Below are 119,333 nucleotides of genomic sequence, written 5' to 3'. Positions count from 1 at the left end.
CTGAATAGTAGGATGAAGTAACTTCCCACGTAGCTGTTCCAATGACATGAACAACTCTCCAATAATTAGGTCACTGACATGTCTAACGCCCAGTTTCGGCCAATATTGGAAATCAGGCAAACTGTTGAAATGAGGGAGATTAGCGTTCTTCCACAGAGGAAGTTTAGGAGAAATATGTGAAAGGGGCAGATCTGCAGGTTTATATCGTTTCCCCCATACGCGTATGGGGAGTGCCATAACCTCTGGAAGGAGAGGGGAGTCTTTGAGGCGCCTGTATGGGGCATTACGAAGAGCTTCTAGTGACCCTAAAATGGATGCCTGAAGTAGAGTAGTGGAATTATCCAGGTCTGAATGAAACCAAGAGTGTATGTATGAGATTTGGCCAGCTAGATAATAGTTCTTAATGTTCGGGAGCGCCAAACCACCTTTGTCAGTCGGCGCTGTCAGTAATTTCAGCGACATACGTGGAACCTTATTGTCCCAGATAAATGATGTAATACTCGAATTTAGTTTCTTAAAGAATGCATCAGGGATCGAGATTGGGGAGTGTAACAGAGGGTACACCAACTTGGGCAAGAAAATCATCTTAAATAAGTTGGAGCGACCCCAAATAGTCAAGGGTAACTTGAGCCATTGGGTGGCAGCCCGGCTAAACTTTTGCACATTCGGTTCTAGGTTGTTCGCGATATATTGGGAATGGTCCTGTGTGATAACAATACCCAGGTATCTAAATTTGGACACCCAACTCAACCCACTTACTTGCCCAATGGGGGTGTCCCCACCCAGAGAAAAAAGCGAGGATTTAGATTTGTTGACTTTTAACCCGCTAACGTCTCCAAATTCAGTCAGAACCGTCAGAGTCACTTCCAAAGACCTATCTTTATCCGCTAGAAACAAAATAACATCGTCCGCATAGAGGGCGATTTTATCTTCAAGTCTGCCCACTGGTAAGCCTTTAATCTCCTGTGTCCCACGTATCTTGAGAGCTAATGGCTCAATTGCCAGGGCAAAAAGCAGCGGCGATAGGGGGCAGCCCTGCCTCGTACCTCTTTCAAGCATAAATTGGGGGGATAGTATCTCATTGACCTGTATCTGGGCCATTGGCTGTTTATACATGAGACGTACCCAGTTAATAAAGTTAGGACCCACTCCAAATCGTTCCAAAACCCTCCATAAATAATCCCAGTCCACAGAGTCGAATGCTTTTGATATGTCCAAAGAGGCTATAACTCCACCATACCCCCTTTGGGCGGCCAATTGGATGTGAGTATGGAGCCTACGGATATTAACTGCCGTCGTTTTGTTGGGCATAAACCCTGTCTGGTCACTGTGAATGAGAGAGGTGATAACTTTGCTAAGCCGAGTCGCTAGTAGTTTGGCTAAGATTTTTATATCCGTGTTGATCAATGAAATAGGACGGTAAGAGTCCCAACGTGACATGTCTTTCCCTTCCTTCGGGATTAAGGTGATCAGTGCAGAGTAAAAAGAGTCGGGGAGAGTGCCAGCTTCCCAGGCCGCAGCATAGGTAGCTTTTAGTTTGGGAACAGCGGTCTCTAAATGTAGCTTATACCAGGCAGCCGGTAGGCCATCTGGCCCTGGGGTCTTCTGGGGAGGTAGGCTGAGAATTGTGTCCCTAATTTCTGATTCAGTCAAGGGGTCGTCCAAAAATGCTCTTTGATCTTGGTCCAAACTAGGAAAGGGCAGGTCCTCTAAGTAGAGGTCTAACACTGCCTTAGAGGCGTACTGGCCTTTAGAGTATAGGGCTTTGAAATTAGTGGCAAATTCAGCTGCTATGTCCTCGGGATCAGTAATCTGAGCACCTTGGGGCGTCACGAGATGCAGTATTGGAGAGGAAGGGGTAGTAAGCTTAGCCAAATGGGCCAAAGTTTTGCCATTTTTATCCCCTAAATCAAAGGACTTCTGCGCTTTATAAAGCAGCCTTTTCCGAGTTAGAGCGGCATACAAAATAGCCAAATTTCTTTGCGCAGTTTGCAGAGCTTCCTCCGTTTTGGCACTTTTGTCCTGCGCTAACGCCTGCTCGGCCTCCTTAACAGCTTTTTCAGCTAGCTCAACCTGAACTTTTTTATCTTTCCTGGACACATTAATGGCTGATATAACCTCCCCCCTAGCAACTGCTTTAGATGCTTCCCAGGTTATAATAGGGTTCGCGGATCCCACATTCAGATCCCAGAATTCCTTATATTTCTGAACACAATGGTCAGCTACTATGTCATCTGTCAGCCAGAGGGGAGATAGCCGCCATATTCTATGTTTCGAGTTAGGCCCAATCCGTACCTCAACTAACAGGGGAGAATGATCTGAGTGGGACCTAGGTAAATACTGTAAGTCGACTACCAGTTTAATAAAATCAGCAGTCGCTAGTGCTAAGTCGATTCGTGACAGGGAGGCGTGACTCGCAGAATGACAAGAGAATTGGGTAGCAGTGGGGTATTTACCCCTCCACACGTCAGACAGGGCCATTCCCTCCATCCATTGAACCAAGTGTGGCGTGGCTGCATCCGAGCCACCAGACCGATCCAGAACCGGGTTTGTCGTTGCGTTAAAGTCCCCGAGTATACACACTGGGTCTGGGGGGAGCCCAACCAGTTTCTGTGAGACTAAGTTCAGTAAATCAATATTGAAAGGGGGAGGGACATAGATGTTAATCACTATTATAGGGCGGTTATTCAATTTACAATGGAGAATTATATACCTTCCGTAAAAATCAGTTTGAATAGACAAAAACTCAAACGCCACAGTCCTCCTAACGAGGATGGTAACACCTCTGGAATGCGTAAAGAAAGGAGCATGGTATGCGTGCCCTACCCAGTACCGTTTCAAAGCCAGGAGCTTCTGCCCCGTGAGATGTGTCTCTTGTAATAGCGTAAGGTCAGGCTTGTACTTATGAATATAGTCTAAGATGAGCGCCCGCTTAAATTTGGAGTTCAACCCTCGAACATTCCAGGACAGCAGTTTGATATTAGCCATTGGACCAGACGGTAGCACAAGGACAGGATAAAGGTTGTGTGTCTTTTAGTCTAGGATGTTAAACTCAAGGGTGGTGGCATGTCTTTGATTGCCCCTGATGGCCCTGTTGTAAGCAAAGCTTGGAACAGTTTTGCTAAAACTCTTAGGGCAGAGACAGATGGTCAGATTCGGGGGGGGTTTGTCGCCTGGCGACAAATCTCCTCTTCTTCTTAGGGACTAATCTCCCCGAACTGCCTTCCCTGCCTTACCGCCTCGTGAGGCAACTTCGGGCGACCTCGGAAAACAAAGCGCTCCAAGTGCCATCCCGCTGGTGGGAAGGCAGGGGAAGGCAGTTTGGGGAGATTAGTCACCCTGAAGAAGAGAAGATTGGTCACTGGACAACTAATCTCCCCTATTCTGACCGTATGTCTCTGCCCTAAAGGAACAGTTCAGTGTAAAAATAAAAACTGGGTAAATAGATAGGCTGTGCAAAATAAAAAATGTTTTCAATACAGTTAGTAAGCCAAAAATGAAATGTATAAAGCAGGGAGTAGTGTTCTGGCTATTATGATAGACATCCAGTCACTCCAGCCTTTATACATTACATTATTGGCTAACTAACTATAAAAAAAAAGTTTTTATTTTGCACAGCCCATCTTTTTACCCAGTTTTTATATTTATACTGAACAATTATTTTAAGATAAAATGAAGTCATTTGAATCATATGCCACCACCAGAACATAATGCCTAGATTTGCCATCTGTACTAAACAACTAAACCTGTAGAAAGTCTCGGTACTCCAAAATGGAATGCAGAGACCTGTCCCCCCGATGAATACAGTGCTGCCTATGTTCAGCACCACTGTATTCATGAGGGGAAAGAAGGGTATGCACATAGGCACTTCCCCCCATCCCCATAATTGCAAGTTACCCTGGAGAGCACTCCCTAACATGTCCTGTAAATAATCTTGCAGTAGGATTCAGTGTGAACATTGACTCAGTAAAGACCCAATTGCTTGCTATGTGTTGTGCAATTTAGCACCGTTGTTTGTAAATCAGTCCAAATCTTCTACTGCCTGCACTCATCCCAATGCCCAATTCAAGTGGAAATCATTACAGTGACTTTGTGACAGCAGTAAAAATAAGTCATTTAGCAGCGTCATTGTACCATTTGTGTATTATTACAGTATTATTAAGGGGGTAGTTCAGCTTTAAATTAACGTTTAGTATGATGTAGATAGAGATATTCTGATATTTCTAGCAACCAGGCAGTGGTCTGAATGAAAGACTGAGATATGAATAGGACAGAATAGGTAGATAAGCAAGAAAAGGTAACAGTAACAATAAAATTATAGCATTACAGACCAATAGTTTTTGGCAGCCAGGGTCAGTGACCCCCAATTAAAAGCTAGAAAGAGGCAGAAGAGGAATGCAAATAACCAAAAGAATATATAAAAGAAATAATGCAACCAATTGCAACGTTGCTGGGAATTGGAGATTCTGTAACATACTAAAAGTTACCCTGAAGGAGAGCTATGCCTTTAATTGGCTTGTGGTTTTCATCATGTGCTAACAGATTACACAGTGTAAAAACAAGTATACGTGGAAAACACACAGGCTACATTAGTTTCCATGGAATTTAACTTAGTGTTTGCTTAAAACTTGGGTTTATTTGAAAACTGGGTACAGCCAGGGGGATTAGCAGAGACTGCTTTCCCTCTGTGGCACATGATCACCATATTCACAGCAAATACTGTTTACAGATATGTTGGCTATTCCATTTAGGCTACAGTCAGCCCAGGCTGTTTCTCAATTTACAGATAAATGCAGGACGGGAAACAGCCTAGTTGTTCACCTCCACTCCATGCTGTTTATGAACCAGGAGCCACTATGTGGGTATCCAAACGCTTGAATAATTTTGGCCACAAAAAGTAGTGTAATTCCATAGCTACAAATGATTTTTCACATAAAGAAATATTAGACCCATAAGTTAAAATCAGAATAGGACAAGAAAATGTCTGGGAGTGCTGTTGGAATGTTCCAATGCAAGGAACATCTGCTTGTCCCTTAAATCACCACTATTTTATCTGTGTTCTACAAGGACGGGCATATTTTCTTGCTGAGCATAGTAGTTTTTCATCATGTACTTACAGAACTAATTACAACTTGTAGTGTGGATTAATGATTCCTGTTAGGGGCTTTAAACAACATTTATCTAAAAGAAGTAATACAAATATAGCCAGCCAATTAGCAGTAAAGCATGATATGCCATTCTACCTTTTGCTGACCAACAGCAACCCTTCATTTTATTCACAATATTATGTGAAAATGCAGATAAGGTGATCATACCAGACTATGGGTTGGTGGGGAAGGGTCCCTAGCTACAGTCCTGTGCAAGACTGCAATCTGATTGTCTAATAATGAGGCAGGTCGTTGTTCTAAAGGCCTCTCACTGGCAGTCTTTTCCCATTAACATTGTGCCAAATGGGAACTGTGCTGCACAGAACTGACACTGTCAATGAAACCCAAATTGCTGCATGAGAACACATGTACTTGTCACTAGCAGAGCATTTTCCATACATGATACGGGTAAGTAACTGCTGAGAAGGAGAAGGGGTTTTTAAAGTGGTTGTTCACCATCCAAATATTTATTTAATGGAGACATATAGGCTAAATGAAACCCCCTAGTTTTGTAGGCAATAATGAATAAAATATGGTGCTGGTTTCACTTTGAGCTAAAAAATGATAATTTAAAAATGGCCCCTTTATTGGAGCTCCCTATAGATTTTCTACGGCTCCTCTCCACAGCAGCGTTCCTAGAGGGGGACGGGCCCTGGTGCGTGACGCACAGCCGGGCCCCGCCCCCCTCCGTACGGCGCGCTGACAGGGTGATTACAGTGGCGTGCGGCGCTGCCGGGGGGCCCTGAGGGGGTGCGGGCCCTAGCTCGCTCGCACCCCCTGCTCCCCTGGTAGTTCCGCCACTGCCTCTCCATGATTCAAATGAGGAGTGGTGTCCTAACGGTCCCTGCCAGAAGCTCAGTAGGAGGAGATAGCCAATCACAGCCCTGCAGTTACACTATGGCAGGCTTCAGTCCCCTATCAGGTCAGCCTAGCTGCTGATAGGTTCTTATCCTACAGTGTAGTGTGCTGAATGCTGTCGGCTCCCCTGCATAGCTTGGGAAAGGAGGCAGCAGGAAGTGGAACAGATAGGTGGGAGGAGTAGGGTTTTTGCAAAAAACTTTTCTGAGAACTTTCCTTAGATGTTTAAACTAGTATAATACAATGGCAAATTCTTGTTTTTCACACAATATGTCTCCTTTAAGTTCATTTGTTTTCAGATTGCTCACCAGAAGTAAAGTCTTTTTTCAATTGCTTTCCTTTTTTTTTTTTTACCGTTTTTACAGATTTGAAGTTTAAAATGTAATGTTCCATTCTCTGGTGTTTCAGTCTGGCAGCTCAGTAATCCAGGTGCAGAATCTGAACTGTTACAATTTGCTACATTAGTTGATACATTTCTCAGCAGCATCTGTGGACTGGATTTTTGAGGTTTTTATATGGTTTAATATGGCCTTTTGGAAGTCCTGTGGGTATAAGGTGATTTTGCTTGTTTATGTAGTATAGTATTTTTGGTATGGTTACTATTTTCAAACTGCATATTCTACCAATCAACTGATTATATGGGAGCTGGACCATCTATTCAGCTCTTATTAGAAAGAAAAGTTAACTCTTACGATAATAGATGGGTACTCAGACTCTACAGTCACACAAGGTATCAGTTAATTGTAATGAAAAAGAGAAAAAGAAAGAAAAGAACCTTGTTTTGTAACTGTATCAAATACTACACCTCTGTAGTTCAACCACTTCTCTCCAAATATAGTTTCAATTCGTTGTATAGTTTAGAAAAGGATACCCTTAATTATTGCAGTAGTCCGAATTGAAACTATGTTGGTAATCTTTAAAATAAACTGATAACACCAGATTAGCAAATTACAATGTTGCTTATTGTTACAGTCTAGTGAATTTAACTCCTCTCTACTGGATATGGCAAATCATGTGCAACATTCACCTTCAGACACCTTTTAATAATGATTCTAATAAAGAAAAAACTTTACAGTTGGTATCATTTGTTATTTTATTCCGGTTTGACCCACACAGTCGATAACCAATTAAACTAAAAATTAAGAGTTGGTTACTCCCTATTCAATCACTTATAATTTAAGGTGCCGTTTATCTTATAAGGATTCTATTTCATTCAAAAATTCATTAAATTCACTCTCAATATTCTTAATCAATTTAACCAATAAAAGGTTTACTATTGTAATTCATTAAAATGTACAATATAAAGTGACCTGTGCAATCAATTCAATGTTGAATAATTCTGATGTGCTCTGATTAATAAAGTGCCATGTGCAATTAATTAATTCACCATTCCATTTAGTGGCTTGTGCATAAATTAATTAAAATCTAGGAGTTAATCACTATGGTCACAATTAAGAAACCTCCTGGTTATCAACCTCTTGATTAAAAGTTGAGAAAAGTGAAATTGTATAGAGGGTGGAGTTGCTCCCAAGAATATAACTATAGTTTTTTCTAAGTCCCTAGGAGCACCACAAAGATGTAGAACGACAGGACCTGTAGGGCTGCGGTCTCAAATGTACCTTTCTATCTGTTTGAAAGAGGCTATCTTAACCTACAAAACCGCAAACCCCACAGTCCTTAGAAGAGAAAATAGATAAGTAAAAGAGTCTGACAATATTAAAAAGATTTTTCGTTTCAATCCCGCCCCACCATCCGGTGGTTTAAAGCTAAAAACAAGGAGACCGTCAGTTGCCCTGACGCACGTTTCGCAATTCGCTTTTTCAAAAGGCAATTACCGCTCGCTTTCTATCGCGGTTCTTTATAGCCGCATTCACTTCCGCATATCCTCTGCACTGACGTCATCCTCTCGCGAGATCACGCGTCCAACTGTGACAAAGGAGGATATGCGGCTATAAAGAACCGCGATAGAAAGCGAGAGGAGTTAAATTCACTAGACTGTAACAATAAGCAACATTGTAATTTGCTAATCTGGTGTTATCAGTTTATTTTAAAGATTACCAACATAGTTTCAATTCGGACTACTGCAATAATTAAGGGTATCCTTTTCTAAACTATACAACGAATTGAAACTATATTTGGAGAGAAGTGGTTGAACTACAGAGGTGTAGTATTTGATACAGTTACAAAACAAGGTTCTTTTCTTTCTTTTTCTTTTTCTCTTTTTCATTACATCTATTCAGCTCTGACCAGGTCCTTATTAGACCAGTGTAGTTGTTTTGGCTCTGCCTATTGCATTACCAAATTTCCCAAAATCACCTAAAATACCATTCTTGTATATCAAATGAACAGTTATTAGTATATGTATTTGAACACCAAGGGGTTGTTGAGCACATGTTGCTCACGAGCCACTGGTTGGGTATCACCGTCTTAGAATGTCACTGTCTACATCATACTAAAAGTTGATTCAAAGCTGAGCAACCACTTTAACTGAATTATACAACCTTTCACCTACATGAACATCAGCAGTGGAATGACTAGTTATTGAGCCCCACTGCAAGATCCTTGTGCCCCTAAAATTTGGGAACAAGATATTTTCCATAAACATATATTGCAGCTGCTTATCAGTTAAGGACCCACTGCCCCAGCAGTTGCAGGGTCTGTTTCCTCTAGTTCAGGGATCCCCAACCTTTTGAACCCAGAAACGTAACTAGAGGGGGATGGGCCCTGCCGCGGGACGTGCAGCCGGGCCCGCCCCCCTCCGTATGCCTGGAAACGGCCGCATTTACCTAAGAACACAGTGTCGTGTGAGCTGCCATGGGGCCCTGAGGGGGTGCGGGCCCTGGTCCAATCGCACCCCCTGCTCCCCCGGTAGTTATGTCACTGTTTGAACCTGTGAGCAACATTCAGAAGTAAAAGGAGTTGGGGAGCAACACAAGCATGGAAAATGTTCCTGGGGTGCCAAATAAGGTCTGTGATTGGCTATTTAGTAGCCCCTATGTGGATTGTCAACCTACATTGAGGCTCTGTTTGGCAGTGCACCTGGTTTTTATGCAACCAAAACTTGCCTCCAAGCCAGGAATTCAAAAATAAGCACCGCTTTGAGGCCACTGGAAGCAACATCCAAGGGGTTGGAGAGCAACATGTTGCTCACGAGTTACTGGTTGGGGATCACTGCTCTAGTTACATCCCTGCTTTTCAGTAAAATGGTTGGTGATCACTGTAACTGGTTAAAAATGCACACATCAAGTTCAGCCTTGTGGGTGCAGTCTTGTGCATTAGCAAAACCTACCTACTTGCTGATGGATTTTTTGTGTAGCACATAGCAGGGGCATGGCTAAGATATCGGTACTTGTAAAAAAACAAACTTACACTCGCACACCCTGGCCGTCCAGAAACAAACGAATCCCAGGTGCTCGATAATAGAGGAATTGGACAACCTCAAAAGCAGCGTAGACACAGAACACACCGGCACAGCATGGGTATTACTAGCAGGTATAACCTTGCTCGTTTATTGCGGATGCAACGTTTCGGGGCGTGACCCCTTTCTCAAGCATGCTTGAGAAAGCATGCTTGAGAAAGTTTTAGTGAGTCATGTGACAAAAATTACATCACTAAGCTCTGTTTATAGCTGATGGCATAACTAGTCACCGTTTATATAATGAAAAAAAGTACCCCCTATTGTAAAATATAAGTATATTATAAATCATTGAGGAGTTCCATGACATGAAACTCCAAGGTTACTTCTAATATCCTCATATTTTCCAACAAGGGGTACTTTATTTATTATAAGACACACGTTTTAGGAGTCATGTGAAAAAATTACATCACTACTCACCGTTTATAACTGATGACTAATACACAAAAGCTATGAATAGCTTGTACATTATATCCTTATAATACACAAAAGCCATGAATATCTTGTAAATTATATCCTTATAAACGGTGAATAGTGATGTCATCAGTTATAAACGGTGAGTAGTGATGTAATTTCTGTCACATGACTCACTAAAATTTGTGTATTATAATTAATAAAGTACCCCCAGTTGTAAAATATGAGGATATTATAAGTTACCTCGGAGTTCCATGACCTGTATAAAAACACTCGGCCTTCGGCCTCGTGTTTTTATATGGTCATGAAACTCCTCGGTAACTTATAATATCCTTATATTTTACAAGAGGGGGTACTTTATTCACTATATAAATGGTTCTGATGTCATCAGTTATAAACGGTGAGTTCTGATGTAATTTCTGTCACATGACTCACTGAAATTTGTGTATTACAATAAACAGTGCCGGAACTAGGTAGGTGCAGCTGCAGAATCCAGTCGGCACGTGACTGCCGGGGGCCCTGCGGGGGTGCGGGCCCTGGCTCAATTGCACCCCCTGCTCCCCCGGTAGTTACGCCACTGACAATAAATAAAGTACCCCCAGTTGTAAAATATGAGGATATTAGAAGTTACCTCGGAGTTCCATGACCTGTATAAAAGCACTCGGCCTTCGGCCTCGTGTTTTTATATGGTCATGAAACTCCTCGGTAACTTATAATATCCTTATATTTTACAATAAGTAGTACTTTATTCACTATATATCTGCTGCCTGTCATCATCCCACAACTCATTGCCCCTCATTCCGCTTTATGACAAGGACATGTGTCGCAATGTAGAGTCACTGAACACAAATCAAGACTTTTTATTATTATGAAAAAAGCCGTAGGATGACTCCGCGCAAGCGCATAAATGATAACTGAAGCATGAATGTAGCGCCGTGTAATGCAACACGTTATAGGGGAAAGGGACACTTTTTAATTAAAATGCTCATAAGCACAAAACAAACACAAACAACGCTGACAGCGCAGAAGTGTGTCTCAAGTGGCAGGAGGGTCACCTTTGGTACCACCTCCCTGCTCGTCTCTATAGGCCTGTCCCTAGACTCCTCCACATCCCTCCTTCTCCACTCTCTTCCTGCCTATCCAACCCCCTCCCCTCAGCATTCCCGCCCATTCTCTCCTCCCCTTGCCTGCTGCTTCCCTCTCTCTTTCTCTTCACACACACAAGGAAGCAGATACAGGGCTCGGAACCGCCCGTTCTCCACTCTCCGCACCGTGAAACGGATCTAATCGTCCTGCCCGACGCCCAGCCGGAGCCATGAGCTGGGGTACCGAGTTGTGGGTGAGTACAGAGGATTCGCCGGGGGGCTGGACACGCGCTCATAGTCTTCTTACAGGGGCTTTTGTTTCATGCTGTGGGAGGGGTGTGAAGGTGATCTGAAGCTCGGGAGGAGAACTGCTCTCACTGCCAGGTGATTCCGGTGGGGCAGGAGGTGGGGCGGTACAGCCTGGAGTCAGACGTGTAGTTGCTCTTAGACCACTGCTGGGCTTTGTATATTCTCTCCCTCCCCTTATTGTCTTACTTACAGCCGCATACACTTATTATATAGTGAATAAAGTACCCCCTCTTGTAAAATATAAGGATATTATACGTTACCGAGGAGTTTCACGACCATATAAAAACACGAGGCCGAACGTCATGAAACTCGGAGGTAACTTCTAATATCCTCATATTTTACAACTGGGGGTACATTATTTATTATAATACACAAGTTTCAGTGAGTCATGTGACAGAAATGACATCAGAACTCACCGTTTATAACTGATGACATCAGGATATAATGTACAGGATATTCATAGCTTTTGTGTATTATATATTTGTTATACTTCTACGCGACGGGTGACTAGATAGAATGTGGCTTGCAGGACTGGCTCCCACCCAGTGGCATAACTAGATGTTACTGGGCCCCACAGTAAAATCATTTGAGGGACCCCCAAACTCTCCAGAGGATGGTTGTCGTGTTTTACCAGCATATATTAAAATCATGAATGAATTAGGGTCTCATGGTCCCCCCCCCCAGCTGCAGGGTCTGCTTCCTCTGTAGTTACACCCCTGCTCCCTCTTCTATACACAAGGGGAGTATAAAGAAGAATTTGGGCTGCACCGAGCCTCTCCCAGGGGTGGCCTGTCGGTCCTTTTTCATAGTCAGACTAACAGCTTTTATTCTATTTACCAAACCCAAAATACAATCGCCCCCCCCTTCCCCTCACAAATAAAAAGGAGCAGCACCCACGTTGCAGCAGTGAGAGCGAGATATGTGGAACAATAAATGTGTCAGTTCCAGGCTGAGTGATCCATTGGTATTATATGATTTAACCCTATAAAGTGAGGGCTACTGCGAATTCTGTGCTCTGACATATCTGTAGTGGTGCATTCAGGGTCTTGCTAAGAGGGCTCTAAATGGCCCATTGCACTGATGAGTGACCCCCCACAGCAGTTTGTGTTGCATTGTGCATCTGAGCCTGTGGTGGGTGTGGGCAAATACTACAGGTAAAGAGCTGCTTTTGTTTTCCTGCCTCTAACCAGACTGATCACACCCTTCCTTTCATCTGTTTGTTCCTATGAGCTGCACAAGTCTCCTTTATCTGCCTGCTCTTCTCTTCTAAGCCTGAACCCACACAATGCAGGCCACAGGCACAGAGGAAGGGAAGCCCGTGTTCAGCTGCCAGTCAACTTTATCAGACAGCAGTAGAAAGAGTCCTGCTTCACCCTCCATGTTTCCTCTCTCTCTCTTAGTGACATGGTTTAGCCAAACAGAGCTTTGTTACCAGCCAGCTTTCTCTATATAATTAAGTTTGGTGAGAAGTTAAGAATGCACGTTGCAAACAAAAGGGAAGACAGCACGTTTAATCAGTGGGAGTTTACCCCATGTAATGTTAATGTCATGTTTGTCCCCTGGGACTGGAAAGCATAAACACATTAAAACATTACATACGCCGATTTCCATGCGTTAAAAAAGCGTCTGCGTCTCTGGTTGATCTTACTGTAGCTTAATTAGTGTGAGCACATGTGGTTAGAATATGGAATGTTGGCACGAGAGAGGAAATGAGTGGAAGCCTGATTCCTGAATCACACTGGCCTAGGTATTTGGACTGAATCACCATAAGACTCTGCAACGGAGAGTGTCATGTTTTATGCCTTAGTCAAAGGTAACAATGGGTAGTATGTGAGACTTTATTGGAGACTGTTAATGACAATTTTGCTTGCCAGGATTTTTGAGATATTCTACATGCCAGTGTTGCTACCCCCTTGATCCAGAAGAATGAGGCCCAGATTTAGTCAGGCAGTTTGGTATACTCTCACCCTAAGGGTAAGGTCACCCTCAGCGTTCGATTCGGGGAGATTTAGTCGCCTGGCGACTAATCGATTCATCTTTGCGGCGACCAATCTCCCCGAAGTTTCACAAGGAAGCTTCGGGTGACTTTGGAAAACAAATCGATGCATGTGATTAGCGATGGTGATTTTCATTTTAGCCAGCGCAGAGTGAGGGGAGGCTCTCGGGGTGATTGGTCGCCGCAAAGACGAGGCGATTAGTCGTCAGGCGACTAAATCTCCCCTACGACTAAACGCTCAGTGTGATCTTACCCTAAAGGTTGCAATACACAGCCTGATAAAAGCTGCAGTCAGTATCTCCAGACTGTCATAGCTCTATGGGCCCCTCTCAATAGTTTGTCTGACCCATATCTGGCCAGTTAGAAAATACCGCCAGGCGATGACTGTATTGGTGCATTGATGGACCAAGGGACTGGATCCACCTGATTTGTCCAGTATGTGAATGGCCAGATATGGAAAATACTTTTAGGCTAATTATACACAGGTCTGAAACTTGGCCTGCTGGAAAACACAGGCTCATAATCAGTCCCTACACCAAAATCAGATTCTTACCTTTCCCATACCCAGAACCATTGTGTCAGCTTGGGTGCAGACATGTGCAATGGATTTCAGCACCAACATGTTAGAGTTTGCACTTCAGCACCAAATTCTGTTGCACTTGCCTGCACCCAGGCCGTCGCAATGGTTCCTGCTGCAAGGATAGCAAGGCTGATTTTTGGACTGCTTTTTTTATTTGAGTTTCAGCCCAGTGTAGTATTACCCTTAGGTATATTACCAGCTTAAAGGAAAACTATACCTCCCAAACTATGTAGGTCTCTATAAAAAGATATTTCATATAACAGCTCATATGTAAAACCCTGCTTCATGTAAATATACAATTTTCATAATATACTTTTTTTTTTACTAGTATGTGCCATTGGGTAATCCTAAATAGAAAATTGCCATTTAAAAAAAAAAAAAAAAAAGGGCCACCCCTTGGAATCATAGGATTCACAGCACACACAAACAAACCAAACATTCGGTCACATGAGCCAATTAACAGACAGAGTTCTGTCTTTTGCTTCCACACTTCTTCCTGTTATAATTGTAGTATTTGTGGTCAGGTGATCTCTGAGGCAGCACACAGACCATCACTAAATGGTGGTTCAAGGCAAGAGATGTAAAAGGGCAATATTTAATTAAATATATAGACCAGTTTGGTAAGATTCTTTAATATGCCACTTAATATGATATAAAACTATCTGTTGCTTAAGTGTTCATTTTGGGGGTATAGTTTTCCTTTAACCGGCAATGAAAACATTGACAAATCTTGTGCGACATTGGCCTCGCTGAATGCAAAGTGCTGCAGTCTGGTCCTGTCATTGTGATTCTTTCTTGTACTGTAGCCTATTCTCTGTAACATAACTTATTCTAGTGTGGGTTATATGAATAGTGCTACAGGCTTTACTGTGGCAATGGCAGACACAAATGGTGGCAGTCGGACATTACTCAACAAAGTTGTTGTGATAACCCATGGCATGCTGTGGGAGTTGATTCAAGCTGGATTGAAAATTATCAGGCAACTTGTCATCTTGCACTGACTGATATGTTATCCAGAAATTCCCAATCTACAGCTCTGGAATGCTGGTACTCTTGTCAGCAATGTAAATTATACAATCTATCTGTTACACGGCTATTACTTAGCCTGACTGTCATGTGGACTGACTCACATGGGTGATCCAGATGTAGTAGAAATTGACGGTTGCTAAAATGGTTGAATGATAAAGTCTGTGTCTTGCACAGCAAGGTATTTTTATTTGTTATACATGATTAACAGTGGTTTGGAGCTGGTTCTCTTCATACCTAAAATGAGTGTCCGTACAGGTTGTCTTTTCTATGAGAGTATCCTGGTGCTCTCCTTTGTAGCATACAGTCATTTCAACTTTCACTCTCTCTCTGGCTGAAGGACATGCTCATTAATTTGTAGTTGCCATGACAACTGTTCCTGTTCCAAAGCCAGAGATCTCGTACTCCCCTTTTATGTAAAAAAAGCACTTTTTCAGGTTTTTTTGTTAAACCAATACATATGAATCACAGTACATTTGATATTTTAACCCACATTTGAAATATAAGGGTTGGCTATATAGAAAAATTCACTACTTTAGATTTTAAATTTTTTTTAAATTATTTTTCTATATATTTTCTATATATTACCTGACTTGCATTGAAAAGAAAAAAAATCTTTATTGAAATGATAGCTAACATATTGTACAATACAGATTTAAATTGTCAGTTTGTCAGTTTGCTGTGTATTTAGATAATTGCCTTTTAGTTTATCCTGATGGCACTCCTTGCCAGTTATCCGCATCATGGAAAAACAATTGTGGGTATAGGAAGGAATTTGAGCAAACCATAGCTTGTGTCAAGTCAAAGCCACTTTGAATGGGAGTTGCATGAGCAGTCCAATATTTTTATAATGAGAGAGAGATATATATATATATATAGATATATAGATAGATAGATATTTGTTTAAGATTAAAGAGGTAGTTAGTTCACCTTTATATTAAGTTGTACTATAATGTAGAAGGAGAGTCTGAAGTCAGTCTTTTTGGTGGTTTTTGCTTAGCTTTCTATTTAGCAGCTCTACAGTTTGGAATCTCTTAGGGTTGAAACTTATTAGGGTACAGCTAATTATGTTACAATAATACAGCACTATAATTAGAAAGCACTCACAAAACTCCCTGTTGGAATAGGTAGATATCCCACAATCCTCCTGCAAACGCTGAACATGAGAGCAACAATGGTGTATATATGCAGTGCAGTGATTTTGAACAAGTGATACATACACCTTTGAATGTAGATAAAGTCTACAGGTAAAACCCTTTCCAACTAACTGTAAAAATGTCTAAGTATGATCTTTAGACTGTCTGTGGTGCTTGAATATCTTATATGGGTTTGTAAGTACAGTTATAGGATCTCATACCTCCCAACATTTTGAAAAAGGAAAGAGGGACAAAAAGATTTGCGGCGCTAAAAGCAGTGATTTTTTTGTCCATGCCCATTTTTGTGGCCTCATCAACGAAAAGATGCGGCCGCGATCAGACGGGATTTTTAACCCTGCCTGATTGACATGGCCAGATATCAATCTGGGAAGCCCGTCGAAGGGCCCCACACAAGAGCCAATAAGCTGCCGACTCGGTCTGTCGGTAGCTTTTATCAGCCAGTGTATGGCCAGCTTTAGGGTGGTGGCAGACAGGGAGATTAGTCGGGCAGAGACAAATCTTCTCTACTGCTGGCGACTAATCTCCCCGAAATGCCTTCTCGCAAGAATGCAAATTGCCGGTGGGATGCCATACGAATTGCTTTGTTTCCGAAGTCGCCCAAAGTTGCCTCACCTCGAAACTTTGAAATTCCGAACCGATAAAAATGCCAGCCGGCAATTCACATTCTGGACAACTAATCTCCCCATCTGCCACTATCCTAATAGCTTAAACTTAAAGGTGAACCACCCTTTTAAAACTTATCAGAGCCCCATCTCCTTGTAGCATGCATATTAAAAGGGCTGCAGACTGATTTCTCTAGTATGGAAACATTGTCAAGTTTACTACTTCAGTTTCCTGTCACATAAATCATTCTGACTCTTTCTGTTGATTTAATAAAAGTCACATTGAAACAAAGGAGTTCTCTAGGAAAACAATATTAAACTTTGTTAAAACTTTGTTTTAAGACACATTGAACACTTAGCTGTTTGGGTATGTTACATTTATATGGGTGCTCATCAGCTACTGAGTACGGAGGTTTTAAAGGAACAGTCACATCAAAAAATGAATGTTTTAAAGTAATTAAAATATAATGCAGTATTGCCCTACACTGGTAAAACTGCTAAGTTTGCTTCAGAAACACTACTATAGTTTATATAAATAATAAATGGGGGCAGCCATTCAAAGGAGAAAAGGCCCAGGTTACACAGCAGATAAACTGTTAAGAACATAATGGTGTTATCGGTTATCCACTAATAACCTGTGCCACAGAGCCTTTTTTCTATTTCTGCCATTGCTACACAGCAGCTTTTTTATATGAACTATAGTAGTGTTTCTGAAGCAAACAGATCAGTTTTACCAGTGCAGAGCAACACTACATGATATTTTCATTACTTTAAAACACTCATTTTTTGGTGTTACTAATCCCTTAACTAAAGTATAGTATCCTCATCAGATGGAGTCAAGATAATCATGTTTCTCTTGTCTGCTGCAGGTGAATTCCACACACCATGGTAAGAATGTACCAAGGGACAGATGCATAAAATATTGAACCGGGGAATCCAGAGGACTTCCCAGCAGTTCACTAATTTTCTTACAACTGTCAGGAAATTAATTTTGTCAAAGGGAAATTTTATTCCTTTAAAATCAGTGAGTCAAAACAAATAAAAGAGCTGTCCAGTTACATCTGGCCCATAGTTTACAGGGGAAATTGTCTTGGGGATGTACCTCTGGGGCACATGCCTTCCCATAGTTCTTAGTCTCGGGGAGTTATACAGAGTTGTTGGAAGGCTTTCCCCTAGTTGAAATGAGGAAGGAGAACATTTTCTTTCATTGTGCTACCAAAAACTATAAATTTGGCTGGACATCCCCTTAGGAAAAAAAGCATTAGGCAATATTAAAGGAACTTTGGGTGCTCAGTGTAATGATTTTGCTAAAAATTCCAATTTTACTAAATAATCTGTTTCCCATGTAAAATAGATGAATTTGTTCTCATCACAAAATTGATTATTGTTTCTACATATGTCTTTTTCCTTTTCAGTCTGGCTTCCATAGTGAAGCAGATCACTGGGAACATAATTAGTGGGATCAAACAAAGCAGATTAGTGGAGCTAACAAAGCCACTGTGATAGAAATCAGTTGATCTCTTTTCAAGCCAGAGGGGATAAAACAACATCTCGGCATAGGACTATTGTGATACACTCCTATAATTAATTATTTACCATGTGGAAACGATATAAAAAAACGAACAAACAAGGGAACAACGATAAAATCTGTAAGGCTAATGCCACACAGGACTCTGGAACAATGCACTGATATCAACCGTATGGCATTAGTCTTCTCCTGTGATTGCACCCAGAGCTACTGCTTCATTCTGGGTTCGCCAAAATAATGGCGATATAGGGCTAATCCGATTGTTTGGCCCTCGGTGAAACAATCGGCTTCTTTTTTTTTTTTTTTTTTTCCCCATCTGTGTTATATAATGGGATGTCTGTTTTCTCGAATTATCAACCATTATTTGCTTTTTCGTTATTTTTATGTAATTTATAAGTGCAGGAATATTAATAGATTTGTTTCTATGTGCCCTTGGTCTATGGCCTCATGCTGTTATATGGTCATGGCACTCCTCTGACTTCTAATAGCTTTAAAATCATGGTAGAGGGTACATTATTCTCTCTCTCAAGCCAAGTCTCTAAAGCAAAACAATGATTGTGCAGTTATATTTATAGGAGGTGTTACCTTGCACTGTCTTGTGTGGATGCACTGACATTATGTAGTTGAGGTTAATTAATTTCTGTTTATGACATGTAAAATAGAAATTGAGGTGATACCAGAGAGAATCTTATCGGCCTTGCAGCTAATAGGTAAGGTATAAAAGATGCATGCTGTACACAGCTGTTGTGCAACTGAGGGAGGAGGTGCAGTTGCAACTGAGGGAGGAGGTGCAGTTGCAACTGAATCCTGTGTAAGTCAGCCCACAACTTCCCATAGGTTTAACCCTTCCCAAACCTGCTACATGTTTCCATTTCAGTGGAGAATTGTGTGGATCTTTTGTGAAAGTGTAAAGTTAAATATTACAAAATCGTTTAAGTTATCTCCTAAAGTTTTTTGTCTCTCTGATATAATCAAGTTTTTGTTTTCTCCATCCTAATTAAAGGAAAAAAACAAACAAATTTTTCATGAGATTATATCCTTTAAAGAAACATACCCCCTGAGGGTCAGGGCACACGATCAGATTCGGGGAGATTAGTCACCCAACGACAAATCTCCTCTTGTTCGGGGCGACTATACTCCCCGAACTGCCTCCCGCTGGCTAGAATGTAAATTGTCGGCGGGATGGCACTCGGAACGCTTTGTTTTCCGAAGCCTCATGAGGAAACTTTGGTCGACTTTGGAAAACATGCTCTGAGTGCCATCCTGCCGGCGATTTACATTCTAGCCGGCGGGAGGCATTTCGGGGAGATTAGTCGCCCTGAAGAAGAGGAGATCTGTCGCCGGGAGACTAATCTCCCTGAATCTGAGCATGTGCCCTGACCCTAAAGCTGACCATAGACGCAAAGATATAGTCGTATGAATCAAAGTTTTGTACAAATTTTCAGACTGCTTGTGGATTGTCCTGACATTTTTCATGCCATGGCGATCGGTCGTTTAGTTGATCAGTGGGAATTTGTCACTATAATTTGTCGGACATAACTTTCCTATGATTGCTGTCACGGGCAGAATATTATCTGATTTGTTCTTTTACTACTTTATTAAATCTGAATGGTTAGTGGTAGGTCGGAAGATTGGGACAAAATTAAATCTGCACATCTATGGATACTTTTATTTAATTAAATGCTCAGGTTCAGGTACCCTAGCACATAGCTACCAATAATTATAATTTACATTGAAACTATTTCTTAGTCAGGTGACCAGTAAATGCTACCTGCTGGTATTTGTTGCTATCGGTAACTAGTTTATATAACCCAGGTACTCACTAGAGTATTACATGACATACAGGGCTACGCTCTCTCAAGTATTAACAGCTAAACTCTATACATACTAAAACATGATGGTTATGATCATAGTTTTATATATCCTTGTTTTGAGCTAATGAGGTGGCGGCCAGCATAGGTAGGACTTGAACCCAACTGAGGGCCTCTGGGTTTAAAGCTGTTCAGAGTACATTGTGATTCAGTACATGATTTGAGGGCAATATCTGCAGTACCACTATGGTTAAGGGCAGAGACTCGCTCAGATTCAGGGAGATTAGTCGCCCAGCGACAAATCTCCTCTTCGGGGCGACTAATTTCCCTGAACTGCCTTCCACTGTCTAGAATCGCCGGCGGGATGGCAATCAATACGCTTTGTTTTCCGAATTTGCCTCACGAGGAAACTTTGGGCGACTTTGGAAAAGAAGCGCTCAGTGCCATCCCGTTGGTTCTAGATTTTAGCCGGCGGGAGGCCGTTCAGAGAGATCACCCGAAGAAGAGGAGATTTGTTACTGGGCGATTAATCTCCCTGAATCTGAGCATTGCTTTCACTTCTAGTGTTAATGTACAGGGATACTCCAAAGAAAAGCAAGAGTTTAGACTAACAGCACTTTTTTTTTTTTTTTTTAACATGTTATACCTTAATCACAATAAAATTCTGAGGCATGGAGATGCTGAACTAATCGCAGAAATATTTCATGTTCTGAGAATCCCTCTGCCATCTGTTTTTAATTGATGCTCTGGGACAAGTCATTTCTGCTGAAAATATAGATGCCTAATGCAAAAGTTCAGCCCTAGTCCTATAGAAGCAAGGGAAATCTCCTCAACAGGAATGTGTATAACTATTGGTCTCTTAAAGGGAGAGTATTATGAAAAGTCAAAAGTGGTTTCATTTGCCTAAAAACAATATGTGAGAAATATGGAGGGGATTCGAACAAAAATTATATGAGTTTAGTATTCATATGTTCATATAGAGCTTTTTAGGTAAGGCATTTATGAAGTTGCTGTGTGTAGAGGAATGCCCATCATGCCTATTTCTTCCTTAAACATAAAATTAGCCATGCAAGATCTTTTAGTTTTCAAGATCTTTTGGGCAGGCGCACTCTACGTGCAAATAACAAAAACTGATACAGGAGGTAATCTGTATATTTAGGGGCAGATTTCTCAAAAATCAAGTTGTTTTTTTTTCTCATGATTTGAGAAAAAACACAATGAAAAAATAGGAGTACGAATATACATGAGGATATTTTTTGTAACCTCGAATAGTCTCCATTTATTAAAGAATAGAACCATGAAAAGTCACCAGAAAAAACTATGGCCACCTTGAGGTGAGCAATATCGGGCTGATCCGATTGTAGGCCCAATGATCGGATCCTAACGAATGGGAACGGCATCAACAAACAGATCCGACGGGATTTTTAGTCCCATCCGATCGAGATCTGGCCGACTTTCGGCCAGATCTCGATCGGGGAAGCCCGTCAGGGGCCCCATACACGGGTCAATAAGCTGCCAACTCAGTCTGTCGGCAGCGTTTATCGGCCCGTGTATGGCCACCTTAAAAGCTGGCGAGGTTGTATAGAAGTCAATGGGAATGTTATCTGACAACTTTATTTATTTTCCCAGTTTATTAAAACTTTCGAGCCATTAAAAATGAATGGTATATTTTGTCACTTTTTTTTTAAATTAAGCTGGTAATCGAGAAAAAAAGTTGCTCGGGTTTTTCTCTCTCGAATATAATGGTGCTTTATAATGCATAATAGTAATAATACTACTATTAATAAAATCATTGGGAGCAAAAAGATGCAAATAAAAATAAACTCATTTGTTATTTATCAACTTAGCAAGTTTTCTATGGCCAACTATGGATGCACTTCAGAGCTGTATTAATTTGTCAGGGAATGGAGAGGTAAAAAGTGGTATTTCCCTACGGCCTCTTATAATGATGACTTGCATTTTTTTTGTTATGCACTTTACATTACATGTTTTTTTTTTTTTATATACAAATATTTTTGGTTGATAGAGCTCCTGTAATATTTTCACATACTGATAAAGGGGTGGTGAACAGCCCCTTTAAGTTAACTTTTAGTATACTATTGAATGGCCTATTCTAGGCAACTTTTCAATTGGTCTTCATTATTTTTTTATAGTTTTAATTATTTGCTGCCTTCTACTGCCTCTTTCCAGCTTTCAAGTGGGCATCACTGACCCCATCTAGAATAACAAATGCTCTGTAAGGTAATTTATTGCTATTTTTATTTTTAATTTCAATTCAAGCCCTCTCATTCATTTTCCAGTGTCTTATACAAATGCTAGGTTAATTTGGACCCTGAGCTGAAATTGCAAACTGGAGAGCTGCTGAATAAAAGGCTAGATAACTTAAAAAATGCAATTAATGAAAAATGAAGACCAATTGCAAAATGTCTGAATATCACTCACTACCTCATACTAAGTTATCTCAAAAGTGAACAACCCCTTTTAATGTGTACTTTTCATCTGTATAGAGAAAGGATGGTCTGTTACATTATATGGTGAGATCTCTTGCAGTGCAGAAAGTTCAAGTCATATACAGTATGGTTACACTTGAGTTAAACTCAGACCTATACAAAGCCACAAAGGTTTTGTTTGTGGTATTGTTCATCCAACTGAATCTCAGTACAATCTGAGTACTGGGGCTTTATGGATAACAGATCTTTCTGTAATTTGTATCTTCATACATTAAAGTATTATGTAAACACTAAATAAACCCAATAGGCTCGTTTTGCCTCCAATAAGTATTAATTATGTAGTGGTTTGGATCAAGTACAAGGTAATGTTTTATTATTACACAGAAAAAGGAAATCATTTTTAACATTTGATTATTTGGATAAAATTGAATCTATGGGAGGTGACTTTTCCATAATTCGGAGCTTTCTGGATAATTGATCCCATTCATTTTTCAATTTGGAAATCTGACACGTGGCTAGATATATTGTCAGTTTCCCAGCTGCCCCAGTCGTGTGACTTGTGCCTGCACTTTAGGATGGAACTACTTTCTGGCAGGCTGTTATCTCTATCTGAATCAGTCTCAGTGGGACTTGGCTTTAAGGGTTAGTTAAGGTTAAGGGAGATTTGGGGTGATTTTGTCACCTGGCAACTACTCGCCTCTTCTTCTGGGCTACAATCTCCCCGAACTGCCTCCACGTGTCTTCCCATCCTCTATAATGAAAAGTCATCTGCGCTAACGCACATGCGGCTCTTCGCTTTCTGAAGTCGCCCGAAGTTGCCTCGTGAGGCTGCTATCTTGTTGCCTTCCCATTGTTCTGTTGTTGGGCTGCTGGGGGGGGGGGGTGATATCACTCCAACTTGCAGTACAGCAGTAGAGTGACTAAAGTTTATCAGAGCACAAGTCACATGACTGGGGGCAGCTGGGAAACTGACAATATGTCTTAGCCCCATGGCAGATTTCAAAATTGAATATAACAAAATCTGTTTGCTCTTTTAAAAAATGAATTACAGTACAGAATTCTGCTGGAGCAGCACTATTAACTGTGTTTTGAAAAAAACATGTTTTCCCATGACAATATCCCCTTAAAGGGCAATTCACCTTCATTAGCAAAACTTCCAATTACACAAAAAAGACTGACCCTAAAATATGTTTTCCTATGACAGTATCCCTTTAAGCTGCAAGACACAGTTTCCCCAAAAGATTTGCTTGTCTTTAATAGCTAGATACATTTGTAACTATTTGAGATAACAAAATAAACAATTGTATTAAAAATAATGTATAATAATGTAAAAAATGTGCAGCTACCACCTATCCTGGGCTCTGTGTCAAAAAACTCTTATTTAATTAACTTAGAAACTTTGTATCTTTTTCTGGCTGTTCAGTGCAGGAGATAAGAGAAAATTGGGTCATTTCAGTAACAATCGGTACTGCGGGCTGAGCTGTCAAAATCTGGTGTGTCCCGCGAAAAACGGAACAATTGGGAGGTATTCAGTGCCACTGAGGGGCAATATGCAAATATCTCATTTTATCATCTGTAACGATTTAGGTTAGCAGTGTTGCATGGTTGAATACATATGGTAGAAATGAAGCTGCCACTGCAATTGGAGGATTTTATTGTATTATCATAGATTATAGCTTCTTTTCTAGGACTGAGTGCAAGACAAAACCACTGCTTTCAGCTGGCTGGAAACAACATGTCTGTTGTAATATTATATGAATTTCTCCTCCCATATACATATAATTGTTTATATATCAAGGTATTATTTTTTTGGTATGTTTTGGCCATTTGAGTGGTGTGATTGGAACATTGCTGGAAGGCTTGTTCAGGTTTTCCCGCACAGCAAAATCCTAGTCTCCAGCAGGCTGTGCCTTCAGAGCCAAGTAAGGTCGGCTTTTATTTTTCAGGAACGATCTGTCCTGGTATGTTAAAAAAAATCCCTTGCACATTACTCATGATCTTAAACTCTCTTCTTTGTTAGGTCTATGTTTCCTTGTAGACTCTTTCACATTCCTAAAACAAATACCATATCTGCTCTGTATTCAGGGAGGTCTCAAGCTCATACAATATTCCATGTCCCAGAAGAGCTTTCTTTGTACAAGCATCTGTCCCTATTAACTAGTTACCAACGTGTAAAAGAAACGGATCCGCACACACACCGATTAGTGCAGCTTGCAGGATTGGTGAACTACAGGTGTGCGGTAGGAGAATTACATTCCTATTAACTAGTTGGCATAAGTAAAACTAGTTATTAAAACATTAGCAGGCAGCCACAATGGTTAGGTCTCATAATCTTTAACCTTTACAGAACACTGTAAAAGATTAATGATGGGAAAGTAAATAAAAGCCACAGTTTTCATGCTGCTAAAAAATCTGTAACTAACTTAAATAATGTTATTAAATGAAATAACGCAGGGCTGTCTAGCTAGAGGCTCTCTGGCTGTATAGCCCCATTCAACTTTATGGCCTACAGCCTGTTCAGGAGCTATATAGGTAAGGCATCCTCTTTTAATATCATTTGGCCCTGAAGTGTATAGTTTGAATTATTAGCCACCCACATCATGTGGTAAACACTGCTGCCCTGCAGCTATGTGGTCTTGGGTTCAATTCTAGCCAGGGCTCTATATGTGAGGAATTTGTATGTGCTCATATGCTTGTGGGGTACCTTCCATGCTCTGAAAACATACATGCAGGTTAATTAACTCTGCTAATAATCAACCTCTGTTTGAATATGATAGGGTCTTTATAATGTAAGCACCACTGGGGCAGGACTGATGTTAATTGTTTTTATTTTGGAGCTATATACACAGTGTCGGACTTGGGGGTGTTGGACCGACCACATCAGGGCGAATAAATACAGACGAATAGCAGGGTCATGTTGTAGGCGGTAACAGCGTCGGCAGCCTCAGGCCCGCCTCCTTCGGCTCCAATCAGAGAGGTACTACACTGTCCTATGGAAAAGTGCTTGACATCTTTATATAAAACCTTTTGGATATTTGATTATGGTACTTGCTCCTCCATTACAAAAGCATTACTGATCAGTTTAATTGACTCTCTGCAGTAAGTTGACCACAGAAAAGATATATATATATTACGGGTTTGTATCTAACCCTTATAGTTATGTATTATGATTAATCAGTATGTACACAGACTGACAGTTTGTACACAGAAATACAAACATGCACATTTTTTAGTGATTTTACAGTTTTCCCAAATCAACTCAAAACACTTTGGAGCATCATATTTACATTGGGGGGCTATTTATCAAAGGTTTGTGAGCTTTGTGAGGTGTTTTTTTTTATACCTCGAATGAACTCACAAGTCAAATATTTTGTAATTTATATATAAAAAATCAGTGAATTTAGGGTGAAAAAAACTTGAATCATTCTAATTAATCGGGTTTTCGAGCAAAAAAAATCCGAACATTATGAAGGCTATTAACATCTTCAAATGGTTCCAGGAACCTCTGCCATTGACTTCTACATGACCTCGAAAGATTTGAGCTGGAACATTTCTGGATTTGAGCTATTTCCAGCTTCAGGGTTTTTTTTTTTAACCCAAAAATTTGAGTTTTGACTGAAAACTACCCTGGTAAAACTAAATTTTTTCGGGAAAACACAACTCAGACTTTGATAAATATGTCCCTAGGTATGAAGATTAATCATATTAAATATCTCCCAGTACTTTTGACTAGTTTGATGCATCGTATGAATATAACTACTGAGAATAAAAAATGTGTTTATACACTAACCAAATGTTAGTGTATAGCAGGAGGGCCCCTGTGGTGTAGTGGAAGGCATGAGGGTGGGTCCTGGAGGTCAGAGGACAAGGGCAAACTGTATGTGTTGTTGTCGGCACCTTTGGGATGGATTACTTGTTTCATGGCTCTGCTTGTTGCAAATGCTCTCTTCTCAGCCTGGAACTGCTATCTCTTTGGCAAGAAGAGCAATTATACACAGAAGGTGCACTTTGTGATCTGTGGCAATTAAGTACATACGTAACACAATTGTACAGGTATAAAAAAAAACATGTACACTAGGTTAATAGAATGTTCTTGGACACGAGGAATTGCTCGGCATAAAAATAAACTGGGTGAATAGGCTGTGCAAAATAAAAAATGTTTCTAACATAGTTTGTTAGCCAAAAATGTAATGTGTAAAGGCTGAAGTGACTGGACGTCTAACATAATAGCCAGAACACTACTTCCTGCTTATCAGCTCTCTTGGTTTACACTGATTGGTTACCAGGCAGTAACCAATCAGTGACTGGGCATGACGACCTTTCTGACTAACCAGTGCCCTGAAAATGCGATGCACAGATCTTCTTGTAGGTCACAAGCTGATTTCCGGATATTGATTCTTTTGTCTAACTAGCATTTGTTTGCAGGAAATGTTATTTGTTGGGCCAAATGTGTTCGGTTCATGTGTTGAAAAATAAGGGACTCGCAGCAGCTTGAAATTCCAATCTTCTTACCTCAGATGTCCCTTGTGAGGTTACACATCCAGCTTGTATCGATGAATTGGCTGAAATGTGATAGTTTCATCCTTTACTACATGTCATAACTTTAGTACTTCCAGCTGTATGGAAGGGAATGTAGAAATATGGCTTATGATTAATAGGAACCTTATGTTTTTTTTTTTTGTTTTTTGTTTTGTTCCCTTAAACTGCTTTCCCACTAGACAATGGTTTAAATGTGGAAACGGCAAATCCCTTTTAGATTTTATTGTGAACTACATGTTTCTTCTGGAAAAAAATGATTTTTTTTAGTAGAAAGATTTAAGGAACACTAATCTTAATTGTGCTCATGTGAAATTGATCTTTAGGCAGAGATAAGATGGGCAGTAACTTCTTTTGGCTAGGAAAAATGATAAACACCCATAGGGCCCTGACACACAAGGAGATTTAGTCTTAAAGTTCTCTTGCTAAATCACTGGTGGGAAAACATACAAGTCGCTTCAATTTTCTAAAGTCGCCCCCCAAAGTTTCCTCTTGAGGCATGAAATCATTTAATTTTTAGAGCAGGGTGGGCTAGAAGTATTGGCTGATTCAGTAGGCCATAGGAATTAGGGATGCACCGAATCCACTTTTTTTTGGATTTTGGCCGAATCCTGTGTGAAAGATTCAGCCAAATACTGAACCGAATCCGAACCCTAATTTGAATATGCATATCAGTGAGGTGGTGGGGAAAAAAGAGAGCGTGCGCGGCTAAAAATATTTTAACTATTCTAGTGATCGTCCTGAATATTAATCTAAGAAACACACATGAACAGCATGTAATCAAACATACCATGATGATCCACAGATTCACAATCACAAAACATGTTTCCCCTAGGCCTGGCTTCCAGCCCAGTCATTGTCCACAGAAGTGAAAGCCAGAATAGATGCTATCCTACATGTGGAAACATTCTCAAGCATTCTCTTTGGTCTACAGAAGCAGTTCTTAGTATCTGGGAGCCATGGATATAAGACAGATTCTCTCAGACATTTGATAGATATTCCCTCTCAATTTGACATTTTATGCTATATTTTTTTATTTCTTGTTTTCCAGTTAATTGCAGATTTCTCTCAATAGCTGAATACGGATCATTTTAAGATTACAGGTATGGGATCCATTATCCAGAAAGTTCTGACTTACTGGAGGGCCATCTCCCATAGACTCCATTTCAATTAATCATTTTTAAAAATAATTTCCTTTTTCTCTGTTAAAATAAAACAGTACCTTGTACTTGATCTTAGTTAATATATTATTAATCCTTATTGTAGGCAAAACCAGCCTATTGGGTTTATTTAATGCTTTAAATAATTTCTTAGTAGACTTAAAGGGATACTGTCATGGGAGAAAAAATTTTTTTCAAAATGAATCAGTTAATAGTGCTGCTCCAGCAGAATTCTGCACTGAAATCCATTTCTCAAAAGAGCAAACAGATTTTTTTATATTCAATTTTGAATCTGACATGGGGCTAGACATATTGTCAATTTCCCAGCTGCTCCAAGTCATGTGACTTGTGCTCTGATAAACTTCAATCACTCTTTACTGCTGTACTGCAAGTTGGAGGGATATCACCCCCTCCCTCCCCCCCAGCAGCCAAACAAAAGAACAATGGGAAGGTAACCAGATAGCAGCTCCCTAACACAAGATAACAGCTGCCTGGTAGATCTAAGAACAACACTCAATAGTAAAAACCCATGTCCCACTGAGACACATTCAGTTACATTGAGACGGAAAAACAGCAGCCTGCCAGAAAGCATTTCTCTCCTAAAGTGCAGGCACAAGTCACATGACCAGGGGCAGCTGGGAAATTGACAAAATGTCTAGCCCCATGTCAGATTTCAAAATTGAATATAAAAAAAATCTGTTTGCTCTTTTGAGAAATGGATTTCAGCGCAGAATTCTGCTGGAGTAGCACTATTAACTGATGCGTTTTGAAAAAAAACATGTTTTCCCATGACAGTATCACTTTAAGATATGAAGATTTACATTATGGAAAGATCTTTAATTCAGAAAATCCAATGTCTCAAACATTCTGGATAACAGGTCCCATACCTACTAGTCTTTACATGTTGTTTGAAAAATACTTAAAATAATATGGTGTAAACAATTCATATATGTTGATCACCTATATCACTTTATTGTATGATGTACAAGAAAAAATCAGGTAATGTAATGTCACATATGCTGCAAAAAGTGGTATTTTCCTTCTTTGCCAACATTTTTCTAAAAAAAGTAAAAACATAAAATTACACACAAATTTCATTATGCAGCTGCAGCTTGAGCAAAATCAGCTATGTAAGTTTTATAGTCAAATTATCTGTGAACCAAGTATAATTCAACTGTAATTCAGAAGGGACCCTTAAAAAAATGAAATCTTCCTGTTCAGAGTCACGGTTTCTCTTTTTTGTTTGTTTACAATGGCTAGCATCCCACACTGAACTGAGACGTTATATACTGCTGCATTATCGAATATAGTTCAGATCACTCTTGCCAAACTTGAGGTTCCCAATCTGCTTTGCACAACTATTAGGTTGGCTGCAAATGTATTTTCTTTTGAAAAAGAATGCATTGAAACTGGGTAACAACATGCATATGCAGTGCTGACAAGGGAGCTGGGTGCATCAGAAGGCAGGTAAATCTATGTGGTGGTATTGTTAGACGGAGCCTTAGGGCACTTAAAGGAGAACTAAAGCCTTACTAAAGAAGTAGGCTAAAAATGTTGTCCATTATGTTTTGTGTTTTTGTATTAGCCCAAGGCAACCACAGCCTTTTAGCAGTAAAGATCTGTGTCTCCAAAGATGCCCCAGTAGCTCCCCATCTTCTTTTCTGCTGATTCACTGCACATGCTCTGTGCTGCAGTCACTTACTGAGCTTAGGGTCCCACTCACAATATACAGTACCCATAGTATTTAAATGTCATAATATAAGGCTGATTAGTAATTAATACAGATAATTATTACATGGTAGCACAGAAACCAGTGCAATTAGCATCAGAATTTAATAATCAGCCCTGTAGCATCAACTTAAATTACAGACAAACCTCATTCTCTGCTTGTAAATTTGCATCGACCCATAAGCTTAGCTTCTCAACAGCTTCTCAGAGCCCACTGAGCATGTGAGTGTCACAGACACTTTCCAAGATGGTGACCCCTGTGACAAGTTTGAAGTCCTGGATCATTGCTGATATTGAAAAGCTGAAACTTTAGGCTGGTGCAGTGAGTTCAGTATATACAAATGTTCATTTTTAGGGTGTAGCTCTTTAAGCTGGCCTTAAATTTGCAGATATAGCCTATAAATGCTCGTCCATTGCAAACTCCCGACCTACCATTAACCATTCAGAGTAAATAAAGTAGTTAAAAGAACAAATCAGATGATGTTCTTGCTGTTAATTGACAGACCGCAATCGTACGAAAGTTATATAATGACAAATAGTAGTGACAAGGCCGGATTTACATAGCAGGCACCCCTAGGCCCACCGCCGTTCATTGCCCGCCTTTATTCGGGCAAATTTTTGTCATTGGGACCGGAGCAATGGGTATTGGCCCACTGGAAATTTAAAAATCGATCATATCTCCAGTGCATGCCGCCCCCCTAAAATCCTGCCGCCCTAGGCCCGAGCCTTGGTGGCCTTTCCACCAATCCAGGCCCGAGTAGTGACCCATTGATATTGTCAGATAGGCAATACATAGTGAATAAAGTACCTCCTCTTGTAAAATATAAGGATATTGTAAGTTACCAAGGAGTTTCATGACTATATAAAAACACGAGGCCGAAGGCCGAGTGTTTTTATACAGGACATGGAACACGGAGGTAACTTCTAATATCCTCATATTTTGCAACAGGGGGTACTTTATTTATTATAAGACACACGTTTCAGTGAGTCATGTGACAGAAATGACATCAGAACTCACCGTTTATAAGGATATAATTTACAAGATATTCATGGCTTTTGTGTATTATATGCAGATATATTATCATTCCCTAACAGAAATCTTCTAACTTGTCCAATCGACTAAACAACCAATTGCCACGGTACGAAAAATGTTGGAACAATCCACACACGATGAGAACATTGTATGAAACGAAGATTTGACTTTATCTTTGTGTCTATGGTCAGCTTTACTCGCAGGTGTTTTTTTTTTTTTTAATGAGTTTACAACTGGAAACCGTTCTAATTCTAATATTCGTCACCTAAAACCTGCCGAGTTCATATTCCAATTTGTTTAATCATGTTTGCTTTGGACCTAAAGAATAACTAACCTTTGGTCAGACTGCAAGTTAACCCTTTAACTGCTACCCCTCTTCGTCTCATACCTGTACAATTGTTTGTACAGGTATGGGACCAGTTATCTGGAAATCAATTATCCAGAAAGCTTCAAATGACAGCAAGGGCGTCACCTGTAGACTCCATTTTATCCAACTAACCCACATTTTTAAAAAAATTTCTGTGTAATCATAAAACAATATCCTGAACTTGATTCAAACTAAGATATAATTAATCCTTATAGGAAGCGAAACAATCCTAATGGGTGTATTTAATGTTTACATGATTTTCTAGTAGACTTAAGGTATGGAGATCCAAATTACAGAAAGATTCGTTATCTGGAAAACCCCAGGTCCCGAGCATTCTGGATAACAGGTCCCATACCTGTATTGTATGACTTCCAAACAGGAAGTCCAAACAATGTGGTTTAAAAATAAGCTCTGGATACATTTTGTATTTTAATATAAAGCCAATCTGATATTAATCTGATGGAAAATAGCTGCATATTGACAGAAATAATTCTATTATGTTTACATGTGATATTTATGGACATTTGGTAAACAGAAAAAAAACTTTTTAGATTAATCGTACTTGAGGTAGTACAAGAAACTTTTTATAGTACGATAAAATAAGACTTCTTTTTTGGGGGATCTTCCTAGAAGTGTTTTGGCAATTAATAATTAATTATAGAGATACAAATTACTGAAAGACCCCTTATCCGGAAAACTCCAGGTCCCGAGCATTCTAGATAACAGGTCCCATACCTGTGCTGTATGACTTCCAAACAGGAAATCTAAACAATGTATGGTTTAAGAGTAAGCTCCGGATACATTTAGTATTTTAGCATATTTTTTATTTTAGCTTCCAAGGAATATCAGTGTAGTGGATCAGCCTGTGCACAAAATCCCTGCAGTAGTGAAGCTATGGGGTAATGAGTATACCGGTAGCTTTCTTTTCTGATAGTCAGTGGGGTAAAGGGTCAAGTGCAGGGTTCTTTTTACCTTTTGGCTTCTAACTTTCTGTGCTGAAAGATTAAGTGCATGTCTAATTTACTTCTCTAATTTACTGACTAAATGATACTTTAGAACTCCTAAAAGCTGCTTGTTGGATGTGCCATGATCACACTCACATTCTCTCGCTTCTTGATCATAATGCTTAATTTGTGCTGATGGACTTTAATGGCGTTGCTTGCTCAGAAAACCAGTCTATCCTGCTTTAACAGAAACATGAATGTCAGGCATGTAGCAGAAGCCTCTGACGTCCTTTGCAGTGAACTTTATAATCAGAATCTGATTGTCTGTGTTCCCCAGTCAGGCCACAGATTATTTCACTGATGACTGAGGGTATCTGCAGGGAGTTTCCATGTTCTTCCTGGGTTTGCACTTCAAAGGCTGACGTTGAGGTGCTGATTTGTTCAAATTTTTTTTTTTTTTCATTGTTTACAAAACTGTGCCCCCATCAATGGCCCTTGAGGCTGACACACATTTGAATATGTTTTTAACCTAATACACATTTTCATATATGAGTGACCTGCTTAATGTACTTAATCTAACCCAATGCTCCGCCATATCATATTTACAGTTCCGCCACTGTATATGCGGGTCACATTGCTTCACATGCAGTTAATCACAGTACAGGTATGGCATCAGTTATCCAGAAACCCGTTATCCAGAAAGCTCAATTTCGGGAAGGCTGTCTCCCATAGACTCCATTTTGTCCAAATAATGCAAATTTTAATAATACAACCGTAACTTGTACTTGATCCCAACTAAGATATAATATTTCTTATTTGAAGCAAAACCAGCCTATTGGGTTTATTTCATGTTTAAATAATTTTCTAGTAGAAGATCCAAATTACAGAAAGATTCATTATCCAGAAAACCCCAGGTCCCAAGCATTCTGGATAACAGGTCCCATACCTGTATTTATAAAGCCAATCTGATATTAATCAGATGGAAAATAGCTGCATATTGACAGAAATCATTCTATTATGTTTACATGTGACATTTATGGGCATTTGGTAAAAAAACAAAACCCGGCCCGCAGTTGCTGTACTTCAAGATAAGAGATACTTTGGGTTAATATATATATATATATATATATATATATATATATATATATATATATATATATATATATATATATATATTTGCGTGTGTATGCATAGCTGTGCTGCGAACCATCATAGTTTCATGTGTATTGGACAGACTTCCAAACAGTGCATTGCAATAGATGAATCATTTATTACATACTGAGAGAAAAAATTCTTCACATTTGGGGGCACATTTACTAAGCTCCAGCGAAGGATTCAAATGAAAAAAACTTCGAATATCTGACTGACCTGAATGGCTTGCATCACATTAGTGAGCAGGTGAAATTTCTGAGCCGCTCCCTGTGTAAGTTGTCTGTTTGGTCTTCATGGAGCAACATTTATATCTGCTGTGTCAGTCTTACTAATAGGAGCAATATTGATCAAATGTAGCTCACTTTATGGAAAAGGTTATGCAACAATATTTAAAAATCAGATTAGTGTATCATGATTGTGGAAATAATCTTTTACTGGTGTGTAATAAATGACACATTTAAAAATCCATTAAAAAGGAACTATTTTCATACATTGCAGTCTTGGAACTAATGCATTGCAAAATGCATTTTTTATTGTCAACCTAATGCCAGAATGAAAGCATTATTTGACACCACCTCAGACATGGTGTAACTGATTTAATTCAGTGGAACAAGATCAGGCTGAGAACTGTTGGCACATAAAGCCTCTTTTTTTTTTTCTTCCAGAGTTGAAACTCTAATGTTTTTGCATGTACAGGTATTTGTAACATGTGTACTGTGTTCTTATTGTTGTGGTGTGTGTTTTATTCTTATTTCAAAACACTTCAGCTGTCCATAAACAGGCAAATTAAATCTGCCTATTCTACCAAATGGGTAGAGTATGTGCCCTTGTATGGCACCCCCTCTCCCCATTGCTTATCCCAAAGATATCTGGCTGATTTTCATAGAGTGTAGGTGGCCCAGTTGGTCAGAGATGCAATCGTTTGACGAAATTTGTCATTTAGGGGGTTATTTATAAAAGGTCAAATTTTAGAGCTTTGTGAGTGTTTTTTTTTTTTTATACCTTGAATAAACTCACAACTTGAATGGTTTCTAATCTCTTGAATTAACAGAGTTTTCTGCTGGAAAAAACTTGAATTGCTGTAATTAATAGCGTGTTCAAGTAAATCCCTCCAAAAAAAAACTCGATCATCATTTAGGCTATTAACATCTTCAAATGGTTCAAGGAACCTCTGCCATTGGCTTCTACATGACTATGACAGGTTATAGATGGTGTATTTTCGAACTCGAGCTATTTCCAGCTTTGGGGTATAGTAAAACTCAAAAAATTCACGTTTAAAAAAAAAAAAAACCTCAAAATTTTAATCCAAAAAGAGTTTTGACTGAAAAATACCCTTGAAATTTTCATGGAGAAAACAACTCGGCCGTTGATAAATAACCCTCTCAATGTAGACCATATTCCTTTTTGTTCTTAGTACTTCAGCCAGTCTTTTTAGTTTAAAACATTTTAAATGTTAAATACTCACATTTTTTCAGGAAATTTGTTTAAAGAATAAGCAAAGCAGCTCTGACCTGTTGTAGGGTAGAAGTTTTACTACTTGCTTCATAGAAAACTTTTTTTGAAGTGTTTGAAAGAAGTATTCAAAATGGGTTGTAGAGCACTGCTGAAATGGGCAATATAGATTCGTTTAAGAAGTTCAAATGCAATTCATAAATGTACAAGTACCTAATGTGTGGATTTGCAGAGATATTGTTTGAAGGAGAATCCACAAGTAAGTTTGAGGAGTCTGGTACAGGCATACTAAATTTGCTGAGAGGTGCTTCTGCCAGGAAGTGGGGGAAAAAGCAAAATGAATCTCTTAAAGAAACAGTTCATTGTGAAATTAAAAACTGGTTAAATAGCCTGTGCAAAATAAAAAAATGTTTCTAATATAGTTAGTAAGCCAAAAATGTTATCTATACAGGCTGGAGTAAGTGGTTGTATAATATAGCAGAACAAAACACTGCTTCCTGCTTTTCAGCTCTCTAACTCTGAGTTAGTCAGCGACTTGTAGGCGGGGCCACATGGTACATATCTGTTCTGTGAGTTTGTAATTGATCCTCCGCATTAAGCTCAGATTCAAAAGCAACAGATATGATCCTTGTGCCCTCCCCTCAAGTCACTGATTGGTTACTGCCTGGTAACCAGTCAGTGGAAACCAAGAGAGCTGAAAAGCAGGAAGTAGTGTTCTGGCTATTATGTTATACATCCAGTCACTCCAGCCTTTATACATTACATTTTTGACTAACTATATTAGGAACAATTTTTATTTTGCACATTTTTTATTTTTACATTTAACAATTCCTTTAAAATCTTTGTGTTTGATCGAATTCTCCTTAGTGCCAAGGTACAGAGGTCTTGTTCAAGATATGTTTGCCTTAAACTTGGCTTGTAAATCTATTTTGTTCTTGGCCTTGCTTTGGTGGGAAAGCAATAGCAGGAGATTAGTTGCCCACAGCTATATCAGAATCATCGCGGGCGACTATTTTCAACGTGTGTCATAGCCCTTACAGCTGGAATCAGGAGTGTCACAGTTGCCTGTCTTTGTTTTTCCGTTGAGCTTCTGCTAGTTTCAGTTCTGTCACTGTTCAGTTTCGATCTGAGATTAAGAATCTGTTCCTTGCAGAACGTGATGTGTGAGGATGACGTGGGAGTCTGGAATTTGTCATACCTTTCCTGTGAACCAGCCTCTGGTGCGGTGTTCCCTTCTGAGTTTCTATGTTCAGACTGGCATGATTAGCATCATGCAGAGAGTCCTTGGTCATGTTTTCTATGAAGAGCAACCGTTTTGGTCGGTTTTGGTTTAGGCTAGGTCACTACCAATACACCATGAGTTACTCATACAAACAATAATTACATATTTTCCCAAATGCTTTTATACGGCAGGCCCTTCCCATCAGTGTTTTGCGGCATAATGTGTTCCAAGGATAAACTCACAGATCTGCAGCTGCAAGGATCCCGTTTCAAACCAGCTGTCCCAGAGAGACTGTAAGTGGAAACTTCCCCCTATTCAGGATGTGTGGGGGTGAAGGGCAGTGTTGGCATCAGTAAGGAATGAATTGGGGAAATGAGTAAAAATGCTCTTGGGAAGAAAATACTTTGTATGAATGATCCAATGGAAAATCTTGATGTATTTTGCTTTTCTGAAAAAGATGAAGTAGTCCAAGCAAACAGGAATAAGATTTAGGCCTTAATAATAATTTAATAGATTATCTCACCATTACAATACAAGATGCAAGGATTTCACACCTTGTTGTGTCGTGCGCCTTGGCACTAGCACACTCTTGCAAAATGACACGTTATCTTGGGGTCAGAGTTCTGAAATTCGACACTCTTCTACAGAAATTTAAAGTTGAAATGTTTTTCTGCATGTAATTTGTGTGACACAGTTCACATTATTGATCTATCATTCAAGCAGTTAATTGACCATAGAGTAGTACTAGCTATTTTAAAATTCACTACATCCAAGCTGCTCCATTTTAGCATGTTCTAGATGTTTCCAATTGCCCCTCTTATTTTATGCCCCCTTGGCTACACAGCAGCTTGTTTATTTAAACTATAGTTGTTTTTCTGAAGCAAACATATTATTACCAGTGCAGGGCACCAGTACATTATATAGTCTTTCCATTAAAACACATACATTTTTTGGTGTTCCTGTTAATGGTGAACTGCTACTTTTAAATCCCAGTACACATTTTCACTTTGCATAGCTTCTTTATCGGTCCACCAAAAGTTTGCCTGCACCAAATTTGCACCTCTCCCCACAATGAGCTAATTGTTACATAATCTGTACAAAATAAACTTCTCAAGCTGATTTGACATCAGTGTAGTTTGTCTTTTCACTTGAGTAAAGGGATAAGTACCAAACAGGAAAAATTATTTCCAGAACCCAGGAAATGAAACGTGTTTTGAGTACATAATGAGCTATAGAATGTTCTGGTAACCCCTAAAATGCAGATATGTTTTCCGAACAGGCCAGTACCACCACTGAGTGAAACCTCTTCTTTGGTGCAATGTCACCATGGAACATCTGTTTTAAATCTCCAGAACAGATGTTTCCAGTTCTTACACGTTCTACAAGTTCTGTGCCACCCTAAGAAAATCATAATGGAGGGCTTTAAAAAAGGGATTACTTGGTCCTGTTACTTTCTTAACAAGATTTCCAACAAGATTAGATCTGAAGGTTCAGAAGCAATTTGTGCCATAATAAAGAGCTTGTATTTGGCTATTGGAACTGGCACAGGGAGCAGCCTGTGCACTAGAGTCAGTTTTAAAAGCCAGGTGGATGAGGACTGCCCTTGACTGATTTTGCATATGTATATATAGATATATATATTCTTTACTCTACATACCATATTGATTGAGTAATTGTGTGTAATATCAACTCAAGTAAGAACATGTGGGAGCTAAGTTACAAATTTGAAATACATTTATTGGTAGTTTGGAGTAGAAGCAAATCTTTAGCTTTTACTAGTTCTGAAATCATCACCTTGTGAAGTTTCCAGACATGTCTTTCTGAGTTAACTTGCTCTGAGGGATTTTTGAGATTGTGTTTGTGCATGGGTCGACGTGTTGTACAAGAAAATAAGATTCACTATTTATATTTTGGGCTCTTTACACTTCATAAAGTTTGGGTAAACGTATACATATATGCTATCAGAATACCTGTGCCATTCCTATTTATGATGTTTTTCTTTGTACCCTAAAGCATGGAAGTTATAACTGTTTTTCAGTTCATCAGACGTTATATTTTATAAAAAAACATATGATTTTGTGGAGTTACCTTACTGTTAGGGTATTTTGATGAAGAAATAATTGTACAGGAGTGGTAGCCAAATTGCCATCCGCCTAGTCTAAGGTAAAACAGATATTCTCACAATCCTTGGTTGCTGTATCCCGACATCACAGAAAAACTCACACACTTTCTATTCATTACTATGGGATTTTTAGAATCGTATTTATCAAACGGTGAACTTTGACTTTCACCAAATGATAAATATGGTTCTAAAATCCCCTAGGGTTGAATAGAAAGTTGGTGAGATCCAATCTCACATTTTCATAAATCTGCCCCTCGGTGTTGCTCAGTCCATTGTGTGTGTGTGAGACCTAGGAAATATATTGGTGGCTCTTCTTTGGAGTCTGTTCCCAGTGTTAAAAAGCAGTATGGGAAGACCCATTGCTGCAGTAATTGTAAAATTGTTTGAGTATTGAGACTGAGCTAGTTGTCAGAATGACGGCAGAATATTGTGCATCCCTCACTGCCAGATGTTTGTGCTGCTCATTTGATGCTGTGGAAAAGGAAATAAGATGAAACCATGGGGACTGCTTCTTGTGCTCTTGCCAAGTGTAGCTTTGATTAATGCACCATATTGACCCCTCTATTAAAGTTGCATAAGTTCCTTAATCACCACTGACTATACACAAGACATAGCGTATATTCATTGTTTACAAGTCATTAAATACCACCAGCTTTTAAATTGTAATGAAGATGCGTATGACTGAAAGCATCCTGCTAAGCTCTCTTTCTCTTCCATTAATTCATCTCTAGTAAGACAGAAGTACTGTAGTTAAAGACGTCAATGATGTCACTGTTAGACAGCATATACCGTACAGTCTATACAAATAATACACAAAAGCCATGAATATCTTGTAAATTATATCCTTATAAACGGTGAGTTCTGATGTCATCAGTTTTAAACGGTGAGTTCTGATGTCATTTCTGTCACATGACTCACTGAAACTTGTGTATTATAATAAATAAAGTACCCCAGTTGTAAAATATGAGGATATTAGAAGTAACCTCGGAGTTCCATGACCTTCGGCCTCGTGTTTTTATATGGTCATGAAACTCCTCGGTAACTTATAATATCCTTATATTTTACAAGAGGGGGTACTTTATTCACTATGTATCCCTTTTGTGAAGAGATGATCTGCATTAGTCTGTCTGTAATGCTACTAACTTCTTTTAACTGAAAGCTGTTCTAGGACATTTTCGTTCAGTATGAAACAGAAAAACTTCCCAGAACAGGGGCAACGGAATAAAGGTTTTATGGTAGATGAGTATTACAGAAATCAGCATTATAGTGTATGCAAGAATAAACACACAGACCTTGTGGCCAATCCATGGTTGATTGAAGAATCCAAGCAATACTCAGAAAAGTGGTGTTTCTTATCATACATCCAGTTGGAATTTATCTGACTCAGTCACTCTTACCCATAACCACAGTAATGGATGCAGGCCATAAAATAGCTCAAGTCCTGTATGAATGAATGGGACCAGTTAGCATATGTGGTTCTGTGTCTTGAATGAAAGCAGCAAATAAGGATTTAGGGAGGCATAAAGGAACAGTAACACCAAAAAATGAGTGTTTTAAAGTAATGAAAATATCATGTATTGTTGGCCCTGCACTGGTAAAATTGATCTGTTTGCTTTAGAAACACTACTGTAGTTAATATAAACAAGCTGCTGTGTAGCAATGGCGTAAATTGAAAAAAGGCTATATGGCACAGGTTAACTAATGGATAACAGATAACACCATTATGTACTACAGAGCTTATCTGCTGTGTAACCTGGCCCCTTTCTCCTTTGAATGGCTGCCCCCATTGCTAAACAGCATCTTATTTATATAAACAATAGTAGTGTTTCTGAAGCAAACACAGCAGTTTCAACAGTGCAGGACAACTCTGCATTATATTTTTATTACTGTAAAACCCCTTTTTAATGTTACTGTTCCTTTAAGCTCATTTATTTATGGAAGGGGGGCTGCAAAAAGACTGGTTTGCATCCTAAGTGCTGCTGCTTCTTGCATTAACTGCACTTAATGGAGAGATTTTGTGGCCTCTAGAACTTTAAGGAGATGATTTGATAAATACCCCAAAAAAAGTGCTTGGTGTCCGTTTAAGGTGTTGTTCATCCTTCAAACACTTTTTTTCAGTTTAGTTGTTTTCAGATTGTAAGTTGCTTTAAGTCACTTTACATTTTTAATGTTTTACTTTTTTTTTGCCAAGTTTAAAGTTTAACATTCAGTCTCTGGTATTTTAGTCTGGCAACTCGGTAATTCAGATGCAGATTCTGAGCTGTTACAATTTGCTACATTAGTTGAAACATTTTGCAGTAACATCTGTGGAATATTAGCAACTATTGTATCCATTGTAACAGTTGCCTGTAATGCTACTCAGAGATTCTGCTCAGCAGGGACAAAAATAAGATATTTATCACATAGGGGCAGATTTATCAAAGGTCGAGCTGAATGAAAAAAAATTAGAATTTTTAGCATTTTTTTGTCTACTTCGACTAGGGAATAGTCCCAATTCGATTTGAATTTGGAAAAAAAATCAAAAATTAGAATATCAAAATTTATTATGTACTTGCTCTTTAAAAATTCGACTTCGACCATTCGCCATTGCGGTTATCATTGTGAATTGCTGTTTTAGCCTATGGGGGACCTCCTAGAACTTATTTGGTGACTAAATGTATCAATTTAGAACAGAAGAGGTTGTTCACCTTCAGACAACTAGTTGTTTTTAGATAGATCACCAGAAATAATTCAATTACTTTCTATTTTCTATGTGTCACCGTTTTTTTTTTTTTAATATTGAAGTGTAAAGTGTAATTTTTCACCTTCTAAAGCAGCTCTGCCAGGGGGGTCGCCGACCCTGTAAACTGTTCTAAATTGATACATTTCTTATCGTTGTCCCTGCTGAGCAGAATCTCTGGGTTTCAATACAGGCAGCTGTTAGAATTGATACAATAGTTGCTTATACTCCAGAGATGCTTCTCAACTAAATATTGCAAAATTTTAACAGTTTGAGTCTGAACCTGAATTACATTAAACTTAGATATGAGAAAAAAACATAAAAATTAATAATGTAAAGTCATTGAAAAAAAGTCTTTATTTCTGGGGAACAATCTGAAAATAACTGAACTGCAAAAAGTGTCTGGAAGATGCATAACCCCTTTAAAGAGTCGGCGATCCCCCCCCTCCCAGAACTGCTTTAGAAGGTGAAAAATTACACTTTACACTTCAATATTAGAAAAACGATCACATAGTAATTGGAAAAATTATTTCTGGTGATCTATCTGAAATCAACTGCGCTGAAAAAAATGTTGGAAGGTGAACAACCCCTTTAAAGGAAACAAATTTAATACTTCATTTTTGGCCATAAATGGAAAAATAGGTACAGGGACTTAGGAGTTAATTAAATTATTTATATTTGAGTGCAAGTGACCTTTACTCATTGAGGCACATTTGTCAACACTTTTCTTTTAATTTGAAAAAACACATCTTGAAAACTCGATTGATTAAAAATCTGAAAAAAAAACTTGCAGCGAAATCACATTCTACTCTACTCCACTGTTTTATTCTCCTAAAATTACCCCCAGAGGATTGCCTAAGTCTGGTGAATTGTGTGACTGTATACAGTATTACAGGTGTATAATGTAACCAAGAACTAATCTGTAGGTCATGCACTGTAGGACATGCACTGACTGACCTTTCACATTATCCATGGGCCCTTTGGATGGAAAGTTTGTAACTGACCATACACATTCTGTTACTGTATGCGGTTATTTTAGAGGGTGTAAACTTACTAACTCTTCTCTTAAGAAGACCATAGCTGAGTCAGATATTTAAGCATAGTCTAATGGCCAGAATAAGCAGATCTTAGCAGAAAAAATGCAACTGTGGCCCCTGCTTCTTACTGATTTGCCTGTGTTGTGATTCACTGGAGGTGTGCGGATATGTTAGGCACCCCAGCTGGTGTTCCTTTAAGAAGAAAAATACAGTGGCCTAGAGAGAGAGAGAAAATCAGTGCAGCCATGTTTCTTCCCCTCCCTGGCCCTTGGCCGACCCACGCAGTAGTGTATTATTTTCTGATTTGTGCCATGGCAAGTATGTCTTTCCATCCCCCAAAGTAGCACTGACCCAGGGGGGGACCTTTTTTTACTGGATTCAGTAGGATGCCTAATATATTAGCATGATTTAATGAATTGTTTTCCTTTGCTGTATAATGCCTATTAATAAAGTGCCCTTCACACTATGATATTACCCTAATGTCATATTTCATTCTTGCATTTTCTTGTTGCGGGAATAGAAAAAGTTTGTTGTAAATGTTCATTTTTTTTCTTCTCTATAGGACCAGTTTGATAATTTGGAGAAGCATACACAATGGGGCATAGACTTCTTGGACAAGTATGCAAAGTTTGTGAAAGAAAGATTAGAGATTGAGCAGAATTATGCAAAGCAGCTCAGGTAAGATATTTGGAGGCTCCATCTGGAAGGAATTTGGTTAATGTTGTAAGTTTTGGTGCTGGAATGTGTAAGGCTAGCAGATGTAATGGTTTGACTGCCATTGTCATTCAGAGAGAACAACAAAAAAAAGTCTTTATTTGTGATCTACTATCTGGGAAAAAAAATAGAACTGAAAAAAAATGTGAACAACCCATTAAGGCTGAGGGCACACTAGAGTGTTGGCTCCACTGCTCTCAGCCAGCTCTGCTCCATTATGCACACCCGTTTATCTGCACCCAAAAATGCCTGATTTCACATTTTAGATACTCATGAACTCCATTTGATCCAAATAATAAAAATTTAAAAAAATGATTTCCTTTTTCTCTGTAATAATAAAACAGTACATTGTATTTGATCCAAACTAAGATACAATTAATCCTTATTGGAATTAAAACCAGCCAATGGGTTTATTTCATGTTTACATAATTTTTTAATAAACTTAAGATATAAAGATCCAAATTACATAAAGATCCATTATCCGGAAAACCCAGGTCCTGAGCATTCTGGATAATAGGTCCCATACCTGTTTATAGTTTTAAGGGGGTTTCTTTCACTATATCACGTATATGAATAATTATAACCCCCCCCCCCCCAATTATTTAGCTTGGTTAGAGCAAACTCGGTCAAATTGTGTTTGGGAAACATTTGCCCATATAGTGTAGCTATTTAGTGTAGAGATTTAGTAAAGCATGCACACCTAAATGATGGATGGGGTTTTTGGAAAGAAACAGGCCCATGTCTTTAGCCAACCTTGTATATGCTAATAGTTAATATAATTTTAAAGATTATAGATGTAAGCCTTTAGCTTTTGATTTATAAGCAAGACTGTTCTCTTTCTGGCTTTGTTTAAAGCAGAATAATATGTTTTATACTCTGTTTTTTTACCCTGGAGGAATTGGATTATTGTGTGGCTTAACTTTCCTCAATTTGCTTGCCAAAAACAGAAAGGGAGAAGTGCAAAGCACCTAATGGTAATGGAAAATAAGTAGAAGAAGGATAATTATACCACTCTGTGGGATGAAATAGGAAGTATGTGGTAATAGAGAGCTGATAACGCTTTGCTATGAAAAATGGAAGTGCGGTTGCACAGGGATTGTGTTGGATGACAGCTGATTCGACAGAACAGCTATTTCAGTCTTTCTTATTTGAACACACCCAGCAACATTACAATTAGTTTATGCTCACTTAAAGGAACAGTAACACCAAAAAATTTAAGTGTTTTAAAGTAATGAAAATATCATGTAGTGTTGCCCTGCACTGGTAAAACTGATCTGTTTGCTTCAGAAACACTACTATAGCTCATGTAAACAAGCTTCTGTGCAGCAATGGCGGAAATTGAAAAACGGCTATATGGCACAGGATAAGGAATGGATAACAGATAACACCATTAGACAGACAGAGCTTATTTACTATCTGCTGTGTAACCTGAGCCTTTTCTCCTTTGAATGGCTGCCCCCATTGCTACACAGCAGCTTATTTATATAAATAATCGTAGTGTTTCTTAAGCAAACACAGCAGTTTTACTAGTGCAGGGAAACACTGCATTATATTTTCATTACTTTAAAACACTTTCATTTTTTGACATAACTGTTCCTTTAAGGAGTCTAACTTAAAGGAATAGTAACACCAAAAACTGAAAGTGTTTTAAAGTAATGAAAATATCATGTAGTGTTGCCCTGCACTGGTAAAACTGATTTGTTTGCTTCAGAAACACTACTATAGTTCATATAAACAAGCTGCTGTTTAGCAATGGCGGAAATTGAAAAATGACTACATGGCACAGGTTAAATAATGGATAACAGATAGCATTATGTTCTGCAGAGCTTATCTGCTGTGTAACTTGAGCCTTTTCTCCTTTGAATGGCTGCCCCCATGGCTACACAGCAGCTTAGTTATATAAACAATAGTAGTGTTTCTGAAACACGTCCGTTTTACTAGTGCATGGCAACACTGCATTATATTTTTATTACTTTTAAACCATTTAGATTTTTGATGTTACTGGTCCTTTAAGGGAAACATTTTGTAAGGACTCACCCTGGTGGTCTAGTGTGCGGTGGGGTCCCCCACTGCGTCTCCGGCGGGGATGCCCTCTGCCTGCTGTTTTTTCCTCCTGTGCCTGCTACCCCATGGGGTTTATGCGCCAGCCTGACTGACTATTCTACGCTCTCCAATCCTGATTCCGGCCTGTTTGACTATTCTACTCTGCTTGTGCTGCCTGTTCCATGCTGTGTTGTCTGGCCTGCCTTCTAAGTTGTGTTCTTCCATTCAGTATCCTTTGTGAGACGATCGTGCCCCTTTGCTCGTCCAGAACCTGTAGCTTTGCTCCTCTCTTAATAAGACCTGGCGGCATCAAATTAGCTGAGGACTTCTCCCGAGGTGAAAGGCAGCTGTTAAAGGCAGAAGCAAGAGCAGAGACCAGGGAGCCTAACACTGGTTCTGGATTTAGGGTGCCGTTCATAACACATTTCTTGTGTAAAAACCAAGAATGTGCCACTGCACCATACTCCTTTAAATATTGAAGAAAAGTACTTTGAAAAGTAGTGTTTTTGGGATGATTTATTTAGTTTCTTCAAAAACAAGTTCTGCCCATCTGTTTCACTTCCTGCTTTCCCAGGCTGTGCAGGGTAGCCGATGGCACTCCGCACACTGCACTGCAAGATAGGAACCTATCAGCAACTAGGCTGACCTGATAGGGAACTGACGCATGTCTTTGCTTGTGTGAATGCAGGGCTGTGATTGGCTGTCCCCTTTTCTGCTGTGCTTCTAACCGCCATCTTTTTTCCTGTTTCATCATTTGCTATGTCAAGAAAACAATTCTGTGCATGCCAGATGTTCTCCACTTGTGTCATCATTGTATTGAGGATCACCAAGTGACTAGAGCACTTGTGCTCGATTCCAACTGCAACTAATCTGCAAGGGGGTGCAAGTTGAAAGGGGGTGTGGAGTGTGCGGGAGTATGGTGTTTGCATGTGCCGGGCACCTCTGAGGAGTTTTTTGCTGGGGGCCCGGCGCACACTAATTACGTCACTGGTCTTAGTCTTTGAGAAGTGTTTCTGCAGCTGTGCCATACACCAATCTCTTGGATTTATATAGCTTGTGGCTAAGACACTGGCAAAAGCATTGAAACAAGACATATCTGTAAGTGCCTAAAGTGTCTTTCTAATGCTCCCTTTCAGGACAACATAATTCATATGGGGGGGGGGGGGGGTTCCTTGTCCTTTAAATATTTCAGTCACCCTAAAAAATAACTTCAAATTGTATAACACAAATACCACCTTTTGCAGATTGCTTTCTCGTTTATAGTTAATTTTTCTAAAATTGAAGGTTTAAAGGTCAATTTTATCCCCCTCCCCCATCACATTTTTTAGCCCCAATTCAGTAAGCAGATCACAGAGTTTTTAAACATTAACAGTTTAATGCATTAGTTGATATGTTGCTCAGCAGCAGAAAAATCTTATGGAGTCATGCTGCCTGAGCTTTACCAACATCTTTCAAAGAAAAAGTGTCATCATTGATTTATTAGTTGCCAAATGCTTACAAATGGATAGGCAGAAGGTGGCAGCTTAACAGACGTGAAAAAGCATGCAAGGCATTTTGAGAAATGGCTTTTTGCCTGGAGGAGAGCTGACTTATTCTATATTGTTTCAGACGTAGGAACCAGGAGTGCAGAATTAGATAAATACTATTTTCATTTGCAGTTACATTAACAGTTGACTTTAAAACCACTGACAATTCTAAGTGAATGTGCTTTGGAATGTTGCTTTGAATACACTTTTTTAATTTCATTTCTACATTGTGTCTCTGAGGCAGCACAGAGAACATCATGAAATGATGGTTCTAGGCACGAGATGTAAGAGGGCAATATTTACTTAAATATATATTCCAGTTTGATAAGATTATTTAATATGCCACTTAATATGATTTAATCTTATGCTCAAGTGTTCATTTTGGAGGTAAAGTTTTCTTTTAATTTCAATCTCCCTGCATAATACTCCTGCAATCCCAGTTTGGCTGATTTGGATCAAGTCCCTAGCCATTTCTATGTAAAACATGTCTTTTTCGCCACAAAGCTCTCCCCCAACCCACATACCAAGTACTATGTCTAAAGTTGGCCATACACATTCAGGTATTTTTCATCATACTATGAACATTTATATAGCGATAAATTTTAATGCCACAATCTAAAATAAATGGATTAAAGTAGAAAAAATAAATTCAACAATGGTCTGGCCTTCATTGACCGACAACCATAGTAGGAAAGTTATGTCCCAGTGACAGTCACTCATGGAAATTGTCAGATAGGCAATACATAAAACTATAGTATCTTTATCCGACAGACTTTCTAACCTGTCTGACAGACTAAGCAACGATCACCATGGTATGAAAAATGTCGGCACAGTTATTCTGAGCCCACACACAGTCTGAAATTAGTGCAAAATTGCATTTCGAAGGATTATATCTGCGCATCTGTGGCCAGCTTAAGCCACGTAAACAAGCAATACAGATGATACATGACACCAGTTAAGCTCTTATGCTACCATTATTTCTCTTTTTTTATTCCTCTTTTTATGTGTGTGCGTGTGTTTGATTACAGAGCGCGATTGGATCCTATTTTTAATTCATTTAGCGCTGACATTTTGTGCAAGTTTACTAAGTCTCCAGTGTGTAGGCATGGTGTTTTCCTGTGCCCTTTTCAGTAGCTGCAGTAAACAAGACTTTCACTTCCTGCAGGCAAGTTTATCGGAAAGCTTTGCATTGTTCGCTCTGGGAAGGGCTGTGCACAGGAAAGTGCCGCTGCCAAAGCAAAACTCAAGTTCTGAAGGGAGAACTCTAGATGTAGATGTAGCATGCATTTATTTGAATAAGAGACTGTAATATGAGTAGGACAGGGCCTGAATAGAATAAGTTATAAAAAGTACCAATAACAATACATTTGTAGTCTTACAGAGCAATTGTTTTTAAATGGAATCAGTGACCCCCATTTGAAAGCTGGAAAGAGTCAGAAGAAGGCAAATAATTAAAAAAAAAAAACTATAAAGAATAAATAATGAAGACCAATTGAAAAGTTGCTTAGAATTGGCCATTCTATAACATACTAAAATGTAACTTTAAGGTGAATCACCCCTTTAAAAAAGGTTCTTCGCCTTCCAACACTTTTTTCAGTTCAGTTGGTTTCAGATAGTTCACCAGAAATGAAGACTTTTTCTAGTTAATCTCTATTTTCTATGAGTTACCGTTCTTCTTATATTGAAGTGTAAGTCTAATTTAATCAGGTCATGGCATTTTGGTTGTCTCCTATCCAAAACCAGATTGGTTTCCTTGCAGATAGTCTTCACTACATCATGCAATATACTTCAAATATGGAGCACCAAGGAGGCCATCAATTACTTAAAAATCACAATTTATTTCCAAAAATTATAAACATTTCAGCATACAGGACTGGACCAAAATGCTGGCCATCCGCTTTATGCATTTTGTGGCTTCCTCAGAAGCTGAACACGGCCCTCCCTCTCAGCATATTTAAAACCTAGGAAACCTCCACCCATATAAAACCTTCCAGTGCAGTCTCATTCACATCCCCAAATACTACACTTATACCATTTTCCATATTATTTTCGTAGTACCTACACCTATCACATACCTCTCAACTGTCCTGTTTTCAGAGGGACAGTCCCTCTTTTGACAGCTCAACCCGCAGTCCCTCGTTTGTACTGGAAAGTCCTGATTTTCTCTGCCCCAGATGGGCCCCAGAATGGGGAGAAAGTGGGGAAAGAGGTGAGCGTGACGGAGGGGAGGAGAGCGACAGAGGGGAGGCGAAAGGAGCAGGGCAACAGAGGGGAGTGAAATATAGATATCCTTCATTACTTATGGTTATGTCCTGATGTTAAAAGGTTTTGGCACAAAGTGGAAAAGTTAATTAAGGGAAAAACAAAACTAGATATAGTTATTACCCCATTATTCACCTTATTGGACCAGAGAGACTCTATTCAAGTGGAAAATAAAGACTCAGACTTCATCATTTCTGAAGATAATCTTTCACTTTTGTTTTTTGTTAATGGCTGTAGCTCATGTCATTATTTTTGTATTGGATAAACACCTACGTTAGAAAGCGTTTTGAGTTACTTACTTAAACTTTGTTTACAAGAGGCAATATGTTGTAGAATGGGGAAACCAAAAAATGAGAAACCTTTTCTTGAATATATGGTCCAGATGTCTGAGCATTATAGAGGTAAAGGAATTTGGAAATCCAATTTTATTGGATTTTGAAAGATGCTCCTCTTCTATACAAAATAATTGATGGTATATTACTCTTAACAATAGTTTACCCTCTTTATTTAGTTGTCGAGTAGAGAAAATTGCAACTTGGAAAAGTAATCTTAAAGTTGATTTTTTTTTTTTTTAAGCTTTGTTTAACTACATGGTCTCATGTTACTTGAGTTTTTATTCAGTTCATATGAATTCAAACTTTATATTGTTATCTGATGTTCTAAACTTTTTGTAACATGCAATTAACCTGTTGAAAGGAACCCGCTGTTTTTTGGTTAAAATAAATAAAAAAAGAATTAAAGATGTTAAAGAGGGGAGGGGAAGGGTGGGTATAGTGACAAAGGGGATATAGCGACAGAGGGGATATAGCGGCGGAGAGCAGTGGGAAACCAAAGAGAGCTGTGATATTGGACTAGGGGTAGGCAGAAGACATTTTAAGTGGTACCTGCCCAGTGCCCCCCTGTTGTTGCGCCCTAGGCAGGTGCTTCTTCTGCCTACCCCTAGTTCCAAACCCTGGCAGAGAGCCCAGAACAGCCACAGCTGTTACAACTTTTGTAACAATTTTGAGATAAGCAAATAAGTAATTGTAACAATATAAGATAAGAAGTTAGAAGAAGTTAGACTCACAGCAGTCATGACAGTAGGGATACTGTCATGGAAAACATGTTTTTTTCAAAAAGCATCGGTTAATAGTGCTACTCCAGCAGAGTTCTGCACTGAAATCCAGCAAACAGATTTTTTTATATTCAATTTTGAAATCTGAAATGGGGCTAGACATTTGTGAGTTTCCCAGCTGTCCCTAGTCATGTGACTTGCGTCTGCACTTTAGGATGGAACAACTTTCTGGCAGGCTGTTATTTCTACTACATTAAGTCTCAATGGGCTCAGCTATTATCTTGTGTTAGGGAGCTTCTATCTGGTTACCTTCCCATTGTTCTGTTGTTTGGCTGCTGGGGGGAAAGGGAGGGGGGGGTGATATCACTACAACTTGCAGTACAGCAGTAAAGAGTGACTGAAGTTTATTAGAGCTCAAGTCACGCAACTGGGGGCAGTCACAAAACTGAATATAGAAAAAAAATCTGTTTGCTCTTTTGAAAAATGGATTTCAATTTAGAATTCTGCTGGAGCAGCACTATTAACTGATGCATTTTGAAAAAAACATTTTTTCCCATGACAGTATCCCTTTAAAGGGCAATTCACCTTCATTAGCAAAACTGTAATAACTGGAAAAAACACAAAAATATGTTCAAACTTTCATAACCTGCCAAATGTTGTAAAATTAACATGGCAATTAAGGGGCGTGGCCACAAAAATGAGCATGGTCAAAAAAAATCACTGCACTGCGTGAGGCAACTTTTTTGTCCCTCTTTTTATTTCTAAAATGTTGGTAGGTATGCTATCAAATCACCTGACTTATTCAGGATATGTATAATATGAGACAAATTTTTGGCCGGTAAGTGCTCCCACCAAGACGGCGTTTTTAGTCTTCTCAGCATGCCCCATTTGGAGACAGGATGCAAATTATTTTAATTAACATTAATTTCCAGAGTTTAGACTATAAATTTCACAAAGGTAGCCTTGATAAGTATTATGAACAGTAAACGGTGATAAATTGAAAGTGATAGTCCTATACAAGGTTATTCGTTGTGTCTCTCGGGTATGTATGTATGAGTATCATATGAGTAATGATTGCTAGGTTATTTCAGGTTCAGCTCTCCAGTGTATATTATAAAGGCCAAATGCTAAACCTTGTATCCTCTGTAGCCCCATATTATGGGTTGGGGTTAAGGCTGCTAGTTGGTTGCGAGCATATGCATAAATGATTTATTTATAAAGCCCTTACTTATTCCTCTGCGCTTTACAGAGATTATTACATCAACCTGCCCTAGTGGAGCTTGCAGTCTATGGCTCCTATCACCTGTACACACAAAACTGAATTAGAAACCAAAGAAACTGTGTGAACCCGCACAAGCACAGGAGGATCACAGAGGCGCAAGCCTAGGACCCCAGTGTTGTAAGGCAGTAATTATGCCTCTGTCACTTATGTCCCTTTTTTGTTTGTTTTCATGTAGATTTCAGGACAAATGAACTGTATTAAGCCTCGTCAGGTCTGTGATGTATACAATGCAATATAGCCATGTCTGAATCTTAGTACAACTGTTCATGTTATCTGTTCAGTGTTGGACTGGGGGGTCTGGGCTTACCTGGGCTGCCTTATCAGGGGCCCGCATGCACCCGCTCTGGGCCCCCGACTTGCCCCTCCCCACACCAACTTTAGGGCCCTCATTCGGCAGTCATGGGCCACTGGGTTTTTTATAGGTGTTCCGCCGGCCCAATCTAACCCTGTCTGTTGATGGTAAATACATTTATTAGAATTTAAATGAGATTCTTACCCTTGATTTTCCTCTTGGAAGTATCCAGCATGTACACGCTGAAAAGTTTTTGGCTGAATAAAAGACAACTGTGTTCTGTTCTGTGTCTAATGTGCTTTGTACATAGCTCATAGTTCTTAGAAGTTATCGCCTCTTATTTTCAGGCTGTACATAGTGGTTTCCATTCTGCTATCTACAGATGCCAGAAAGACCCTTGTTGAAAAGCCAATTGCATGGTTGCCAAGAAACCTAATTGTTATGCATTTCACTTAATGAATAATAATGAGGTGTGTTTAGGCTCTGCTGAAAACCAGACAAATTGATGCAGTGGGAAAATGATTTGTGACCTGTAACCTGTGGATGTAAAAATGTTTTCTATCCCAGTACATTATTTATAGTGCCATGCTCCCTAAAGATGTATATCTGCTTGTTAACACATTTGCATCTCAAATCCACCATTACTGCAAGTCGTAAAAAAACATTGTGTGGGTTTTGTACAGGCACCAGTTTGGATGCAAGGTTTAATAATAACACATTTTGATAGCTGTTGTCCAGAATGCTCAGGGCCTGGGGTTTTCTGGATAAAGGATCTTCATACCTTAAATCTACTAGAAAATCATGTAAACATTAACAATAGGCTGGTTTTTCTTCCAATAAGGATTAATTATATCTTCGTTGGGATCAAGTACAAGGTACGGTTTTATAATTACAGAGAAAAAGGAAATCATTTTTAAAAATTTGAAATTATTTAGATAAAATGTAGTCTATGGAAGATGGCCTTTCTATAATTTGGAGCTTTCTGGATAGCTATGAGCTAGTAGTTCAAATTGATTAAGCCCTGATGCACATTTCTGGCCAGTCAGGTTTTTTTAAATTTGAAATACTATTTAAAGAACCTAACAACTTTAATCATGAATTATATATAATTACAAACAATAATGGTCACTTAAAGCCCAGAATAAAGGCACTGTATACATTGCACCCATGGGGAAGGATTCAGGTGGGACACAGAAACTTCCCCTCCTGCCTGATAAGTTTGCCTGTGTAAAGCTGGCCATAGACGCAAAGATCCGATCGTACGAATCAACGTATGATCGGACTTTCCCATCTCCCGACCCTCCACTAACCATTCAGATCAAAGTCCTTACCATTCCGATCAAATAAGAACAGATCACCCAATGTTCTGCCCCTGACAGCAATCGTACGATACTTATGTCTGACAACACTAGTGACAGTCTCCCTCTGAAAATCGTACGATCGGCAATACACGCAGAGATATTATCGGCAGGCGACAGAAATTTTCTAACCTGTCCGATCGACCAAACGACCGATCTCCGACGGACGAAAAATGTCGGGACTCTCCACACACGGTCCGAAAATCGTACGAATCCACGATTCGTACGATCGGATCTTTGCGTCTATGGCCAGTTTAAGATTATTCATGCTGTGTACCATGTTCCACTATTTCAAATGTTTTCAGGCCAGGTTTTTGCAAATCTATGATGTTGTACATGGAGGTCTATGGAGATTATGGCCATGCTGGGGCCATTAAAAACTGACTCCACATCCAGCTCCTGGGCCTCAGTTTGGACAATCCTGCCATACACGTTAACTTTAACCTGAACTGTAAGCAGCTATTTGGGATTGGCAATTTTTAGCATTTAAAACGGTTGCACTATTTTTTGTCTTTGTTTCAGAAACCTGGTGAAGAAGTACTGCCCAAAGCGTTCAGCTAAAGATGAAGAACCCAGGTATGTTGAGTGGCAGCACACGCAAGGGTTTATACGTTGGTTATATAGAAGTAGTTCATATAGATTTTTCTAGATAATATAAATAATAAAAGATAAAATATTGGGTTATAGAGGTGGAGAAACAGCTATGTTAAATAGGTACATGGGCACCTCTGAAAAAATGTTTAGTTAATATACTTTGTTAACCTGAAAGCCCATCATGGCAAAAAAAAAACTTTCAATTGAATCCAATTACTCTGGCTGGGACTTATCTTTAGAGAAACAGATTATTTTCATTAAGGAATTCCTGTCCCATATAGACAGTGGAGGGCCCCAGTCCGCACATTTGCAGTTTAGTTTACTTCAATGATTTTGTTTTGTGTGTCTGACTCTGAGTGCCTATTGATACCTCTGGCCCTTTGGTGATTAGTACAATTTAAGAATGTCTGTCTCATCTCTGCTGGTATATTTAAGATGTTTTGTTTGCAAACTGCTAAACCATGCACATGCCAATAATAATCATACAATGTGTTAGTCACCACTCACAATATAACTAAGTTTGGAGGGAGGAGGATAGGGGCAATATTCTTGCACTGTGCCCTGGATAACTCTTATTTATATATTTATTTAAAGAATAAGAAACCGATGGTCCACTAGCTTATTAAACATGTTGAGTTAACAAAAGATTCTGAGAGCTTTTTAGGTAAAGGTCCTTCCAGAGTGTCTTAACATATATTAAAGATCAGTGATCCCCAATCAGTGACTCACAAGTAGGGTTACCACCTTTTCTGGAAAAAAAAAATACCGGCCTTCCTATTTATTTATCTTTTTTCCCTATTAATAACATTGAGATCAGCCGTTATTTTTACCGGCTAGGCTGGTAAAATATTGGCCAGGTGGCGACCCCACCAGGGCTCGCACATACGAGCGAGTGCACACACCAAAGAAGAGTCTGTGCGCACGCAAACCCGGAAAGCAGGTAATGTTGCCGAAGGCACAAGAGTCAAGGGACTGAACAAGGGGAAGGAGGCAGAAGATGTACTGTGCCTGGCGTCCCTCCAACTTTGCACCCTAGGCATTTGCCTCTTCTGCCTACCCCTAGTTTCGGCCCTGAAACCTACTCACAAGTAACATGTTGCTCACCAAACCCTTGGATGTTGCTCTCAGTGGCCTCAAAGCAGGTTCTTAATTTTTAATTTCTGACTTAGAAGCATAAAGACCATGTGTACTACCAAATAGACCCACCTGTAGTCTGTCAGTTCACATAACCAATTACTGCTCTTTATTGGGCACCCTAGGAAATTTTTTCATGCTTGTTTTGCTCCCTAACTTTTATTATATTTAAATGTTGCTCACGGGTAAAAAAAAAAAAAAAAAAAAAAAAGGTTGGGGACCCTTGCAGTAGAGTAATCCAAGTAGTATACAGAACAGCTTGGAGGAGTCTTACATCCTGTATGTACCCTAATTTTTGGGTTGTTCCCTTCAATAGCAATTAGATCTGTGATTTTATGCTACCCTCCCAAACTACTTCTAATCACTGGCACCTAAAGTTGGCCATAGATGTGCATATATAGCCTTAATATCAGATGAACGATCGTTCAGCGCAATCTCCCGACCTACCACTAACCATTCAGATTAATTAATGTAGTTGGAGAACAAATCAGACAATGTTCTGCCCGTGACGGCAATCATACAAAAGTTTTGTTCAACAAAGTAGTGTGACAGTCAGCCATTAATATTGTCAGGCAAATACATGCAGAGATATTATTATTAGCCATCAGAAATCTTTTAACCTGTCCAATCGACAAAACAACTGACCCCCGTTCCCTCCTCCCCACCAGCCCAGCTGCTACCCCAGGGCAAATGCCTCTAACTCGTTAATTACCCCTCCGTGCAGACTCTGTCCAATGGCTTTCACAGCAGTCATCTTCTTCTCTTCGGCAATCTTCGGAATGAGACCAGCGAAGCGGCGCATGCGCAGTTGGAGCAATTGCGAAGCGCTGTTCTCATCACCGGCATCATTCTGAAGATTACCGAAACGCCTGAACTTGGCCCCCGTGAACTTCGTTGGACAGTATCTGCACGGAGGGGTAAGTAAAGAGTTAGGGGTATTAGGGTTCCGATTTTTGTTCATTAACAGGCTGTATCTTTTGGATTTGGCTTTCTGTTTAAAGGGCAGAATGCTATAAAGTGAAAAGTGTTATGTTTTGTTTTTTTTTTAATGAAATACATTAACGAATGTGTTACTTGGAAATGTGGCCACCTGTGATTTTAAGCAACATTTCTTCAAAAATGTTTCTACTTTCTATTGCAGATTCACCTCTTGTTTATCTTTTTACAACATTTTAAATGAGCTGAATGACTATGCTGGACAACGAGAGGTAGTGGCGGAAGAAATGGGCCATAGAGTTTATGCTGAGATAATGAGATACTCAAATGACATAAAAGGAGAACGGAAATCGGTATTTCTATTTGATTGCTTTTTTTTTTTTTTTGGTAATTTCCCTCAGCTGCGTGTAATTGTGTGCTGATATTAGTGGTTCCCCTGCCCTTTTTTTTATAGTACCTTTGTACTCAGCAGCTATTGCTATTAGATTGCTGTTACTGTGTATAACCTTTCTTACATTTTGGGTCATTTAACTTGCAGTACTTGGTGGTTTACAACCTTTTTACAGAAGTGCCTGTGTGTTAAAATGCCCAGATTTAGTCAGGAACGACTTCCTATAATATCCAGTGAGAACTATATGTGCGTATAAGGCTGATAGCCCACCAGTGGCTTAATCACCAGCAATAAACCTCCTTCTGTGGGCAGGGAAATCATTAATTTATTTAATTTTTTCCCCCACAGCATCTTCATGAGGGGCGCAAAGCTCAGCAATACCTGGACATGTGCTTAAAACAAATGGATAATGTGAGTTATCATCTGCTTTCCCAACATTATGACAATAACAGAACACGCTGTCATTTATTTTCTTGAGTAATTCCTGTGGTGGGCGGAAGCTGCTTAATTACTAAATATAAATACACTTTGTAAATTATAGTGCTAATTATTTGTGAAAGCCGGCTAATGCTCAGTGCTTGATTACTATTAAATTTACAGAGCAAGAGGAAATTTGAAAGAGAGTGTAGAGAGGCAGAGAAGGCTCAACAAACGTACGAGAGACTGGATAATGACAGCAATGCAACCAGATCTGATGTTGAGAAGGTAAACAAATCTCCCCTCCAGCATCTTGCACTAGTCATAAAAACCTACAAGGTTAAAGCTTTTTTTATTCTGCATCAGCTCTCTTCACCATTGTATCCCTCTACTTATTCTGACTTTATTCTTATTATCATAATACGGCACTTTGTGTCTTATCTTGTATTCTATCCTGGTCTTTTTTTCTTAGGAATAGGTAAATTATTGCCAGAATGCTTTGCAGTGCTATAGTTACATTTATGGACAACTTTCCATTCAATGTGTGGAGCTAGCAGGCATTTTGACCACCACTATAAGCAATGTAGCTCAACATACCTCATATAGAAGCAAAACCTGCATTAGGCTACTGCCATTATTTAAGTGCTTACTGTATTAGGATGCACTCAAAATATTTCGTCATCCATGAGTTACTATCTAGGTTGCTCACTTGTGTAACTTTTCCAACTGAAAAGCCATCAAAATATTTTTCGCAAGTTTTCCACAATAAGGTTTCCTGCTCGGCTGTTATAGCCTCTGACACATGTGGTTTCCTAGGTGGGAAGAATGTGTGGTAAATGTATTGTAGGTGTGTGATGCACCTGGATTAATCTTGCAGCATCTGAATGTGTCAGGCACATGTATCATATTATGGAGCTGTGATCTAGGCATCCTCCCCAAGCAAATAAAAAGACTTGCACACAAGTCCCATTTAAAGGATAACTAAAGCTTAACTACAGAAGAAGTAGGCTAGAAATGTTGTATATTATGTTTTGTGTTTCTGTAGCAACCCAAGACAACCACAACCCTTTAGCAGTAAGGATATGTGCCTCCAAATATGCCCCATTAGCTCCCCATCTTTTTTTCTGTTCATTCACTGCACATGCTCTGTGATGCTGTCACTTACTGAGCTTAGGGACCCACTCACAATATACTGTACCCATAGTATATAAATGTCACAATATAAGGCTAATTAGTAATTAATACAGATACTTACTACATGGCAGCACAGAAACCAGTGCGACTAGCATCAGAATTTAATAATCAATCCTGTAGCATCGGTTTATATTACAGAGAAACCTCATTATCTGCTTGATAATTTGCTACGACCCCTAAGCTTAGCTTCTTAACAGCTGCTCAGAGCCCATTGAGCATGTGAGTGTCACACAGACACTTTCCAAGATGGTGACCCCCCCGTGACAAGTTTGAAGTCCTAGATCATTTATGCTAATGGGAAGCTGAAACTTTAGGCTGGTGCAATAAGTTTATATAAAATATGGCATTTTTAACCATATTCATTTTTAGGTTTTAGTTCTCCTTTAAAAAATGCTCATATTTAGTCCTAGCTATTTGCGCACCTTTTCCTGAATTCAGTACTATTTTAATGTGTGCCAACTACAACATTTAAGAATATTGCAAGATAGTTTGTTGCTCTCGAGATGTATCACACCTGACTACTAGGAGTTGCTGATTTGTTTTCTTAACAATGATATTTAACATGTCCCAATTTTCCACTTATTTCCAGGCAAAACAGCAGCTCCATCTGCGCACACACATGGCAGATGAAAGCAAAAATGAATATGCTGCACAGCTCCAGAATTACAATGCAGAGCAACACAAACATTTTTATATCGTCATCCCACAGATGTATAAGGTAAACTGCTGAATAATTTATGGATATATCCATATAAATCTGTATATAACCTCTCATTTTGTCTTGGGTCTCTTTTTTGATAGAATTGACCCAATGGTGCACATTTTTACTTGGTGCTTAAGGCAAGTCTAGGAATTATTTTCCTGTGCTAAAAAGAATAATAATGCAATATATTGGTACAGATCTTTGCTTTTTAATTTATTTGGGCATTCTTTTCAGCTATGACATGACAACCATACAGGTAAAAACTGTAAGGGTCTCCGCTGTTGTAACGCTATTTTACTTGTAACTCTGACAAGCAAACTGAATCGCCACAATTATGCAGTCATTTTTTGTTATGGTTAATTCTAGTTTAGCGTTAAATGGTTAAAGGATCATATGTTGGCAATGCAGAGGTTTTCCCTGGTTTGTATATCAATAACAATTATTTGTGCAGCTTCTTGGTAACTATGACATTTTACTTTGCTTCGTTGACAGGCCTCTCTGTTCTTTTCGGCAGTGTAGTGCATCAGTTTATTTAAACAGAAAGCACAATGGTGCCTTTCATTTGTTCAGCACAGGATGTCTAGAACTGATTAACCCTGCAAGGCCACAGGGATGGGACAGAATTTCCATGTTACCTTGTCTTTTTTGTTTACTGATTGTAGCACCTCCAAGAAATGGATGAACACAGAACTGTAAAGCTAAGTGAATGTTATAAAGGCTTTGCTGATTCTGAGCGAAAAGTTATTCCCATTATTTCGAAGTGTTTAGAAGGAATGGTTCAAGCGGCCAAGTCAGTAGATGAGAGGCGGGTGAGTGCTTCTTTTCATAAACAGCTAGTATAACTGTATGCATGAAATGCTCTACTTGCACCCTTGTCAATACATTTTGTTAATATTTACTCTTTTTTTTTTTTTTTTTCACAACAAAGCTGTTATTTTCATCTTTGGTCTTGGAAGAATCTTCAGTAATAGTAATTGCCTAGTGACATTATTCTGTTGATTTCAGGACTCCCAGATAGTGGTGGATTGCTTCAAATCTGGCTTTGAGCCGCCCGGAGACTTTCCTTTTGAAGACTACAGCCAGCATATTTACAGGACAGTATCTGATGGCACCATCAGTACCCCAAAGCCAGAGTCATTAAAGCCTGACCCCAGAGTGACAGTTGGGAAAGCCAAGGGCAAACTCTGGCTGTTTGGAAAGAAACCAAAGGTGAGTGACCCATTTAACTAATAGCGCTGTTTGCCGATTATGTCTCGTGCTAAGTCTGTATAACAGAGTGCCATTCTAACTTCTCTGTTCAATTGGAAACAAGTTTGGAAGAGTGGACATATACACAATTTAACCACAGCAAACATGCTTTAAAATAACTGGGCTGTTGTAGAAATCAGTAGTAAACATGTCATGTGTCTTCCTTTATATGGGAATAAGGAGATGTAGATGGTATAGTCTGGAAACGTATGTGCTGTATGCAATTTAAACAGTGGGTTCCTAAGCACACACATTCCTTGCACATGCTAGTGCCTGCAGGCAGATTGGAAACATTTCTCTGTGTTAGGATGTCTATCACCAAATTCTTAAGAAGTCATCTCGGCCACAAGGTGTTTTGATCTCCACTATGATCCGTGTACTATACTGTTTTTTTTCCCACTGGCTACTTCTTTTGTTGTGATCACTGCTACCTGAGAAGATAGCATAACTTTTAGGCTTAGGGCCCTCCTTCAGCTTATGTGTGAAGTGATAGATTAGGTCCCCGCGCTTTCCAGAGAATCTGTACACCACCAATATGGACTGCCAATGGACTTCAAGTCCATCACAACAAGATGAGGGAGTGGATGCATTACACTGAGCCTATGGAGGTTGGTAAATGCTCATTCTTGTGTAAAGGAAAAATACATTTATATTTTAGTGTTTATGCACCTTTTATTATAAGCCCAGCTAAATGAACTTGTATTTAAAAGGGGATTATTTTCCCTGTAAATTAACTATGGCTCGTTTTAGTGGCAAGGAATTGTTCATGCCTATCTTCAGGCAGTCAATGCACATTGAGTTGCAATACATTTAATTGCAGCATTTTCTTTCTTCTATTTGTTGACAAACCCATGTCACTGATGGTGCTTACGTTGCATTTTTAATATGTTGGTCTGTTTGTCATGCAAATACCCTAGTTCCATGCTAATATGCAACTGTAATAGAGAATTCCTTGAAAGTCGGATAACAGAATGTCATGCAATCCTATATTTCTAATCAAATGTAGTGGCAGCTGAGTAGCATTTGTGGTCTGTGCAGCTTTTGCATTATGAATTTTTATTTACACCGACTAGCTGAGATTTTTGCATTGCTAAGCATGTCTAGACATTGACTGCTTCCCCTTTCTGTGCAGCTATATGAAACTGAAATTCTTCACTTCAAACAGAAACATGTTTGTGACAGTGGAATTTTACTCCAGTTTTGGGAAAGCAATTCATCTTTTTTTTCAGGGGGGTAGGGTTTTTCAGCGGCTGGTTCCCACAGTAATTTGTTAGCCTTTGTAGGTCACAGCCATTCAGCCTACAGATAGCCTGGTGTAAATAATGCCATTAGTGAAATATTGGACATTAGGGAAAAACATGGATTTTGCACTTTACTGCCCTCACCACAAATCAGCCTGACACAGAGGTGGACAAACAGTTCTCCATGGAGCAGCACACTGTACTGGCGAATTTATAGCAAGCGATCATGTGTGATTTGGCTGATTTGTGGTTTAGGCTGGCAGCTGTAGGGCTCCTTATAGGCTTATTACTTCTTACAAATCCTATTGTTTGCAGACAGTTTAGACTGCTGTTACAGGAACTTGGTATATGAAAGGCAGTGCTAGGTGGGACTGGGGCAGTGTTAGTTATTACTGTAATCGGGGAAAATATTTTTTTCAAAAAATATAGTGCTGCTCCAGCAGAATTCTGCACTGAAATTAATTTCTCAAAAGAGCAAACAGATTTTTTTATATTTAATTTTGAAATCTGACATGGGGCTAAACATATTGTCAGTTAACCAGCTACCCCCAGTCATGTGACCTGTGCTCTGATAAACTTTAGTCACTCTTTACTGATGTACTGCAAGTTGGAGTGATATCACCCCCCTCCCTTCCACCCCTCAGCATCAACAACAGAAGGTAACCAAATAACCGCTCCCTAACACAAGATAACAGCTCCCTGGTAAGAACAACACTCAATAGTAAAATCCAGACACATTCAGTTACATTGAGTGGGAGAAACAGCCTGCCAGAAAGCAGTTCCATCCTAAAGTGCTGGCTCTTTCTGAAAGCACATGACCAGGCAAAATGACCTGAGATGGCTCCTACACACCAATATTACAATTAAAAAAAAAATACACTTGCTGGTTCAGGAATTATATTTTATATGGTAGACTGCAGTTATTTGCAGTGTAAACCGTGTAATTTAGAAAAACTACATCATAAAAATCATGACAGAATCCAAGGAAATTAATATAATTCATTCTTTTAAGGTAAATCAAAAGGTTCAGTGTAAGTTTTAAAGAGTAATTTGTCTTATGTGACCAAATCTTTGAAGATTGAAAAGTGACCCTATCTCTTCCTTTTCTGTACTTACTTTAAGCCCAATATCCCACCCTGCCCCTTGTCTGGAGCCTTCCCCTCCAGTGGGCTGCACTTCACCATGTCAGACAGTGACCCTCTGCACTATTGTGTGAGTGACGTTGGCACCCACAGGCAGAGAGCTGCTTCTCTGAGAGGCCTAAAAAGAGTGGTAAGTGAAGAAGAGTCTAATGCATGTCAGTGATTGTGTGCAGTGGATTTGCTCCTGTGTGAGATGCAGTACGGAATGTCCCTGCTATGGGCAAGTGAAGAATACAGGTGGTATTTGGATTATGATGGAGTTCAGTCTGCATGCATTGGGTTTTTTATTCTGACTAGCACGCTCAAGAAAGCGTACTAAAATATAAATAATATATACTAATACTATATACTAATAGATAAATAAAGTGTAATGTATATATTTTGATGCCAGCACAGCTATGTACCTTTAATGATGCAAATATCATTATGATAATGAACAGGTATTTGCTTTGTATAGGTTAGCTATTGGGATACAGAGTCATTTTCATGCTTCTTCCTATAGTTCCTTAATGGAGAAGTGGTGCTTTGTTTTGCTGTAGAACAGCCAGGGAATGTCGGGTTCCTTTTGCTTGCCTGGTGGTGTGGCACAAATGTCTGCTCTTGTCTCCCTTTAGCTAATGAAATGGCTATAAAAATAGAAAGTCAGTGTCATTCAGCCATACTTGCATGAATATGTTGAACAACATATACATACTGTATTCACCCTAAGGGTAGGACTTAGGGCAATCCAATTCGCTGCGCAAATACCCGTCAATTCGGATGTGACAGAAGAAAGGTAAGATATACAAATGTCGGATGGTGTTGCATCGTTGATCAGACGCGGCACGACTATCGGATGCAGACGCAGCACGCAGTATCGAGTCGTGGGCCCTAGGGCCCAAAGATCAGATTACAATGCTGAAAATACAGGCAGTCAATCCGACTGGATTTTTAAACGTGGCCAATCGATAGACTGCCCACTTTCACCTTTCAGTAGCTTATAACGGCCTGTGTATGAGCAGCTTAGAGTGGAATGTTCTGAAGGCAACTGTCATCTGACCTGAGCACATGTCAGGCAATTTCAGTGTTGATCTATGGGGGCTCTGGCATTGTCCTAATGCAGTCAAGCACAGAGAGTCCTCCCAGAATTGAACTGTTTATTTAAATTCTCCTTATTATCACTTTTTTGGCTGAAGGAAAAACTTATTTTATGCCCTGATGGAAAGTTTATGTCAATGTGCAATGTTGCAGTTTAACTACAGCTGTAACCAAGATAATTCTAATATAATGATCTTCAGGTTGTTCTTACTGCAGCTGTTTAGCTCCTTCGTCTCTAACAGAAGCCTGTATTGTAATACTGTTTGACAGCTGCGAGGCCACTTGTTGACATTATGGTTTAAAGGGTTGTGTTTGGGGGGTATACAGCACATTTCAAGCAGTGTTTACAATGAAACGTCCCACTTCTCAAAGGGTAAAATTGGGCTCTCCACAGATCACCACTGGAAACGCTTCCCAACTCTCTGTTTGAAACGTGATAAGTTTCCCTTTAACTAGAAAGCAAGCAACCATGTTCCTGTGAATTTCTAAGAAATGCTTCTAGTCAAAGCAACTGTTTGCTATAAGAAGTGGTGCATGGCTTTTGAAGGGAAAATATATACACTTATAAGCATGCTATATAGACGGCTAGATTCTCCAGAAAACCCGTGTAGCTCTCAGTGTTCTCCATGTTCTCCAACAACTCAAGGATGGGGGTTTGGTTGGTTTTGGGATGAAGCAGTGGACGTTGCTATTCAGCAGTTGTTTGGCGGTAGCTCAAGTGTATTTATTTATTTTCTTTCTGTGTGTTCTTGTAACTTTTCACTTATATTTACATTGTTTAAAGGGCCACAGTACACATTTCTTGTATGTTTCAGGGGAATATCTGTGCTGCCAGTTTGTATTCTCTTTCTGTACAGCGGGTTAGAAAGCTGACTTCTTGCTCACCCAGCAAAGCGCTTGCAGGAGGGACTAGGGAAGGTTGCGGAGACCTGAGACAATGGCAGGCTAGGCAAGACTTCAAATGCAAATAAAACCAGCAACAGGGAAATAATTCTACATGACTTATGTCTGGCAGATCCAAAGGGAAAATTAAAATCTACAGTGGCCCTTTAAGTAATGATGGGTTTACTTTATCAGACAAGATAGCAGAAGTCAGCACTCAGTAATGGAAACTTTTGTAGTTGGGGTGCAGGTCTCAGGTAGCCACTTCCACCTCAATATGCAGTATTCCCAAGTAGACAGCACCACTTGGTGCTGTCTACTTGGGAATATTACTTTATCAGACAGTCAGATACATTTTACTGCCTCATAATTAGTCAAAGGTCACAGTACAGAGGTGTATGCAATAATATTGTCCAGTAACTTGCCCTTTCTTTCTGTTTTTGGGATCGGTTCAGTGGTCATTACGGATGGTAAGAAGTGTGTGCCGGTCTGTGTCCCGTTGCTCAAGCTCAATGGCATGAAAGTGTCTGTCTCTGTTATACTCCGCAACATTCCCGCGGGCACAGCTTCTCTACACTCTGCTTGACAAAATTATTTCACAATTTTATATGTATTTTCCTTTACTTTGTGCTTCTTTGTAAAATCAACACTTCTCATCCCCGCAGTTGTACGAAGCAATCAAAATAATGGTTTGGGAAGAAACATTGTAAGAAATAGGCATTAGACACCAGCGGCTGTGGGGTCATGTAATAAAAGGTGCAAAGGATTTCTATGGGTTATTGCACTTGGACAAACGTTGTGCCTTTTATTAAATATAAGGGTCTGGGTAAATAGTGATTGTTTTTGTGCTGTCCCATTATCCTTTTAAGAATATTAGAATAGTATCAGTTTGATTCGGTGAATGTGATTATTTATATGAAATGGAAATTCAGGTTTTCTCTCGATCCCGTTAACACATATTTGGGGGGGGGGGGTAATTACCACCTAGGAATAGAAGAGTCACACATTTGTGCAGGGAGTATTTTTACACTGTTTATTCTGTATGCCTTTCAGAATCAAAAAAATTACTTGGGGGGGGGGGACATTTTTGGCATTTTCCAAAGCTGTGAAAGGAACCACATGCACAGTCTCTGGGGCCCAGGAATAAAAGGGCTTTAATGTCGCACTACACTGAGCTTTTGACCCTCTTTTCACCAGTTCAGTGAATAGGGTTTGTTTTGAATATACTATTGTTTTCATTAGGAAATTAACATTTCTGATCTGAACAAGCACAATGAAAGCAAATCAACTGTTCACTTAAAGCCTGCAGATGGGGAAAGGGTGGGGTTTGTTTATACAGAGGGCAATTCCAGTGGATTGCTGATTTGATTGCACTGGTATGAACTAAAAGTAGAATGACACTTTACTTTCTGTTTCAGATTTTGCCCTGTGTAGTGCAAACACTATTCGTTATTGAACTATTCGTTATTGAACTAGTTTTGAAAAATGGGGGTACAGTAGCATTTGCATTCTGTACATAATAAACACACGGATTTCTGCACTGATAACCAGGCATTGTGTTAAAGCAAATCCAAGGGTGAATCATTCGTTAAACATCCCAGACACTAGATTGATATCAATGCCAAACGTGTGATGTACATACATGTCATTGCTTATATCATGTGCTGACACTTGAGTGTGTGTGTGTTTGGGGCTGTTCTCCTCTCTGCCTGTGTAATGGTCTGTAAGGGGTTAATGTCCGCCTGTATTAAAGTTCTCAGCTCATGAATGTAATCTTGTTTAATGGCACACGCAGGAACCCAGACACGGCAGCAGAGTATGCGCTCACACCTCACTTATTTGCATTTCCACTCTCCCTGCTGTATAAAGTCCCACACCTAATAAACTAAATGGACTTTGTAATCATGCGAAAGAGCCATAATATATTCATGTTTATTAATGCAATGACATCAAGGCTCTATCAGTTTGTCAGGTCCTATAGACTTCACGCGTTTTGTATTGAGCAGAGTCCATTTTTGGAAGGAAATGATTTCTTTTGGGTTTTTGGTTTTTACCTTTTAGTAGCACGGGGCTACAGGGGGAAGGAAAGTGCAGAGCAGCCCTAATGCTTGTCCTGTTTGTATAAGGCTTTAGCTTCCTCTTCATTATTGTCTATTGTTTTACATACAGGTTCAGATGTATTAAAGCTCTGCTGTCAAAGCTATTACCTTTATCCCTCCCACACTCACTGTGAATCACATGCAGAGCACTCCAGTAGTAACGTAGAATAGAAACAAGCTTTCCAGCTACAGCCCCATTCATCCTCCTGTGTGTCTTGCTGTGAGCTGTGCTGGGGATCTGTAGCTACAGTCCTTGCCATAGAGCCATATAGGAGTGCGGCTTCATACCTGAATAGGAAAAATTGCCATGAAATAATACACTTTTACACTTCATGCAAGCAAATAAGTCACTCTTTTTCTTATGAGAAATATACAGGTATGGGATCCGTTATCCAGAACCAGTTATCCAGACAGCTCTGAATTATAGAAACGCCATCTCCCATAGACTCCATTTTATCCAAATAATCCAAATTTTTACAAATGATTTCTTTTTTCTCTGTAATAATAAAACAGTAGCTTGTACTTGGTCCAAACCAAGATATAATTAATCCTTATTGGAAGCAAAACCAGCCTATTGGGGTTATTTATTGTTTACATGATTTTCTAGTAGATTTAAGGTATAAAGATCCAAATTATGGAAAGATCGGGTATCCGGAAAAACACAGATCCCAAGTATACTTGATTATTGGTGTCATAGTTGTAATTTTTGGTTTCATACTCGAGGCTAATGTCACGTGGGGTGCAGCTTGTGCGTGAAGCATACACTCAGTGCACCCTCATAGGCTCATACATTACTTAAAGGGGTTGTTCACTTTCCAAACACTTTTTCAGTTGAGTTTTCAGATTGTTCTCCAGAAGACTTTTTTTTTTCAATTGCTTCCCATTATATGTTTTTTTACAGTTTTTCCAAAATCTGAGTTAAAAGTTCCTCTCTCTGGTGTTTGAGTCTGGCAGCTCAGTAATTCAGGTACAGATTCTGCGCTGTTACAATTTCGCTGATACATTTCTCAGCAGCATCTCTGGAGTATTGGCAACTATTGTATCAATTCTAACAGCTGCCTTTAATAAAACTCCGGATTCTGCTCAGCAGGGACAAAGATAAGAAATGTGTCAACTAAATGTATCAATTTAGAACAGTTTAGAGGGTCGACGACCCTCCTCCCGGAGCTGCTTTTGAAGGTGAAAAATTAGACTTTACACTTCAATATTAGTAGAACGGTAACTTGTAGAAAATAGAATTTAACTGGAAAAGAGTCTTTATTTCTGGTGAACTATCTGAAACCAACTGAACTGAAAAAAGTGTTGGAAGGTGAACAACCCCTTTAAAGGGGTAGTTCACCTTTAAGTTCAATTTTAGTATGTATAGAATTGCTAATTCTAAGCAACTTTTCAATTCGTCTTCATTATTCTTTATAGTTTTTTTTAATTATTTGCCTAGTTTTTCTGACTCTTTCCAGCTTTCAAATGGGGGTCACTGACCCCTTCCGAAAACAAATGCTCTGTATGGCTACACATTTATTGTTATTGCTACTTTTAATGATGCTTCTTTCTATTCAGGCCTCTCCTATTCATATTCCAGTCTCTTGTTCAAATTAGGGCATGGTAGCTAGGGCAATTGGGACCCTAGCAACTAGATTGCCAACACTGCAAACTGTTTCAGAATATCACTCTCTACATCATTCTAAAAGTTTACTCAAAGGCGAACAGCCCCTTTAAGTGGGGTTTTGTGCTCATGCTGAGAAAATACCATGTGTATTTAGCCTAAGGAGAATAAGGTTTGTCTGGTAATTTACTTGACCCCCAATAACTTGATGCTTCATATATTTTAAAATATGCCTGCTCCAAAATGTTTTTTTTTTTTTTTTTTTTTTTATTCCCTGGGATATATAGTCTCATAATTTCTGTCTGTGATATAACCCAGAAGAGAGATTCATTTTCTGTGTATTTGTTTGGAGTGTGTGTGCCTAGCAGGTGTGTGTTACTGTTCTGGATTTCTTTTGGCAGCGGGGATCTGCTAAAATCCTCCGTGGGATATTCATGTGCATGTTCTGCTTATCAGACTATTCTTCACCCTCTCCAGTGAGCTTCTATGTGTATTTCTTTTTACTTGCTTGTCCACTCATGTACTTGATGTTTCTCTCGAAACAGGGTCCGGCTCTGGAAGATTTCAGCCACCTTCCCCCAGAACAAAGACGCAAGAGGCTGCAGCAGAGAATTGATGAGCTCAGTCGAGAACTTCAGAAAGAGATGGATCAAAAGTATGTGCTGTTCTCTGACCGTATAATCTCTGAGGCCAGAGGATTGTTTCTGTTTGGGCTGTAGAGGTTTTAGGTGGTGTAAAAACTATAGTTCTTGTAATCTGATGATTAGTCTCCCGCCAAGTTATTTCACTTTTGGGGGGATCTCCACCTAAAAAACAGTTTTTGGCATAAATTAAGAAAAGGTAAATTCTAAGCAACTTTCCAGTATTCATTAGACATTTTAAGTGGTTTTAAAATCATTTGAGATTAGTACTTTGGTTGTTTGCATTCTCTTCACTCCTGAAACTCACTGATGAGCAGACCTGGGGGAGACCTTATTCCTGTTTCATCAGACCCAGAGAACAGAAAAAGGATAAACAGATGCTGCTTTCAGTTTCATTTACATAGAACCTGAAAAGCAATGTGAAGGTTTACTGAACGTATTTTGGAAAGTGTTTACAATAAAACTTTCATGCAAAAGAATTGGGAGTGGAAGGACTCATTTCAATCCCCAGTGGAAGATTCGGAGTATTTTTAAGTTGCCCAAATATGCGACTCCAAATCATGAAACCAACTCCATAACAGTTGCTGGATGGTATTCATGTAAGAGCTTGTTAAGTGATTAGTGCTGGTAATGATGGCAGTCCACATTTCTAAGTGACAGTAATCTGACGGGCAAGAGTCATCGGGTGAAGACAACGGGGACTCCTCAAAATTACTAGGATTTCTCCATGCACCCGTAGGCCAATGACAAGGAGAAACCGATGAATGTGGAAACATTCACTGCCGATGCTGAAAACTATAGGCTTTTAACAATAAATAAATGTGGTTTATAGGCTGTCACTGCAGAGAAACTACCTTAATCCATTCTCTACCTTCCTTGGGAAATTAACAGGGAACATTCTGCAAACTCCCAGCAAAACAGAGCCCATAAAAATTACTTTATCATCTTTGTTACTATAGAGACGCGCTGAATAAAATGAAAGATGTGTATGAGAAGAACCCGCAGATGGGAGATCCAGGCAGCTTGCTACCAAAAATAGCGGAAACAACAGGCAACATCGAAAGGCTGCGGATGGAAATTCATAAAAACGAGGTTGGCATATACGGTATTGCTTTTAGGCGTGCCTGTGTATTCTCATTGTCATTTGCTTTAAACTCCTTTAATTGAACCAAAGCAAATTATAACCGTTCCTTTGATGTATTTACTTTAGTTTGCAGTAAATTGTATTTTTATGTGCCTTTTATTTGGAATATATGTAATTTGTTGAATGAGATTGGACTTGAAACTTTCATTGGTTCTATTAGGCTTGGTTATCGGAAGTGGAGGGCAAAGTATCCCAGAGAAGTGAGAGACGACACAGCGCTGAAGCCAACCATCTTGTAGCACAAGGAAGAGAGAGGTCAGTACTTGCTGTCTAGCACAGTTAAGCAGAAATAATCATTACTCTAACAAAGTAATCCTCCCTAGACTACTAACCCACTTGTATATCTGGAGCTACTACTGACCAGCTCTGCAGTGTTTCTTTGCCAGTTGTAGTCTGGGACAATCTGATTGCAGTCTAGGTTGCAGTGATATGGCAGTTGATTTAAACAGCAGATATCTCACGCTTCAGGCTGTCTTTATTGCACTTCTAATGAACCTGTTTTTTGTCTGTGTAGCCCTGAAGGAAGTTATACTGAAGATGCCAATCAGGAAGGCAGAGTTCAGCCTCAGCCCCATTCTCACCCTGAGTTTGATGATGAATTTGATGATGATGAACCACTCCCAGCTATAGGACACTGCAAAGCCCTCTATCCTTTTGATGGTATGTCTATTTATTGGCAGGAGTGTTCACATTTACCTTTTTTTATGCTCAGGTGATTTTTTTTCCCCTCTTGGTTCCTGACTAGCGCTCTAGTGGAAATTCCCAAAATGCCCATTAGTGCTGCAAAGTAGAACTGGCACATCCAAAGGCTATTTATGTAATACTTGGGTACTAGGCTTATGACTGCACATAACCACTAGAGGGACCTAGAGATTTGTGCTGTAGAAGTATATGACTGCAGGAAAATACACATATATGTAGCCCTGTAGTAATGGCATAATGGAGTTGCCTGTGCCAACCATTTATTGGCTACAAGCTTTGCTTGTGTAGGTTTTGTATCTCTAATGGCTTAAATATTTACTAGTATTGTGTATTTATCAGCTAAGCATTAATTGCTAGTTATAAAAGTCACAGCTGGATTTTCATTTTGTGAATAGTGTAATAGTGTAACACCATAAGCCACCCTTGTTGCCTACCACTGACTTGAATGGCAGCCGTCTGTCACCGGTTTCACGTGTCGATTTTGGCCCTAAAAATGCTGATAATTTTCTTTCCAGGAACAAATCTGCATGTAAGAACAGAGACTGGTGTCTGCCATGCAATAATAGTTGGCAGAAGCATTTCTTTGCTGGTGAAAATTCACCTGATGTAAGAAGCTCCTTCTTACCATTAACCTGAAGCAGTAATCCATAGCAACCAATAAGATGTTTAAAAGCAAACGGGTGACCAATAAATTCTAGCTGCTGATTGGATGTTATTGGTTATTGCTCCCAGGGAAACTTAGTGCCTTTTATTACATACCCCCCTCCCCAGTGAGATGCAGTAGTTACTGTAAGGAAGTAAAATAGAATATTTGTACTGTATGTAAAAAAAAACTTGTAAAAATATGAGCTAATGCACAGCCCATGTCTTATCGGTCAGTCTGGTGCTTTTGTCTTTGTGTCCAGTATAAATAACTGTGTAACATGACTCTCTCCTGTCTCTCTAGGCAATAATGAAGGCACCTTGGCAATGAAAGAAGGGGACGTATTGTATATTATAGAGGAAGATAAAGGGGATGGATGGACAAGAGCAAGGAAACAAAATGGAGACGAGGGCTATGTACCCACATCCTACATAGAGATCACTCTAGAAAAAAACAGTAAAGGTGCAGTAACCTATATCTAACGTCTAACGTACACATACCCCTGCTACTGTCAGACTGAGAGGAAAAGGCACAAGGACAAAGTGTTATTAGCTGATCTATATTGTTCACTGTGTGAGCTCCCACATTTCACTCATGGGGATATTTAGCAGACAAACAACTTGTAACCACTTCCTCTAATATCAGGTCTTGAGTAGGTTTTTGGTTTATCATTTGCCCTTAGTCCAGGGCTTTCCAATCTGAGGTACTCCAGCTGGGATAGAGCTTGGGTAGGGTTTGAATCCTGCACACATAGTTGGTGAATAGCCATATACCTGCTGTGTACTATCAATTCTTGCAGTAATGGTACTTTCACCAACCTCTGACCCCTTTTTTTTTTTTATTTTTTTTAAACATTTAGTTTGGGTTGTTTTAATTTAATTTAACCATTTTTAAGGCAGGTTGTACTGAACATGACCAGGTTCACTCAAACCATGGCTTTTTTTGGCTTGAAATATTTTATTGTCGTATATACGACGGGTTGTTTTATTCTCTTTCTTTTTTTTTAACCTATAATTCTAAATGTAATTCCTAATTAATGTGTAGTCTGGTCTGTATTTAATCACAATGTTCCAAACATGACAATAAAATCAATTTCTTCTTGGGGAATCCAAGGCAAAATCAAAAGAATTTTTGCATGATTGCATGATTTTCTAGTAGACTTTAGGGGGTATATTTATCAAAGAGTGAAGTTAGAGATCGCCACAGTCCTGTAGAGTGAAATTCCACCACTCTCCACTCATTTCTATGGGATTTTAAAAGGCGTATTTGTCCAAGGATAAACTTTCACCCGTTGATAAATCTCATAAAAATAAATGGAGAATTTCACACTACAGGACTGTGGCGATCTCTAACTTCCCTCTTTGATCCAAATAACAAAAAGATCCATTATCCCTAAAACCCCGGATCCTGAGAATTCATGGAACATAAGAATATTTTTTAGACTTCAAATTTTCGGTATACTTCCTCCATTTTTGTGATCATGAACCTTTGGCAGCTTTATGCCATAGACTGGAGTGATCTGCAGAGAGATTACAAGCCCTATCCTAATACTCGTGTCTGTCAGCAATACCTTCTGTGTTGTACAGTTTGTGGACAGAGCTTGAGTGAAAATGATCAGACATTCTAGAAACACTTTGGTGCAGCTTCAACTCCAATCTCTTCCTATTACATGAGAAAAACTCATGACTTTGGGCTGTGACCCTGTGGTGTGTCCCTGGCATTTCCCATGAGACGTGAGCAGCCCCAGGATCACTAGCTCATGATGATATGAAGAAGTCTATGGAACCCTCACAGTTCTCTGGCCTTAAGGACTATTTCAAGGGCAGCCTTGAAAAAGAAATCTAATGCTGCAGGGCTACATATTCAACCCTACAGTTCTGCATTTGTAGGCCTTTGACACACGTAGCAACTTTGGGGCATTTTGTGTGTCTTTTATCGATCCCATGCTCAAATGATGACATTATAACGCGGTGCTTAGCAAGGAATACTACACTCTTGCACTGTTTCAGGCGAGTAGCAAATAAAAATCTCTGCTGCTGCATCTCCACATGCTGAGCTTTGGGCATAAAACACAGAGGGCAGAAGACCCTCAAGTGCTGTAACTGTATCGTATTACAGTCTGGGGGACTCAAGTCTGAAATCGCTGTTTTGCAATTAAAGGGGAACTACCGCAAAAAACCTTCCTCATACTAGAAACTTTCTAAATACAATCAATTAAATATTCTGCATTGTTTCTGAAATAATTTATGTTCACTATTCCTCTCTCGGCATCTGTATCTCCTCATTCTGTCTTCTTGCAGCAGTTGGGTGTCAGATATTCATTGACCCTTTCTTAGCAGATGAATTAGAGCTCACTTAAATAATTGATTCCAGTACAAATATAACTGCCTTTTGCACAAATTCTGCATGTAGAGAGACAGGTTATCTGTTGATTTTAATAGAGTGAGCTCTAATACATCTTCTAGGCAAAAGGAGCCCCCCTATAAGATATATTGGATCATTCATCTGACACCCAACTGCTGCATGAAGACAGAATGTAGAGAAACCGTTGCTGAGAGAGGAATAGTGAAGATAAACTCGATTATTTCAGAAATAGTACAGAATTTTTATTGATTGTATTTAGAAATCTTCTTATTTAAGTATGCTAAAGCTAATATTAAAATGTTCACGATAATTCCCCTTTAAGTGTTCACCACCTTTCTGCAGTATTTAAAAACAGTCTCTCTATCTTCCTTTCTTTTAATGGTCGGGTAGCCAGCCCCAATGATATCTGCCCCGTTTGTATTTCTGCTTCTAATGGGCAAATCAGCCTGAGATCTATTGCTGTCTCTGTAATCAGTAAGTCCCCCCGTGTCTGTGCTTCTATATTCAGAAAGAGAGACTTCATTGCTTGCTATCTGCTTTATTGTATTCTAGTGAAATCTTTGTGGCATAAATATTCCTGAAAAGGAACAAATAGACATTCTCTGTTTTCTCCATCTGACGTGCATTGGTAACTGGCCTCTTTTCTCTTTTTCCTCTTGGACTGCAGGTTCCTGAAGAAGGTTTTCTGTGACTCTGGGCGAGATGTGGAAGGCGGCTACATGCAGTTTCTTTTAAGGGGAGGGGATTAGGCCGGGCCCATGTGAGAGCAGCAACAAGCTCGAGTGCATGATACATGCATCCATTATTCACTAACTCAGTCACACCCTCCCTTTATTACTATGATGCAATAGCCTGAGTGCATCATGCAAGCAGCAGTTCTCTGATGTAATACCATCAACTTGTCTTTAATTGGGAAATATGCTAGTGAATGTTCATTAAAGGGAATCTACTGGTAATACTTCATTTCTGAATAGCGCATAGCAGTTCATTTGCTGAAGAGTCATGGCTGTAGATCACTAACTGGCAGGCCTTACTAGTCCTTACTGGTTTTTGTTCCTATAGCAGAATGCTGTACAACACGGGCAAGCAATATGGTTGCTGCTATTGATAAATAAATTAAATGCTTTCTTTATGTATTCTTCTGACAACAAATAGTGTGTATATGTATATATATATATATATATATATATATATATATATATATATATATATATATATATATATATATATATATATATATATATATGTATATATATATATGTATATATATATTATATATATTTTTTTATTTTACAATACACCTTACTGTAACTATTAGTTACTGAAAACACTGCTCATGCTTTTATAAGATTGAAGTCTCAAAAACCCAGAAATAATAACAATAGATTCCCTTTTTAGCTGCATTCTGGTGTAAAATGAATGTTGGATTGGTAGTTCTTCATGATTTAACTGAACTCTGACCTCCTGAGCTCTGCTGGTTCCTTAACCAGATACTCAACCTCACTCGATTGGCCTCCCAGTATCCCACGATGGACTCGGGGTCTGGTTGTTGCAGCTCCGTAGCTGAACTAATTGCAGGTTGAACTGCCTTGTATCTAAACTGGTACATTGTGCTTCTGTGCTTTTATCCAACAGTAAATTCTAGGTGGGTGGCACACAAGACAAGGAGAAGAAGAGCAAAAGTCCAGAACTTCCCTCTTGTGCCACTGCCCTTAGATAAATAAATCTGCAAAAAAAGGTCAAATATTTGTGCTTCAAGATGTCCTAGTTCAGTTAACCTACTACATGTTTCACAGGGTAGCAATAACATTTGCAGCTTTCTTGAATATTCACTAGCATGTTCCAGCCAATAGAATTATTCTCAAGACCAGTTGCCTGTTGGGTTTTAACATGTGAATGTCTGCCTGTGCCATCTCCATTCTCGACCCTAACACTCTGTTTGCATGTAGCGGCCTTTTTGTTCTCTTTTTTTTCTCTCCATCTTCTTCTTTCCATGGTCTGCCTTTCTTCATATCAACTTATCACTTAATCCATTCATACCAATGCTCAAGTGTTGCTGCTATTCCTATCCGTCTCTATCAGTAACTTATTACATTCCAGTTTTCTGTCGGTGATAGAGAGTTTGTATGGCTACAGTTCTCCTTCCTTTGAGCACTGTTTCTGGAGAAGGAAATCTCTGAAATCTGGATCCCATTCTCCTCCTCTTCCCCCCCTCCAGCCCTAATGGGAAGATCATTCTACACTGGGCAACCTGGCCAAAGAGTCAAGATCTTCCTCCTTCTTTAGACCAAGTCGACTACTTTCCATTCAGATGCTGCCTTAAACTGGAGTGCCTACCACACTGATTCTAAATGATACCACAATATTCTACCCGCTGAGATAGCAATCCTGCCATTTTTTATGCAGCTAAATCTCATAATCCTCTGTATTTTAACATCAGTTAGACATTACCTAGCCATTCTAAGCAACAGCATATTAATTCAATTTAATAGAAAATCTTATTTCTTGATAGCTGTTAATATGGACTCAATGCTGATTTGCTGACACGGAGGCTGTAAGGAATATCCTGTGACATTACTGATCCCATCCAGGGAAAATCCACCTTCCTACAGCTATAAGTGCTGGGATTGTAGATCCACAACAGCTTCCTGGCACTTGTATTTATGGGTTTATTACAATCAGAACTTGCGTCCTTTCAGCTCATGTTGTACTACAACTCTCAGTCGGTCAGTTTGTTGATGGCATGCGGTTGTCGTTTAGCAACAGATGGAGGGATTAAAGGACGTCCAAATCCATTTTATAACATGAGATCCGAGGAGTCATCTTGGCCTATAAATCGTATACAAATAATGGTAATATTTTATAATTGTATGCACTTTTACTTTTTTTTTTTAAATAAACCAGTTGAATTCTGATCTGTTTATATTGTACATATAAATGCCCACTTCAGTCACTTGTCTTTAACACTTTGGAGAAAGTGTAAGAAACAAGGGAAAGTTGTGCTCACTACTAATTTTTAAAACCATTAGGTGGTGAACACAACTTTTGGTTGTTTTTTATAGTTTATACAGGAGTAGTGACCAGCTCCATGTTGTAGCTCCCACCCTTCCCAGCTATAGTCAGGTGATCCCACTGGTGGCCAATAAAAGGGCAGCCATGTTTGGAAGTTTTAACCTTGAAAGCAGCTAGTAAGTTGCAGGTAAAACTTTGTCCCTGTGTAAAATGTATAATGAAGCAATAGAATTCTTAATGAATCAGATAAAATTGAGCGTAGGACTGGCCAGATATGGGATGACTTTGACATAGTTGGCCAGCTTAAATATATTGCAATATATGGACAAACAATCCCTGTTTTGTTTAAAGGGTAAGGCATTTTTAGTAGCTTATGGCACAAAATGTCTTAAATATATTGATAATGGGTTGAGTGCAGAGGACTCTTGTAGTTGAGTGTTAAAGTGCTTATCGATCCATTGAGACAAAGTTGAATTTGTGTTTATTTACATGGAGAGTTGACTGGCAGAACTGTTATACAATCAAAATATAGATTTATCACAGCAGACTGGGGCTATTTAAACTGCTATAGGTGTTAGTGGGCTGCTGGGTGGTTTAATGAGACATGTACCGTACCATGTAAAAGTGCTCAGTGATCTTCTGCAATTTATTTTTGGTAAGATTAGATGTGTCCATACACTGATGCTAGAGGTGAATTGGATGCTGAAGCTGTTTGAGGGCCCTGGGGTGGGCTATTGAGTCCTTGGTGGAGGGAGAATGGCTGTGTTTGTTGAAGATTCAATTACAATACATCTGATCAAGGGCCATAGCAATGGTCTAGGGCTCCAAGCCAAATCCCAGGGCCTCTAATTTATGTGTGAAGATTAAACTTAAAGAATTTTACTGCTGTTTAAAGCTTCTGAAAGACTAAGTTTATGGGATCATCCGATTGGCTTTCCTGACTAACATCTGGCCGAAAATCTTCCAGATGTCCATCGGGCAGGTTTCAAAATCCCATTGGACCAAGAACTGCAACGGTTTGTTGCTGTGGCCCTTGCTCCAACTGCCTGCATTCCCTAGGGCCTACAATCAGATCGGCCTGATCTCGCCCATTCAAGGTGGGCATATGGGGCATGATCTGCTCCCCATCTTTACACTTACATCATGAATATGGAACATGAGGGCCCACTGCTGTTCACACAGGACATGTTACATTACTGAGGCCGGAGGCTTCCCTGCTCCGTTATCTGACATAAGTGATGGAAATGTGGCCACTGCTACCGACTGTCACCCAATCAGTCCTCAGGTGATCAGATGGATAAAAGGGATTGGCTTTGAGCTTCAGAACTCCAATCCAGTGTGCATTTAGCTTGGTTTCTAATGGCTGTGACTATTTTCCAGTGTTATCTTCAATTGTTATCCTATAAAAATGTACAATTTTTCTGTCAGACCCATTGTACTCATCATGAAAGGGGAGGAAGATAAATACCACTATTACACAGCAGACTGGGGCTATTTAAACTGTTATATAATAAATTCTGAATATTGTACACAAGGATTATTTATATAGTGTCTATCGACAAAACTACAGACAGTTGTAGTATTTTTTTTCTTTTTATATATATATATATAGGAAAAGTGTTGCAAAACCATTTTGGTGCCAGAGTCCGCCATCTTTGTTTTGCCCCCCCCCTGGCAACAAATAGGTTGTGTACAATGGTTGCAGGTTGTTTAATTGTTTGCAGTGAATTGAGTCAGCACTGAGCAATAAAGCAACAGAGGTGAATGTTTTCACGTACTCTCACACCAAACACTGCAACATCAGTAACTAGACAAGTATAAGGAAAGAGCCTTGTACTCTCTACAGTCATTGTTCTCTTTCACGTGACTCGTATTAATACATTTTTACCCCCCAGTGAATGGTTTTTTTAATCCAATGTTGCACACGTTGATTTTTATTGGTAAATACATTGTTTAAAAATAGTGTTCTCTGTTGAGAATATTTTCATGGAATAAAACAAAGGAAACATTTTAATGGCCAGCTTGTTCTTATTTGTTGTCATCGACAAGTCATTTAGCTGACAGTTAGAAGTCGGAATTCACCCACATGAAACGTTAATTCTCAACACCAAGTACAGGTATGGGACCTGGTATCCAGAATGCTCGGGACCTGGGATTTTCTGGGTAACTGATGTTTCCGTAATTTGGATCTTCATACCTTAAGTCTACTAGAAATTCATTTAAACATTAAATAAACCCAATAGGTTGGTTTTGCATCCAATAAGGATTAATTATATCTTAGTTTGGATCAAGAACAAGTTACTGTTTTATTATTACAGAGAAAAGGAAATAATTTTTAAAAATCTGGATAAAATGGAGTCTATGGGCATTCTGTAATTCTGAGCTTTCTGGATAACTGGTTTCCGGATAACCAATCCCATGCCTGTACAATGAATTGGTTTATTATTCACAACCGTTGTTACCTGCACTCATTCCCTGAAATTAACTTTAATATTCTCTGTGTAAAATATAAACTCTAGTGCCTTTGGAAGATCCATTAGAAATAGGAGCTATGATTTTCACTTCTCCAGCCTTTCAGGGATTCATTGTGTAATCTGGGAACTATTTTGAAGGAGGTTTGAACAAATGAATTGGAACTTTTGAGCAGATTGGGCAGCAGCACATTGGCAGGTTTCAGACTCTCAGGCTATATATATATATATATATATATACACACAGCATGGAGTCCCATGTAGTGGCCTTAGGAGAGGGACAGTGTCTCTGGCATAATAGAAAACATTAATTTCACTGATTCTGATCAGAGGCCTCCTGTCCTAAAGAGAGAAGGGGTCATTGATGATCCCCAGGGGGGCAAGAGCCCAACTCACTTACAAAATACTTGTGTCCCCAGGGTTGTCACTCTCTGCACTTCAAAGCCGAGCACAGAGACATGTCTATTTGCACAATACATCACACACTGTGCAAAAAAAAAGGCAGATAGTGACTTTTTTGCACTTTTACAATGCACCATGTGGTCAGTGTACAATGAGCGTTTCCCACAGTTTGCTACTGAGATCCGTGGTGTTAGGGGCTCCTTGTGTACCGAAAGCCATAAGTCCCTTTCATTTGTAGCGTTCTTAACTCGTCTTGACTACGGCTGTATAATAATTGTACAATATCGGGTACCTGACCTCGCAGATCTGCTGAGACCTGTTTCACAAGACCCACAGGAGGATCAGTTACAATCGTTTTGTTTCCTATTCCTGTACTGCTGCCTGGGGAAGTCTTTGTCTAATGGACCTGCCTCACTGAGCAACACAATCACTCCGGCCACATCAGAACTAAATACACTGACCTTTAGAAATGTCACAAAACAAAACGTTTGCATTAGTGAATAATTATTTTGGTGAGGATCAGGTATTTGTGTAGGGTTTTAGTTGGCCTGGAACTGGAATGCACTGGCCCAAAAATCAGCTTACCTGGAAGATAGTCAGTGTGTATGAGTGTGAAAGAAACGGCGGCTCCCTGTTCTTTCCAATGGAGCTTGCACAACACAACATGATCAAAATAGGTTCACCCTAAAGGGCCAGTAACATCAAAAGGTGTCATACATAAATGCATGCTACTCTGCTGTGTAACTGTTGTGGATTTGGAATCGGGACACATATTGACTTGGCTGTATTGCCCAGTAACTTTATCGTTAGCAAAATAGCTGGCAACTGTGTTGTGTTACTTTGTGGACAGAAAGGCAAACAAATGCCACTCTGATGATGGCTGGATGCTCACAAAAGTGGAATTATGGGAATTAGAAAAGCCACAACATCTACCAACATTCCATGCATTTTAATTGTCTGAAATTTGAGCCAATTTCTGCTATTTTTACAATGAAAAAAAAAAAAAATCTAAAATATGCCTTGTTCTGGCAGCAAGTTTTCAGTTTAAAATCCCTGCCCTGGAGTTCTGCACAGGAGGAATCATTGAGAAATACTGAATGAAAGTAAATTCTATCAGAAGCCTTTTTCAGTGTCGCTGACCCCATTACATGTTATGGACAGTAAATAAATAGGAGCTATGCACATATTAAAAACAAATATACATCATACATTTACAGCAACGTACACAACTGGGGAATGTCTTGTTATCCCATCTACACATATGTGTCTGTTTCACTCACAGAAGTCTCTGTCCTACATAGCAAATAGCAACGATTTCATGTTAAAACATTTAACCAGTGGTCACTTGTTTAGGAAGGAGGTTCCAGTTTCCGGGACAGAGCCGTCAGGATTTGCCCAAACTTGTGGTATCTTTCACTCTGCTTTAACAACGCTCCCTTGCTGCCCCACAGCAGTCGCATCTGAAATTCTGTTTTAAAGATTTCACTCATCAATTCATCAGGTTTAAATCCTGGGACAGAAACAGAAAAAAAATTAGTATTATTATTAGGAGAATACTGAACACACTTGGCTTTTACAACAACGTTACATGGGATCTGCAGGTTGATATGAAAAAAGAATATCTGTTGCTAGATCTCTGCTTCCTAAAGTTACAGCAACATAGTGACACCACAACAGAGTATTGAAGGGGGGCTGGGAACCCCTTTAAGGACCAGAGCCTGGGGATAACACCTCCTTGTAGCAGCAGTCACAACATTTGCACTCCCTTAATATCATGAATTGCTTCCCAGTGCTAATACCAGTCACATTATCTCAGGATATAATTGGCCCTATAGAGTAACCCTCTACCTTCTATGTCCGTGACAAGTAAATTGAGGCAGGATCAAAATATCCGAACTGCATATGAAGCGCCGCGAGTGCCATCCTGTTGGTGGTTTTTCATTATAGCCGGCGGGAAGGGAAGGCAGTTCGAGTAAATTGTCCCCAAATCTGCCCTTACCCTAAGCTCACAGAGTAGCTGAGCTAACGCTCTGTATGCCCATAGCCTATTTTGTCAGGCTGATCAGGATGAGCATTAGAGTTAAAAGCTAAATTTAGCAGCAAACAAAAAGCCAGCTTTCCACTGTGCATGCCCATTACCTCGGGGCAAAAAGAAAAATAAAGAATGTGCCACAGAGCTCCTGTAGAAGTAACCTGGGGTCAGTGCACTTTTCTGTTCCCCTGATGTTCTTCTGCTTAGGAATGATTTGAGAAAGGTTTCTAATTTTATTCCAAAGCAGAAGAACATCAGAACAGCCTCTTTCTTGGGAATGGTGGGAAAATAACCAGCAGGTGGCGCTGACAAAACAAAATTCATTCATATTAACAGTACATGTATCCCTTAATATCTTGGGATAAAAACAAAATAAATAATGATTATAAATGACAAAAGTACTTACAATAGCCTCCTCCTTGTTTTTACATTCACTTATTTTAACGGTTTTTACTTATCCTTAAACAGGAGCAATGTGTTGGGTATCAGGTAAGCAATTATAATTACTGGGAGTAGCTAACATTTGGCACACCCCAGTAACTTAACTAACCTTCTCCTTTAAGGGTCAGGGCACACGCTCCGATTCAGGGAGATTAGTTGCCCGGTGAAAAATCTCCTCTCCTTCGGGGCGATTAATCTCCCCTAACTGCCCCCTGCCGGCAGTCGCAAAACTTTGGGCGTCTTTGGAAATCGAAGCGCTGCGTGTGCCATGCCATAGGCGACTTTTCATTATAGCCGGCGCAAGACAGGGGAAAGACGTTTGGGGAGATTAGTCGCCCCAAAGAAGAGGCGATTAGGTGCCAGGCGACTAAATCTCCCCAAATCACTAGGTGTGCCCTTACCCCAAGGGTGGAGAAACATAGCTACCAGTAGCAGCTACTTTTTGTGGCTACAAAATACCCTGCCATAGACAATATTGGGAACCTCTTTTGCTAAAACTCATGTAGAGTCTTAGTAAAGCCAAGTATCACTATTGACTATTTTGTAGCCATGACAAGTAGCTGCTGCTATTAGCTCTGTGCGTCTTCACCCCAAGGTCAGTGGCCGAAGGGAAGATTTGTCGCCCACATTTATCTATGGACAACTGCAAACGACAAATCTTTGTCTCCACAGAAAATGTGTCTCCATTGGAAATAACTGAAATCTCTGGCGGTAAAACCAACATATTGCAAAGTTGCCTGAAGTTTCCTCCAGAGGCGACTGTGATATGTTGGTTTTAATGCCAGTGATTTTGGTTATTTCCAATGGAGACACATTTTTGGCAAATTTGTTGCTCACAGAAATGCATAAATAATATATATATATATCTTTTTTTTTTTTTAAAATATCCAGCAATATATATATAGTAGTTTTAATGCTACTGTACAAACACATCAAGCTGTAATCCCATTACCTTCCAGTATTCTCTGTGCATTCTTTTTATACACAGTTGCATTGTGAGCTACCTGCCGAGCTGTTTGCAGGTGGTTAAACAGAATTTCACAGCCTCGATCGTTGTTTTCCCAGAAGTCCATTCCTTCAAAAAGGACAGACTGCCGTTCCAGCAATGTAACTAGAGGCATCACTAGAGGGACAGTCACATCTTCTTGAGCATCCAAAGCTAAAATGAAGGTCAAATACATGTTGGTAAATAGATACAGAATATATGTTGCAGTGTCTAGGCGTTTAATGTAAATTATACCTTTAGTTAACACATAATTAATATTACAACTGGATGCTGAACTGCACATGTTGATATGGTTCTTAAATGCCAATGTGTCCATAAAGCAAGAAGAGTTTGTGTCTCTATATTAAAGGGGTTTATTAACTTTTAATAAGAGTGTTTGAGACAATTTGCATTTGGTTTTCACTGATTATTATTTTTTGTGGTTTCTGAGTTATTTATCTTTTTATTCAGCAGCTGTCTACTTTGCAAATTCAACAATCTGGTTGCTAGGGTCCAAATGCCCCTAGCAACCATTGAATAAGATAATGGAATATGAATAGGAGAGGGCCTGAACAGAAAGATGAGTAATAAATAGTAGCAACAAAAAAAAGTGTTGCCTTATAGAGCATTTTTTAGATGGGGGTCAATGATCTCATTTGTAAGCTGGAAAGAGTCAGAATAATTCAAAAACTATAAAAAAAGGAAAAATTAAATAGTTGCTTAGAATTAGCCATTCTAGAACATACTAAACAGTAACTTTAAGGTGAACCACCCCTTTTATGAGGATGTGTCATAGATTTCATGTCTCTCATTCATTAGTGTGAGCAATGTCAGGGGAAGATATTTTCATTGCAATGATTCTTCCTGAGATCACTATGGCAGACACATTGGGGGTCATTTATCAACACTGGGCAAATTTGCCCATGGGCAGTAACCCATGGCAACCAAATTGCTGCTTTCATTGTTTTACTTGCAGCTGGCTTTAAAAAGCTAATCACTGATTGGTTGCTATAGGTAACTGCCCATGGGCAAATTTGCCCAGTGTTGATAAATGAGCTCCATTATGTGATGTGCCTTAACAAACAGATAATATGAACCCACATGACTGATAAGTGTAGCTTCACATACCACAATACACTGGTCTCTAATAAGTTATTCCTCTACAAGATTTTATTTTCTTCATGGATTCAGTTAAACCAAATGATGTGGAAGTGGGTGGAGCCTATAAATAAAATAGGGTCCGACGTGGAATCCTTGATCCCACCTGATGTTTGTGCCCTTGACAAAATGCTGATCAAACAAAACTACTGAAGAAGCAGCTCAACTTGTGATTTCAGGTGGAAAATCAGCAGTAGAAAGACAGATTCTACAGCTCCAATATGGCAGGGGATAATACACAAGCCTCGCCAGACCCCTAAGAAGCCATAATGATGCCAATCCACTTACCTTCCCCTTCATGGAGATATTTACTAAATGGTTTCAGTTGTTTTTCATAAGTGATAGCAGTCTGTGTATACTGATGGCGTAACATGGTCCAAGTCTGTTCCAGTCTTGTAATCTGCCATATGAAAAGTCCATATTAGTAATAATGAATATCAGTTTTGCAGCAATAAATAACTAGGCAACATTATGTAACAGTACTTCAGTTTACAACTCTGTGCCCATATTCACAGTGCAGTCCCTGATACTGGGAATCATCTCAACATTTGGCTCTCCATATGACCAGACAACAGCTTCAATGAAGAGCAACAGGATGAATAAAAGATAGAGCTCACTATGCAGAAAGTCTCCCCCAGCTCTGATTGATGCCATGTGCTCTTACCTGAGGCATGTCCAGTGCTTTCATGATGGCAGAAAAGGCAAAATAATCACCCAGTGTCTTCACTTCTACTGCAAGTTGGATGATTTTGTGCAATGTTGCGACTCTCTCTTCTAAATTCCCTGTACAGCCCAGTATATCCACTGCAATGCCAATAGCCATGGTGCTGTGCCTGGCAGAAGGACATTGACAAGTGATTAGCCGACACTTATGCTGCTACAGATCATTATCAGGCTACAACTCTACTTTTATAAAATAAAAGGGTAAGGGCACACCTGGAGATTCGGGGAGATTTAGTTGCCCGGCGACTAATCTCCTCTTATTTGGGGCGACTAATCTCCCCGAACTGCTTCCCCGTGTCTTCCGCTTGCTTCAATGAAAAAACACCTGCGGCAATGCACTCGCAGCACTTCGATTTCCGAAGTCGCAAGAAGTTTACTCGTGAGGAAACCTCAGACGACTTCAGAAATCAAATCGTTGTGAGTGCATTGGCGCAGGCGGACGGAAGACACGGGGAAGCAGTTTGGGGAGATTAGTCGCCCCAAAGAAGAGGCGATTAAATCTTCCCGAATCTCCAGGTGTGACCTTACCCTAAAGGTTTTTAGCTGCACATGGATTCCCTTATTTTCAGTCAATCTACTGGATAGAAGTGGCCTCTCACTCTCTGTGTATATGTATTACTTTATGGTATTTATAAGGTCACTGGCAAAATGAAATGTTACTTAGCCAGTAGTCTGAATAATTACCTTTCCATTAGGTCTAAGCGTAGTTGGTGCCCATAGGGTAGAATAATGAGTTCCAGTCCGGAGCTTACTCCCATCATCCTCTCCACTTCTGGCGTGACATCCAGTATCCTAGCAACCTGCAAGGTACAAAGGTTTTGATGTAAATGCTCTGCAAATATTACATGTGCTTTCCTTGATAAGTGACTTTAACCTGTATTCTACTTGTTGAGGGCTGCCTGCTGCTCTGAGTATGGGAGTTTCATCACTGGTACAGTATGGGATCTATTATCCAGAATGCTTGGGACCTGGGGTTTACCGGATAATGGATCTTTCTGTAATGTGGATCTTAATACATTAAATGGGTTGTTCACCATTGAGATAACTTTTAGTAAGACACAGAGAGTGATATTCGGAGATAGTTTGCAATTGGTTTTCATTTTTTATTTTTGAAGGCTTTTGAGTTATTTCGCTTTTTATTTAGCAGCTCTTCAATTAGAATTTTAAGCAATCTAGTAACTAGGGTCCAAATTACCCTAGCAACCATGTTAAATAGACTGGACTATGAATAGAAGTGGGCCTGAATAAAAAGATGAGCAATAAAAATTAGCAATAACAATACATTTGTAGTCTTACAGAGCATTTGCTTTATAGAAGGGGTCAGTGATACCCATTTGAAAAGCTGCAAAGAGTCAGAAGAAAAAGGCGAATAAGTATAAAACTATAGAAAACAAATAATGAAGACCAATTGAAAAAGTTGCTTAGAACTGAGCATTCTATAACATACTAAAAGTTAACTTAAAGATGAACCACCCCTTTAGGGTAAGGTCACACTGAGCGTTTCGGAGAGATTTAGTCGCCTGGCGACTAATCGCCTTGTCTTTGCGGCGACCAATCTCCCCGAACGCCAGCGCAGAGTGAGGGAAGGCGTTTGGGGAGATTGGTCACCGCAAAGATGAGGCGATTAGTCGCCAGGTGACTAAATCCCCCCGAAACGCTCAGTGTGACCTTACCCTAAAGAAGCACATTTATCAAGGGTCAAATTTTGAATTCATGCGAGTTTTTTTAAAGCTCCCATGAACTCGAAATTCGGAATTTATTATAAAAAAATAAATTTTTTTAAACTCGGGTGAATAGGATCGACCCAAAAACACGAGTCAAATGCAAATCCAATTTGATTCAAATTTTAAAAACTCGATTTGAGTTTTTTCTTCTAAAAAAACGAATGTCAGGATGGCAGCAAACAACTCCAAATTGATCCCTGGACCTCTCTCATTGACTTTGATAAATCTGCCCCTAAGTCTACTAGAAAATCATGTAAAAATTTAATAAGCTCAATAGGCTGGTTTTGCTTCCAATAAGGATTCATTGTATCTTAGTTTGGATCAAGTACATTGTACTGTTTTATTATTACAGAGAAAAGGAAACCAATTTTAAAAAAATTTAATTATTTGGATAATAGAGTCTATGGGAGATGGCCTTTCTGTAATTCAGAGCTTTCTGGATAACAGGTTTCCAGATAACGGATCCTGTACCTGAATATTATAAAAACAGCTATAACAATAAATTTCTGTCCTCTAGATAAATTTGGGTAACATTCCTAAGGACTAAAAAAAAAAATCCTCAAACATCTCTGTGGGCATCGTCCTAAAAGTTTTCTGGAGAGAAACTGCCCCTTTAAATGATGATGTCATTCAGAGAGGTTCTATAAAGTGCCGCATGCAGCCCTGGGACAGCTTGGATGTAGAGCAGTGATGAGCAACTTGTTCCACACAATGAGAGGTTTGTTAAACACACACCGATGTTACAATCCACATTATGTTCAAATAGTGATGTGCAGTCTGAAAGGGTATAAAACCCCCTTAGGAGGGCTACATGTTGCCCGTGGGCCTCCAGTGCTACAGTTACACAAGCCAGAGGAAATGAGAGGAGCACAGCCACATACTCTCCATAGCTGCATGATATAGGGTTGCCACCTTTTCTGGAATAAAATACCGGCCTTCCTATAGATTTATCTTTTTCCCTATTAATAACATTGGGATTAACCATCATTTTTTCTGGCCAGGCCGGTAAAATACCGGCCATGTATCTGCATCTCTAGATTTGTATCCTCATTAAAGGCATTTACTAAACTTTGAATCTAAATAACTGCCCAGCCAGTGATCCTCTGTCCGTCTAATGATCAAATCACTACACTACAGCTTGCTGTTTGCCCTATTTAGATAAAAAAAATATAAACTATTTGTGTGTGATTAAAACAATAGGCAAGATTTATATTCACCACATGCCCTATTCATTGCACCAATGTTGAAAAATTAGTATACTTCCCCTAAAAGAGTAAATCTGCACACACACTCCCATGTTTTTATCAGCTCCACTAACCTGGAATTTTTACAACAACAATATATAAAATAATACATTGAAGATAAGATCCTTCCCAACTGATGTACCTTCAGATTTTATGAATGACATGGGTGAGATAAGAACTGAACTCAAAGTGTCAATAAAGCCTCTCACCAGGATCCTGATGTACAGCACCAGCTTATGGGCAGCTTTGTACATAACTCACATAAGAGTAAGCAGCACCTTACTTCCTAGAACCCCCCCCCCCGAGACCATGTGTGACCATTGATGGGTGATCTAGTTATAGGTGTACCCCTAGTGGACTTTACTCATAACAGATGAAATGGCCACCTATTAAAGTGGACCCGTCACCCAGACAACAATCTGTATAATAAAAGTCCTTTTTAAATTAAACATGAAATCCAATTTCTATTTTTTATTAAAGCATTCATAGCTGTTGTAAGCTCATTTAAAAATCTCCGCTGTCAATCAAATATTGTCTGCCCCTCCTCTATAGAGGAGGGGCAGAGAATTACTTTCACTTTCAATTCAGCACTTCCTAGAGGTCACTGCTCTCCCCACATTCCCCCAGTTCTCTTAACCATGTAATTGTGTAGCCAGGGCATGGGGAGGGCCACAGGTCCCCATTCTGGTGCACAAACAAGATTCTGAGATGATACAAGACTTGTCTTAAAGGAGAAGGAAAGCTACGGAGGCATTTTATTGCCAATAGATTAGCTGCAATAGTGCAAGCTAGAATGCTATATTTATTCTGCAGAATGTTTTACCATACCCGAGTAACAGCTCTAGAAACTCTCTGTTTGTTTAGAATAGGAGCTGCAGTATTAATGTGGTGTGAAATCACTTCCTGCCTGAGTTTCTCCCTGCTCTGGGCTCAGATTACAGTAGAGAAGGGAGGGGTGGGGAGAGAGGAGCAAACTGAGCATGCTCTTGCCCAGGGCAATGAGGTTTAAGCTGAAGGCAGGAAGTCTGATACAGAAGCCCATGTGTACACAATAGAAGGAAAGAAATGCAGTGTTTCTTTTGACAGGGGACTCAGAGCAACATTACTTTGGGGGTGTACTGGTATATTTAGCTGGACCTTTCTGATAAGGCTTACTTAGTTTTAACCTTTCCTTCTCCTTTAATAACAGTGTCCACAAAATGGCTCCTGTCTGCTTGCTATAATTATGAGTTCCCAGACTGAAGGAAACAAGATTCAAATCATTTATATAGTGTAATTAAAGTTCATTTTGCTTGACTAATGTGATAAAATAGGATTTTGAATCATTTTTTTGGGCGACGGGTCCATTTTAAGGGAAAAAAAGGGTTCTGATTTTCAATCTATTTTCTGTGCAGCAATGGAAAGGATTTGCTGCAGAGTTAAACCCTGCTTGCAGTTTGAATTGGGGATCAATAATTCTGAGGGGTGCAATGGGGATTAACGATATGGAGGGTGTTAGAGCTCAGGGATGCCGCCCACTGGAAAGAATAAGGTTGGATTGCTTTCATAGTGATGTCGGACTACTCAAAGCAGTTACACACATTCTTATACCCCGATACATTTCACTTTGTGAAACACAGGATTTTGTATTTAGTAACTATTCTAAAAATATCATCAGTCTGTAAAGCTGACTTTACAGAGTTGGAACTAGGGGTTGGCAGAAAAAGCACTTAGGGGGTGCTAGACATGTACCTCTTCTGCCTGCCTACCCCCAATTTCTGGCCCTTCTGTAGCTTGTCAGTACCCCCATCAGTTCACACCAGCAAAAGCACTTTGGTGATGGTGACTGTACCTGTGATAATGTGGAGAAGGCAGTTGAGCACATGTTCACTGGCATGTTCATTTGTTCATAGCCCACTGGGCAGTGTCATTTATATTATGCCAGCAAGCACTCTACAACAAACAGCCAATAGAATGGGGTTCAAGGTTTCTATTACAGTAGAAAGGCCAGGCAATATGGAGAGATATGTAGGAAATCCTGGGACACCTGTACAAAACAATCCCATTGGCTTTGTCTATCTTCTTTATTATTACAATTCTAACCTTCTAACCCTTGCTCTACTCCCATTGCCAAACATGCAAACTACTGATTGCTCAGTTCCCAAGTGAAAGTAACTCCATGCTACTTTTCTTTTTGGGGCAGGATTTACTTCATTCTGTTGCCTCACTAAGGTGAGAAGAGCTCAGATACCCCCAGATTAACAGCCTATGCCTTGAGAGAGTTTTCCAGAATTCCTGTTTAGAAACAATATATATCATAGATGATTAGTTGACCTTTACCTTACAGTCCATCCTGAGGATGTGTTTTGCAATAGTCCTTGGATCATTATTAGTGAACAGTTCTTTGGCCCGTCTCAGCAGAGAGGTTTCAAGTGGTTTGTTCTCTGCAGTCAGGAGAACGGATTGAAAGTCATTTGGGCAAAAAGATGAAACCGTTTCATAAACTGGCCTAATAAACTCATCATCTTCTACGTTCCCACAAAAATCTGTTGCTGAGCACTGGGAAATACTGTCATCCAATGCAGGGAAGCTCAGTTCAGAGTTGCTGAAAGATAATGTCTCTATTTCATCTGTCCTTTGATCTTCTATATAGCTGTTGTGAGACGAGTGGGAGTCAGACCAAGCACAGTCCTCTGGGGGAGTAGGGTGAAACTCACAATAGTTTGCCTCTGAACTCTGCCACACCAATGGAGACTGCGATTGCTTTATGGAAGGTGCTTTGGTGGGTTTTGGAGGAGGCCTAGGGCACAGCTGACTGTCTGATCCTCTTAGAGCTTCAACAGGATGAACCTCGTGGTTGAACCTCCTGATTTCTGTAGGGCTAAGGGTTGGTTCACTCCCAGTCCTGAAGACATGGGGTTTGGGAGATGTTTTCATATCCATTCCTTGTGATAAACATGGTTGCCGAGAACCTGCAAGCAATTATCATATTGAAACAACTGAACAACATATTGAAAAGGCCCTTAAACATATTAAACGGAACTCTGGCTTCCAAACCAAAATCTGATAAAGAGGCCCAGATAACCCAGACATCCCTAATATACCCATCACAGTTACCAGTTTCTTGAAAAAGTATAAATAAATGCCATTTTCTATGCAGACGTGGCGTTTTAAAGCTCCGCCATGTGTAAATATGCATAAACTGCACTACCACTGAAACTAATGGAAAACGCACTATGGCAATTCACACAGGGCACTTGCAAGCCAAAATCCGCCACAGGACGCCCGGCATTTCTTTTTTAAAAAGGTCAAATCTGGCCTTGCCCTTAGGACAGCTGGCTGCTGATACAATGTAACAGTAGTCAGCCAGCTCAGCAAAGACCTGTTTTGACCCGGACAGCCTGGTATTTTGAAGGGCTGCCCAGTTTTCCAAATAAGGAAAATCAGGCAGGATCCACTTGATTTAAATGGCGATTGGCCAATTGCCGCATCATAGCCCCACCCCTGACGTCACAAACACACACATCTATGTCTTGACCCTGCCTACTGACATCACAGCCCCACCCCATGCTCTGACTCAGAAACCATTAAAAATCATGAAAAGTCTGCGTATTTTTTAATTGATGTATATTGCAAAGTTGCTTGAAATTATGTTTACTTTTCAAAAAGCTTAAGTTGTGTTTTTGTGTGGAGTTCCCCTTTAATTTATTTAAACAGACACAGTGTAAAGAGAATTTGAGGAGTATTTCTCCACTGCTTTTATACAGCTTCATAAATATGCCACTGTACCTGAACAATTCTGTACATTGCACCCATATCTATGAGTGAAATTGTTGTAATAAAAACATATTTACCTAAAGGCAAGTAGCTTTCCGACTGATGAGCTTTCAGAGGTCGGCGTTTTTCCCGCATATTATCCAGGCATGCTGGTTGGCTCCCACTTTTTTCTTTATTTCTGTAGAAAACATCAATATTCTTATATATAATATAATATATATAGTTATTTATATAATGCTTACAAATTTACACCACTCTAATGTCCCCATCACATTATTACGCAGTAGGGTCAGTTTTATCAGGAGCTAATTAACATGCCTGTATGTTTTTGGGGGCATTTCTATACAGCAGACCCTGTGGTCCGGGCCACTCCGCAACCGCATGGTCTGCTTCCTGTGTAGTTGCACCAATGCATCCCATACCTGCAAATGAATATGTGCAAGACAATCTTCAGTGGACTTTGCATCGTGCCATAAAGAATTCTGCTTTATATCGCCACTTATTTGTATTTTTATCTACATACATTTCTGTAAGTTGATTATCGGCTTTGCTTTTGTCTTACACATTTAGTATTATATGCTGTACTATGATCAACTATGATGTCTTGTTGATTAGGATATACGTCTCATGGGATGTGAGGTGCTTGTACTATTAAAGAAATTCAGGAGCTTGGTTAGGGACTATCATCATTCCTTCTCCACTGATATGCCGATTGCCTCTGGTAAGCATGATAAACACAGTTTATTTACTAAAGTTTTACTTTTATTGAATGAAAGAGCAGGTTACGTGTGCACTGCCTGCCCTTGTGCATGAGTATTACTGGTGGATCGCCTTTGGATTTGGTTGCAGTGCTCCCACGTGTGGATTTATTGCACAGATCAAGTTTTTTTTAACCGTTTTGCATCACCTTTAAATGAACTTTTAGAATGATACAGAGAGTGATATTCTGAGACAATTTGTGATTGGTTTTCATTCTTTATTATTTGTGGTTTCTGACTTATTCAGCTTTATATTCAGCAGCCCTTCAGTTTGCAGTTTCAGCAATCTGATTGCTAGGCTCCAAATTACCCTAGCAACCATGCATTGCTTTGAATAAGAGACTGGAATATGAAGATGAGAGGCCTGAATAGAAAGAGGAGTAATAAAAAGTAACAATAACAATACATTTGTAGTCTTACAGAGCATTTGTTTTTTAGATGGGTTTTTTAGATTCAAAATCTATAAAAAATGAAGGCTCACTTACAGTGTGCAGTACAAATCCTTATCACATATGTATGGTATGGGATCTACTATTTGTAAAACCTGTTATAATAATTAATTAATTTCACATTTTTGAAAATAATTTCCCTTTTCTCTGTAAAAATAAAACAGATGCTTTCAATTTAATTTCTACTTCTACTAGAAAAGTATCTCCTGTAGAAGGTGCCATATTTAGAACATTTAGAGACTGTGAGCTGTAAAGAAACATAATACCAAACTATTTTGTGTTTAGAAAGCAATAGAACTATTTATCACTGAGGCTCGGTTTATCAAGTAATAACTTCAACATTGTGCCTGATAATTTACCCACTGGACTGCTCTTCAGATTAAAGTTTGTAGATGAGGTTACTCCAAATAAGCAATTATGGCCACCATAATCAGGGCTGGAATTTGCAACAGAGGCAAGTGCCTTGGGGTGATTGCAATATTGGGGAAGCAATTGGTGAAGGGGATGCTAATTAGGGGCAAGCGGGTGGTGGACCAGAGCAAGAGGTATTGCCTTGGTCAGCAATTTATGACAATTTATTACCAACCTTAGTAGGTTGCCCCTGACAAGGCTCTGTTCCTGGGAGATCCCTTGTCCAAAGTTAAGGCTCAGACGTTTAGTGGGTTCTGATTTCACTTCCATGATGCCCAGTTCCAGCCGTCTGACAGGAGAGGTACCATACTTCTCCTCAATGCACCGCAGAGGCACTGTCCTGTTAATGGGCTGGAAAATGATGGCTCCGCTCTGCTGGGACACGGCCTTGCGATTACCAACATAGAATCTAACCAAGGCAGGGATGCTGTCGAAGCTTTCATGTTCCAGCTGGTACTGAATCCGGCAATAGGCTTCATTCAGCCTGATGACTACTTTATTTATTTTGAAATGTTGGGAGAGATTTTTCCACTGACAGGTCAGCACAAAGTTTCCAGGACTTGACAGTGAATCCCTTATAAGAAAATCCCCATCTCGTTTCACCAAGCTTTCAGATACCTGAACAACGGAGAACACAAATATTAAATGAGGCTTGTGTCCCTGTCTCCAGCACTGGCCACATCAGTTAGTGAGCTCAAAACCCTTTGCTCCTACAGCTAATTCAACAAATTTTAGGCTAAGGCCACACTAGGCGATAGCGCGGCGTTTTGACTCGCGGCGACTTTTCGCCGCGACTTTTAAGCCGCAATCGCTGTGGAAACTTTTGCGCTGGCGTCTATGGGGAATCGCGAAAAATCGCCAGCGTAAAAACACACGCGGCGATCTTTTCTCTACTGTCGCTCGAAATTGCCTCGCTAGGCGATTTCGAGCGACAATAGAAAAAAGATCGCCGCGTGTGTTTTTACGCTCGCGATTCCCCATAGATGCCAGCGCAAAAGTTTCCACAGCGATTGCGGCTTAAAAGTTGCGGCGAAAAGTCGCCGCGAGTCAAATCGCCGCGCTATCGCCTAGTGTGGCCTTAGCCTCAGTCATACTTTGCAGTACAAAATATATATAAAACAAAAAAAGGAGGCCATCCTCGGAAACTGGAACAATGGAAACTTTGGGGGGAAAAAACGATGACTCAAAGGTAGCATATAGCTGTAGTACTAGTAGAATTTGTAAAGGGTAAAAAACTGTTAAATGGAAAACATACCCTAGGGGGGGTTAGCTGTGATAAATTGAATATGCTGCTAGCAGTATAGAACATAAAGCAATGCCTCATTTTTCAGAAGAGAGAATGTAGCTGAAACATGGTAACCTGATATCACTCTCATTCCAAAAAGACAATCAAATGGTTTCATATGAAAAACTGGCTTTTAAAAGAATAAGGTGAATTAATGCTGCCTCATACTGTGCCCCAACTGAATTCCTATGCAGCAGTCTCTTACCTTTACTACATAAGGAATGCGCGTGCGAGTATAGCAGTTATGAAAGGAGCTTACTGTAACAGATACTTCTAATCCTCTCCTCTTTAGCAATGCATACACTGCTCTCTCAGTTTACCACCCCCATTATAGTCACAACCTATCTGATTATATTATTATATTCACACATATATTAAATTATATATTCAGTTGTATTATGAGCCTTCCACTTTGGACCACTACTCTTTAAAATGACAGCTTATATATACATATTTCTATTTATTTCTATTTATTGAACTAATGTTGAAAAAGGTGATTTACTGCTTCTTTAATCTTAATAGCTACTATATCTCCTGCTGCTTGTACAGTACATTTACTGTAATGTCGCTGAGGGCAAGACAACAGTGTATCCTCTAATCCTACTGTAAGAGCCAATAACTACATTGTAACTACATGGCAGCATTGCTTAAAAGTAGCAGTAACCAAAACACATTTTCCTTATGTTACAATTTAGCGAAGGATATTTAGGACCCCCTGTAACCTACAGTACTAAACTTTGCTTTTCAGCTTGCAGAATTCCAGCACACATTATAATGTGGTTTAGTATTAACTTACCTGCCCCAGGCACCCATGGACTCAGTGTGTCTGAATAACAATGCGTGCAGTGCTGTGTATACTTTGGTGCATTATATGAGGAAAGACAATTAACCCTATGTGATGAGTAGTAGCATATTTTGATATGTAATGGAAAGTACATTATAGGAATTACATTCCCAAGTCCAAGCGTGGGAAACATAGTAGCAGATTTGCTGAAATTTCACAGATCATAAAAGCTCAGTGGCACATTTCATGAGCAGTGTAGGCCCCTGCTGAGGAAAGGGCTATTCCATGTAAATGCTCCTTTTAATTTATGCTTTTATGTGCAGGGGGAGTATATAAAATGAAACCCGAGCTTTGCAGCCTTCTCTGACACTTTCCATGGAACAGGGAATTGCTGGCCACTAATGTGTTATTAGTAAGAACTCCCCCACCCAATTGCTTGATTTCCCTGGTAACATTACATGGCTGCCAGAACATTCAGCAAGTAAATGGAAACCAAAGAGATATGAGTTGGCACCGGAGAAAGGACTCCAGTTGCCATATTATCTATACATGAACATGGGTAAGAGTGTGTGTGAGTGTGTGTGAGTGTGTGTGAGTGTGTGTGAGTGTGTGTGAGTGTGTGTGAGTGTGTGTGTGAGTGTGTGAGTGTGTGTGAGTGTGTGTGAGTGTGTGTGAGTGTGTGTGAGTGTGTGTGTAATTTTTTTTTCAGATTTCCCCTGCACTTATAGTCTAAGTTCTTCACTTTTACCAGAGACTGCTGCGAGTTGAAGAACAGTAAGCTGACCGCACTGCTGCCTTCCCATGAGTACTGGCAAGAAAGAAAGGAACACTGTGCTTTACAGCTATTGTCTGGACTAAAATAAACGAGACTGCAAACAAATAGCTTTTTAGCAAGAGTTTGGTATTTAGTGTGCGGGGCTTAGACCTTCCTGCTTTAATTTCTCATTCACAGAAAGGTGAGCTGAGCAAATAGCACACATGAATAGCTCTGCTGACTTCATTCAGGAGTAGAGCATACACCTGGACTCACCCACTGAATCTATATGCGCAGCTCAGCCAGGGAAAGGTCATTGGGATGGACTCTTACATAAAGCACCCACAGCTTCAATCAATTTAGTGCAGTAACTACTGCAGGTCTCTATGAAAATAAATTACATAAACCAGCCCACATTCAATACACTGTTTCCTATATAAGCCCTTTCACAAAAAACCCCAAAAAAACACATTTTTCTAATAGTACAGGTATGGGACCTGTTATCCAGAATGCTCAGGACCTGGGTTTTCCAGATAAGGGATCTTCTGTAATTTGGATCTTCATACCTTAAGTTGACTAGAAAATCATGTAAACATTCAATAAATCCAATAGGCTGGTTTTGCTTCCAATAAGGATTAATTATATCTTAGTTTGGATCAAGTACAAGGTGCTGTTAATTATTAAAGAGAAAAAGGAAATCATTTTTAAAAATTTGGATAAAACGTACTCTATGGGAGACAGCCTTCCTGTAATTTGGAGCTTTCTGGATAACACATCCCATACCTGTACCACTGACAATCCTGAGGAGAGGCAAAATATTGGCTGTATCAAACACCTTTTGCACAATTTATGTGAAGGTAAAACCCTGTCAATTGTGGGGCTTATTACTGTGCTGGATGCAGCCCGATGTTCTGAACAGAATTATAGGGAGTACCTACTGTTTACTCCTAGATTGAAACACTGCCATTTCAGTACTAAAGTCCATCTTTCTGGCTTGCATGAAGTTATGTGCTCACACACAAACCAAGGGCAAACTTGCTAGGTTACATCAGCCAATGAATGGACAGAACTGCCAATTTTACTGCTACTCCTCTACCCCTTACAGTTAGAACCAACATTACTTCCTGTCAGGTGATCAGATACAGTGACACATAGAGCATAAGAAAATGGTGGCTGACTAATTAGTAAATAATAAATTAACTTAAGTAATAAATTCTAAGTTGGTTAGGTTTTCTTTCAGAACATTTAGTTCTACTTCTACTTCTGTTTCTGAGCCTACCATAGGAATAAAGGAGGAGATGGGTATTATATATTTATGTGATACCTCATGCTGTTAACTCCTATATCCCACAAAAAATAGAGGCAGCTTCTTTTTGTTCTGCTTGTTAACCAGGGCCCTGCAGGCTACTCTGGCTTAGAAGAAGCTTTCCATCAACTGCTGAACCCCAACACAGCTGATTTAGCCAACTGCCACAGGCTTGCTGAGAGTGCTGGGAGTTTCTAGCATGCTTTTTGACTAGAAGGCATAAGTTGTGTGCAGTGTAAGATTTACAATTTCAGAGGGAGCAAAAGAAACTGACCTGCCGTGGAATCCTCCCATGATACCAAGCATGGCTCCTTAAATCTTCACTGTTCAGCTTTAACTCTTCCTCTAACTCCTTCTTCAGCTTGTCTGGGGTTCCACCATCCATAATATAGCGATCCTTGGAAAACTGCAAAACAAATTAATGAGGCATAGCACCAGTGAGATTTACGCGTGCTACTGTATCACCTAGCTTCTGACACAGCACCCACAACAAGAACTTTCGTTTTGTCTTCTGTCACCTACTGTCACTTGCCGCCGAGATGTGGGTGTAGCATTTCATAAGCCGGCCTGCCTCTGTGATCAAAGGCCGTCACACAGGTTGGAACCGAGCTCGGTTGCACCTGCAGTCTCATGCAGCACTCTTAAATCTACAAAATGCTCTTTGCACCAACTTTATGAGTCATTACTTTAAGCCAGTGCTTTAACTATTCAATGACCAGCTATCTTGCTTCTAGATTATATAGGAGAGAATGTGTAAAAGGATACCGAACTGCCTAAATCCTGAAGTTCAGCGCTAATTGCCATGAGCCAACGTTCTGTGTTTAGTATATAATCATATATATGGAGTAACACTCTACTGCACTTGCAGCACAACCAAATTGTATTGTAGGTTTGTGTTCAAAGTTATATTGTCACGTAAACCTGATGAATTTAACCAATTATATAGCAGTGAAGGCTACAAAGTGTATAAACTGTACTCTTGCTTTCACACAGGGAGAAATAGCATTGGGGTTATGCAGCCAAGTTTAATAACCAATAAACAGTTTGACATACTGGTTTAGAAATGTGTGAATGAAGAAAGCAACAATCTAACTGGTTGCAAGACCTGGGTACAACTGACTTTGTTACCACACTGGGTGGATGATGATAGTCAGAGGTGTAGAAAGGGTCAAAGTTGCTGACCCTTTAAGTACTCTGGGGCAAAACCATTTTATGACGGCAATTCCCCCACCCCTTCTGGGTACACAGGGGCCCTCTGAACCCACTGTGCTGTGGATCGGAGGTCTCTGCTGTAAATATGTGTAGATTTATTTGGCATTAATGACACACTGGTGTATAGTAGGGGAATGTACAGTTTGGTGTGCATCTGGACTGCCCACAAGAACCTTTCCTCTGCCCCATTTAGGAAGCAAGCTTGGTTCTGGCAAATAAGATGTGAATGGCATATCAGGGTGCAACAGAAACTCACTTGGCCTTCAGTGCTTTGCAGCACCCTCTAAATATAGATTTTCAGGCTCCCAGGAAAACTGCACCCTATGTTTTTTTCATAACTGTCTGATTTGCGTTTCCCAGGAAATCTGTAAATTACGGCATTCTAGGGCTGTATTTGCTTCTGGTGCCACCTCAGTCACTGGACCTTACAACAGCCCCCAACATATGGGAACGCCTGCAAAAATGTCACATCCACAAAATGTCACATACTCTGCACTGGGCCCTGTAAGCGTCACATCCCCCCCCCCAACAGTTAGTCTCCTGCGGAGGCTAATGGGGATTTTTTCAACATTTAAATAATAAAAAATATTTTCAATAATATAAGCACCCAAGGGCTGCCCCCTAAAAGCTGCCTCCCTATGCACAATGTCCCTTTACGTGCATTACATCATAGCTTTGTTTAAGCAAACTAGGGAAGCAATATAAGTGCAGCACACCCAGCTCTATCTTGCTATGGAAGCTCAGTACCTGCTAAAGAGACAGCTCTCTAAAGACATATCCATGGTAATTGGACAGTAGGCCACTGTTATACAGTAGCCTATTTAACCATGCTGATAAGTAAAAGGTCAGTGACTGAATCAAGACAAGCATCCCCTAGTACCTTTTAGGACAGGGCTCTCCAACAGAGGCTGTGCACCAAAAGATTTTTTTTCCTAACATTTAATGGAATGTTCCTTTCTCTGGTGTTTGAGTCTAGCAGCCCAATAATCCAAGTGCACACTCTGAACTATAACAATTTGCTGCATTAATAATATTATTTCATAATTTCACCTGCCCCAAAGTATGTTTTTCAGGTACCTCCAACTTTCCCACGCCTTTCGTTCCCAATTCCCTGAGAGACCGATAGAAGTGTCAGGTACTACTCTAGAAAAATATCTACGTAAAGATGGTCTAAACAAACCTCTCTCCTGCTCGTATAAACTGCTGTGGTTGACCTCCCCTGATCCACTTGTCCATGTTCTAGGAAAATGGAAAAGGGATATCCCTGAACTAACCGATGACATGTGGGAGGTATCTCCAACTTTTCTACTTCGCAAAGAAAGCCATACTTCTGAATTGGAAATCTACTGCCCCTCCGTCCCTGCCATTCTGGCTGAACCTAGTCAACGGTTCTCTGTCAAACCAGAAATTGACATACCTTTCCCGCGGCTGTCCGCAAAAATTTACCAATATCTGGGGCTCGTGGTTGACCTACAGTGAGAACCCGGACACTCCGCTGAGAAATGTGAATTGTTAAACTGTGTTGTTCCTGATTGCTAGATGTGTTAGCATGCCCTGCTCCCTTTGCTCTCCTATCTTTTCCTTTCTTTCTCTGTCTCTCTCTTACCCTATTTTCTTTTGAAAACCTGAAAATAAAAACTTTAAAAAAAAAAAAAAAATAATATTATTTCATACCTCCCAACATTTTAGAAGTAGAAAGAGGGACAAAAAATATTTTCCCGCATGTAGCGCAGCAATTTTTTGACCACACCCCTTTCTGTGGCCACACCCCCTAATTACCATGTTTGTTTTACAAAATTTGGCAGGTTATGAAAGTTTGAAAATATTTCTCCTTATCTAAACTGTGTTTTTGTGTCTCAAACTTGTTACAAAGTATCTTATTTGCACCTGTTACCTGTTCTGGGCTCTCTGCTAAAAGCCAATTAAGTGAGAAACTTTGTTTCTTTTTCTGGCTGTTCAGTGCAAAGAAAAGAGGGACTTTCCAGTACAAATGAGGGACTGCGGGTTGAGCTGTCAAAAGAGGGACTGTCCCTCCGAAATAGGGACAGTTGGGAGGTATTATTTTATAATATTTCTCAACAATATCAATTAGAACAGCTGCCTTTCATGATGGTCATGGATTCTATTCTGCAGGGCCAAAGATCAGAAATGTATCAACTATTGTAGCAAATAAGGCCAGTGATCCCCCTTCCCCCTCACAGATCTGCTATTGGAAGAGAAATGTCAAAATAAAACGTAAAAGTTCCATATCAGAGAAACGGTTAAAAATTAAATTAAGAAAAAAAAAGTACATCAGGAACAACTTTTTCTAAAAATAACTGCAGTGAAAAAAGCATTTGAACTAAACAACCCTTTCAGAATATCTGGGAGCACCCACTGTCAGTTGAAACAAGGTAAAATCATCTATTCACTAACATTTAACAGTGACCTCTGGTGGCTAAATAATTAGCAATAGGATCAGTTGCTATGACCTCAAGGCACATAGGAGCCGCTGTACTGAGTGCTTCTGAGGAGGTATTCCTCATAAAGCAGCAGCTCCATATTTTGACTAAAGTCATTATGTATATTTTTAGAGAAGAGTTTAGATTTATTTTTGAAAATATGTAATGTCTAGTAAAGCTAAAATGTTTTAACTTTTTTTTTTTGCATAATCTTACATAGTCCTCAAATCACAGCCCTGTCATGCTCAATGATCCCCGTTGTTTTTGTAATAATCATTCAATTACAAGAGTACAGGATCCTCAATGTGAAACCTATTGTGTGCAGCACAGCAGGACAGAAAGGTCATAGAACACAGAGGGCTATTGCTGTGCAATATGATCAATGCACTGCAGGCAGAACAAACATGTGCAATCTACACATACAAGTCGGCAAATTGCAATAAACTGACAGTTGGCCTGAGGGCTGAAAAACTGGATATTATCAGAAGCTGGGAAGTGCGCCTCCGGCATTTTCCTTCTGGCCAATGACCTCCCACATGAGTGACAGGGATTTTAATTCTCAAGAGAATAATTTCAGTCTTTCTCTGTACATAATTGATTGAGATAAGAAATGGAGAATGTGAAACCAAGGCAGACTAGCATATAATAAACTTTGTTTATGCACGTTTTCAATGTTTTGAAAACTTTAATGGCCCAGTAGTTTGTCCATTGAAGTGTAGTGCAATTTCAATGGACAAACTACTGGGCCATTATGTATATGTGTGGCTATGGGCACACAGACTGAAGGCTTCAGCTGCTCTTGGTTAGTGTATTTTTGCAGGCTGAGAGAAGCAGATCTGCTCCCTGAACCTGTTCCATTAATCTTAATCCGATCATCTTGCGCGCACAGCAGAGGTCAGGACAAATACGCAAAAAGAGACATTTCCGGGCTAACCTCTGCTTCGCTCTGCTGTGTATGTGCACAAAGGCTGATTGGATTCAAACCAATGGAGCAGGGACAGCGAGCAAATCTGCTTCTCTCCGCTTGTAAAATACACAGGCCGAGAAAAGCTGTAGTCTTACTCAGAGGTGATGTAAATTGTCTGTTACGCAAATTTCTTTTTTTTATTTCTGTCAATAAACATATTGAAACAGAGAAAAGCTGTAGTCTTCAGACTGCGTGCCTATAGTCTTTCTTAGCATATGAAATACTCAGTGGTAATAAAAATGCCCCCTAAATAAAATATAGACACCTTGTAATTCTTCTTCTGGCCAAAATAAATGTGGCATCCTGCTAGGCCCAGTAACTAAAAGTATCATATATAATGAAAAGGACTGGAGATCCTTCCATTGTGAATAAATGTTGTTTTTATTGAAGCACTACATGTTTCAGATCACACGGGTCCTTCCTCTGGTGCAAGCTACATTTATTCACACTGGAAGGCTCTCCAGTCCTTTTCATTATACAGTATATAATACTGCTGTGGAGATGGCTACTCTACTAAACTGTTGAAGAGCCTGACTATGTATCTGACTATATATATACCAGACTATATGTTTTTAGTCAGGTATACATCTTTATAAATCTTTTGGAGGATCAGTTGGTGAAATAATCGATTATCCTGTAATGCTTTTCTTCTTTGAATACCTACATTATGTGCAACATGATGACACACAGGATCTGAGGCTTTGGGATAATATGTGTCATTCTCTTTGCGTAACCTAATTTTCCCCAAAGCCCACAGGATCACTGCTATAGTAGCTGAAAGGTCTCCAGCTTCCTGTTGAGCTGTAAATTGATGCCCAGCAGAGATTTGGGGCTGTCTAACCATGAGTGGATACCAGGCTGTCCCCGGAGGCCGGATGTCATTAATGGAACGTGTAATTTCTGTTAAACCTGAAGATGGTTACTTCATGCAGCATATAATGTGATTAGCAGGATACTTTCTCTCTCAGTCCACAGATTAATCATTAAAGAGATCATGTTCCTATCACTCAGCATCTCATGACAGAAGGGACCTTTTTTAGTATTGCAACAAATATGTATTTTAGCCTTTGTTTACTGAAAGCCATGTTTAATTGCACCTAGAAGCAATTTATACACAGTCTTGGTAAAAAAAAAAAAAAAACAAGGAGACAAGGTCAAAAACAGTAGAAAAGTCTGAATCAGCACTTGCAAAGCCATAGAATTGCGCTATAGTACTGAATCTATAAATAATTTTTCGCAAAGTTATTTGCTTTGTTTAGCACCAACATCTGACAAAATGTCCACGTACAACACAACTACTGATTGCAAATTCTGGCCTTACAGACTTGGCAGATCAGCCCATGTACCTCCCATGTATGTGACCAAAATGATGCCTGTGGATATCTAAACAAGAAATTCCAGGTGGGAGACTGAACACACTATAGCTTTTACGGGATGTTCTCCACTCCAGGTGTGCAGAGGGATGCCACTGCCTGGTCTACTCTACTTATGCCATTGCACTGAAGTCAGTGGGATAAGGCAAGAGCAAAAGTGTATTTCTTTCTCAGAATCTGGGTGCCTATTGACTGTAGGACCCAACAGGACCAGTGCTCAATGTGTTTTCTCCCAGTGGGTCAGTCTGGTGACCCTGCATTAATAAATTAATACAAATGAAGAGTAACTGCAAATTGCTGCACAATCTCTGTTTAAAAATGACTGTTGGTGTAAATTAAAGTGACCATGTAAATGTCTCTTAGTTCGAACTACTACATGCAATGATTTTCACCTTTTACAAAAACCCATGAGATTTTCCAGAAAATAAATTGTCTGTCAGTAAGATTTAACAGATATAGAGTAGTTCAGTATCTTCCTTGGTTCAAGCAACCAAACTTTTGGTTTAGGATGATTCTAAAAGAAAATTAATAACACGGGGCTGCTTCATTGGTCAGTGTTATTTATGAATATTAAATCTGCATGAGAACCCCTGTTTACTGTGCTATATTTGTAGCTATACCAGGGAGGCACAACTCATGACTGGAAGTGCAATATGATTTGCCAGATTCCATTTAATATTTTTTTTTACATCCTTAGCATTGGTATCTCCAAAAATCACAAGTTCCCAAAACTACAGGACTGCCCCACCCCCCTGTGGTGAAATGATCAGAAGACTGAAAGCGGCTTATTTGCAGTTGGAATGAGAGCAGGGTAATGGTTTGTTTTCTCTAGCACGGATATTATAACGGTTTGTTTTCTCTAGCATGGATATTATCCAATATTGGCTACACACTGAAATATACTGCCATAAATGCAGGCAAACACAGTTACCAACTTTTACTGCTAAGATATTGAACGGTGCCAAGGTCTCTGGAATGTGTAAAGTAGCGTGGATAGTGAAGCCCCTCAGTGAGAACATGGCTAGTATCTGGCTCACATGGGCTGACAGTACGTTGGCTGCAGTTATGATTCCTACCAGTTTGGTAACTAGATCTCTGCATTCATTCATGCCAGCTCATCATATTTAGATCATACTGGAGATTATTCAGATATTAAGCACAGATGACCTTCCCCAAAGAAACACGTGCATGTGACTTCTATACTTAGTTACCCTGCAGTTCTAGTGAAGCCAAATAATCAAGCCTTCTGTACAGCGGTGCTGATGTGTGCCAGAGTGCTGGGTCATGGCCCTGTCTCACTCCCAAGTTATTTCAGCTCACTATCCTACTACTGTACCACAGCCAGGAGGCAACATGCCACTCTTTAGTGCATACATCTTAATGACCTGTACTGGGATGGAAATATACTTTTTTCCTCACAAGAATAGATTAATTCTGTGCAGTTTTAGGTTACAATAATAAGCTGGATAGAGCTTTATTAAGTAGCTGGATGATTATCCAATAGATCAAATGTTGGAAGGTAGGATTAATATATAAAGATGAGGTTATACAAAGCAGTCTGTTTAGTCCTAAGGCAAAGGGCCATATTTGTTCTCCAGCCCTGACTTCAGATATAGCTTTGTATATAGTTACATATAAAAACTGTGGTTTGAGGTTAATCTTCCTTTGCCAGGATTAATAAGTCAACTTGGTTATGGTATTCACGGCTCTTTGATTACCTCTATAATGATCATACATATTCTTTTAGCTGTGGGTCACTTCCCCTTTAATTTGAGTGGCAAGCATTTGTGTCGCCCTGTTTGGGTGGTCAGTATAAAATTCAGCAGGGTGCATCTGGCACTGGGAGCTGTAATTGTGGGTACCCTGCAACCTTCAGTGTGTTTCTGTGTTACTCCGATAAGTAGCAGGGATCAAGTCATAGACAATGTAATTGTAACAAAAAGTCTTAAATTTACTAATTGATTTTTCACAGAATCTGTGTAATGTAACGGCTAGAACTTTAGCCATAAAGCATGGTATTAAAAGCATGGTGTGGCTTCTTCTGCTTTCCAAGGAAACGGTGCTGGGAACAACCATGTGAATAACAATAAATACATAAATAAATCACAAACATGTTCGCTCTGTCCAATTTGCTAGCTGTGGAAGATCTGTCTTAACGTTATTTATAATGGGGCCTCCATCCAGTGTTAAAAAAAAAAAAAACTCTAGTGCAAAACATTATTGTCCCTAAAAAAGGGATAAGTTATGTTATAGTAAGACAGTTCACAAGTACAATAACCTGTACAACAACCACTGGTGAAATGCTGACAGCTCTTGGCCTTCTAAAGCATGTTGATACTGTAGTATGAAGAAACCCAGCAGGTCACTATTCATGATCCAGTCCTGCATTCTTACAAGGCAGACAACACTGCTAACTTTTCATCTTCATTTTTCCAGGCACTGAACTCTTGAAAGGTCAAGTGCAAATGACATGGGAAACTGCATCAATGGTATGCTCATACTGATGAAGGGAACACATTATATCCTTCAAATATGCAAATCTGTGTTGTATTATATTCAGTAGACAAGATCCTCATAAGTCATTACAAACTACTGTACCATACAATGTCTTGTAGCGCATTAAAAGGAATAGTCACTGCAAAGCCCTGTTATTTTTGGCTTTCTTGAACCTTATGGGTAGAGTAGATATCAGCTTTTGTAATTTAAGAGTATGTGAAGTAAATGTTTACCTTTAAAGGGATACGGTCATGGGAAAAAACATTTTTTTCAAAATGAATCAGTTAATAGTGCTGCTCCAGTAGAATCCTGCACTGAAATCCATTTCTCAAAGAGCAAACAGATTTTTTTATATTCAATTTTGAAATCTGACATGGGGCTAGACATATTGTCAATTTCACAGCTGCCCCAAGTCATGTGACTTGTGCTCTGATAAACTTCAATCACTCTTTACTGCTTTACTGCAAGTTGGAGTGATATCACCCCCCTCCCTTTTCCCCCCCAGCAGCCAAACAAAAGAACAATGGGAAGGTAACCAGATAACAGCTCACTAACACAAGATAACAGCTGCCTGGTAGATCTAAGAACAGCACTCAATAGTAAAAACCCATGTCCCACTGAGACACATTCAGTTACATTGAGAAGGAAAAACAGCAGCCTGCCAGAAAGCATTTCTCTCCTGAAGTGCAGGCACAAGTCACATGACCAGGGGCAGCTGGGAAATTGACAAAATGTCTAGCCCCATGTCAGATTTCAAAATTGAATATAAAAAAAATCTGTTTGCTCTTTTGAGAAATGGATTTCAGTGCAGAATTCTGCTGGAGCAGCACTATTAACTGATGCCTTTTGAAAAAAAAGATTTTTCCCATGACAGTATCCCTTTAAGAATAAATGGCCATATATTTGTGAGATTGATAGTGATGATGTGATGATGGCATTTAAATAGCAATGTTCCTGTTTAATTGTGCTTAGTGCAGTAATATGGATATGGTTTTACGTTATCTTGGTTGGTCATGTACACCAGTCACAGTCCTATTGGTCACAAGCCTGTGTTCTCATGCTTGTTTGAAAACAGGGTTGCTGTTGTATCATTGTCCATGTCAATGTTAAGGGCCAAATTATGTGACACTGATTGGAAAGCTTTAAGTAACATTGAGACACAATGCTTATGTGATGGATCTCTGACTTGACCATATAGTAGCTGCATGTTCTGAACCTGGCCTGGGAGTCAAAATAGGCCCTGCCAAGTACGCAGAGGCCCAAACAGCCCCCTACCAGCCCAAACAGCCCCAAACCAGCCCACTCTATGGTAACTTTCTATGGAACCATGCAGCAGCCCCTCTGGCATTTGCCAGAACCCAAAGATTGCCAGTCCGGGCCTGTTCTGAACTGGAAGTTGCCCCGTTCATATAGAATACAACACTGTCCTACAATATGCCCTTAACAGTTTAGTTGGTAGGCGATTAGGACTATCCTATATCAATGGTCCTTGGTGGTGATTTTGACTAAAAAAGAAACACATGCTTATCTGCAATATGGACATGCTCCTTATCATGGATATAAAGGTATCTGTATCACTTTAATACAGGCATTTTTAAAACAAGATGTAAGATTAGCCTCCCTCCTGTTTGTGTGTGTGTATCTATCTATCTATCTATCTATCTGTGTGTGTTTTGCAGTCAATCACACGCTATTATTGTTGGCAGAGGAAGCCTGCCTTACAAGGGTCCTGTATTTTGACGTTTGACACAGAGATAATTTTTCATTCGGAATGAAGTTGTATTTATAGTATAAAGCATTGCTGAGCACAGAGTCAAGCACAAATTGCAGAATATAGATGCATGTTGATGAGACAAACGGCTGAAGCATTTCAAGCTGCCTGGCAGAGTGCTGCAAACTTAATTTACTCGCTTTATTTTAGATTGTGGTTGGCTTCATACAATAAAATTTCAGAGGAATGAGATTAAAAAAAATATTTGAACAGGACACTAAGGGGCAGATTTATCAAGGGTCGAAGTGAGTTAAAAACTTTGAATTTCAAGCTATTTTTGTGTACTTCAACTAAAGAATAGTACAACTTTGACTTCGACCATTCACCACCTAAAAGCTTTAGCCTATGGGGGACCTCCTAGAACCTATATGGAGACAATTGGTGGAGTTTGAGACATCGAAGTTTTTGGGTGAAAAACTTTGAATCACTATACCTTCGATCGTACAATTCGAAGTAGGTCGAATACGGACCACTTTGACCTCTATTCAGTTGGTCTTTTTGAATTTGAAGTTTTTTTTAACTTCGACCCTTGATAAATCTGCCCCTAAAGATTGAATATTTTGCATACTTTGTGGTCAGTTAAATAGATATTCCCTTGACTTCTTAATTAGAACAATGAAAAATGTGGGAAAAAATGAAGCAAAACAAGGTAAAAGCATGGCTTCATGCAGAACAGAACATCCTTTTTGGTGCAGTCATGAACCCATGACAATAAACATGCAAATGCAGATGGAACTGGCATTACTACGAGTGCTACATGCCATTGACACTGCAGCTTTTCAGCACAACTCAAGTCTTAAAGATCGATTTCTAAAGGTGGCCATACACCGAGAGATCCACTCGTTAGGCGATGTCGCCAAACGAGCGGATCTCTCCCCGATATGCCCACCTTGAGGCGGCCAATATCGGGCTGATCCGATCGTGGGCCCTAGGGCCCAACGATTGGATCCTAACGAATAGTAATGGGCGGTCGGATCGCAGGACCGCATCAACGAATAGATGCGGCCGCGTTCAGACGGGATTTTTCGTCCCATCCGATCGAGATCTGGCCGACTTTCGTCCAGATCTCGATCATTGAAGCCCGTCGGGGGGCCCCATACGAAGGCCAATAAGCTGCCGACATAGTCTGTCGGCAGCTTTTATCGGCCCGTGTATGGCTACCTTAAGAGGCCCAGGTATGGCCATAGGATGCTAAAGCTGGCTGCAGACAGGAGAATAAATTCATTCACTTTTTAATGGCAACCAGCAGATCTTTCTGTCAGTTCAAGGAGAGCAATATTTTACAAAGCTATGACATACTTCCCAACATTCTGGAAACGGAAAGAAATATTTCTGTAGTTTTTATGTTCTATTACAGTTTTAATAATGAAGGTGAATTGCTCTTTAAGCTGTGAGTCTAACTTCTCCCAAGGGACAAAACTGTTACAATCGTATCTTAAGTAGTGATGGGCGAATTTTCGCCGTTTGAATTTCCAGCGAAATTCGCGAAACGGCGATATAAATTCGCAAAACGGCACCGGCGTCCATTTTTGACGATATGGTGATGTGCACCAAACAGAGTCACCAGTTCACTGATTATGCCTGTCCGTTTTTTTACACAAGCTCCATCCAGATCTGCTGAGTTAGTTATGTACTGGATCCATGCTTGGTGCGATCTTGGGCAAATTCAAAGACACAATAACAACTAAATCACATATTACATACAGTACAAATTTTATCCACAAATGCATGATACATCAGGGAAGCTATTTAAAGTAATTTATATACATTACAAAGTCAAAAAGGCATTAAACCTCTTGATTCACTCCTATAAATTGATCTCAACAAAACACAAGTCAAAATATGAAACAGAAGCATACAAATATGCTGTGAGCACAGAAAGCTTTGTACCAGACAAGACAAATGACCAGTACAGAATGTTAACAAAGAGAAACCTATAAATAGAAGCATGTACATTTCTACAAAAAAAACAAAAAAAAACAGATTTTTGCCAAGCAGCATATATCTCTCTTTCTTCCCAGGCCCTACATGCTCATAAATACTGTGTCACTCTCTCTAGAGACGGGATGGATTAGGCCAAATGGAAAGTTGCCATGGGAATCTCTAAGCTATTTTAGGGACTGAACTGAAAAAAAAGAAGTTTAATGGAGAACTGGAAACCTCATATAAACGGACTACTAAATTACTTAAATACAGACATCTAAATACGACACCAAGGGCATTTTTCTGTGTAAGGATCTGCAAATTGATAAAGAAAAGCGGCAAATAAAGTGTATTCCTTTCATTAATCATTTGTAACATTTATTCTAGTTTCGAACTATAGAACATTTTCACAAGGGACGGACACAATTTGCATACATTTCAACTGATTTTCAATGAAACTAAGATTATGACCCCCCTTAATTTAATTACTACATCAAACAATCCCTGGTGAATAAAAGGCAGTTGGTGACCCTATAGACATGTAAGCCAACACTTATGCAAATGACTTAGAATTATTGGATGGGGAGTCCTGGATTGGGAGTCAAAATAGGCCCTGCCATTCCAAGTACACAGGGGCCCAAACAGCCTCCAACCAGCCCACTATATGGTAACTTTCTATGGAACCATACAGTAGCCCCTCTGGCATTTGCCAGAACCCACAGATTGCCAGGCCGGGCCTGATGGGCAAAAGTTCCTCAGTTCATTTGAGGGAAGCTTCACCCTTAACCATTTTTAGTTTGCCCTAAGCTATTTAAATATATTTCTACCACAAAGTAATAGAGGCATGAATCTGTATGCACTCTTATGTTTAGGTGGGTTTCCTCTAGCTGCTCCAATCTCTTCAACAGTCTAAAAACATACAAGTAGTTGGCTTTTGAGGAAAATTGAATGTGAGTGTGTTAGAGTAGCTGTGGTAGGTAGACACACTACAGGGGCAGAAAATGATGTGAAAAATATTAAACGATCTGTTCCATATAATGAGTTATTGCTATTAATGGGATGACCTAAGCTACTACATGTGACTTTACAGTCCCCTTTCAAGCAGGCGGCAAGCTGACAGATGAGTATTCCAGCTGGCAGAATGAAAATAAAAAAGGGATTGTGTCCCTTGGTTTTAAAAAAAAAAATAAAATATCTTGTGTGTTGACCAAGCACTTAGAACAGGAATGCGTTTGGACCCAAAACAGCTTCAAGCAAGATGCCAAAGAAAGCGACCCTGTTTGGCTTCACTTTCTGCTTCCAATGAGAGTGTGCACAGGACCCTGGAAGCACAAGCATCATACTAAAGGAAGAATGTTACACCACTTATTCATGTATTTCTATTAATGACCTTACTCTCCACTCAGGCTACTGCTGCTGTTTATTGTGTTATTGCAGTCAGAGCTGAATTTAAGAATGCCCCGCTCTAGGAATTCAGATGATGCCCTTTACGTCTGCATGATATAGACACTGTATTCCATACGTGCCAAGCTACAATCAGAGATGTTATGCAAGAAACCCCCACAGGCTGCTGCCATAGGTACCAGAGCACAAGTGTCCAAATGGAAAATACATCCCTTTAAACAAGGCTCAGGGTTGTTTGTCCTTGCTGTCTCCATCTACATGCAGCACAGGAAAGTGTAATGTATTTTAAGTTGATAAAAGATCTCCAAACTGATAGCACACTCTGAACCCTGAAGTCAACCGAGGCAGGGCATCCTTGCAATATAAGTTTATCTTTAAACATTAAATATGCTAAGGCCCAGAGAGTCACTAGTATCAGGATAATGATCATAGGACCACATATCCATTTTAATGTCTATTTTGAAACACCACTAAGCTGCTGATGGGATTTAAGCCAAGGGCCTTGCAAAGCATCCCCTATAAAACTACTTTGGATCCATTCACTTGAGTCCCTTAAGTCATAATATACACATGGTTATTTGGTGCAAGTTTGCAAGGGCATAGAAACATGGTTTGCTGCTGATGGACCAGGACTGCAGCTGTTCAAGTGGCTAAGGTTGCTCAGCAGCAGCTGGATATTTTACCATATTTCAACTCTTTCAGAGGTGAAATTGAACCTTGAGAATTCTTATTTTAACATTCATCACTCTGTAAAAAAAGAGGAGCAATAGTCAAGTTCATCACAAACAGGACTTTTTATATCTTGTAAATTCACTAGAATTCCCAGAATTCCAGCATAGCTACAGCCTTACATCAAAAAATAGTAACATCATTGAATGGACTAGGATTCAGAGATATAATGGGTGATTTCCCTTGAAATTATGATGGGTTTAAGAAGTTTAATGGAGAACTGGAAACCTCATATAAACGGACTACTAAGTTACTTAAATACAGACGTCTAAATACGACACCAAGAGCATTTTTCTGTGTAAGAATCTGCAAATTGATATAGTAAAGAGGCAAATAAAGTGTATTCCTTTCATTAATCATTTGTAACATTTATTCTAGTTTCGAACTATAGAACATTTTCACAAGGGACGGACACAATTTGCATACATTTCAACTGATTTTCAATGAAACTAAGATTATGACCCCCCCCCCCCTTAACTTAATTATTAGGGTAGGACTCCACGAGCGATTTTGTCGTGATTCACCAGGGATTGTTTGATGTAAGGGTAGGACTCTTTATCGCAATCAGACGCACTGCGACAAAACGCATGCGAATTGTCGCATGCAACAAAAATAAGGTAAGAGATAGAATTGTCGCATGGTGTCGCAGTGTTGATCCGATGCGACACGACTGTCGATGCAGACGCTGCACGACAGTCAGCGTGTGTGTGTACATGTCCCACCACCATCAATATTATGGAAAAGAGCATATAGTATTCGTTATATTTTCAGTATGTGATATGAACTATTATGAAACAACAGCTGGGTAAGGGTGCTGGAAGTTGTCGTTCACAGAAAGCAAAATGCCACTAATGGCCTCCTCTGCATATAATGAGATGAGAAAAGGATTCTAAGAAGAAGTGAGATAAATGACTTTCAGCCGGCCCCTTGCCTGAATAATTTTTAGTGATGAAAGACAACAACTGCTAAAAGTTCAAGATATGAATTAAAACTTCAAACTCAAAATGTTCCATACTAAAATCAACTATGTTGTAACGTTTACCTCGAGAAGTTATTTCCAATCACATCTAATGCATTCCAGCAATTATAAACAATAAAGCACTAAATGCATGGGAACCACACAAAAGCAAAGAATTGACTTGACAGTCTGCTCACATGTTCTACAGACTTCTTTGTCAAAGCACATATTTGGAGGGCAACTTTAAAAATTATGATTTGATCCAAAACCACCCGAACTTGCCTCATGAGCAAACTTCAGATGACTTTGGGAAACTAAGTGTTCCAAGTGCCATCCCGCCGGTGATTTATATTCTAGCCGGCAGGAAGGCAATTCGGGGAGATAAGTCGCCCCGAAAAAGAGGGAATTTGTCGCTGGACGACTAATCTCCCCGAATCTGACTGTGTGTCTCTGCCCTAAAGCAGAGCTGGGGAGACGTGGAGTTGTAGTCTGAAGCAATTTTAGTTACCTGGAGTCAGAGTTGCCAAAAATGTACCAAATCCAATTCCTTATAACTTTAAATACAAACAGTGAAACAAATCAAATCAGATTTAAAGGAGAACGAAACCCCCCTATGGCTAAAAGCCCCTATTTGCCACCCTCCACTGGCCCCTTCCCTCCTTCCTCCCAGCATAGAGTTCTCTGTTCAGAATCCTTAGGAAAGGAGAGTTTGCAAGTGCAACGATATATAATTACACAATATATGATTACAGTGTATACATTCATCAAATGAACCAACATAATAAACATATTAGACACTATGTATAGGCAACCATGGAAAATCCTCTTGGAGAACTACAGCTTCAAGCATTGCTATTGACCAATGACAGGTCCTACACAGTAATGAATTCAATTTATATAAATACTGCATACAGGCATAAGTGATAGAATTGCATGACCCAGACTGAAATACTTGTGTGCGACTGATTTAACCATTAAATGCCTGGTGGAAGATGGGAGAGCTGGAGTCCAGCAACAGCTGGAAGGTTAGTGGCTACAGTTCTGTGACTATGCAAAGTAAAATCAAATAAGACACTTAATACCATGCATTCATATCATAAAGAGAAGTCAGGCCACGCCACACTGTGTCTCCAGATACATACACCTAACAGAGCACTGACCTTCACAACAATGACGGACTTCCGATGGTAGAAACAGCACAGGGCTGATGTAAAAGTCTCAAAGAAATTACAGAAACAATCCTTAGACATTTTCAAGGCTTTCAAGGAAGAGCGATTAAGCTCTTTAAGGATTACAACATAAAACCTTTGGCTGTTCCCACGATAATGCCTTCATTCACTGCAAGGTCCCAAGTTGCGCTGTGATCCTACATTGTGCCTGTGATCCTACCATCTCCCTTGCACTGTGACATTTGGCTGGAGTGGTTTGCTCAGATGAGGCTGTGACTGTGAACTCAGTGTATTCTGGCATACAGTCATACAGCCTCCATGTATAGAGTGCTGCAAGTCCCATGTGACCCCTCCAGCTCTCCAATGAAATTCTAACCATATGAGAACCCTCTCCCTAAGGGGTTCATTTCTGTATACAAAACAGACATTTTTCTGCTTCTCACATACCTCATCCACCATGCTCCCTTCAGCTCTCTGTCACCAGCAATACTGTATTTCTTACAGCCTCCTAGCCTTACTAGAGGTAAATGCCAAAGCCCTACCTACTATTAAACTTGACTCACAAATCCCACATATTTTAGTGTGAGAAGTTCATTCGGAAAAAGTGGAAGCAGGCTGATAATGGATTCCTCTGAATGACATTCTGCTTCTGTTGCACAGAGATAAAGAGAGGACATCTTGCACTGTTTACTTTTAATTAGAAACCCTATGTTACTGGATGGAAAGAAGCTGAAACTAAAAGTTGTGGGCACTGCTGTAGCACCCTGCTAACAGCAAATAAACAGTGTTTAACCAGCAGGCCAGTTCCCTAATAGCACAGAGAGGTGTAGCATTCATTCAGAGGAGGAATCTGCTGTTCGCACTTTATTTAAATGGCGAGGTTTCTGACACCAGTTGGGTAATCAATGTAAAAAAGAACAAAAAAAAAAAAAAACAAACACTGAATTTTAAGGCCCAAAAAGACTCCTTTCTATTGATCTTACAGAATAACTGTACAAAAGTCAAAGAATGGGTATTGTGGTACAATTGATATTTAATATATTTTTGTACCACTGGTGCAACTATACAGGATGCAGACCTGGAGGTGGGTTGTTTCCGATATTATAAATTGTGCTTATTATTAACAATTTTGCGCTTAAAACAAATGAACTCCTTAATCTTGACTTGTATTCTTCTATAAAACTTGTGCTATAAGGTTAGGATAAAATGTAAAGGTAATGTTTCAAGGAAACTGAATGCAAACATGGCCTTCTACTATTTTTATTTCAAAGGGAGGTTGTTTTTTTTAACCACTAAAGGGGGCAATAATAAGGCATAATCACAGTTATCCATTGCAGTTACAAATTATGTGTCTTGTGATGGTGTTTTCATGTTGTCATTTCTTAGGGCAACATTAGCCTGGGAAAAGATCAACAACAGCATTTGTTCAAGAGGCCCACTGCCAATATTTATACATGGAAATTCACCCCCCCCCCCCCACCAAAGAATTACTTTCTAGTGAGAGTAGCTGAAATAATTTCTCGTGGTCTGCTATAGGTATAATACTTCCATCTCTTACTAATTTAAATAATTTCCAGATGGTAATGGACACAATAACTTAGTGCCCTAAATGTGGTTATACACATTAAAATGATGTGTGTCCAATTGCAAAATTGGGGCAATAAAACTACCTTGAAGGAAAACATCCTGGTTGTAGACCACCAACTAAACAGCCTTATTCCAAGTGCTTGCAATTCTGAGGTGGCATAGTGGTTGGACTCTGAATTGGACATTATCTGAAAGCAGTTTTTTTCCCCTGTGTCCCCTCCCTGCGCCTATGAGCTCTGCTGTGCTGCTCTGGATATATAGGTCAGTATTTCTGCCTGGGCCACTTTTCCTAACAGAACACTATGTGGTGAATTGGAGGGTGGTGAATGGGGGCCTTTAGCAGTAGGGGAGTTACTTTCTTATTAACCATCTTCTGGTGAAATTCTAAATTATTGTAAAGCCAGAATGAGATAGGGAACTTGTGTGAATGAGGACTGTGAAGTGCAATAAAGGGGTCAGTGCTATATAAAATAATATTTCTAAAAGGTTGGCAACATCACATGAGTTAAGAGTTTTTAATAAAGCTCTATCTCCAAAGGCAAATTGTTAATCAGGAAAACCATATATTCAAAAGTACAATAGATTTGTAAAGAGGTCTTGTAGACCAATGCAAGCCAACAATGCACTGGATTGCTCATCTTTTAAATATTTAACATTTAAAGTGTTTAAATGATTAGATCATGCAAAGTAGCATTTGAAGCTATCAAAAAGGGAGGCAAAACTTGGTCAGGAGGGAACAAGTTGGCATTTATTATCAGCCACCATAACTGGAAATCTAAAGACCAAGCCAGTAGTTTATTGGCCCCTGTATAGGGCCCTCAGGAGGGACTGTCCAAGTTTCATCTGCCCAAAAGCCAGGTATCTACTGGGCAGGTTTAAAAATCCTATTCGGTGAGGACAGCAAGAGAATGATTATGGGACTTGAGCACAAAAAGTAACCATTAATGTGACAGCATTTCAGGAACAATCTTTTAGAAGTGCCATTCTCTCAGCATCTACAACTGCAGTTCTTACAATTTCTCCTGAGAAAAGTCGTGGTGAAAGTATCCCAAATGCAATAATTGCCAAAATGGACTGACAAATATTGCTAACAAAAGTATAGAACAAACAGTGTCATATACATATGCTGACTTTGGATAAAGATAAGCATTAAAGAAACCAATGTGTGGGAGGGGGCCCCGTGTCATCAGGGTGTGGGGTTGGGATAGCCCAGTTCCTGTAACTTTATCAATGAGATATTGCAATGACAGCTGCACTGAAACTGAAAAATAAACACGGACAGGTGCTGCTTATACAATACAATAAAATGACTAAGGCAAATGACTATGGCAAAATAGATGTCGAACATTGAACTCTTCATTTAAAATGAATATTGTCAACTCAACATCTCCCTTTTTAAGTATATTTATGAGGAATGTAACACAAATTAAAAAACACTACAATTATCTAGAAGGCTTTTTGACAGTTTCATTTGCTTGAAAATGGTAGTTTTCTGTATCTATATATCTCTATAGGACTTCTGGGGCATATTCCCAATTGGAAAATAGATATTTTCTATTCTCTGATTAAAGCTTAGCTTTGGTGAAATTTATAAACTTGCTCCTTTATTGCATATATACAGCTAGGGTGAGATGGTGAATTCTTGGGGCACTTCAACCCCATGGGAAAGGTACTGGAGACATGTATTTGTGGATTCTGCTGTTTTTCCCCGGAAACCCACTAGTCAGTGGGAAAACAGGAAAGCTCCTATTTTAATAGCTTGAAAGGAAAATCTATGAATTGGAAGACCAAGAGATCAGTGTTGCTATTAGGGTGCTTTTAGCTGTGACTGTTGATGGTTTTAACTGCCATCACATAGGCCTAGCCCAGCTGCTGAAAGCGGTTTATTATCAAGGTAGCATTTCAAAATATGGACCTTGCAAATTAATTTGGTGCTACATACACCTCATCCATTCGAGTCCCAATGGTTCCCAATGGATACTTTTACTCAATTGTGCAAAGTCATACTGTAAAAACATTCCTGACAAATTAGTAGGAGATTTCAAAAAGGACAATCTGAATTAATAAATGTAGCACAAGAATGAACAATTACGACCAGAACCTGAAAAAGGCTTTTGTGAATATGAATTTACTACTGTTATGTTAAATTATATTATATATTTCATACTTAGTAGCACTCCCAAACTGTTTGTTCAGGGTTGATAAAGAGGACCTCACAAGCAATGTGTACTGCCTTATAGCCCATTCACACAGAGAAACAGAGCCATGAAATGGACAAAGAAATACAGCACATCAATTCCCCTTACTGTGTTGTGAGGAAGGGAACATGCCGTGTTAGTCCTCTGTCCTGGATCTGCTAAAGATAGAATCATTTGGAAACATCCAGTTTCAGCTCACACAGGGCATTTTTGTCCAATCCTAAAAGCATTAAACAATGAAAGATTGCACATAAGATCTGAAGAGCAAGACACACTTCATAAAGATCGATGCCCCAGGCACAAAAAGCCCTTTTTATGCACAGATCCACAAATAAATCTTTTATGAGGCAATGCTTCATAAAGTGACAGTGCAACCATTCAGATATCTGGGAGATGCCATCTGGAGGAAATAAGTCAATGAAAAGGAATGAGCCTACATTCTCAGTATGTGTGGCAGAGTTCGCAGATATAGACACCCTATTTTATGACTTGTGGACAAAACACATGCAAGTGTACAATCACACCAAATGGAGAGTCAATTAAAGGGGTGGGTCGACTTTATGGTAACTTTTAGTATGTTTAAGAATGGCTAATTCAAGCAACTTTTCAATTGGCCTTAATTTTTTTTTTTTAGTTTTTGAATTATCTGTCTTCTTCTGACACTTCCCAGCTTTTAACTAGGGATCACTGACCCTTCTAAAAAGCAAATGGTCTGTTAACCTACAAACTTATTACTGCTACTTTTTATTAATCATCTTTTTATTCAGCACCCCCCCCATTCAAATTCCAGTATCTTATTTAATTCAATGCATTATTGGCAGGGTAAGTTGGACCGTAGCAACCAGATTGCTGAAACTGCAAACCGGAAAGCTGCTGAATAAAAAGCTAAATGAATCAAAAAACAATACAAAAAAATTACATATTGTCTGATAATATAACTTTCTACATAATACTAAAACTATTTTATGGTAATTTTATGGTAAATAACCTCTTTAAGGATTAGTAAAATAATTATATATATTATGATGATATTGTTACCTATATTCATCAATATTTTGCAAGTTGGAGCAATTTTAACTTCACAGTTGGTCAATATTTCTATGCAATTTGTATTTTTGATGTATGCACCATTCCATTTTATCATGGTGCAGAATATATTTGCACTTTATAAATATACTAGACATTAAGCCCGTTAAATTAACGGGCGCTAGAACATATGTAGAAAATTTGCCAGAGACGGTCCGTGGGGCACATGCGCAGTAGCGCCAGAGACGGTCCGTGGGGCACATGCGCAGTAGCGCACAGGGACTGGACGCAGAGACACTTCAACTTTATTATATAGGATATATTTTTTAAAAATACCACAGTGAGTAGGATTTTCAGAAAAGGAATTATGGGGAACGGGGACCGATTAACTTCCATGAAGGCCATGGGCAGTTCCAAGGCCCTCCCTAGCTCCACCCCCAACCCGCCCACTCTACATGCTACTGGGCTCCATGGAAACCATAGGCCCAGAGTGACTTCCTGGACTGCCCTTTTGGTAATCCACCACTGATGGGGAAACTGCATTATGTCATTTGTTTTATTTACAGCTCCACTTTAGTCTCCCTCATTCATTGAACACGTATAACCTCTCTGACATAAATTGTATGATTTTTAATGCAATTGGCCCATGGATAGGACTGTTTAAAGTTTATCCTATGCTGCCCCTATTGCAGAGATGGAAACATAATGTATTTATTGGGAGTTCCTCAGGACACAGCATAACCGTTTTCTAATGGGGCGTGGTCTATTGAGAGGGGCACTCGTTTACCATCGGCTGTGGATGAATGGCTCATTTTACCAAATGCTCACTACAAATGCGCACATCTTACTTGGAGGGCAACTTTTTAAAAAATGTGGGAATGGGATATGACTGAATTGCGAGGGAAGGCTAAAAATCTGGGTAACTCCTGGGAAATCTGGGGGAATTGACAGGTATGCTTTTGCCAAAATAAGCATTATATCAATGACATGCTCAGTGTGCTCTTGGCTACTGCTCATTTATCAGAAAAGAAGAAGGGGGGCTACTAGGGGTATATTCAGAGGTACCGATCTTCACTGCTTAAGGGCTGTTGTTGCTTTGGGCTAGTACAGTCCAAAACACAAGCTGTAGCACTTGCTTCTTTATCATTAATGTAAAAGAGATCTAAAGCTTAAAAAAGAAGAGCATGGGCTGATCTACTGCTTTCTGCACCTCTTATTTGTGTTGCTATTAATGGAGATTGAGCATTAACAACAAGCACTCACAATTACCATTGTAATGACGACTTCATGGCAACATTCATATCTTGCTTATAAAGCTGCAGCATATATTCACTTTGCAAAAACACTCAAAATATAAAAAACACATTGCATAAGACCAGGTTAAAGGGTCAGCTCATCTTAACGCTAACTTTTAGTATAATATAGACATTGAACTTCTTGGTTTTTATTCTTTAAACATTTTTTTGAAGCACTCCAGAATCAACGTAGTTATCTGACTGTTATTGGATGGCAGACAAAGAGCAACAGGAGAGGGTTAGAGTAAAAATAGTGAATAAAAAAATCCTTCTGGTAGCCCAGTAGTCCGGCAGTATGTTTATGTGGTTATGAAAATAATAAAAGTCAACTGTAAATTATCTCACAATACCATCACATTAAGGGGCCTATAAAGATTGCACCATTGGCCTAAATGATCAATGCACCATCCCTTTAGATTAGAGGAACAGAACTTTCATTTGAATCAATCAGTCTATGGCATCTTATAGCAGCCCTTCTAGCATTTGCCAGGGTTTCTAGATTGCCAGTCTGGACCTGAGAGTAATTGGTGAACATGCCCACTACTAGCCAGCT

General features: G+C 39.5%; 2 protein-coding genes across 6 annotated transcripts in view; one reads left to right on the top strand and one right to left on the bottom strand.

Annotated features, from left to right (window-relative positions):
* The first annotated feature begins 10,952 nt into the window (after positions 1-10,952).
* fnbp1l.L (formin binding protein 1 like L homeolog) lies at positions 10,953-73,713 on the top strand. Of its 3 annotated transcripts, none has more exons than XM_018256964.2 (15): positions 10,953-11,173; positions 42,413-42,528; positions 52,904-52,957; positions 55,251-55,398; positions 55,785-55,847; positions 56,037-56,141; positions 57,637-57,765; positions 58,413-58,559; positions 58,756-58,959; positions 67,588-67,697; positions 68,643-68,775; positions 68,988-69,082; positions 69,342-69,487; positions 70,476-70,634; positions 73,204-73,713. In XM_018256964.2, the coding sequence occupies exons 1-15, from the start codon at positions 11,150-11,152 to the stop codon at positions 73,209-73,211; spliced, it is 1,641 nt and encodes a 546-aa protein (XP_018112453.1). In that variant the 5' UTR covers positions 10,953-11,149; the 3' UTR covers positions 73,212-73,713.
* Positions 73,714-79,355: 5,642 nt separating this feature from the next.
* bcar3.L (BCAR3, NSP family adaptor protein L homeolog) overlaps positions 79,356-119,333 on the bottom strand; it is an 81,141-nt gene continuing 41,163 nt past the window's right edge. The window contains exons 1-10 of one of the 3 annotated variants that reach the window (XM_041589256.1): positions 113,122-113,298; positions 96,506-96,637; positions 92,278-92,720; positions 90,562-90,662; positions 89,048-89,679; positions 84,445-84,560; positions 83,702-83,870; positions 83,326-83,437; positions 81,847-82,053; positions 79,356-79,931 (exon numbers count right to left, since the gene is read on the bottom strand). In XM_041589256.1, coding sequence (XP_041445190.1) covers positions 79,771-79,931; positions 81,847-82,053; positions 83,326-83,437; positions 83,702-83,870; positions 84,445-84,560; positions 89,048-89,679; positions 90,562-90,662; positions 92,278-92,720; positions 96,506-96,637; positions 113,122-113,133 — 2,085 coding nt within the window. In that variant the 5' untranslated portion in view covers positions 113,134-113,298 and the 3' untranslated portion in view covers positions 79,356-79,770. 3 annotated transcript variants of the gene reach the window in all.

This window comes from Xenopus laevis, chromosome 4L (genome assembly GCF_017654675.1).
Source record: "Xenopus laevis strain J_2021 chromosome 4L, Xenopus_laevis_v10.1, whole genome shotgun sequence".
NCBI lineage: Eukaryota > Metazoa > Chordata > Amphibia > Anura > Pipidae > Xenopus > Xenopus laevis.
The sequence above is the reverse complement of the archived record's forward strand: the minus strand, read 5'-3'. Positions and strand labels throughout refer to the sequence as shown.

Coding starts and splice junctions, on each gene's coding strand:
- fnbp1l.L (XM_018256964.2), top strand. CDS start 11,150: ATGAGCTGGGGTACCGAGTTGTGG. Junction 55,848..56,036: donor GCTTAAAACAAATGGATAAT/GTGAGTTATCAT, acceptor TTAAATTTACAG/AGCAAGAGGAAATTTGAAAG. Junction 58,560..58,755: donor AGTCAGTAGATGAGAGGCGG/GTGAGTGCTTCT, acceptor TGTTGATTTCAG/GACTCCCAGATAGTGGTGGA.